Raw genomic sequence first — 144,179 nt, forward strand, 5'->3', positions numbered from 1 at the left:
GATTAGATACAGACATTAAATGGTTTGAGCGCACAAGTTCTGCAGAGTTAGGATCCCCAGAAATATGATTTTGCTCAATAACACATTAAAGAATTTTTGACATATATACCCATATACAAACCTGGCCTTGCATGGGGATAGATATCTCCCTAATGGTCTACTGAAATATTTATATAAGGGCATAATTTCTATATAAATAGATCAATATTAGTTCCTTTATGGCTGGGTTCTGATTCCCTTACAAGGAAGACTATTCTGCTTCATTATCTGATGCCCTTGCTATAAATAGAAAACTATTAAAAAATATTATTGAACCTCTGTTCCCATTTTAATGAGGGATTTTTTTTAAGGATAGAGACAAAAAAAATAACATATTTCTCTTGTATAGATATGGCTGCATGTACCTTTGTAGATGAATATGTTTAGTTGATAATTTTTGTTGCTTGATTAATTATTTAGGTATTGTATGGAAATCAAAGTTTCAGATTAAAATAGCTATTGTCTGCTTTTATGAGCAGTCAGAAACTAGGTCATTGCAAGAACTGAGAACAGCCCAGTAGTCTGTCACAGGTCTGTCATATTCTATGTTTTTATGTGTAGGTAATACAGTATATTGTTACTGTGAGATCTGGCATGTCTTATTCTAGCACAGCCCAGTTTCAGTTGTGTCAGCTGTGAAACTTGCCAAGGGAAGTAGAAGCCAAGCACAGTCTGTGGGTGTTGGGCTGCCTTAGCAATTTTTATGTCACAGCTCAGAAGGCTCTTGACCTCATGCCCTAAACCTCCTTGCAGATACGTATGAAATTTTCAAAATTCAAGGTCAAAACTCCGGGTAAGCTCCACAGAGCACAGTCCTGGTCCATGCAGCCCTGCAACGTAGCCAGGACGTGTGGCCTGAGCACAGGGTTCTGCTGGTTGTGTTTTCTTCATGGGAAACTCATTCCAGTCCCTGGAAGACAGCAGTAGGCAATAAAATCAACTCCTCTGTAGTAATTATCTGCCTGTAGCCTTCTGCTGCTGCTGTTTCCTCTTCATTCCTGTCTTCTTGTCCCTGACAGCCATTCACATCATGGGGGTGGTGTGCCCTTGCTCTTTGCTGTCAGGTGCCCTCTCGGGCATCCCAGCCATACTACAGGCAGCAGCTCGCAGGAGAGTGTCACTTTTCCTTGCTGCTGGAACTCAAGTTACAAATGACCAACGCATGAGAAAACTTTGCCAAATGGTCTGTTGTTGTGTGCCACTTTTTGGCTATGGGCTACATCTTCTAGCACTTTACCATAGCTGCTTTTATCATAGCTTCATTTGCCACTGTTTAATGTTTTTATACATACATTGTATTCAGAAGAACTGACCTATAAATAGTGAGGATTTTCCCAAAACATATGAAGTAGGCCATTCATCTTACTGATTTCTCTTAGGTGGCCCCAAAGAGTCCAAAGAGGGAAATGAGTAACAGCCTAAAATAATAGCTCGGATTGATGTAAAACATTCTGCTTCTTGTCCTGCACACCCCTTCCTCTCTTCCCAGGATCCAGACCCCTGCCTTGCTCTGAGGAAGTTAATGAGATGATGACATAAACAAGGGTAACAGGACTGGGTATTTTTCCCAACCATATATATATGTTTTAGATTATTAACTCTTCATTTACAAAGTTGTTTTCACTCATAAAGTTGAATTCTTTGGCAACAGACACAACCCAACGACAAACCTCTCCAAATAACATTAGATATTATAAAAAAGAAAAAATACTATATTCAGAAATAAAAATAAAGTTACTGTTTATTATCATTATTAATTGTGGTTTAGTGCTCAAGGTTTGTCAGGTGTTTAGAGAGTAACAGAGAATGAATGACCTTTCCTCTCAAATCTAGATGTGTAAATTCACTCTTCAAAATTGACACTCGCTCAACCTCCCCCTGTCATATGTTCCCAAGCCATGGCACCAAATAATCAGCTCCCTCCAGGATGTATCCTCAAGTTAACCTGCATTTTTTTTCTGGCTCAGGAGTGCCATAGGCCAGGTCAGCTGAAAGGCCAACTGACCAGCTGCATCTGGCAAGAAGGACTAGGGAGACCACAAGGTTGAGGAGCAACCATCAGTACGTGCTGGAAAGCAGAGTCCCCAGCTACAGTTTTGTCCCTCAGCAGGTCCCTTGTTGCATGATCCAGTGCTTCAAGGAGGGAGTGAGCCACAGGAGTCTTGTCACATGTCCAAATTCAGGGAGAAAAAAGTAGGCAACGAAGATGTTTAGAGGTCTGAAAATTTCAAAATCCAAACATGGGTTTTATGTAGTACAGAAGAACATAAAAAAGAAATCTGGAAAAACAGCTTTTTATGGTTTTTTGGAAGCTGAAACCACGATAACACCAAGAATCCTGTCCTTCCATGGCCTTTGCCATGAGCTGTTAAAAAGAAACCTTATCTTAAAGTACAGGACATCCCCATTGCCTGGCTAGCTCTTCAGACACACTACTAAGCCACATCCTGCCTTCTGGGAAACACTCTAGTGCAAGGAGGAAAACGAGACTGCAACGGAAAACTGGTAACTCTACATGTCTCACTGGGCTTGGGTTGGTTTGTTTTCTGCCTGTAAGTGCCCAAAGTGATACTGGAAGCTGATGCAGAGGAGAAAGATGAGGGCAGTGGCTTTGGGTGGGCATGTCTTTAAGACCAAAAGAAGTGGCAGAGGAGGAAGATAAGGAATGTGGTGGGTAAGTTTAGGAATGCAGGGCAGGAAACGGATTGTGAATTAGCATCTTGCCATGGGGGGAAGGTACACATTGTCTATCATCATCACTGTCAATGTTTGAGACTGATGTTGAAAGAAACATTGATTTATAACTTTGTCTTAAAATGCTAAAACTAGAAAATCACATACTCAGAACAGGTGAAGAAGTGAATAACATTTAAGAAGCTGATTAAGCATCAGGCAAGGAAAGGAAACTCTCTTTAATGGAATACAGTAACTCTATTAGCCGTCTTCAAAGAAACTTGAGCTCAGGTTATACTGACCAATGCAAAGTTACCCACGAAACCAAGTGCTCTAGGAGCTTCTGGTGTAAGAGCTGAGGAGCTACACTAATCAATTTCACTACACAAACAAGCTCTTTAAATGGCAAATTATAATAGGCTGTGTTTAGAAATGTTGAAAAATATAAACACAATTAACTGACTGATCTGAAAATTTGGTTTTTGTATGTTGGAAGCATTGGACATTCTGCAGAAAATAACTACCTCAGATATATGTTTAGATAAGTTCTGGTATTTCATTGTCTTGCTGACATTTTGTATTTCTCCAGTGCTACTCATTACAAAATAATTGATGAGTACTAAATCAATGCATGTTAACTCCTGAGTCTATGATTCTATATCCCTTGTGACTGCAGTAGTGGTCAATATGTCTGGTTGCTTTTCAGAGAAGTTCACAGGCAGGAATGGATTTTGTACCAAAAACCAGACAGATTCCAGACAAATTACAAGACAGAAGTTGAGGGAAACAAGAAACAACAGCTTTTTTTCCTTTACCCTTTTACTTTTAGTATTTGCAAAAGATTACTGTAAATAAAGGATACTGTTCTCGTACGTGGTGTATCAGGAAAAGCTTTAACACCCCAAAATATTTTCCCTCCTACATTTTGAAACACCCTATCAATTTATGTTCATTTTACAAAGCAAAGAACAGATCTCAGCAAAACACAAGTCATCTTTCAGTAAGGCATACAAATAACCTACTTTTGCAGAAACGCTTACCCCAGATGGCAGGTGACCTTCAGCCATGGGATGCAGATTCACACTTTTGGAGGCTCCACACCAGTCCGTCTCCCTCCTTGCCCTGTATGAGTGCATTTTGGCTGCTTTGGGGGAAGTATTAGGTAGTTGCAGGGTGGTGTTTCTGCTCTCTGTCGGCTACTCACCACTCAAAACCCCAGAGCCAAACCCCACAGCATCTTTTATCTGCACACTAGGATGCCTGCTCTCTCTGTATAAAGCAGAAGCAAATGTCCCAAGAGAGACCAGCAACCATCAAACGGTGCATTATGAAACCTGAAGACGCAGCAGGTGAATTAAATTTTAAGGCCAAAGTAACTTTAGGAAAAGTGCTTTCACCTAATACCTGCGTGACAAGATTTGGACAGCTTCAGTTAGGTGGTTTGTAAGGCTGGAGGTGTGAGGTGCAGGGGAGGACCACAGCTGGTGTGAGAAGCCTGTAAGATGGGAGCTTAGAGCCTGCCTGCCAGCAAGGAGCCGAGATCCAGTGAAGGCACTAAAGGTTCAGGGCTTAATTTCCCAGTAAGTGTTGTCATGCCTCGGGGTATTTCAGCTACAAGTTGCTGTGTAAGGGTTTTAATTGTGTTACGGGCAACCTGTCTGTGATTGCTGAGGGAGCAAATGCTGCAGCTTGTCATTGCATCTCACAACGAAGGAACCAAAAGCAAATCTGTGTCAAAGCATCTTTTGGTGTTTTGTCTGTTTTTTCAGAGTGTGGGTAAGACCCTGCTGGGAAATTCGACTGTTGTGGCAAGGTCTCTGTGCAGATCCTCGATAACACTTCAACTTTTTCAGCACAATTACAAGCCTGTATGGACTGCAGAAAGAAAGGGCTGAGCAGAGACACAGAAGCTGTCAGCAGTTTTGCTGCAGAACAAGAGCAGAGCAAAGCAGCACAGCATGGACAACAAGCAGAAACAACAACAGGAGGTTGCAACTGATGGCAGCAGCTAATGATAAATGTGGCTAGTGTGAGCAACCAGTACCAAACACAAGAACATTGCTAGTGGGAGTATCTAGAGACAAACAGAGCATCCCTCGAAAAAAGCAATGGAAAGCACAACTCCTTTTTCAGCTTTCCAATGGCCAGCTATGGGGGACTAGATTGCAAAGTATTCCAGGAAGAACGATCAATATCTGTCACTTGCATGTCTCCAAACTTGGATTGGAAATGGAAATTGGACTTTCTTATTACCTTCCAGGCATTCAGAACTGTAGAATGAGAGCATGGTCAAGCATATTAGAAAAACAAAACCAGCTTTACAGGAAAAAGTCCGAAGTCCACCTTGTCTGATATCCCAGATCTGACAGCAGATGCTTAGAGTAAGACTGTAAAAAAAAGGGCAAGCGGGGAATGACAAATTCCTGCTATGACCTTCCTGTGAGTCTCAAGCAGAAGGGTTAAATCTTCAGCGTTTTTTTCTAGTAGAAACAAATGTGCATAGGGACTGTATTTGGAGCTGATCATTCGTTTTTCTGAATATGTTTATGACTAGAAATATTATTCTAGATTACCTTGTCCACAAAAGTTTCAACACGATGAATAGTTTTTCCCTAACTAGTTACTTATCAGGAAGGAGCCAATCAGAATAATCTACTGTAATTCATTAAGGCTGACATCTTGTGGTTGCTTTTTGTATGCCGCCTTCTGCTCGAGTTTCTTAGAAAAGACTGAATTTCTCCCTTGGCTTAAATAGCTATTGTACATCTTCTCTATGTCACTGATTGTGCATTAGTTACACAATCCTAAAAATTATTCAGCAACCCCAACAGGGAGCTGAGAAAAGGAGTGTTGTGGTTTGGGACAGACCGGCCACTGAAACGAATGATATCAAAATGCACTTCAATTTTTTTCTTCAGAGCTTGCTGGTTTTGAATTGCTAATGTACAAATGTCGTCTTACCGCTGTAATCACAGCCCTCTTTAACGCGTCTCTGTTTATGCGCTGATATTTGTCAGATTAAATATTTTTAAAACGATTAGTAATCCTACCCTGCAACACTAAACAAATGTAAAGGCATTGGCTAGAGTAACAAGGGAGTAGTCTGTCTGTTGTGGGTTAAAAGCTACCAGCGACCAGCAGAATGCATGCAGTGAACCTGCCTTTTGCATATATTTTGTCAAGATAGTTCCTGGGAGTGCTGCTGTGCTCCCCAAGGTCTCATCGTGTATTTTATTGTGGTGCAAGTGTAAAAGACACACTGCCAATGTCTGCAATACAGGATCTATTTCAGAGCATGAAATACTATTATCGCCAAACAATTGCTGCATTATTTTTTCTAATCTCAAGAATCGTGTTGTAATATGAGGCCACATCTCCGTATTCTTCTGAATATAAAGGATAGATCAACCCAGTATTTTCTCACGTGTATGTAATTCATCCATTTATTTATTTGCTTGAGAAAAGAAAGGAGGCTGCCTTCCTTTGAACTTTTCTGAGTGACAGAATGTCTCTGAACATTATCTCCCAACAACTAAAATTTGCACAGTTTTAATAGACTTCCAAGAAGGAAATCAGTTGATCAGGATCAAATTAATAGATTTTGGTTATCCTTCAAAATAGAATCAATTTGAGAATGACAGCAAATAGTGTCAGTCTGAATGCAATTTTTACAGAGTTAACGAGGACAGGAAACAGGGAACCATAATGAAAATCTCAGTATATTGTAAACTCTAGATTTGCAGCAAATGCAACAAAATAATTAGTTCCACCATTCATTTAATATGCTTAGGTTGTTGTTCAGGATGTAATGTAGTATTTCAGCATTCTTCACCTCGCAGGTTTCCTTATTGTGACCTCTGCTCAAGTATAGAGATAATGAATTACAGGACCTTAAGTCATTATTACTATTGCAAAACTGTAAATATGCATGTTCTAGAAACATGAGAGAATATAAAGAAATTGCCATAATTATCTGGAGGAAAACCGCCTCACATCTGTAGGGAGCTGCAGCTGCACAGAATAAAGTTGCGAACACAACTAACCAATGAAGTGGTAGGGAAAACATGACAGCCAGCAAGAATCTTATTAGAATGGCATCACCAAAGTTAGACAGACAAGGACAGATTGATTATTGACTTCTTATTGCCCAAGCAGATGTTTAAATAGTCATGTCTTCACTGATTCCACCCAAGCTAATACCAAGAGAAGCATAATGATTAGCACAAAGGCTTGTGTCTATGTCTATCTTACCCTTTGGTATTTTCTAGTCAAAAGTGCTTTGTGCAGAAGATGGGTTTTACTAAAAGAAAAGTGATGCTGTTTTTTAACTATGAGATACAGTTGTAAGCTTTCCAAGCTCCAGTCAAAATATTGCAAAGTTAAGGGCTATGACATTCTGAAAATAGTTCAGAGTATCTTCACTCTAATCCTTGAGCCTGTGGATTTGTTTTGAGGATAGAAAAACTTCCTTTCAAAAAATGAATATATATCAGAAATGTAGCAGAAATACAGCAGAACTAACAGCGTTGCTTCAGACCAGCAGCATGGACGTATTAGATAAAGAGAGTTAAAAAATATATCTTTAAGCCTGAACGCTTTGTTACTGAGAAATTTCAGCAACTCAGCTTTAAGGAAATGTAGGTAGGTGTCAAGTAGCACTAACTGCTCCACTGAGAATAGAAATGGATGCTGCACAAACTGTAATTGATGGTCCATTCCTTTAGGAATGTTGTTGAGAGTCAGTGTACATCGTGTGGGTTGTAAAATTAGACAACAACATTTTTAACCTTATTTTGGGTTCAAATTAGAATTAAAACAAGTTAAAAAAAGATCTGATTAGCAGCACTGTCATAAATCTCAGAAAGAGAAACCAGGATTTAGTATAGTTCATATAGCAAAGCAGGAAAGAAATAGAAGGAAAGAATTCAAGAGTTCAATAATGCAGATAAAACCAAAAAAAGTGATGGGGAGTTTCTCTGATGTCCTGACCCACAGCTGCCTACCTGTCAGCTGGCAGAATCAAAGCAACTGTAGTGCTCTCTGAGCCTTCTCAGTGAATGTTCTCCCTTGATGAAATGTCTTCATAATAAAATGAAAAGAAACCCAGTCAAAGTATACACAATTTGTACTTTTCTAGAACATGGTTTTCAGTATTTAGGGAAGATATTAAAATGGTTTTAAGAAATCCCATTAAGTGATTATAAAACCAGTATTTTTTTACATAGGATAATATTCCTCAAAAAAAGACAAGACATAGAAATAACGTATCTTATTTTGTGACAATAATAATAACAATTATTATTATTATTACAGCCTCTATTAGTATTGCTTAGAGCACCTATAGCACAAATAATGAGGCTCAGAACTCAAATCTGAACACAGCCAAGTTCACATTTCATTTGGCAGTAGAAATAAATGTAGACATAATCCATACTATTATTGTTGTCTTATAAATCCCATTGACAACAAAGTGAGGTTGCATTGATTGTTTTTAAGATGTGTATGCAAATGAAACAATTGATTTCCAGTTTGGATAACAGATAAAAGTGAAACAGCTTAACGCTGCATTTTCTTACCCTCAATACTATTGATAGCAAGGCTAAAGATAGATTTTAGAATCTGAAAAGCATCTGGAAAAACAAGGATTCATGTACATGTGTATAAAGCCTATCTATCCAATGATACACAGCTAATATATCCTGAAAAGATCACTGTAAATTTCACTGCGGTAGCATTTTACATGGTCAGATGTACTAAAATACAACTGTATGAATTAGTGCACAGGACAGATGCAGCTGCGTTAGCAGTGGAATTCACAGAGATATATATAGATCCTTCATCATTGTTTTCACTGGGATTATACACATTTCTCTGTCTGGATTGGCTTGATCTGATTTCCTCAGCGCCCTAAGAGCATCTATCCAGCAATAAGAGAAGTCCTCTCAAGAGCAGAGGGAAAGCAGAATGGACTTGTTTTCTGTGAATGTCTTATGTTCTTTGATGATGACATAGGAAAGAGGAAGGTAGCTGAAGTAGGTGTCTGTGAATTAAGTTGATCTCTACTATAATTCTGCAAAGGTTCTCCGTTACATAGCCTCATCTTCAGTGCAGGCAAGTTCCTGCACAGAAGTTGCAGGCAGTTTCCACCCTCAGTCTGATGGTGTGTCCAGAAGAAGCCGGCTCAGCCCACAAGGAGCACGTGGCTGATGGGAAAAATGGCTCCAAGCCACACTCCGAAGATGTGCTGACTCCCAACACTGCAATGCAGCAGAGAAGAAAATCTCTGCTGGCAGAGCAGCTTCCAGGAAAGACTCAAGTTGCACTCAAGAGTCCACTGCTAGGGAAGGGAATCAAGGCTAATGGAATTGCAGGAGGAAGCACATCGGATCATGCCTGCCTGTCTGGAGTAGCCCATAAAAATATCATATTCTGTTAGATTTTTAGTTCATACGTTGATGAAACATGAGCTAACATGCTATCTGCTCCTTCAGTATGAGTGGCAAACAAAATAAGAAAAGATATTCTTTTACCTGTTTGTAAATATTTAATGATATTTTTCTCTTTCTTCTATGCTGTAGGCCAACTAGCCTAAAGTTCTTATCATCTTATATGTCTGTATGAAGAATGTACAGAGGAAAAACAGTGAAAGAACTGAAGGTTTTTATTTTTACTTAGTACTGCATTCCCTTTCTGACAACAATCTGCATTCCTCCATATTCTGAAAATAAAATAATTTTCATCACTTCAGAAGACTTTGCTCCTAGCAAAATAAATGCCAAGAGCTCCACAGTTTAAAATGTTTTGATGGTATTATCTTTCTGAAAAGAAACACAGTCTGTCTCTGGTCTCCCCTGAGAATGCCCATGGCAATGAGCTTCCTGTAAAATCCAGGAACAGCGTTTCTCTCGCAGGGCTGATAATTGATTTGAATTCATTCACTGTGAAGACAAATTTGACCAACCGTTCTTAGGCAGTTGAACACGACATCTTTAGATATATGAGTGCAGTGGATAGATATCTTAGTGTCTGCTTATCTCATTATTGAAGAGAATTCTGCTGACTGCATTCAATCAGTAAATGACTTAAAAGCTATAAGCAGAAAGTTGGGAATCTTAGTCTTTCCTTGGGATGGCATTTTTTATCTTGACACCAAGGAAGTTAATAAAATTTGGATGTATCATTGATGATACCTGTCATGGTGTAATTCATTTTAGCTAATTTTACTACTTTCAGCTAATTTTAGTGACTAAAAAGTTTTCAGTTTGAGACCTAGTCTTACTACAGGTATCTTACAGACACCTCAGAAGGTGTTTCATTCCTGTGTAAAACCAATTTCTAAACTAGAAAGAACTAATTACCACCTAATTCTCCATGGCAGTCAATATAGACATGGACAATAGCAATACCACTGGAAAAGTACAGTCTTCAAATAGGAATTCCTAGTACATAATAGCTGCTCACAAAGTTGAGCTGAGGCTTTTTTGGATGATGGAGTCTACTATAATATCGTCTACTAAAAAGGAGGATCTTGGGCATTTATGCAGCCCTCAAACCAGCTGGGTGTATCTGGAGTTTAAGAGAACCTCTGAAGGTGATACTGAAATTTGTGACCCCTGACACTGAACACTGAGGTCATGTTACTACTACCTGGTTTGCTTTTGGGCCTCCACTGGCTTTTCCTTCCTTGAATTTTTATACAGCTGTTAACCAAAGAAGATGTTAGACTTCAAGAGATACTTTTCCTTGTAGACGTCTTCCTGCTACAGTGGAAAGAATAAGGCTTCAAAGCTGCAAATGCCCATCACCACGTCCTGTCTGTTTGGGAATATCTTAGCAAGTGGGAATGAGTTTGTGCAAGAAACAAGAAGAAATGGCACTCATGATGGCGATTGTTTACTTGTTGACTTTTATGTTTCTACAGTTTTTGTTCTGGCACTTTTGCTGGGATTTAAGTTACATGGACTTGCTGATATATCCCTAGGTTTTCCTTCTTCACGCTGACAGGTACCATGCCTGCTCTTTTCAAACACCACCTTTCCTCCATGAGTCCAGTTCAGTTAGGTCTTGACAAGTCCTAGGAGGGAGTTCATGAGGCGCAGTTGACTTCAGAGCACCTAACTAATCTTTCCTTAGTCTGTTCTCAGAGTATAACATATTCTCCCTGGATTCAAGTGCTTTCTGTGCTTGGTTGCACTTGGGAGCAACAACTGAAAGAAAAAAAGATGACAAATAATTTATGAACACTTGTTCTTTACTTCTCATGTCTTACTCTACAAATTATTGCTGTTATTAAATGTTGCTTATATGTTTTTTAGGTTACAGCTCCTAAATCTTCCTTTTCCTGCGTTTCTTCTAAAGTGCTAGCAAAGTCAATCACACTTTGCATCCTTGCTACATGCTCCCTTCTCCATTTTCAGTAACGCTTCAGGTTTAAATCTCCAAGAGTTTGGCTGGTGAGAACCCAGTTTCCCCCAGCCTGGGGTTTCTCTGATCCTCACTGTAGCCTGGCTGCAATTCCAGGTGCCCCATCCTGGTCCAGCACTTTTTCCAGGTGCCATCATCTCCTGTAGCCCTGGGGAAATGAAGGCCCTGAGGCCACACTGGCAGGGTCACTCTTTGGGGGCAGTTTCAAAAGGCAATAATTTTTTTTTTTTTCCAAAAACTGTAAGAATGAGATGTTTAAATATCTGCATTCCACAGGCTTTGAAAACTTATCCCCTTTTCTTTTGTCCTGGGGAGACGTTACAGCAGCCTGCCAGTACGTGAAGGAGGCCTACAGGAAAGCTGGAGGGACTTTTTACACGGGCATGTAGCAACAGGACATGGCAGGGTAATGGCTTCAAACTGGAAGAGGGTAGACGTAGACTAGATATTAGGAAGAAATTCTTTACTGTGAGGGTGGTGAGACACTGGAACAGGTTGCCCAGAGACCCCATCCCTAGAGATGTTCAAGGCCAGGCTGGATGGGGCTTTGAGCAACCTGGTCTGGTGGGAGGTGTCCCTGCCTACAGTAGAAAGGTTGGAACTGGATGAAATTTAAGATTCCTTCCAACCCAAACCACTGTATAATTCTATGGAAATAAAGTAACCGCCGCCTCTCCACAGGCCCTGTCCCGGCCCCGCCCGCCGCGCATGCGCGCCGCCGCCCCGGCCTCTGAGCATGCGCGGTGCGGGCCGGGGCCCGGCGGCGGCCTGGGCGGCCTGAGCGCCGCCGCCATGGGCTGAGGGGAGAGGCGGCAGCGGTGGAGGGGTGGCAGCGGCTCCAGGCTGGGCGCCCCGAGGATGGAGAGAGCCATGGAGCAGCTCAACCGGCTGACGAGGTCCCTGCGCCGCGCCCGCACCGTGGAGCTGCCGGACGGTAGGAGCAAGGGGCCGGCAGTGTGGCGGCGGTTTGCCCCGGGGCCGCGGCGGCCTCCCCGGGCCGGCCCGGTGGGGATGAGCTAAGCTGGGGGCAGCCCGGTGAGGCGAGTCGGGAGAACGGAAGGCGGCTCCTTCCCTCCGCCTCCGAGGGACTTTTTTTGGTTTTTTAATGGCAAAAACAGCAGCAGCGACGGCGTCCGCGTTCTCTCCCGTTGGTCGGTGTCTCCCCGGCGGAGGACGGCGGTGCCGGTCACAGAGCCCTGCCCGCGGCCGCCACCCCCGGGGCGCTCCGGGCTGCTGGGCCCTCCTTTTGTCTGCTTCTAAATCCTTTCCTGAGATGCTTTGTCGGTGACACATTAGCCATGACAAATCTTTGTGGGTTTGGTTGTGGTTTTTTTTTAGTAGTACTGAATTTTGCTTGAAAAGATGTTGGAAGTCGCTGTCACCATTCACAGCCTGTTTTTTTTCTTTTTTTTTTTTGGCTCTAAACTACTTCTCATGGCTGCTACCCACCCGATATCGGGATGGACTTGAAAAATATAGTCTCAGGCTCTTATGGCAGGTAGTTCAGTGTTCCAGCCGGGTGCAGCCTTTGGGAAGACCACCCCTGCAAAAGCTTTTCGATACGCAAAAGTTTCTGCTCCTGTGAGTCATGTGCTGTCATTGTACTTTCTTCAGGCTTTATTTTTATGGACGAGTCTTTGGTGGTCTGTCTGCCAGGTTTCATCTCCAGCGGTGGAGGAAAGGGAGTATTCTGTTCCTCTGTTTGGCCTTCCTGGCTGCTGTAGATGGACTTCCCCCTGCATTGAGCCGCTACACCCTTTCCTTATTGTCACTCATCAACAGTTTCAGTCTCTTCCAGTGCAGTTACTTGTAAATTGCAGTTACTTGTAAATTGCACAGAAGGACAGACAAGTTTCAGATGGATTTTGCTGCTTCCTGTAATCTCTTGAATGGCAGCAGTGAAAACTGACATAATACTGTTAATGTAAGCTTAGACTTACAAAAATAATGTAGTAGCGCCAGTTTAACTAATTGATGATGGTAACGTGAATAATGCTTAGCACAACCTGTGCTGGCTGGAGCTGCTTTAAGTTTACTCCAGTACTAGCGTAGGCAAATTCATTCTGAATTTGACTTCAGCGGTTTGCTTCTCATCTTGGGCATTATTATCTAACACTTCAGAGGTAATTATGTCTGTGCAATATGCAAGCCCTCTGACCTCCAGAACAAGTACTTCTCTTGCCCTGGAAGGAGGCAAGAGTGCAGAAGGAATGTCATCAAGGTGTTCTCTAAGAACTATATGAAACAAATCACAGCTGGACTGAAATTAGGAGATAAGTGGATTTCAGGCACTGAAGTCTCAAATTACATTCCAAAAACACCCCTCTATTCAATGCCTATTTAGCTTTGAGTGCATCTTAGCTTATTACATGGCTTCTTTCTTGACCTTGATGTTCCTTAGGTGCGTGCAGGCCAGGCCAAACTCTTCCTGAGAAGCAGGTTTGGGTTACAACCTGTTCCAAACATGTACTGACAAGATCAGCTTAGAAAATACCACCACCAGTCTAGCATGGCACGTGGTTTGGTGGCTTCTTTTGTGCTATATCTGGCCTCTTAAATTATGATTTTTTTTTTCCACTCATACACATTTGAATGGCTTTAATTCAAAATATATATAGTTTACCTCTCCATCCTTAAAGTAAGAGTTATAGTACTCTCTTAGGAAATGGAGATGTATGTTTGAACTTCCTTATGCTGAAGAAGGCACTAAATCCAGGTATTTAATTTCCTTTGCATGTGCTGTAGCCATTATGGTATTATATGGATGGGCTCTCCTTTAAGATTGCGAGCTCTGCTGAATTCAAGCCAACATCTCTTATGAAATAAAATAAGTCTATCTTATCAGGGCAGGATTCTAGATGATGAATTTAAGTGATTTTTTTTTTTTTTTTTTTTTAAAGCAAGCATTAAAACCTGAGTCTGGTGCCAGTGAATACTCTGAGCTGACCTTGCCAATAGGAAATAGTATTGTTTTTTTCATCACTCTCTGAAGTATCCTTCAGCAGGTGTTTCTGGGCATTTAAGAACTTCAGACAAATTTCTGGATTCTACTGTTGAGGCTCAGTGCCAGAAAACTAGGTTTTGCAGCCCAAAGCTGTAGGTTTTACGATCATCGTTGGCTCTGACTCTGCCTTTTTTTCTTTTGTCCTTAGATATTTATGACTTGAAAAGAAAGCAAGTTAGATAACAAGTTCTGTAAGTCCACGAGGACTTTTTTCTCTCCCTGGTGTCATGTACATTTACTTTAAGTCAATGGGAGTTTGGTTTTGATTAGAGATAATTTTTACCAAAGTAGGCACAAAAGCTCCTTAGTCCCACACACTTTTAATTATTTCTGTAAAGAAAATCTTCGGGAAAATCTGCCTATGTTCCACAGCCTAGATTCTGCTGATAGAATAGCAAAGGGCTTAGCTTTCTAACTATACCATAAACCCCTTTTATGGCCCATCTACACTCATATTGAACTGTTGTGTTTTTCTAGATCACCATACTTGCGATACAGTTAAATGTAATTAGGATCAGTGTTAACTGTTTCAGTTAAGTGTGCTGGTATATTTAAAGCTTTATTTTTTGGATCTCTTCTCTTTAATAGGGCATGATTGTGGAAATACATAAGGATGTCATGCCTAGATTTGGTTGGCGTTCTCAAGTTCTGTTTTTTGTTTCAGTTGGAGAGCTTTATCTTCCTACCAAGAGATCTGTAGAACAGAGCTCAAGCAAGATATTTTTATTTTATTTGTATATACTGGGAGCTAATAATGGGTACATTTTCAAAAAGTGATCAAATCTTCTCCACAGCTTGTATTGTTATTTAGCATCTATATAATTTTATTGCCAGGATTTTGTGTGTGTGACCTCCCTCCCAGCCTACCCCACCCTCCCCAGCAGTCAAATTCTAGTGGTGTGTGTTCGGGATGGAGTTCATCTGATGTTCATGGAGCTCTGCCATAAGGAACAGTCTACAGGCAATTCAAACTCCTGAACTTGGTGATGGTTAGAATTAGTCTCTGCGGCTTTGAAATATCATTTGGTGTTTTGAGAGGCTTGTGTCTCTTCCACCGTGCATCCACTGTAAGCAACATTGATATTTTTAAAAAATATTTTTATAAGTAACAGAATTAATGTGATTTGAATTTGAATATGAAATATTATTTTCAGTGGTAATAATAGATTAGTATTTCTTCTTTCTTTTGTTAGCTACAGACAGACTGCTTCAAATAGTGGGTAGCAGCACTAATCTTGGAGCACTGTAGAAGAATAATAACAAATAGCATAGCTGCAGCATGATAAGGACTCCACTTGATAACTCTGAAGAATTCTTTCTTTAATATTTGGTAAATGTCAGCTCGCCTATCTAGTGGAAGTAGTAAACATATAGAAGCATGGTACATAAAAGATATGAGAAGCTATACTTACAGAACCATAGAATGGTTTGGGTCTGTTTTAGTTCTTCCTATTCTGGTTGCTTTGTAACTTTGCTATTTGGATCAATTAAGATGATAAGGAGAAAGTTCAAAATTAAATGTTTTACGAGAACAGTCCTTGGTTCTCAGAAAGTGTCATCCCTCCTGTCGTAAGCTGGCATCTACATGAAGGGTCTGTGGACATTGTACTCCCAGCAACAGTAGTTTGCTTCAAGCTAGAAAATACAATCATTATGCATAAATAATAATTATAGAAATTATTGTACATTAGTATTATTAATAATTATTATGCATTAAAGCCCTTTAGGTTTTGTCAAATTCATCCTTTAAAAATAATACCTTACTCCAGAAGGTCTATAAGTGACCAAAAGTCATGTCATATCCATACAGTGTGCTGGTATGTGCAGCAGCGGTACTGACAGAGTCTGTGTAGGTCAATGTCAGTCAGTTCCCACCACTGACTTGGATCTTTGTGTTCTGGATGTTTTTCCTTGCCTTCCAATGTGGAATATGAAACTGATTAGAAATTAGAATGGAATTTATTGCATTCAGGTTTAGAGACACAGATGAATAATTGCAGAGTAATTTAGTTTAAGGAAATCACTTTTACAAACTCATAGGTGTAAGAACTGTGGAAGTCACCTTGGAACACAGGAAATTGCCTTCTTTTTAAAATAAGCTTTTTACTTTTTTTTGGTTAATGAAAAATTCTTAAATACTTTGACTCAACAGAATTATAAATTTTAAAAAATAATTATAGAATTTTCAATAGACTATCTATTACTTTGTTAAAGAAAAAAAGCCACATGAAATTTCATGTATTGCAATGCTGTTAATTACCTCTTCTAAGTATGGTGGGTTTTTCTTTATAATGAGACTTCAGGTATGTATAACTCGTGTAAAAAGAATGATCTATTGGACAATGGACACTTTAAAAGGTAAAATAAGTGTTGCTAGATGAATTTTACATACAAGATTCCTTCATGATAATGGAGTAATTTAATTTCTTCACAGATAATGAAACTGCTGTCTATACGCTAATGCCGATGGTTATGGCTGACCAGCACAGGTGAGAGCTTCTTTACATTTCCTTTTTTTTTTTTTTTTTTTTTTAAGGTCTGAAAAAACAGTGGATTTGCTAGAGTTGTATCTGGTAGAGTACTCTTAGGAGGTCTGCTACTGGATTGCTGAGGTATCTTCTGTGGCTGATGTTAGTCACTGACTCTGTACATCCCAGCATACTCTTACCTGAGAAACCTGTTCAGTTTTATGCCGTAGACTGGGGCTGGGATTTGTTCTGTTGATGCACATAGAGAAATTTGTCCTAGGAAAAGAAGAAAAGCGTTGTTTTGTAACTGGATTGTAGCTCTGTGTATTTATTGATGACATAGAAGCTCGTAGTCTCATTAGACATCTCAAAAAGACATGGAATAAGAGTTGGACAATGAGATTGATACTTCTGGGGTTCTTCAGATGAACAGCTGCTTCTCTTACCTAGTTGTCCTCAAAGCGGTTGGGACCTGTACAATGCCAGTGGTGCTACCTTCTGCTGGGTTTTGTAGGCAAGCAGGTAGTAACTCTTACTGAAACTGTAAACTCTTTGTCTAATAAGGATAAACTTTTGTTCTGCTACATAATATCTTGTTGAGAATGTGTGCTAGGCATTTAAATTACCTGATCAGCTCCTTACTGGAGGTCGAAATCACCAGTTCACTTGCAGTTTCACCTAATTTGAAATATTTTATCTTAACTAATATTTTATCTTTACTAATTCATTAGGGCTTGAAGAGTCCTATATAAATTTCTTATCCTATTGGCATATCATGTGTCCTCCTACTTCTTAGTGATTATTTCGTATACTTGTCTTTCTTCTGAACTTTGCCTATGCTTGGGAAAGCTGCTGGGTATCTGGTTAGGGTGTCTGTGTGGAGATAAGGAGGAAAATATGAATTTATTGTTTTTCAAACCAAAGATATGCTCGTTTTCCGTATTTGTAAAGAAGTGATTTGACCATCTGGTCTAATTCTTACTATTTTACATTTGAAGATTATAGTTCATTTTTTTTTGTAGTGAAAGAGCAAAAGTGCTGTCAATATGCATATGCTTGAAAGCTGTTGGGTCTCTTGTTCAGAAATTAGTTGAAGGGAAAATAAATAGCGACCAAGTAGGAAATAGAGTGTTTCGGTACAAGTTACAGTATATACTTTGCTTGGATATTGTGAACTATTTTTTAATTGAAATTATGTTTCTGTTTGAAGGTCTGTCTCAGAGCTGCTGTCAAATTCAAAATTTGATGTCAATTATGCATTTGGACGTGTGAAGAGAAGTTTACTTCATATTGCAGCAAAGTAAGACTTACTTGAGTCCAGTCCAGAAGTTAACAATGAAAGTATTACTACAAATCTAAGGCACCAATGTAAGCTGGAAAACTCTGTAGCATCAGTTAAGATTTTGTTTTTACACTTCCTTTTTGTATTTTGTTTGTTCTTTTAGTAATGTGTCTGCCTCATTGAGAGGGCAGGTTTTACACATGATATCAAATGGCTTTCCAAATTCTAGTGAAGGAAGTCTTGGTGGATGCTTTTTTCCTTTCTGTGAAATCTCAGTCTGTGAAGAAATGTAGCCATTATGTGTATCCTGTATGGCTGGGTAACTCTTGCCTTTGTAAATTTAGAGAAACCTTGTCTGCAGATGCTGCTTGTTTTTGAAGTATTCTAAAACAGAGGGAAGCACTTGGATGTTCATTGGGAAGCAGCTGTTTCAAAGTACTTCATGTGACTGTAACTGAAGGGAATATAACTTGGCCACTCAGTTCTAATAAATTTTTGTATTTGGTTTTAAAGTCACTAAAATCGCATAAAAGGCTAACACCTTCTCTTTAGTACAAGTTATGGTCAGTCAGTTCTCACTGCATTTAAGTGTCTTTCCTTTATGCTTGTGTAACTTGAACTATGAGGGTGTAAAAACAGATTTGTGTTTAGACTTTCTACTGAATGTAATCTGTACATAATATTGCTGTTGTCTTTACTTCAATATAGATTTGGTTTGTAAATATCCTTGTTACAGTTTTTCCCTTTCTTATTTTGTTCTTAGCTGTGGATCAGTTGAATGCCTTGTTCTATTATTAAAAAAAGGGGCAAATCCAAACTATCAGGACATTTCAGGATGCACACCTCTCCATTTAGCAGCAAGGAATGGGTAAGAAAAAATATTTTAAAAACTCTTAAAAAGGTTTTGTGCATAATGCACTTGGGCTGACACGTTCTGTAATATTTTTTTTGTAGTTCAAACAAAATACTTTAGGTTTCACTTTTGAAAATAGGGGTGGTATACTTGCAGAAAACGTGGAGGTTAAAAATTCATACTTTGAATATTCAGAAAATAATTTTATATGAATAGGACGTTATGTCTGAAGTGCCAATTTCAGTGTCAGTCATTTTAGTGTTTTCTGTTAAGCAGGGACTTACCGATTCTTAGAACAGTGATTGAACAAGGGATGCATTCACCTTCCAGTTAGCAAGATTTGAAAGAGGACACTGGAAGGTTTGGAAGGGTTCATAGATTTCAGGTTTTTCTCAGATAGTATCTCCAAGGAAAGGAATACAAAGCTTGCCTGCACCGTATTAGGAGGGGGAACGAAACAGTGAGCAAGCACCTTTTTAAGATCTTATTTCTTGAATTGTAGTGTGTGGAAGCACACAGCTAATAATAACAATGTTGTCTTTTCCTTTTTAGAGCATGTATGTGTTATAGTAACTATATTGTATCATGAGTAATACTCGAGGAGTAGGTAGTGTTTAGTGGCCTTTAGGTATGTGGGAGGAGAAGGGAGAAAGAAGCAGCGAAGTGATACATGATGAAGTGTGGAAGTAGGCACAGGAGGCAGTTATGTGGAAGGGAGGTGTGAGAAAGGTGTGAGAGGGACCAAACAAAAAGGAAAAGTAAGAATAAATTCTTAAGGGTAAAGAACTTACAGCGTTAGAGAGTGTTAAAAGACCAAACAAAACATGAAGTAGGAAAACCCCCTACTTTAAGGCAGTTATTCTACAAAGATTTGCATAGTGCTACAATGAGTGTCTCATTAAATAATGATTTAGTGGTGTACTGTAAATGTGTTCACTGAAGTGTACAGCAATGATGAACTTTATAGATTTCTATTAGCTGAACTCTAGTTTCTTGCCTTGAGAGTGTAGTTCATGCTGAGCTGAAGCTGTTGGAGTGGTGGTTAAGTACTTTGACGCTTTCCACAGAAACATTCAGCTACACAGCTCTGTTTTCAGCCCTGTGCTGTCATATGCTACATTTGCACTGGATGAGTTTCTGCTGCTACTGATGATCACTTCTTTTTTTTTCACATGCTCAGTACCATACTCCTTACAAAGTAAAGCTACCTGCTGTGGTTTGTACAATGATGAATTTGAGTGAGCTCTAAGGAGATACTTAGGCGTTGTAAATGATTTTCCCTGGCTGAGTTTTAATGTATTCTTTTGTTTACAGTCAGAAGAAATGTATGAGCAAGCTGCTGGAATACAGTGCAGATGTCAACATTTGTAATAATGAAGGCTTGACTGCAGTAAGTGCCATTGATTCTCATGATGCTCTTAATGAAGAATTTGAAGATTCTCATTTCTTAAGTTTCTGTCATTTTCCATGTAAATAAACAAAACTGCTGTGTGTCTCAAGTGCCCTTAAGAATCAAAAGATTTTATCAGAGTGCCTAAGCATATGATAAAATTATTCAAAGCTTTTTGAGAAAATATAGTACAATAGTACAAACAGGTTAAAAATCATCTTTGTGAACTACTGAAGTCATTACTAAAGGAAACATATCATCATTTTGTACTTAGATTCACTGGTTGGCTGTCAATGGACGAACAGAATTGCTTCATGATCTTGTTCAGCATGTCAGTAACGTAGACGTTGAAGATGCAATGGGACAGACAGCCCTTCATGTAGCTTGTCAAAATGGACACAAGACAGTAAGTTTCTAGATTTTATTAATACATTGGATTTGTAAAGGATTGGATAATTCCGCAGTGGTGTTGTGTGTGTGTATTTATAGATTTCAGACTAGTAATGCACATAGTAATGGCTAGAAGTGTGAAAAACTCTATTGTTTGTCTTAGCATTGACTGCATGCACTTCCATGAGAATAACTAGATTAATCTTGTGGAGATGATAGATTTTAGTGTTTGTGGGAGTTTAAGTGACTTACTGTATACTATTCAACTGTTCTGTAATACTATTATTGCCTTGTTGATAGCAAGTTTTGATATAATGTTAAACATCTGAAAATGTTCTTCCTTATTTTGTAGAATGAGTTTGATTCGCAATTGTACCAGCTATTACGTGCTTTTGAAATTTGAATTGATCTTAATTTACTGTGAATAAAAAATGAACACAGAGTTGGATCAGTTAGATATTTAACATTAGAAATAAACAGGTTCATGCAGACTCTTCATTTATTGATCTGTGTGAATAATTTTTAGGCCTAGCCTTGCATTAGGGCTGACTACTCTCAAGAGTACAGGTCTGGATGCTTTACTTACACAGCATTACAGCTGTGCAGATCATAGAGTAGTGATCTTGAGTTACACAGATTGTCTCCACGACTGTTTACCGTTAAAGAAAAAACAAAAATCTTTCTACCCAGATGCTTTCTTTCAAAGGAAGCTTCTGAGCTCTGACAGCCATGATTTTCCATCTAGTGCTTAGGAATTTTGGTTTTGAAATTTGTTACTGAAAATTAAATCCTTCAGTGTAATTAGAAATACATGACATCAGTAGTTGCAAGCCAATGGACTTTTCTGTTGCTCTCTTTCTAATGCTGGTATTTTCTTCTCTTCTAGACGGTGCAGTGTTTGCTAGACAGCGGTGCAGATATAAACAGGCCAAATGTGTCAGGGGCAACTCCACTCTATTTTGCTTGCAGGTATATATTTTTGACTTTTGAATGTTGTGCTAAAAGTGAAATTGATTTTTTTCCTTCTGCAATAATAACGATTAGAAAGCGAAGAAATTAGGAAACATAAAAGCTGACTGGTATTTAATATTTCGTCATGTTTGAATGTACTTTAGTGTCTCATCTAAGTACTTAGTATTGTAGGCTTACATACCTTTTTCAACAGACATGTTGAACATGTAGCTGTGCGTGTTCTAGCATGAGTCATAAATCAATGACTACCCATCAACAAGGGCATCACCAGCAGAGATAAAGAAGTTGTTATCATGCTTTACTCCCTGCTTGTCAGGCCACACCTGAAAGACTGTGTTCGGTTTTGATCCCCACTACACACACAAAAAATGTGGACGGGCTGCAGAGGGTTCAGAGAAGGGCAACCAAGATGATCAAAGGACTGGGAAGCCTGCTAGGTGAGGAAAGGCTGTGAAAACTGGATTTGTCTAGCCTTGAGAAAAGAAGGTTTAGAGGAGACCTTAACACCATGTTACAGTATTTAAAGGGTGGTGATAAAGAAGATGGAGACTCCCTTTTTTACAAAGAGGCACATGGAAAAGACCAGAGATAATGGGTATGAGTTACTGCTGGGGAGAATCAGATTGGACACAAAAGGAAAATGTTTCACAATGAGAACAATCAGCCATTGGAATAATCTCCCCAGGGAAGTGGTGGATTCAGCATCATTGGATGCTTTTAAGATTCAGCTGGACAGGGTGCTGGGCCATCTTGTCTAGACCATGCTTTTGCCAAGAAAGGTTGGACCAGATGATCGTTGAGGTCCCTTCTAACCTGGTATTCTGTGATTCGATGATATATGCCTTAGTGTTGGATTGAAATTATATAATTGCTTTGATTGATTCTATTTTCTTCACAGTTTAGTTTCATTTCAAAACTAATCACCTGTGATAAATGACCTTTTGTTTTAATTGGACCATTTCTGGTATTTGTTAGAACATTTACAATTTTATTATCCCTGTGCTTTAGTTAAATAGTTCACCTATGGTTAAAAGTTGATATAAACAAAAGGAGAAATGGACTGACCTGGTGGCCTGCCAAGAAGTATGTTGTGGGAGCCCTGGTCTCTGGAGTTTGTATATGCTGACTCTTGGCATAGAAGGGAAGTGGAAAATAAATAGTTGCTGGCTAATTGAATGCCTGAAACCCCTGTTTTTTCAAGGTGTTGGGTTTTCCACTTAGTCTAGAGAAAGACAGTGAAGAGGTGCTTCAGTAAGCCTTTAGTCTTATCTCCTTTCTGAGATCTGGTAGCTGACTCTCTGCATTAGGGCAAAGTCTGGTACACTAGATTACCTTGTTTGTTTCCTGGGCTGGAAGGACATGGACAAGGAGAATGTGTTGGGAACTGTTGACCAATGAAGCTACCTCTTGCCCCTCAGCTGTTAATTGTCGCTTTTCCTCTGCCCTTCCTGAGCTGTCAGTGCAGGCAGCCTTAGAGTGTTCCAGGACTGCAGATATTCATATTTATTTGTATAAGGGCTGCACTGCAAACTATTTTGTGATCTAAAACTTTGTTGAAAAACTTGTATCTATAACCTTAATTGCTATGTCTTTTTTATCAATCTTTCATTTCACCCATGAGATATTTCTTTATTAATATTTGTCAGGATATGCGCTAAATATTGGTGAAGGGGATAGTCAACTGATCTTGCAACATGTTTTTAATGAAGTCAACATCTAATCACTGGTGCCCAGTTTCTCATTTTCTTCAGAAAAAAGGGTTTTGGAAAGCATATGCTCTAGGTATTGAGGGACATAAACAATTTATGAGTCTAGGCTAAGATGAATTATTTCTGAATGATGAGGGTGACAACAGCTTAATAAATGGGCTGTACCTAATTTTATGCTGCGCTTCTGCCGTGGCCTTGAAAGACAGTAGAAGAATATGTGGCATTATGTTACATCCTGTTTTTCTGCTTAGTTTCATAACATAACCAGCATAAGCTAGGACAAAACAAATAGTTTTGTTTGTTAGAGGCAATAAAGCCAGATTTATGACTCATAGTGGAGCGTATAAGTGCTGTATTAACTCTGTTCTCTTCCTTTGAATAGCCATGGTCAGAGAGACACGGCACAAATTCTTTTGATGAGAGGAGCCAAATATTTACCTGACAAAAATGGTATTACTCCACTGGATCTCTGTGTACAGGTATGGAATTAGCAACACTCTTTTTCAGTGAACTTCTGTCACTTACTACAGTGTCACCTCTAAGTGATAGAGACCTATGAAAGGTGGTAGTCCTTAGAAATGCAAAAATATTTTCTTTTTTTGCAATTAAATTGAAAATAACTTAATTTTTTTGCAGGTTCTCAAATAGTACCCCTTGCAAAAGCTTTTTTAAAAATGTCAGTGAGATCCCATTGCAAGATTGGAGCTCACAAGAAACAAAGAGTTTGCAGAACTCCATTTTACTAGAAAGTTTGGGAATCCTTGATCAAATGGTAATAGGCTCTGTTTAGGCTGTTAACAAGTAAGAGGTAAAGGCATGCAGAAAGGAGTGTGGCTTTTTTAAAATCTCAACTAATATGTGTTTTTTTCCCTTGAAGAAATATTACTAATAAAAACAAGCATAACTTATATAGTGCTGACTCTTACTTTTCAAGGGTATTCCAAATAGTGTATCTGCATGATGAAAAAGGGCAAAAGTCTCAAGTGTTTTCAACTGCTATGCAAAAGCACAGTCTTTCTTGCTTGATACCAAATATTATTTGTACTGCTTGCTAAGGTGTCTTTTCTTGATTTGTGAACACTTAACATGCTTTTCTGTAGGATCAGTTTAAGGTTAATGTGTAAATTACACATAATGAATGAATGGAAGCTTTTGAACCTTTGCTAGAATCAGCAGACTAGAAAGCTATGAACTGAAGACTGAAAAAAATAAATAAATCACTGTAGTTAGTGGGCATTGTATTACCTTAGTGCATGTCATCAGTTTGGCAGGATAAAGGTGATTGTTCAAATTTTGTGCTGTATTAACAGATTATTTTGGTCTCAATTATTACCATAAAAAACACATAAAGTCTATTAAATTTTTAAGCTTCCTGTAGCCACAGACCTGTAAGAAACTATACCAGTGTTCACTTAATGGTACTATTCTTAGTTTTTATGATTAGTGTTTCAAATGTCTCCTTCAGTCTCCAGTTTTCTGTCTACAGAATTCTGTAGACATCAGAATTCTGTCAACTTTTTTTAGGTGTAAGTAGTGACACCTGGTGTTTGGTGTTTTGTAGTGATGATCTTACTGTATTCAAGCTCATCTAGTTTACAAGCTTATAATACTAAGTAAAAAAAGGAGAAAACAAAGCATTTTCTTTGTTTTTCATCAAGGGTTTTATTCTTTGCCCACAGGTTTTCTTTTCAGAGTAGATACATGTTTTTAGAAGATCGAAATTATAGAATCATGCTTGTCAACATGGTATTACCTTGATTTTGAAGAACTGACTTTAACTCTTGCAGATTCTGTGTGGTTTCAATTTTAATACTTAAGTTCTTGGCACCAGGAGCAATCAAATGAATCTGTCACCATTGAAGCAAGTTACGAACTGTCACATGAAGAGAAGGAGCTTCTGGAGTTGCAACATTTAATACATTATTTGGTCATCTTGCTAGTGTAAAATTTGATGTGTTAGGTGCCTGCTTAAAATGAAACTCTGTTAAATAAGAGTTGATACAAACCACAAATTCAAGTTCTGTTTTTTCCAAAAAAACATTTTTCTCAGAAGGTAGTGAAGTTAGTCTGAGCTGTTGACCTAAGGCACAAGTTGAATCATATTTGGGTATTAATTTTAAAGTTAAATAACCATTTCATGAGTTTGTCCTGTTTCTTCCTTTCAAGTCAGATTTGTACCTTATGAAACTTTAGGAAAATACTAATTTTGAAGGATGAGATTCTGGGTATTAGGTGGACATGCGTAATCTATCAGCAATGGGAAGAGAGGATAAATATTGCACTGTTTTTAATCTCTGGTAAATTGTTGGGGGAAGTTTTGTCCAAATATAAATAGGAAAGTGTTTCGAAAGAAGGAGAGCCAATACAAATGAAAGAATTTGATTTCATCATCTCCCGAACATTTTGTTTCTAACCTTGATAGACTATTGAATTTCAGTTTATTTTAGGATTGATTTTTTTTTTTTTTCCATTCAGCATTAAAAAAATACTTTGTAATCCCCAGTAGGTTTTAATGCCTATAATAGTATGAAAGCAAATTCTAATGTTTCTTTTAATTAAAATGTTTTTTGAACTATTGCTTTTTAGGGTGGGTATGGAGAGACCTGTGAAGTCTTAATACAATATCATCCTCGACTTTTCCAAACAATAATTCAAATGACACAGAATGAAGATCTACGGGAAAACATGGTAATACAGTATTATATGTTTTATATTTAGTGATCTGGCTGTGTTGTGGAAATCTGACTGCTTAATATTAGTGTCCTAATTAGAAGACAGTACCAGCTGTTGACTGTCAGTGCTGCAGTAGTTGACCACTATGTACTTTTCTTTCACCCATGGAAAATGTACAGTCTTCATATAGTTTTAAACACAAGACTTTGGGGTTACATGTAGGATCTATTTTAATTTAGTGTTCAAACTTTGCATATTTGCCAAAGTGATCTAGACAGTTTAAGAACTGAAAGAGCAAACTTGTTGCAAGCTAAAGGTGCTGGTAGAACATTCTGTATATACAGTTCCTCTGGGTAATGGACCCAGTTTCCTTCATTTAGTGGTTCTCTGCAGATACCTGTTCTAGGATGTCTCTCAAGGCTTGAGTCATCTAGAATGAACGTGAACATTCAGAATATGAGTTGCCTTGTACAATTACAGTGTAAAAGATTGCAGCTGCGATTTCATTTGATCATTATTGCTGTAGATGAAACTATTCTGTTCCTTTTTCAGCGGTTCTATACATTGTTTCTTGTATTATTGTGGGGTAATGCAATCTAAAGCAAAGAAAGCAAGGAAAAGAATTTTTGTTTCTTGTTGTGTAGGAGGAAGAAAGTATGGGGTGCTTTTTTTCCTTCCAAATATATGGTTTTTAATATGGTGTTTGCTTGAAAATAATTGCAAACAATCTTACAGACTGTATATTAAAAGAAAAAAAAAGAAGAAATAATAGATTTAGTAAGGCTGCCACTTCGCTGAAGTTGGTTTGATAGATTTTTTTGAAGTTCTTATTGTTCTCTGCAATCTCGTTACTTCCACTAAAAGACTGAGGATTTATAAATCACTGTTTAAATTTCTGAGACAGCGTTGAGTTCTACAAAGTGGGAATTCTTAAAAGTGTGTATTAGAAACCTGGGGAGATGGTGTAGATATTTTCAAATAAATGAGAAAGTTCAAGGACTAAAACCATGGAACAAAAAACACCTACAGAAAGGTAAATGGCAAAGCATACTACCATATATTGTATAAATGAAGAGAGTAAACAATAAAAATGGATGTTTTGTCTGTCTGAGTAATTGTGGAGGTGTGTGCAAACCCAAGGTCTGAATGAAGGGCATGCAAAATATATTAGATAATAATACATGGTATAGTTATGCTTCATTGCCAAAATGGAAGCATATTTTAAGTATGGTTTTCTGCAGCCAGGTCTGAGCTGGTCTGCTCAAAGTCTTGGATAGTGACCAGTTCATATGATCTGAAGTGGTAGCATGAAGAGACTAAAATGTATGTTAGAAGTTGTGACTTGCATTTTAAATGTTCTTGACAAACTGGAAAGATTATCAACAGACTGCAGGGAGAAAGATACTGCCTTAGACATTTGTAGCTACAAATTCAACTGAACCCTCAGGAAAAAACTTTCACATGGTTGAGGACAGTGAAGTGTTAGATCACATAGAAGCTGCCGAGGCTTGCAGAGTAGATGATGTCTGAAAACCAGGCAGGCAAATTGGGCAAGCCAGTTTGGATCACAGATACAAGCAGTCTTGCCCTGGGGCAAAGGACTAGATTACCTTTGTGAGATTCATTTCACCTTTCTATGGTCCCGTGAGAAGGATTACTGAACTTTCTGAAAGTGAGAGAAGAGAGTGAGGGTGCAATAGGAACGTGTGAAGAGCGGTGCCGCTGCAAGAGAATGTCTAGGCTAGAGAAAAGTGTGGAACAAAGGAGCTGAAGACAGGGCCAGCGTCTGCATGTTTGCAACATCTAGTCTTTGGGAGCCACATGATGGTATTAGCAAAAACAAGAAAAAAAAAAAAGGCAATTTTGAGAAAAGGGTTGTCATAACAATTATTGATTAGCAGGGTATGACTTGTTATCCAAGGAAGGACATTCAGTATCTTGAGCAAAAATGAAGGTTGTGAGAGCAGACTCTAGGATCCAGGGTTCACTTACACTGTGTCATAAACTAACGGAGGCGTGAACTGGGGAGACAGGTAAATTATGAATTATGAAACTCAAAATATGCTCTTAGCTTTCAGAAGTTGGAGGTGTATCCCACTCATTTTTCAGATGAAAATAAGTTCTTATGAATTAATAATGCATGGTTAAGTATTCAACATTCATAGCACTCTATATAATATTACATATCCTGTAGAACATACATTGATGCTTGAATGGGTATCTTTTCAGTAATCTTTGTAAATTATAATGAAATGTTAACTGAGGTTGGATTAGATGTTGGACAATATAGACCTACATTAATATTACTAGATGTTAATGCCTGGGTGATAATGTTCTAAATTAAATGTTGATCTGACATTCCTTTCAAAATTTCTTCTGTTTTATTGTATCAGTTGCGGCAAGTTCTGGAACACTTGTCTCAGCAGAGCGAAAGCCAGTATCTTAAAATCCTAACAAGTCTTGCTGAAGTTGCTACAACAAATGGTCACAAACTGCTTAGGTAAGTGTGAAAGGATCACGAGTAGGTTGATAAGCTTCCTGGTAGTTAGTGCTACTTAATAGTTTTAATAATCTAAACTGTCTGATGTTGGGTGCATGCTGGAGTAGATGGATACCAAATATAATTCTTTGTGACAGGGGCTTTTTAGATCAGTGTATTCATGAGGACTTCAGGAGAGAAAGCTGGTGTCCTTGTATAGCTGCTGGCACCTAGAAGCTTGAGTTGCAGAGAAGTAAGTGTATTTTTTGTTTGGTTAGTTTGGCTGTATCAGCTCTAGGAAGGGAAGCTTTTTACTATCAATCATTCTTTTGTTTTTTTCCTCTCTTTTTTTTTTTTCTTTTCCATATCTTTGCTTTCTGTGTGCCTTCTTTGTATGTTTAGGAGACTTCTGTTACTTCAGACACTTGTCTTATGTTTGCTAGCTCTGATTTCCTTCAATGGCTATTAATATAGGAGACCAAAAATTTCATCTACCAGTGTGCTGTCTCAGCAGTGCGAGGAGTGATTACTTGGGGAAACACAAAAAATAGGCAAGCATGTTTTCCTAGTATACTTTCCTAGTTTTTGTGGCATTTGTTTAAGGGAGTTTGTGCAAAATGCCTCATTGGTAATCTATTGGAACACCACTAAGCTTTTACTGTTTTCAACAGCTAGCAGAATTTGCTCTGACCTTTATGCTTTACTAGAAGCCAAGAAAATCTATTCTCAAAGAGGTCAAGAGCCTGAAAGCATGAATGGAAGTTCCTTACTAACATGTTCTGCCTGGCTTCTTGGAAAAGAGAGGCTTAAGAGTTTCTATAACCGGAGAGGCCTGTTGGCATAGGTTGTAGAGAAATAAGACTTTGAATGTTTCTTTTCAACTGTGGCCAGGGCACAAGGAGCCCTTCAGTTAAATGGATACTAAATAATATATTCTTAGTTTTAGGTGCTTTTTTTTCTTCCCCATCAATCATGTTAAATTTGGATGGAGCTTGTAGATAGCAGGTCAGAACTCCTAGACAATACTAGAAAATCTGTGTACATTCATTGTAATCTTGTTCTGATGGGTGTTTGCCTTGATGAATGAGCATAAAAGACTTAAACCCCTCAGATGTTTGGGGTTAAAGTGCACAGACCTATTGATGATATTTTGTTGCTGCTTTTTGAAGCACTTTAGTTATTGGGGTTCAGTGTGTAATCAGCTCAACTTGTAACGTGTTCCTTTTGTCTCCAGGCTTCATTAGAGCCAACAGATCTCCCACAAATAAACTGTGATAGTGTCAAACCATTCAGGAAGGAAGGGTTTCAAACTTGTTTTGTATGGGGGACATTGTCAGAAGTCATGGTAGCTGGATTAGATCATATGATGCAGTATATATTTCTATTTCAGGATCCTCAGAGGGAAATTAAACTGATTGCGTGTTTAGATTTGATTTACTGCAGTTACTGCTCCTCTGTATTGAGCACTGTTCCCTCAGTAAGGCTGTAGGAACAGTATCTATGAGCCTGTACTGTCTCTGAATTTGAGCCCGTACGTGTTCCTGTACTGGTGCATGTGGGTTGACAAGTGGAGGCTGAAGACAAGTTGGAAGTTTTGTGTTGCATTGGATGGACAGGCATTTCCAGGGATGCCTGGGCTTAGGGTGTCCTGCGGACTCTTACTGGCCTGCTTCTCTTTGGTGCTTTGTAGTGTGTCACATGGGAAATGGAATGATTTTCTTGTATTACAAGAAACAATTTCACAAAACCCGTGTCTCTGTTCTCTCCAATTCTGTTCCCCGTCAGAGGCCTCAATCTGTACTTCAACTAAGTATTTCTCAGTTGCTTTATTAACACAAGGAGGATGAAGTTAGTACGTAGTGAATACAGACCTCTGAGCCTGGGCCTCTTTCTGCTCCCTCCTTACAACAAATACTCTGTAAAACGCACTCTGTACATTAAAACCTCCAATAATGATACTCTTGCATGGCTGAGCTAGTGTCACTGCTCTTAGTTTCCTGGGTGCCCGCTGCTGTTGGGTTTATTGGTTGTTTAGTTCAAAAGTGTCTTAAGTTGTTTTTTCATAATGCTTCTAGCAGGCAGCCAGGAGAGCCACCAAGCTTCTGCCTGAGGACTTCTGCCTTGAACACCAGCAAGGAGCCAGTTCAGTTAGCATATTACCTCCACCGTGTGTTTCCTCTTTCCAAGAGATAGTTGTAGCATGACATGATTTGGTCTTGCTGGTGCAGATTTGGCCTAGCTGGATGTTTACAAATATGCTAGTAAAACCTTCAGTAAACTATTAAAAGCACTTTAAATTTTTCCTGTTGATGTAAGTCCTCATCCTGGAGACCAGGAAATTTAAACTGAAATTTTGCCAGGAGAACACTGCTGCTGAGGGATGGTAAACCTCAGTTGAAGTTTTTGTTTCCGACACTTCAGTTAGCTTCTTGAGTTAGCTTGTTATATTCATAGATTCTTTTGGTATACAAGCAAAGACTTTTCTAAATGCTAATTTCTGACTGTGATCAGAGCTTCTGGTAATACAATTACAGCCCACCAGTCAGGGAATTTTCATTACCTGGTTGAAAACTTAACATTTCTACTCTTGCACTGTTAACTCTTTGTATTCCTTTCCTAATCTAGATTTACTGAAAACTTAGTCTGGTTGAAGTCTAAATTGTGACAAAATAGTTGTACTTTGTTTATCAGTTTGGTAGAGTTCTCAGTGTGTGGCTTTTTTAAGTTAACACCTCACTGGCATTAAAATACAGTGCTGTAAACAAATAAGGCTTTTTACTTTTACCCATACCATAGGGAGAGAGAGATCCTGATGAAGGTACTATGATGTTACAACTAGCTATGTTTCAGGCTTGTGAATTAAAGGATTAGTAATTGCATCAGAGATTTACAGCACCCTCTAAGGTGTCAGTTTTCTGGTGTATACTGATCTTACAGTTAGAAAGCCCGTTTTTAAGTTGCAAGTACTTTAAGGATAGAATTGAATACATACTCACTTGTATAACATTTATAAGTGAGTAGACTTCAGTAGAAAATGTTTCAATTTCTTGCAGTTTCTGTTCAAGATGGAAGAATTCTTACTGATTGGGGTTTAAAGAAAGAAAACTAAGTTGTATTTGATGGAGAAGTTTCTGCTTGTGCACAAGCTCATGAATATGTCAGAGTTCACACTGTATTGGTACAGAGTTCAGTGTTGGCCAGTTCAGTTAAGAAGATATAAAACTTTTAATATATTCCTTGGATAAATAAAAAGCATAGTGATGCTTTTATCTAGTATCTTTTAGATCATGTTTTTGTTTGAGTGGAAACAGTGCCATATTTCCCATCCTGGTCTCTTGTCTAATTGAGGTAGCTAATGGGCATTTAGGCTAGCAACTAGGTGAGGATGGGATGTGGCAGCATATCTGTTTAGTCAGTACACTTTTACCATTTGATGCTATATTTTCTGGATTGAAAAGCATTTCAACTGGATATCCCAATTTGTTTCATACATCGAGATCCGAACTTCATAAACTGAGATCCTTACTGTAGTAAGTTGAATTTCTTACCAGTGGTTCATGAGAAGTGTACATGTGCGTAAAAACAAATTAAGTATTTTGCAAGATCTGGAATTTGCTGTTCTTATTTCACTTCCAGTTAAAATTTTGAGTATGTGTTAGTAAAATTATAGTGGTTTTGTTTGATGTTTGGGACTGGTGCAGGAAAGAAAAAAATTAAAGTTACTAGGGTTTAAAGCTTAGGGTTTTTTCTAAGTACGTGTGTCAGATCCTACCATTAGATTGCTTACTCCTTGATATACTAAATTGTTTCATTTAGGAAAAGAAACTTAAATATTCCATTTTTTCCCCCAGCTTGTCAAGTAATTATGAAGCTCAAATGAAGAGTCTCTTAAGGATCGTGAGGATATTTTGCCATGTCTTTCGCATTGGCCCATCCTCTCCCAGTAATGGAAATGACATGGGCTACAATGGAAATAAAACTCCAAGAAGTCAGGTGTTCAAGGTCAGAAAAGTATATGATGTTGTTAGGAAGATAGACGTTAAAGAGATGAATTTCACAAAGCATGCATTCATTAATCAGACATCTCATGAACAGGAAGTAAGTTTGGTTGATGTCCCTACCCTTCTTAAGTTAAGCCTACCTCTTTCCTTCTCCTTAATTATTTTTTTTTTTTTCCCCCATTGGATTCATTTGCCACTGATGCACATCTCATCTTACAATTTCTGTTTATTTCTGGTTTAATGTATTGTTTATTAGATGTTGAAGGCCTAGTTACTCAGCTGGTTTTGGTAAACTTTGTTTTTGTTTCTATTTTAAGAGTGTAGTAATCTCAAAATGTGGTAATATTAATATAATAGATTGTATTAATGTAATTTCAAAACAGTGTTTGGAGAATCATTGGGAGTTCTGATCATTTAGTTTTATCCAGCTTACAAGATAAATGGAAATAATTGTGTATTAAACTGATCATTGTTTTCACTGTGATCATGAAGTTTTTTCCCAAGTTGTTCTTGCATTTTATTATTATGTGCTTTGAAACATACGAGCTTACTACCACCCTCACAAGATTATTGATTTGTAGCTGTTTTCAAACATTTACTTCAGTGCTTGCCATTTAGATGTTTATTCCTGAAGGGTTTTTTTAAAAATATTTGTTGGTTGAGGAATCCTGCTGTAGAAAATCATAGCTTGCCTTTCTGTAAAGCAGTTCCAGTTTCCTGCATGTCACTCAATCTGTGTTGGGTGTGTAACTGACATACTGTTTGGAGCACCTAAATAATAGGAACTGAAGGATGGTCTCTTTTCCCCCCTGTCTCTCTTCATGCTCTTATGCGACACAGTTCATATCACCAAATTTAGATGCCAGTGATTACATGAGAATTTTCTTTAACCTTCACATTTCTTTCAGGGTGTTCTGAAAATGGTACTTTGAAATTACTGCATTTATTTGATGATATGATGTGTTCTTCAGGTTACTTCTAATGAGTTGTAAGACTGAGCTATATTGATAAGATCGTGAAAGATGATACTTTAGTTCTAGCTATATTTAGTTAAGTAGCTCAGTTATTGTTTAAATATCTTCTTTTGGAAAGAGGAAAACATTAGACTATTTAAAAAAACAAACACAAATGGTTGTTTTTCTGATAGCAAAATAATTTTAATTATGACATGATTTATATAATGAATTTAAAACTCATACTTGAGTATGAAAAATACCGTGGGCAAAATGTAATGCATTTTACAGTATACAATCTAATAATTGTCCTTTAGAGTTAGTCAGTCAAATATGTTGAGCTAGATTGGCACATTGTGAGTTTAACCAGATTTCTATTTACAAAAAACAAAGTCCTACCCAAATCACAAGAATCCTTTTATTATAGGCAGTGTTTTCTAACAATTTTAATGAAAATTGGTTTAAATATACCAGATTAAATAACAAGATGAAGTTAAATGGATTTAATACAGGAACTATCTGCAGTAAGTTATTCTGTTACCTTTCTCTGTAAATTTTCTGCTACCTTTTATTCGTCAAGGTTTTAGGAGTAGCTGACCTCATCTGCTTGCATTTTGGGTTTGCTCATAGCCCAAAAAGGGAAAAAAATGAAGGTTTCATGCTTTTCAACTCCAGATCATTTCAGAACTCACTATAAAACAAATGAAAACATTCAATTGCAATTTGCGAAGGAAATTGTATTTCAGCAGAATCACTTATCTGTGTGCCCAAACGACTTTGTATGCTGAAAGAATTGTTTCTCAATTTAGTGTGGAGTTAAGTCTCTTGCAGTAGACTTATATTACACAACTGGCATGATTGTCTCAGAAAATATCAGTATTTCCTAATTGTGTAAAAATGACATTTGTATTTTTTAATATATGAGCAAAATACATATAACTGTTGCATTAGCTAACAAAACAAAATCAGGATGATTTAAGAATTATTATTGCTATTTTAATTTAGTTATTTTGGAAGTATTAAAACTTGGGCAGCCCTTTACTAGGGTTGCTGTTGTCTTTGTGATATTTTTAAGGTTGGTTTAAACTTCGAACTCAAAAATACAAAACTGCTGATGAGAACTTATTCTCATTTGGGAATGGGGCACACTGGTCTGGTAATGCTAAGTTAATCTTCAGTTGTGGTTGGATTAGCATGTTCTTCCTTAATTTTACAGTAACTGGGTAGTGGGAGATGAGACAGTGCTGAATCAATTGGGTGACTGCTGTTCTTTCTTATTCCTGCCTTCCCTTTCCTTTTGTCCTTTCCTTGAAGACATAGTTGTGATGATCTCTTTTGCCTCTTTGGAGAGGGGGGAAAAAAACCCCACTATATCTCTAGATTATTACAATAATATGGAGGCTACTTGAAGACCTGGCATTTGTGATTTTTGTTGCTGCCAGGACTTGCATGTGGGACGTGCTGGTCAGTGGAACAGAACTGCTTTTCTGGTTTTTGTTTTGAGTTTTCTTGAATATAGGCCATGTAACTGTTTAGTACAGGCTATTAAGGAAAACATAGAGGTTGCTACTCCAAAACGGGAGTAAAGCTATATTAATAAGTCAACATGAAACTTAAAGATTTTAAATTTGAGATCCCTATTGAAAATTTTAGAGGCAAGTAGCAAAATCTCCCTGTCTAGTTGAACAAAGTCGGCAAGCCCTTAACGTTTTTCCCTCATTTCAAATACTAAGATTCTTTTCTAGAATTGAATTGACTTCTCTGCCGTGACACTCACTTCACGGACTAATGATCTGCTGCTCCCTGTGTCTTAAAAGACTAATGATCTGTCACCTGGCAAAAGATTTTGCTCCAGTGTTGCAGTTTGAATAAGGGTTTGATTTCTAGTGTCTTTCTTTCTTGATGGGCAGAGAGGAAGGAATTGCATAGCGAATCCTCACATTTGAGAGATGAGGTGTGCAGCTGTAAAGCTGGGCAGTTGATCAGACTCGTGTGTAATTCCAAAGAAACTTTTCTGAAGTGCAAGATGTGAAAACTGAAGGTTAAGTGGAGGGTTGTGTTTAATATGCGATTCATGGTAAGAATGGACTGAAGAATGCTGAATTGTAGTTTTGAAAAAATGTCGTTAGTGGTGTGATTGAATATGTCCGTATTGTGCTTGAAAAGGTCTGATCATGCATGCTAACAGAAAGTGCTGACAGCCATGGATACAGAGGTGGTGGGCAATATTTGGAGGAGTGCTTTATATCCTGAAGTTACACTAGAAAAAAAGCAAAGTGAAATGTTGAACTCACTATGCTTGACTACACTTCTGAATGAATTTGTGATTAGAGTCTGTGGAAAAACTAGCTTTGGAAAAACAAATCAGTTGCGAGAGTTCTGAAAGACTAAGATGCTAAGTCTGTGGGAAATATAAGGGAAAACACAAGCAATCAGCAGAAAAGTGGTGTCTGGCAAGCTAAGCATTGAAAAGTTTGAGAGAAGAAAACTACATTTTAGTATTCTACTAAATAACTACCTCGTTTCTCATGTGTTACATGTTAAGAACACAGTTGCATTTTAATTCTTCCATGTATTCAATGAATCCTATTTTCTGTTAGAAAGTTGTTCTACATTATGTTTTGTGGTGAAGGTCTGCCAGGTAGAAAAGACAGGTAGCTTGGAAAGAAACTAACTTGATCCTGTATAGCAGACATTCATGTAGAAAATGATGCCTACACTGGAGATACTCAGATCGCTATCTAGAGAAATGTGTGGTCACCAGGAGTACAAGGATTTATCGGGTATCATACAGTATGTTGAGCAAATTGTACCAGTCTTAGAGATCAGCCTGGCTTTCTCCAGACTTCTTTTCTTACTGGGGAAAAAATGGAAGCATAATGCTAAATTTTTTAGTGGTATATTTCAACAGAATTTTTTAACATACAGCTTTTGAGAAGTAATTTATTGTGTAGTGAGAGTGTGTCACTATTAGGTGTACTGACAGTGCTCCAGATAGCATAGACTTCTGGTATGCTGTTCTGTGAATAGCTTTTCATTTTTAAAGGCAGCTTTAGAAGATGAGAATGTAATTTTCAATATCTGCTAAGTCTTCCAATGCTTTAATCGGTTGAAAATGTTGATGTAATAATAATGTATGTAAAAAGGAATGCATTTAGAAGTTCACTTGTACTTTTGGAACGCTATGAAAGACTTGAGTCAGAATTGTCTCCCTGTGGGATAGACATTCCTGTTCTCACTTGACTGTGTGCTTGTGAAATGTCCCCTTAAACACCATTAAGGGACAGCACAGTCAGCCCTTGTGTTTTTTGAAATGCTCATGAGACAACCAGAGGTCTCTCAGCCTTCTCTCTCCACCAGAGTAGGCCTGCACCTCAGAGCAAATATGTAATGAAGGAAATGTATCAGGTTTTGATTATATTGGTTTTAAGCTGGTGGTAGTGAATAAAGATTGATTTTGTTCAAGTAAAATTTATAGCTTTAAAAATGGATACGTGATCCTACTAATGCTTGTTGCCATTTCATAAAGTGTGGTATTAGTGACCCTTACTCTAAGACATCTGAGATGCTATCAAAATGAGTTGTGTGAGCACACACTATGCATAAGGCACATCTTCCTAGATACCTACGTGAGTCTCAATCTCAGTGGTATTTTCTGGGGTTCGCTCCACCTACCGGGTACGTGGAGCTTCTTCGACCAGGGTTTTAAAGAACTGACAGGCTCTTTTTCTGGAAATTTGGCATGTGTGTTACTCTCTCTGCTTGAGTGCAGCAGTTGGGTAGTAGTGTACACAACCATGAGGCCAAACTCAGTTAAGTTGTTCAGTGTTTCACCCTTCCTAAATTATTTTATTTATTCCATCTGGTTCTTGATTATTTTCCTTTTATATGAAATTTTCTCTCTGCTGTATGGCTACAAGTACTAAATTTTTTTTTGAGTATTTGACTCTTATCTCTTAGATGACTTCTAAAGGATCATTTAAAGCTTTTAAATGTGCATGATATTTGTTTGCCTTAAGAGGATTATCACATCATTAGTATTATCTAATGTCAACATGTTCCTTTTTTGTCTGTTTTCGCATGTGTTTATTGCAGCCGCTGGAACTGCTCTGGCATTCTCTAGATGAATGGCTTGTTCTTATAGCCACGGAGCTGATGAAAAACAAAAGGGACTCAGCCAACATCACTTCTATTTTACTGAAGCAAAAAGGACCAGATCACCAGGATGCTCCTCCTACGCCTTCCTTTGCTGCCGCAGGAACTGAGGGCAGACAAGAGCTGTCCTCTGATGCTGGCGAGTCGAAAACATACGATGTCACGGGGAAGCAGGAAGCTTGTGCTGATTGCCAGGATGTTATCTCCATGACAGCAAACAGGCTAAGTGCTGTCATTCAAGCCTTTTATATGTGCTGCTCCTGTCAGATGCCTCAGGGGTAAGGAGGGGATCCTGTTTATTACCTAAACTGTTAGCATTTACATATCACGGGTGCTTTCTTGGAAGAATGTTGGTGCTGACCAGATGATTAGTGACAGTCAAGGGTACTGCTTTTTAATGATTTCACTAGTTCAAATATTTGAATGATTTTTTTTTTTCCCCCTTGGGGGACCAAACAGCAAATTTTCCATAGTGCTGCTGCCTATGAACGTAGCTGCATTGGGGCAGATTTCATATTGAATGTCTGATGACTCTTTGTAGGATACAAAGATGGCTCTCACGTGGCTTACTTGCAGATAATGTAATTTTGATCTCTTGAAACTTAGCTGTTCTTGCCATTAGTACTTAATGTGAAATTATCCCTAAATTGAATGTGAGTATCCAATAGCAGCTGTTAGCTCAGAAAAAAATGCTAATTATTTTCTGTATGAAAATGGCAGCTGCGGCAGAACTTGTTTGACTCTATTACAGAGGTTTATAACACAGAGAGTGCAATCTCTAAGTAATGCTCACTTGGAATTCTGTCCTGGGTTTGCAAACAGTTTTGTATGGAACAGGCGCTACAACTTAGGTAAATTTAATACCATCAGTATCTGGTTTAAAAAGACAAAAAACATGTCCACTGTAACTGAGGTCTTAGTTTGTCCAAGATTGTTAGAGATTGTATTTGTGAACTTGCAAGGAAAGGATCCTTTGACCCTCTTGAGTGGAAGATTAGGTAAGTGTGGTGGTATTACAAGCTCCCTAAGGAATCCGGAAGCAAGGTTCCCACCACATGGCAACTCTTGGTTATTCCCAGCTCCTGTAAGCGTTTGGGGTTTTTTTCTGCCAAACCTAGTGGAGTAAAAGCTTTTGAGTTGGCTGGTACCGTTTGTCTGGGGCAAACTCCTCTGTGGACACTCTGGAAGGCAATCTGGGGTTCAGCAAGTTCCACACATACCTCAGTACTTTCACTTTTAATTTTGCTCCAGCTTGAAAAAAGGAACTGCTGGTTAGCGTTTCCTTTGAAATCCCCATCAAACCTTGCTAAGGTAAAATGCCAGTAAAGTATTATTTACAGCAGTCAAATGAAAAGCAGAAATGTTTATAGAAGTGATTAGGTTCTGTCACTACCCCCACCTCCCCAATTTATCTCTGTACCAAAATTCAGAGAGGTGACTGTCTCCTTCTGTCCAGGTGACTTGCTGATGGATCTTGCCCAATGGGGCTGTTCCTATGCATCATTTACACTTCAGGTTAGGGAGAGCTCCCATGGATACTATGTAAATTTAATCGAGATTTGTTATCCCAAAAGCCAGGAGGGTAAGAACTATGTCAGTGACAACTGGGAGAACTCCCTGGGATGCAGGAAAGGAAGACAGAGCACACCTGAATTCTGTATTGTTTTAGGGCTTTTCACAGAACTGCGTAGAGAAGCGCAAAGATCTGAGACTTACTGAAGTTTTTATATTAATAAGAGTAAATGGCACAATGGTGTAACTCAATGCTGCTGCCATCTTCCAATAACATTTGAAATTATAGCAAATGACATTTTCAGACAAAATAATGTAAAATGGCTCTAATTTTAGATTTGAGTGTCTTTATGTTTAATGGAGGAGAGTAAACAGAGCTCATGGTTTTCCACTGTTCCTAATATTCATGCAATAAAGATGGCATTTCATGCTTAAATGGAAAATTAGCTGGTTAACATTTGAAATACTGATGTTATTTTCTTTTACTTGCCATGATTGCTTTTCTGCTGCCAATGCTGATATTGCATCTGGGCTTTCTTTGTTAATACACTGACAGAAAATGTTCCAAGTTTTCAGCATCAAAACTGACAAGTGTATGCTAAGTTTTTGTTTGGATTTTTTTTTTCTTTTCCTCTCGGTATATTGCACCTTACAGCTTGTGTGGCAACTTACAGGTAGAGTTCTTTCCCTTTCAGGGAAGATTCTCTTTAAGTTGTTTAATACTTTCAGATCATCTCTCAGACCAGAAGTATGTTTCAAATGTTCATATTTGGTCTATGGAGGATTTTTATTTCCTTTGGGTTTTTTTTGTGTGTGAGGGAAGGATATGGTGAGGCTTGTTTCTTCAAAACAGTAAGGGAGAGAAGGAAAGTCGCTCAGTTTTATATAAAATTAGCAGTTCTTGTCTAAATTGGTGTGGGTAACAGGAACAGCTCTACTATTTTTCACAACCTTTCAAGGCTCTTGATGAGAGGATTTTATCCTTGTTTGCAAGTATTCATTAGCTTTTGCTGAAACTTAAGGATCCAATTAAGAATTTCTATTTGTTAAAAAAGTGCAGAACATAGACGTAAATAAATGGAGTAAAATTGGCACTCATGTTAGTCCTTCCCTTGTTCTCCAGATATATATATATATGAGAAAAAAAAATTCTATGCTAGTGTATGAGTCACTTGCTCAACAAGTAATTTTGTTATTTCACAAAGCTGTTGCATACCACCTTGACCCCATTATTAAATTTGCAGTATTATTTCTTTCTGGCTCTTTTCCTTACTTACTGCAATTTACAAGGTCTGTGGTGGGAGTTTTTATACAATGGACAAGAATATAGAATAATGTGCATATCATGTACATTGTGCATATAGTATCAGTCCTTCCATATATGTGCTTCCATTGTTGTACTGAAAGGTGGAAGGATTCAATAGAAAAAGGTGTATCTCCATTAGTTTGAGCTTACTTTGTTCATATAGTAACAGTGGGCAGGCTGCTTGACCTTCTTGATTATTGGCATTTTTGCCCTTTCCGTTAGTTTATTATGAAATCTTAATGGTGCCGAGTATTTAGTTTCATGATTCACTAGTTAAACAGCATCCATTTCTATTTACATAGTATTTTATTAAAAAAAATCAGCAATTTTTGTAATTCAAATTCTTTTCAACTTCATTAACCAAAAGCATCTTATGTTTTTCTTTGGACAGGATGACATCGCCTCGTTTTATAGAATTTGTCTGTAAACACGATGATGTCCTTAAGTGTTTTGTTAATCGGTAAGCTTCAAGAAATATGGAATTTCTTATTTTGTCTTTTTTTCTTTTCCCAAAATACTTCGAACTCATATTTTCCTTGTTATTGAGTTGTATTTTTAGGTTATTGTTGTGACATATGTACCATATGCACTTTAATGCTTCTGCCAAATTCAAGGCAGTGTCTATTAATGATTCAGAGCTCAGGCTTAAATGAACTCTTCCGCATATATAAGCAATCCTTTTGTAAGATTCTGGGAGACTTTGTGAACAAGATGTTTTTCACATAGCAGTGGAATAATTTCCTTAATAGATTCTTTCCTCATCTTTGTTCCAAATAAATCCTTCCCTTTTGAGGCAGATGAAAACCTCCATTCTTTCTCCAATGTGTTATACAGAATGACTTCTTAAAAAAGTCTAAACCACCTTTGTACACTTAGCTGTTTCCAAAAGTTTCTCTGGGATTGCCCAGTTTATAACCTTGCTTCTGTCCAGAGAGCTGCTTGTAATCCTCCATGTTCAAAGGATGAAGTAGTATAAGAAGTCATTTGGAAACAAGATAGGAAAACATTATGAAATGAAGAGTCTATTAGAACTTTTCTATATGACTGATTGCATTATCTTTTTATGTAGAGTTTGTGTATTGTGAAGCATTATTATTAGATCTCTGACTAACAGGCTTCTAACCTGTTTTTCTTTCAGAAATCCCAAAATAATTTTTGATCACTTTCATTTTCTTCTTGAGTGTCCTGAACTAATGTCCAGATTTATGCACATTATAAAAGCTCAGGTAAGTGTGAGGAGATGCTTAGTTATGACTTCCATGAATATAAAGAGGGTGTTTTGTTTAATAATAACAATATTTAAAAAAAAAAAAAAATCCATTTGGGGAGGTTGGAAGAACTAAGTGTGGCCTCCAGTGCTTCTGAATCCGAGGTAGTGAAAGATCAGTTTAAACAGATATGGCAGCTGGATTTCTGTACTTCTAATTCGTTAAAATACATGTGTAAGTCCATTTGAGATGACCAATGTTAAACGACTTACAAGTCCATCTTTCAGTTGAACAGAGTTAACTTCCTATTATTAAATCTATTTGCGCACATCTAATAGATTGATCTTTAAAATGCTCTGCTTTTTCCTTAGTTGACTTACATTTTGAGACCAACCAGAGGATAGATACACCACTATTAGTTGATTTGGCTGCAGTTCATTAGGTGGCAGCTCCTTTGGTAAAACATTTTGTTGTCTTGTTACCCTTTACTCATTTCCTACCATTTCCTTTTGTTTGTTTGGGATGTTTTTTGAGTAAAATCCTGCTGTCTTGCATAGCCTAAACTCACTTCTCAGTTTAACGTAGGACGTGATTTCAAGACTGAAGAGTGACTGTAGGGTAGACTAGTGTAGTTAAGTAGAAAAATTAGTGAGCAGACCCCACTGTAGAAGCCTGCTACTTTACATAACTCTGACAGCTTTTTCTGAATAACTGATGGTCTAGTCTTTCTGCATACCAGATTTCAGCAAGCACTCAAGGGCACATCTAGTCATTTTCTCTTCCCAAAATACTTTATAGTGTATTGAGAGAGAACCACTGAGTAACTCTCTGCACAGCTCAAAAATTGAGAAGTATGCACAGCCATTTTCCAGTCATGCTTAGAGAGAAGAATTACTCGATTAAATGCATCTATATAGTATGGTTTACCCCTTGTTTTGTAGCCATTTAAGGATCGCTGTGAATGGTTCTATGAACATCTGCATGCTGGGCAGCCAGATTCGGACATGGTGCACAGGCCTGTCAATGAAAATGACATCCTTTTGGTTCACAGAGGTATGGTGTTATAAGTGGAAGTGCTATATCTTTGCAATACATGGAAATAAAATAATAAAGAATTAATTGGTACTTTGTATTTAGATTCTATTTTTAGGAGTAGCTGTGAAGTCGTGTCTAAAGCAAATTGTGCAAAACTAAAGCAGGGGATTGCTGTGAGATTTCATGGAGAAGAAGGCATGGTGGGTAAAATTGCATGGTTTTCCTTTATGGTATTTATGTATGGAAATTATCTTTCACAAGTATTGTTTGGAACTAAATCCTAATTTTAAATGTTTTTTATGCTTTATTAAGAAATACGTGGTTACCCAGCGTAACTGTGCAGTGAAAATTCTGCGTACTAATATGTTTTATTCTTTTGCCATGCAGGGACAGGGTGTGGTGCGTGAGTGGTTTGATATCTTATCCAGTGAAATAGTTAACCCAGATTACGCCTTATTTACCCAGTCAGCTGATGGTAAGTCTGCCTTTTTTTAACCTAATTTTAGGGTGTCTTTTATAAAAGCGTTTTTATAATCCAAGAAAAAAGTCACTTAATTGGTTTCAGAATACAAGATAGTTACTTTTTAAAAGCAACACTAACAGAATTGATCTCATATATAGGGAAGCGATCTATTGTACATTTTTGTAACTACAGATGAAATATTTTTCTTAATTTGATATTTTCTTTGTTGTCCTCTCTTTTGTAAGAGGAGAGTGAGTTGTTGGTTTTAATGACTCTGTGCTATTTCTGCTTGATAGTAGAAGGCCATAGCGCTTTGAGAGTAGTATAGAAAGTGTTTTCATTTCTTCTGCATCTGCAAGGGAACTGCAGAGGTATTCTTCTATTTCCTTTTAGAAATCCACAAATCAAATCAGGTAATTTTTGTGGTAAAACTGGATGTTGATCTTCACAAGTCTACAATGTATTTGACTTTTTGTCTTTTGGGTGCTTCCTGTAAAGCAAATCTATATCAATAAAAGATTTCACACAGATGTTTTACCTTCTACCTTACGAAGTCCTGGGAAGTAGGAAGGGATTCAGTCAACAGGAGATTCAGGGATGTCTGTGTGATGTGGTCTTTCTCAAAGAGACCGGGACTGGACAGTCTTCTGTCTGCATCTGGCTGGAACCTGATGAGAGGAAGTGGGTGTATTCTGATCCTTCCTTTGAGCATGTTCACACGTTGATAGCAACGTGGCCCATTGGAGTGAGGAAAAAAAAGCACATAACAGTGTAGCAAGATGAAGGACCAAATTTAGCAGGTCGTGATTACTCTTATGCTGTTGATAATTATTTCAGAGTGGAGCCTTGGAGGGTGGCTAGTATCATTGTGATAACAGGATGTCATTGTGTTCTAATACATTTATTTTTGGTGTAAACAAAAAACCCCAAATGGTCTTCTACAAGCCCCAAATAAAACAGTGTCAGTGGTTTCAGGTGCTTAGAGTATTCAATAAGTGTGAACTTCGCTTACTATTTTTTAAGTCATGAAGCACAATAATCTTTGTATTTTATAGGAACAACCTTCCAGCCCAACAGCAACTCTTCTGTAAATCCAGATCATTTGAACTACTTCCGTTTTGCAGGCCAGATCCTGGGGCTGGCTCTGAATCACAGGCAGTTGGTGAATATTTACTTCACAAGGTCATTCTACAAACATATTCTTGGTATGGTTTTATTAAAATTCTGCTTTTCTATTCGTAACAGTTGTCTAAGCAGTAAACATTTTCCTTTTTTAACTTTGTGTGTGTGTATTAAAAGTGAAAATTCTTGGAAATGAATGTTTTGCTAATCTTTTATGTACATCACAGTCACAACATGATATGGCAGTAATTGCTATTTGAGTCTGAACCTCTCTTAGGAACTGTTATAGTTGCAAAATACAGAAATACATCAGCAAAACTGTGTGGTAATTTTATACAGTTAGCAACTTTCATTAAAATAGTTAATCTTTCAATTTATATTTGAATATGAATCTTAAATTAAAAACAAGGCAGGCATCATTAATCTATCTAAAGCATAATCATATAATTTAGTTGTCTTTAATGTTGCTGACTAGGAATGCCTGAAAAGCAGTCTAGTGTAGCCAGTTGTTTTTATGGTGTATGCAATTCTTTGCATCACAGTTGTGAAATTCGTCTCTTCTGCCTTGAGAAATGAAAATAATTTATCCCTAGTTAATTTAGGACAGACTTACAAAGTTGATAATGTTCAGGAACTCTGGCAAAAATCTATCAGGCATTCCTTATTATGCCTGCAGTCCTTCAGTTGTATAATATCTTAGCAAGGTGAATCCATACTGTTGTGAACCTCTCTGTCTACCCACTCCAACAAATGCTACTTAGTTCCTGAAACAGTGTTTCAGAACTGATGCAGGCTCATCTTCTCTCCTTCCTGAGGAAGGTTAATTCATACACTTAGTGTAGCATTTAAGGGGATTGGTCAGATGTCTTTATATAAACGTAACTTCTTTTTAATAGAGAAGGACTGGTGTTACCACTAGATAGATAGATATCTATCTCTATTTAATAGAGATGCCACTGCTGTTAGCTGGTGGTATCTGTGGTCTCTTCTCTGGGTTCTGCTTTGAGAACCTTTTGCCTCTTGATTGTTGAACATGATGCACCTGTTTTGCATTGTCATGAAAAATTTTCACTCTTGCATGAAGATGCGATGGAAGAGTAAATTCAGTTTGCATTCCCGTTACTCCTCAAAGTACATAAATTCCTTTGCTGCCGCATGCAGAATTTGCTTTGTGTTGAGTTTAACTTTCTTTTGAAGTACAAATTAGCTTGATGTCAGAAGTTTTACTTTTCCTCCAGAACCGCTCCTTACTTTAAGACCTAGCAAGGTTTTCAAGGGATTGTTAGCATCTTACTCTGTTTTTCTGTAATCAGTCTGTCTACCTACAGTCTTGTTTGCTGAGTTCAGGACAGATCAACTCTTAACTTCAGATTTACTGTTTCTCTTCCCTGGAAGTTTTCAGGGAATGCTGTTGCAGCTTGATGGTGTGGGCAAGATCTTCTTGACAAAGGGATGCATTTTATTTCTCTCCCTTGCTACTGCTTTCCACTGCAGGAGAGTGAGTGTACACTGGGTGAGAGGCAATGGAGGGCAGCTGCTCTGAACAGCACCGTGTTGGCAATGCCTCATCGAGCTTCTCTCGTCATTGATCTTCATATAGGAAGGTGGTTCCAAAGTAGGCCTGTCTTTGTGTGTCACAATTTGGCACTGACTGAAGGGTTGGCCTCTAACATCAAGAGATTCCTCTGTGTGAGCAGAAGAGTGATGGATCTCTGATCTCTATAGGCTGATCTCCATGTATTCACAATGAGAAAAATGTATTTTTCTGCTATTCAGTGACACCTTGAGAATAGTTAAGTGTTGCTCGTCATCTTTTTTGGAAATGACTACTAATGAATTTGGATTCACTTCTAGTTTGAATCATGATTATGTGCTGGATTTATTGGTTTCTGAATTGACAAGATGACCTAGTGTTTACTCTTTTTTTCTTTTTTAAATTTTGTAGAGTAACTATTGCAAACCAAACAGCAGCGAGTAGTCTCTGGTAAGAAGATCTCACCAGTCCCTCTTAGTAAGGTCTTGTCATTCTGTTGAACAGGCATCCTGCAACTCTCTAGAGGTTTGTGCACATTCCTTTAAGTTCCAAAGGTTCACAGGTTCTTATCACTTCTTGTTATTTAAAAGACACAGAGAACTGGAAAAAATTACACCTCCACTTGCCAAAGTAGTTGCTTTTTCTGCCTCAATTGTGGTGGTTTATTTAAACATTTCCAAGACCTTCTCCCTCAGCTTTGTGTTTCTTTTTGCTTAAGAAACCCAACTTGTGCAGCAGCAGATGCTCCTGAGGGACTTGTGTTTCATTTTTGTTTCAGGTTCAGCTATGGGTTATGCTAACTGTTGTTCATGCCAAAGACAAGTGACCAGGTTACAGACATAGGTACTCCCTTCAGCTACTTGTCAGGCCTTAATGGAGCATGAAATCTTTTGAAGTCTGGGACTTGCATTCCTTTAGTTTCTCACCTTGCACTGAGATCCTTGTTTTCTGTAACCTTTCCTGTTGATGGCACTGAATCCACTAGTAGTGTGGTAAGACTTGTGTCTGAGGAACAGTGTGGACCTCTTTCAAAGGAACTCTTCTCTTTAGTCAAGAGACATGATGTGGGAGCACCTTAATTAGAAGCTGAAACCTGTATGAACAAATATCACTACTTTTTTGAGATTCGGGTGGGTGCATCACCTTTTTTCACTGTGATGAACTGAGATCTTTCTCCAGTAATATCTGGTAGGCAAGGAAAGATCACCAACCTAAGTGGTGACCCAGCTAACACACAACTAATATGCTTTATAATGTTAAATATGTAGCTTGCATGATTTCTTCTTGTGCTGTTAAATCAAACTGTATTCCATAGTTCCTCATGTTTTTGAGGGCTGCACTGTATTACAGATGTAGAACTGAGGCAGAAATACAGTCAGAAATTAATAAGGCCTCTTAGGTTTGTGTTTTTTCAAACTGTCCATCTGTCTGCCTTCTGCTTAAAACAGGGGAGGAGAAGAAAGTTTCACTAGTGCTGCTGTCTGGTTACTTTGCATTTTTTCTAGGGAGCCAATTACTTTTCTGTTTGGAAAAGAAAACTTCCATCTCCAACATGCAAAGACACATAGCAGATAAGTTCCTAGCAGTGCTATTTGCTGTCAGACTTAAGTCTGCTCTTTCAGAGTCTAATAGAAAATACTCCCTGAAATGGCATAAGCAAAAATGAAAATTAATTTCTAGGTCAGCGTATATTGAGCTGGAGGCCTTAAATCCTTGAATCTTACTGAACTTGTCTCAGAGTTTACCTGTGGTGTCTTTTTGAAGTTGTGTTGCACAGAAATACCTGTTTATTGCAATTATGCTGAGATTTCTCTTCCTATTCAAACTATAGGTGCCTTAGGGATATAGCATGAGGAAGATACATAGTATTTCACGGGATTCAAGTTTTGTCTGGATAAATCTGACAGTTTCTTTGTAACTGCCTGGCTTGAGTCTGTTGATTGGCAAAATACCTGTCAAGCAAATGTGTGAGCTGAGTGCTTTGGTCTCACAACATGCTGACTAGGCGTGTAGTCTCACCATAACACTCCCCTTCAGTTTCTTCTCTAAAGGAGTCTCTGACTCCCACTTTTCAATCTGCTTCTTTTCCCATATGTTTTGCTTATATCCCTCAGAGACATCATTATTTCCACATTTCATATGTGAAATGCGCATATGCTTACTAGTTAGCAAAAGTGAAAGTCCTCTAGAAACTACTAGGCAGCTGTAAGATTCTTCTTTTTTTTTTTTTTTTTTTTTAGAGATGTCAGTGAAAATTCATTAGTAAATAATCTATCCCTCTCCTAAACTGGAACGTTGCTTGATTTTATTAGAAAAACAATGTCTTACAGCTTGTGTACACCCCATTTCAGCACTTGTCAGCTCTTCCAGGGAAATGCTGTAGCAGTTTTTACTGACATGTTTGCAGTGGTTGCTAACCTTTGAAATCTGTGTTACTCTCTGGGGTACTGCTTCTGCAGTCCACAGCGTGCTAAGACCTTTGCTAATGGGCACCCTAGTGACATTTCACAACACACAGAAGATGGTGCAGCAAAGAGAGAACTTCAACTTTTTCAGCTGAATAGTAGCTCTCATAACAAACATGAATAAAAAGAAAAAAATGAAGAGCAAAAGAATTTTCGAAGTAAAGGAAGGTTCTCTTAATTTTTTTTTCAGTTATAAATCTTTCTCTGAGGAAAGAAGATATTTTTCTATAGAGAAATGTAATATTTGGGTTTCTAAAACTTATGTAGAAAACTTAAAGCTTTTAGAAAACTCATTTAATATTGTTCTGTATGGTTAGATGCTTTTACTGAAATCCATTAGTGAGCTAAAATTGTGTAAAACTGTTGTTGCCCAAGTGGTATGCTGTTTGCTGCACTGGGAAGAAAAGCATACCAAGGAAACTTGATTATTTTATGCTTTTAAAATGTGGTAAGTATAGTTCTGCAGTAGTTTGTAACAGTGAATTGCTTTCCCCCTTTCCTATTACTGCACTATTCTGATTTCTCTCTAGAGGGCAATCTTCTACCATATGTTAAGTTGGAACCCTTTTTGCTTTATCCTATTTATTGGGATTTTTTTGTCTGTTTTTTCTAGGTATACCTGTAAATTATCAGGACGTAGCGTCTATCGATCCAGAGTACGCAAAGAATTTGCAGTGGATTTTAGATAATGATATCAGTGATCTGGGTTTAGAGCTGACCTTCTCTGTTGAGACCGATGTGTTTGGAGCAATGGAAGAAGTGCCACTGAAGCCAGGGGGTGCAAGTATACTGGTTACACAGGAAAACAAGGTGAGTGTACAGGTTTATTCAGAAGTCAATAGTACAAGAAAAGTATTTGGACTGACTTCATAACTGGAAGCATAAATGGTATACCTGTTTTGAAGAAAATATACAAAATAAAGCTGCTAACACTCTTTCTTAGCATGTTACAGAAATAGTTCTATTTAAAATCTCTATAAGTGTTTGGGTTTGAGGTTGTTCCTGACAGAACTGTTGGAAGGAAAATGGGACCAACTTTAAATGGTTTATTTTGAAAGTTACAAATATTCCTGAAGTCCTGGGTATATATATATCAAGAAGGTAAAACAGTAGCAATTGCTAAAAATAAAATTGTAGGTAATGTTGCAAAGTGTGCTGCCTGCTAGAGCAGTCTGTGGCGCTCGATTACCTACAGTAACATAGCAGTAATTGACAAAGCAAAAGGCTGCAGGAAGCTTTTCCAGCCATTTGCAAGTCACTCAGCGTGTATAGAAATAATCTACCTTTTGAATTTGCTTTAATAGTAACAGCTTGGAAAGTCCCTGAGTTCTCTGCAGCATTCATTCAAAAACAAATACGGAAAAACGCAGCCAGATTCTGAAAATCATCTAAAAATTAAGATGGGCATCGGTCTAATTGAATTCTAGTTACCCACTAGATAGTTTTGAGTAACTGCAGGAGCGCCATGGGTAGGCCTACAATTTTTTGTATCATTTACTCTCGATCCTTATGTCTGCTTTGTGTTTTGGTTTTCATTTTTGTGGAGCCAGCCTAAACTTGCTTGTTGTGTGCGCGGTATTTCTTCAGCTCTCCCAGTGGCCTGGGCAGCTGCTGCGTTGGTGAATGGCCACTTGGTGTCAGCGTTTGTTCTGACTAAATTTCAGTTTGCATTGGAGTTTTTGTATGCTTAATCCTCACTTTCATTAAGGCAGAGTGTCATCCCAATAACAGGAATACGTATTATTAGCCCGATTCTGCACTGTTTCCTGCAATGTGGTCATTCCTGAAAGAATACAGATGGTAAAACAAGTCTAATTGTGAAGGCAGCGGATGGATAATTTCTTTATTACCTATCAGAGAAAGCAGAGATGTTCGTTCTTGTTTGTGGCTTAGCTTCTCGATATATAAAATAGATGTACTTGTAACCACTTGTAAATTGTGGTTTGATAGCAACTATTTAAAAACTGTTGTCAGCATGAAATTGGAAGTTTGCCCACGCGAGGATACCCTCGGTCATTAGTAGTTTACGCTGCTCTGTTAACTTCAGACTTGGGGCATAGACTAAAAAGGGTGGTTGAATGTGTGTAGGATAGATGCCTCCATTCTAGCTCATCAGCCTTCCTCAGCTGTCGCAGGAGGGGACAGAAGTGTGTGTAACTCTTATTTGAAAGGTGGTAAGAAAGAGATGGCTGCCGTGGTAGCTTTGAAACTGTTAATGTTAGTTGATTTTTGAATTTGAAGCTGCAAAATGTGAAGTCAACAAACATCTGCGAGATGGCACTGTCTCTTGTTCACTGATTTTTTTGACAGTGGAGAGCCAGTTGTTGAAAACTACAGAACTGTGTTTTACTGGCGTTTGGGGATTTTTCCCAATTTCTTTAATGTGACGTGGTTTTGCAGTATTCTTAGCTTAGCAGTTCTAACAGGTTAAACAGGAAAGTCTCTATTTTATAAAACATCCTTTTTTTTACTGCAAGAGATATCTTTCTTCTGCCTTTACCTGAGGAATAAAGGATTGCTGTTTAAAACTCACCGTATTTGCTATACCTCTGGGAGAAGAAAATTCAGCTTCTAAAGGAATTTGCTGTGTAGGCACACTAGCAGATTACCTGTTTAAAGGATAGCATTTTTTAAAAAATGAAATTATGAGTGACTCCCTATTCCTTAAAAAACCCAACCAAGCAAAAAAAAAACCCATGCCAAAACCAAACACACCTCTCATCTCCCCACCTCAGAAACAAACACCAAAACAATCCATCTCTCTCTTGTCGAAAACCGAAATCAGAGAGTAATGCACCATTGAGGAGCGGTGCAATAGCCATTTGTAAAAAGCTGCTTGCTTTCAACGAGGGAGTTTTCTTTTTTTACACCAGCTGTGTAATAGGTGAATGGTTGTGGCACCGTAACACACAACTCCTGTGTAGCTCCAGCTGAAGTATTGGTTGTAGCAGTGGTGTAACTGCTTTTTGTCATGGTAATGGAGAGACTTCAAAGGGAAAAATCAGGCTTTCTCCAATGTCCACGCTATGCATTTCTCTTTGTTCTTTGCTGCGTATATTTTTTGCAGCTTCCCACTCTAATATTTAGGAAAAAAAATAAAATTAGAGCTAGACAAAGTTTGACCATATGCTATTTTAAAAAAGCGGTGCAAATCTCTACAATTGTGTAGCCCTCTCTGTCCTCCCAGGACTTGTCTGGCTGTGAGCTGGCTGGGCTGTGCTGTTTGGCAGTAAAAAAAAAATGACTTTTTTTTTTTTTTTCCAAATTGCTTTGGAATAGAGCTGCTCTCTGAATCTGAACATCATAATGAACATTGATCCTCGTCTCAGTATATGGGGTTGTGAAATCCGGCAAGCATGACCTTGGCTTGATTTACAAAGGAAAATACAGAACAACCCCTCACCCAAGCTAGACTTTGTCATCATGTTTGTGATGCTCGTCTGTGTTCAATCAAATCTCCCTTCTTAAAAGAAGGCTGGATTGTACCTTTTATGCACTATGTAGGAATGCATATGTAGATCTGAAATTATGTAGATATTTCTGTTTTGTAATGTGCTCCTAAGGCTTCTGAGAGGGAATAAAATGTAAATGAAGTGAACAGAGGGAAAAACAAATTGACCAGTTTTTTACTGGCATATATTATGTAAATTCTGTGGTACAGGTCTTTCAGCACGCGCCAGCGCTGATAGTCAGGACGCTGCGCTGTTCCAGGCAGTTTAAAACCTTTCTTGTTACACCTAAAGCACAGCAGCTGTTTTCTCTCATAATGCAAGTGTTTTAATGTAAATATTTTTGTAATGCAGAAAATAAGTTTGTCATATTTTTTTCTAATCTTTTTAAAATAAGATTGTGAATCTTTCTTTCTACAAGCATGTTTTCTGACTAGCCTGGTTTATGCCACAGCAGCAGTGATGTAAAACAAGTATTTCTGATCACTAAAGACCAGTGTTAACACTACTTCTAATCCTGATATTGCTAAAGTTTCTGGATTCTTCCTAGAGCTCATAAGATGTCTTCAGGGAGACTGACTTTTTTCTAGTGCAGTTAATCTCCTTTGGTTACCCCTCTAATTTCTTAGAGAAGGGAGGTGTCTTCAGTTCCACTGACAGTAGGAGCAACATAGGGAGATTACTAGATTGAAACTAGATTTTTGGGAACAGCTCTGCATTTGAAGATGTGATTGGGCAATGTTCCTCTTCTTCAGACCACTTCACAAATGAATTGTCTTCTCACTCTAATAAACTGGTGGTAATGTATTTAAAAATATATTCCAACTACAAAGCAAATGACAACCCCTCTGTAATTCTGTGAATATCAGGAGCTGCCTTTAAAAAAATACTCTGCTTTCTAAAAGGAAAGAAAGAAAGAAAGAATGTTTTTGCACAGGTTCAGCACCTAAAAGTTTAGGTTAATGTTCTCTAAAATTAAAACTCCAGGTAGTATTTTTTAATAAGAGTATTGTCTGGAAGGAGGGTGATAGTTGAGATGGCTTTATTGGGAGGTATGTTTCATGATTTCATTATTAAAAAACATGACTAGGAAGCCAAAGCATTACTTTGAAACTGAGTATTTTAAATAATCTAGGAATAATTATTATTCTCAAGTAGAAATCTCTTTTTTTTGACTAAGGAAGCTTTATTACACTTGCGTACTTTTGTCAGGGTAGATGAGACATGTTTATACAGCTTTAATGTAGGCACTTTTGTCTGTCTCATTCTAAAAACCTTCCTCCATTAACCGCCTCCCAGGCTTTTGTGTTTTCAACAAAAGCAAAGTTCTGGTGGATTCCTCTTCTAACTGGCATCTTTTAAAGGGGACAAGCATGCAAGCCATGATTTTGTCTATTCACATGGTTATGATATAAATGTTTTTCTGGTTGTTTGTTTGTTGTTTTTTTTTTTAATGAGGTGATTATCAAGACTTTCTTAAAAAAAATAATACTGTTATTCTGTTAGACTTCCAGAGACAGGAAGAAGCAAGAAAGCTTTTTGTCTCTGAAATATTCCTTCATAAGTTTACCCTTTTTTCTGAGTTGTGTCAGTTTGCTTAATAAAATGTTTTTCTTTGCAAGTATTGCCTTGTTCATGTCCTTAGGTGATCACAACGGTGGTTGTATTACATGCACGCAGGAAAAACTAAGTTTTATTCAGTTCCTTTATTTTAGTCCAAATTGCTGGTTTTTGGCTGGTTTGTGTTACAATTTGAACACTTCTGTTTGGGAATTTTCTTTGGAAGGAAGGAAAGGGGAAGAGCAGAAGGGGCTATGAACTCTGAGGGGCCTTCTAAATTATTTTGGGTTGCTTCCTTGTGTGAAAAGTGCATAGTGGCTCTTAACATCTTACAGTAGGTGACACTTGCAACATATTGAGGACTGCATTTGTTTGGGGGGGGGAGAGGTTGCATGAGCAGTATGGATTTTTGCTGTTGTGTATCTTAACGTTGTTTTATACATTGCAGGCTGAGTATGTCCAGCTTGTCACAGAGCTAAGAATGACAAGAGCCATTCAGCCTCAGATAAATGCTTTTTTACAAGGCTTCCATATGTTCATTCCACCATCTTTGATCCAGCTTTTTGATGAATATGAACTGGTAAGCAGAAATGTCTATACTTTTTAAAAATACTTTTTTCAGCATACTTCACCAGTAATGTAATGACATAGAAGTAAAGCTCTGTACCCACAAAATAAACATTTTGTATCTTTCACTTCAGTTTTGCTTTCAGAGCATCTATCAGTGAGGATTTCAATATGTGTATTTCTGCTTATCCTATTTACTTAGAATGACCATCTTCCCTCATGTGCCAGTGATAAACGCCTTAAATTGTAATTTCAAAATGAGATCAGCATGTTTTTTCATATTTTCTTTCAGATGTGCAGAAATCCTTTAAAAAAAAAGGAAATGCTGTCTATTGTCTTGACTTTTTCTGAGTCACAAAATCAAATTCCAGTAAATTATTGAGGTGGTTTGATCTTCTGTAACCAAGGCATCTCAAGTTTTGTCTCAAGTCATGTCAAAACTCAGCACTTCTTTCTTTTAGGTTCTTTGGCAATAATATCTATGTCTCCATATTGTGTGCCTGAATTTAAACAGATCATGTGAAGTTACCTGAATTTAAGATTCTTCTTGTATTAAAATTTAGTTGTGGATTCCATAAGGTTGCAACTAAACAAAGCACTGTAATTTTTATACTACTTAAAGCATTACTTTTAAAAATAGCATGAACACTTGAAATTAATAGTCAGGAGAACTAATCACAATCTGTGTGCTTCTTCTGAAGGAGCTTTTGCTGTCTGGTATGCCAGAAATTGATGTGAATGATTGGTTAAAAAATACAGAATACACCAGTGGCTATGAGAGAGGAGACCAAGTTATACAGGTAAAATTATTTTATTAATAATGTAGACTGTTGCATTTTAATACAAAGGTGCTGCTGTTGTTGTCATTTTCAGTGTGTGTTTATGGAAGCTTATTTTGGCTGAAATTTGTGGACATTTTTAATGCTATAAACCTGTATTAAGTGACTTTGTTATGTATGAATTTAATCTGAAAATCTCCATCATTCATGTAACAAACAAAAATATTCCATTTATTGTTTTACCATTGTTTTTTCAAGTATTGCAAGTATTTAATGGAAAATACAAACTTATTTTTCATTTAGTGGTTCTGGGACGTTGTGGAAGAACTAACTCAGGAAGAGAGAGTATTGCTATTACAGTTTGTGACTGGCAGGTGAGAAACTCTTCTGTAACAACAAATATATTGTCTAGATACTCTGAAATAAGTCAAAAGACTTCAGATTACCATACAAGATCATCTAACTAGAAACTGTTTTGCATACTTCGGTGTTCCATATGTTGATCAAAGTAGACAAAGTATGTGTTAATACTTTTGCTGCCTGTATTGCCAGCAAAATGATTGATTACTTATTTATTATACTTGACTGCTTTGCAATAGGTCTTCGTATAGTTAAGTTGCTGTCCCAGGCAATTTTTAACAAGGCAGTAGTGAATTTAACTGTGCTTTATATTCTTCTTCCTGCTGCATATTTATGTGGCTCTTGGCTTCTCCAGTAATCAATATAGGCTTTAATGTATGAGATAACTTCGTATCACTTCAGTCAGTGTAAACAGAACATTCTTCTCCTAAAGCTGAGTTGAATTTAACATTAGCACAGCGTGTCAAGATCAAGTGAAGATGTAACCTTATGCAAGACTGTGTTTGCTTTATATAGGATTTCTGTCTTAAATTCTAGTTGTTCTTCAGGGAAAGCCATTTTTCTTTCCTTTCTGGTTTGGGGGCAATGGGGGAAGGTTTTGAGCCATAAATGCCCCTGTGAGCTGGGGGAGTTGCTGAGTCCGTGTACACAGATGTTTTGCAAAGTGATTCCGTAGGCACACACGTGGCACCTGAGCTGTGTAATCCATGTCCTTTTCTGGTGACAGGTAGAGATTGCACCATCTTCTTAATCTGATGTTCCCTTCATATTTTAGGATTAATAAAGTAGTTGACTTTTTGTTTATAAGTTCTGTGGTTAAGCAATGGTAAAATGCAAATTAAGGTCATCAAACCTTGTCTTTTATACCAAGGAATTTCACAGTCATGAAGGTATCATCAAATGGCACAGTCTTCAAATTCTATTAGTTTCACTTGATTAATTATGAATTTCATTGTTTGTAGGGATCGCGGATAATTTAAGAAGCTAGTTCTGTGCACATCAATCTCTTCTTTTAGCCCTCTGCAGAAATGGTTCCTGCAGTTCTTACTGCACATCTGTGTCACGCCAGCTGCTGGTCTTTCATTTTCAGTGGACTAGTCCAGTTCTAAATCTAGGTAGCAAATAAGGATCTTTAAGATGTAAGGTCATGTTTCAAATACTTGTTGTAACTTTCCAAATGATACTGAAGTGGCATTCGCTATTTTCATGGCATGTGGGATAATCTGCTGGGTTCTAAGACATGCTTTCTATCATGTAAACAATTATGTTGTCTGATTAATATGTGCTTGAGCACCATTTATTTTGGTTACAAGTCGCATGCTGACTTGTTCTTATCCATTTCTTGCTAGTAGGAAAGAAATTTTTGGTATCTCTTCAGAACTCTGGAGTTTAAAAACAAATTTCTCAGGTTTTTTTCTGTATCAGCTAGTAGGAACCCGTTGTGGTTTTTCTTCAGTAATTGAAATGTACTGTGTATATTTTCCCATAAAAATTTAAGTTTTGAAAGTTATGTCTAATTAGCGGTATGCAGCTGGCATTTTTGCACATAAATCCCCAGACAGTTCTAGTTTCTGTGCATGGAAGATTTAGGTGCTCAGTTGCCTGTGAGCTAAAACGCCAGTTAGTCTAGTACAGGCCAGTATCTTAAGTGAAACTGTCTACTAAAAGTATACCTGATTTCAAACCATGATCTTTTTCTGGTGTCCCATTTCTCTAGTTAAGAATTGGTTTCTGTGTGTAGTGGTTGGCAGGCTGCATTCAAAATTTTCATTTTTTTTTTCCATTTCCCTTTAATCTCTTCTGCACTTGATTTTTTTGTTTTGTTTTGCTTTTGGAAGGGGTGTGTGTGTGAAGTGGTGCTTTTCTTCCTTTCCAATCAAAGACTATGAAATTAATTTAGCTAATTAAATAAAGCAGTTGTGATTACGTGTCAGTGTTTCCTTGACATCTCTAAACATTTCTTAAACTTTGCCTTTTGTCTTCTGCCTCCATTCTTACAGCTTTTTCTCTTCAATTTAATGAAGTCTTGCTGTGGTAGTTTCAGTGGAGGTACCATTGCATTCACCATTAATACTAATTGAGACTTTTTTTTTAACAGTAAAGTAATTGTCGTGGGCAACATTTGAATAGCAGATTCCATGTGTTTGGAGGTCTTGGCACACTCAAGAAAAAGCTTAAGTATTCTTGGGTCTCAGGTTGGGGATCTGAAAGTTTACTCATGTACCACCTACGTTTTCTCTGCTGACAGCTGCTCAGATCGTAGTGCCAGTTCCACACGGTTTCACTTTTTTCCTCTTTATCTGTTTGGTGTTTATAATAGTATTTGGCTAAATTATTGTTCATTATCCATTGGCAACTTTTGGTCGGGTTTTTAGTTAACAGTTGGAGGGAAATGTTGGCAGCTTATGATAAATTCTACTTTAGTGGTATTCTGCAGATACAAGGATTGCTGTCTAACTTGTTAGGGGATTGTAGTTTCTGTTGAGTAATAAGATATATGCTATTACTCAGCGTATTTGATAAATGGGATAGATGTATACGACTACTTTTAAAAGCAGAACAAAACATAAGGGAACTGGCTTGAAATATCTCTTCTACACTGTTTTTAAGTTTATGCAAAATCTGCAAGTGGGAAAAAAGATAGAAAAGCTATGATGTAAACTTAAACATTTTAATAGTATTGAAATTTCCAAAGCTATGAAATCTTATTGTTATTGCTGAAGGCTATTTGCTCATGCAGTAAGAGAGGTAAGATCTTGTGATATTACTTGCACATATTTGGAAGGCTTTTTTTACTATATTGGCAGTGTTTTGCTTGGAAAGAAAACTCATTCTTGGAGGCGTTAGTTGGCAGCCATCTGTTACATTTGAATGTTCAAAGCCCTGATCATACTGTATGATTTTGACCTGTTATATGGAAAATATTTTAGTAAGTTAGACTGTAAAAACTTTTAGCTAATACTGGGCTGAATGAGAAAATTTCAACAGTTAGGGCTATGTTTTATTGCTGATTTGAATGTGGGATTCTCTTGGTTCATTGGAGGAGGAAAAAAAAAGCCTCTGAAGGGGAGGCAGCACTGTGTTAGAAATGCAAGACAAAACCATGGTATAAAGGAATATCACTGTAAAATCTTTACAGTTGTTCTTAACTGTGTCTGCGAGCACAATTCCATTTAGTGGTTTCCTTTTATACCAGTGCTAGGACTATAAGCCCAATGGTTGCTGTCATTAGGCTAGGTGATAAGGATTTATCTGTTGGCTACTATAGCCAGCTCTGGAAGGTATGTTTAAAAGGTGTTAATGTCAGTTTCTTAACGTTTGGCTGTAGCAACCCTTACTCTTCTGCATTTTTGCCAAGTAGTTTTACTGTGAGTGGAAACATTACTTCATTCTTCTTTTTCATTCTTGCTCCTGGTTTTTACAGTTTGATTTTGTGAATATGGGAGCATTGTTTTTAATGTAAGTACTTGCCATCCAAAATTCTAACAGCTATTATATATTTTATGGAAGGTTTATTTTGTTTTATCAGATTCTTTCTTTGCTGGCTATAAAATTGCAGAATAGCTGAGGTTGGAATGTGTTTCTGGAGATTTTCTAGTCCAACCACACACTCAGAGCAGGCTCAGGTGGAGCTTGGATGCTCAAGGTCTTGTTCAGACAGGTTTTAACTGTCTCCAGGGATGGTGACACCTCAGCTTTCCTGGGCAACTTGTTTCAGCGTTTGACTACCTCACAGTAAAAAAGTTTTTCTCACGTTTAAATGGGAATTTTCTGGATTTCAGTTTGTGGCCATTGCCTCCTGTCCTGTCACTGGGCACCACTGCGTGCTCCGTCTTGAGACTTGTGCTCCATCTTATTTATTCCCACCTTCTGATATTTATATACATTGATCAGATTCCCCTGAGCCTTCTCTTCTTCAAGCTGAACAGTCCCAGCTTGCTCTCCTCCTGTGTGGGGTGCTTCAGTGCCTTACCATCTTTGTGGCCCTTTGCTCAACTTGCTGCAGTAGGTTCCTGTCCCTCCTGTAGCAGGGAGATTGGAGCTGGACTCCAGATGTTTCTCACAGAGTAGAGGGAAAGGACCACCTCTCTTGACCTGCTGGTGACATTGTTCCAGATGCAGTCAAGAGGTCTTCTTTGATGCAAGGATGCAGTGCAGGCTCACATTCAACTTCTTTAATCCTTGTCCTTTCTTTTTTTATTATTTATTTTTTATTTTTTCCCCCTAGGATGAGGGCTGTGCTAACAACATATTACCTTATAATGCATGCCAGCTTAGGCTGATGTTATAAAAATCTCTGAATTTTATTCTGTTTGTCTCTGTTAGTTTAAAGGGAGGGCCTCTGATGACTCCAGGGCTATTGTGTCCATTTACACCTTGAGTAATCCTTGAATAATATATTGGTAAAAGGAAAAAAAATTGAGTAATATAATTAAGTGAGAACGCATTCCTGAAGATGCTACTGGTTTTGTTGGTTTTTTCCCCCTTTTCTAATTTATTTTGACTGTGTTCTGGTTTTGCCACAGCTTGTCACTGGGTGATAGTGTGACTGATGTAATGGTTTTATTAGTCAGTTGAAATATTTGATCTAAAGTAGTAAATGAAAAGACATGTCAAGGACACTTTGGTCAGCTGTCCCACAGACAGTAATTGGAGAATGAATTTTTTTTTTTTATGATGCAGCATTTCTTAAACTGTAAATACAAATAACTGTAGATGTTTGTCTAAACTGACATAACATTCCATTATAAGAACTTGTAGAAGTGAGTCCTCTTTGCAAACAGAATTCTCTTAAGTATCATTCAGACAATTTGATGCCTAGTGTAAATGGACAAATGTGTTACTCAGTATTGTAATTAAAAGCATTTAGATCATGAGAATTTTGATATGGATAAGAAAGGAGGAACCGTGATAAAAGTATTAGTAACTGGTCACTTGTAGTAATAAGAGGTTATTTGCAGTGTAAAGATTATATTTTTTTAGCTTGTAACATTCTTGTAATGGTCTAATTTCTGTGAATTTTCTCAGTTCCAGGGTGCCTCATGGTGGCTTTGCCCATATAATGGGTGGCAGTGGATTGCAAAACTTTACAATTGCTGCTGTGCCATATACTGCAAATCTTTTACCAACGTCAAGCACGTGGTATGTTAACTGATCTCACTGACATATCTTTAAAACAGGGCTTTCTTATGTGAGTCACAGACAAAAGTACAGTCCTTTTGAATATTTTCATTAAAAGGCCAAAAAAACCATTTAGTTTGTGAAGTACTCACTGTCCAACATGAGTGGTAGGTTTTAACCCAGTTGATGTTACGCTGTTTGCTCTTTTTTTACTACTTCATTTTGCTTAACTAAAGGCAGTGGGATCAATAAGGGAATATTCAAGTTTGGTAAATTGTAATACAATAATTTAAGTGAAAGAAAACCCTTATTTCCTGCAATATATTCCAATGGTCAATGGTACTGTAATGCAGCACGGATTTGTTCTCTTCCATAAATGTGACATCTTTAGAGTTTTCCACCAGAAAACTTTACTGGTGGGGTTTCTTGCTGAAGTATGATGTGACACTTTTTTTTTCCCCCTTTTCAGTATCAACATGTTGAAGTTACCTGAATACCCAAGTAAAGAAATCCTGAAGGACAGGCTTCTTGTGGCATTGCACTGTGGAAGCTACGGTTACACGATGGCGTAGTGCAGTCTACAAAACTCCTCTGACTCCTGATGCGCGGTTCAGAGCGGCAGGAGTAATTTTGGGAACTGTCAATAGAAAAGCAGCTCAGATGCTGCAGCCCATTGGCGGGGCTGGGCTCCAGAGTTCACCCAGGATCATCAGCTTTTTCCTCCATTAAAGGTTGTCAAAGTAACTCTGATCCCGTCACAGCGAACCCCTCAGAGTGCGGTATTTTCATTTTGTAAAATGACAGATCTGTATGGAAATCAGTTTACATGCTTTTTGTTATTCCTTCAGTCTGAATTGGGAGGTTTTGTCGGAATCTCTTCCCACAGTTTATTTTTGATTTCCAGCTGAATGGTTGAATGACATTTGTGTTTCAGTTTACTTTGCACTCAAATGGCATACGACAAACGGACAGACTTGTACTTTATGCCTTGTTGCATGTGAAAGTGCCGTTTATTTTTGCAGAGAACGCTATAGAAAGTTCAATTTGGATATTGTACAGTAAGACAAATCTGATGTATTTTCCATTGATTTGCATAGTAACAAATAAAATTTTATAACTTTTTAGTATTTTAATGTATATAGTATGTAAAGCTTAGACTCATCTCTGGAAAAAATAACAGATGAAGTTAATATCTAATTTATATTAGAATTTACACTATATTCTACTAAATATTTAAAGTATTTGTGACTTTATAGTCAACTTGCAGTTTAGAATTTGTAAATATTATTAAAGATCTATATCCATTTGTTTGAATGCCTTTACTCTTTCCTTGACATAATTGTATGTTCAAAAGGTATTATTAAATTTTAATATTTTTACCAGAATCTGAATGTGACAAGTTTGTGTGTCTTTGTGGGTGGTTTATTCTTTTTTTCCCCCAGGATTTTATTCATGTTACTATAATTTGAATTGCCATGGAAGCAGCGTTTGAGAAGGCGTTGTCAAAGTGTATGGATGCACAGAAGCAAATGCACAAGGAAGGAACTTGTTGCTTATTGAGGTTAACAGGCAAGACTATAATAATTAGAATCTCATGTCAAAATTTATATAAAATTAGAATATATTACTCAAATAATATGTAAAAATACACAGCAATGGCTCACCAGCATGTGTTTTTGATAAGTAGCTGTGCATGGTGGGGGAGATGATGCATTTGCACAACTGCTTTTTAGGGGCCATGGGGTAGGTCTATGTTATTCTTTTGGTTCAGATCAGGAGTGTGGGAGGTTTTTGTTGTTTTAGGGGGAAGTTGGCTTTTTAATTAATCTGATCATCCCTGCTTGTCGTGCTTTTGCTGCAGAGAATGCAAACTGATTCTGTGGTACCACAGTAATTTTCCTTCAGGCTATAAGCTTTATACTTGGACTTAGGAGCTTTATTTCCTTTCTGTTTTTTTTTGTGCATGTGTATGTGTAAATGTTGATTTTAAATTCTTACGTGGTGTTTGTGGCTGCAACTTAAGGAGAGCACTGTTTTTAGTTAGCAGGGAGAGCTGGCTGTTCCAGCGGGGCAATCCAGCGAGAGCTGGTTCGACTGTAGCTTCTGTCAGTGGGGAGATGCTGTCTGTCTCTGGCAGCTTTGGGAAGCTCACACTATTTAAATACGTTACATGTTTGAGGCCGTGGGGTGGATTTTAGTGTTAAATCCCAGTTATCTCTGATCCCTCAGGTAGCGAAAGTACTTCACTGTTCTGCACAGTTGGGCAGTGCTTGGTTCCCTGGCTATTTAGCTGATTTCTTTGTCTGCCTCTGCAAAGCAGATTGATGGCAGGACTGTGTTCTGAGCAATACAAGGGGTTTGCCAAGAATTATGTATTTCTGTTTTCTTTATGTAAACTAGGATTTTATCATTATCCAAGGGTTTACTGCAAATAACGTTCATTACGTACTACGCAATCTGTGATTTATTGTTTTTCCCTTTTTTTATTTCACATATTATATTTCATGGTAATATGCAGTGGTTCGCAGGAAAATCAAACCTTGCAACTCTGTGTCGTGTCCAAACCACGTCGTACCATAAGGCTGAGTAAAGGGGAAAAAAGAATCAGATTCTTTCTCTTTTTTTTGCACTTACACTTTTTATTTTTCTGTAGGTGACATAGGTATCAACAAGCTGGATTTGGTCTCAAACAGCATTCCTAAAACGCTCAGCAACTATTTTTGAAGTGTTAACGGAGTGCAGTCTTAATGTTCTCAATGGTTCCCTATGACACATCTCCCTGTTAGAGCCTCACAAATGGTTCAGAAGCAGATTGCTCCTTCCCCCAACCCGTACCGATGTTGGCCACATCCCATCTGAAGTTCTATTTGTTGTAATATTTCTGCCAATTACTCCCTTCGTAGGTCAGAATGAAACTTTGTTAAAATACTCCTGTAATAAAAAAGCACAATGAACGTATGTAGACAATGAGAGTAGAGCTCTTGATACTGGACTCTTGGTATAAAAACAAACTTGTTATTGCTTGTTTTGAATAGTAGGTTTTCTTTTTCCTGCTGAAATGGTCAATAGTACTGTCTGCTGCAGCTGACCACGTGAAGCTAGCAGGATTTAATTACTGCATTGAAAGACTGTTTTTAGGACACCTGTGGCCTATTAGCAATGGGGTATGAAAAGCCTGTTGAGAAACTATAACTTAATATAGCTTATAGTTTAGAATGATTAATTGGTTTATATTTGTTCTCTCCTACTGTGCCAGAACAAGGCAGGGCGAGTGTTTTATCTGGGAAAGAACAGAACAGATGTCTTGTCAGATCATAGATCATGAGCGCTCATTAACTTTTATTATCTTTATGAAATGCTAGATAGCAAAGCCTAGTTTTTGATGCTTGAAAATGTGTTGTGCATCTAATGTTGCAAAACCATTAAAACCATAAACTGTGAAATGTAGCTTAATGAATTCTACTGTATGTTCCATAGTCAATAAGATTGAAAATGGAATGAGAGGAGAAGGTGGGTTGGCCTGAGTTTTCTGGAGGCTTGGAGACTTCCACAGGTACAGTAGAAATAATATCAGGACCATCTCTGCTTCGGAGCAGAGTGAATTCTCTGTTTAAGAGCATAAACTCAAAATTGTAGTTGTAGTTTAGTTGGACTGTTCTTGAAGTCTAATGAGCTGGTTCAGCTTTGCAAGCGCAGCTCATTGGTGCCTCAGAAAAGCCTTGCTCTTCCCTTTCCAGAACTGAGCAGGAGTGGAAGCTCTTTTCATGACATCCAACCTGGTAGTACGGTGCATAGAGCAAGGAAGGCCAAAGATTGCTTTTCTAAAGCTTTTGAATGAATAAATTAAGACCCTTATTTGTCCCTCACAATACGCAGACAAGCAATATTCCATAGGTGTTCTTCCAGGTCTTAACGTGTTGGTGATTTTTCCAGTAATGCGTTCATGGCGTTGCACAGGAAGCAGGTGTAGAAATGGAACCAAGTGATTGTCATTTCTTTTGTACAGGCAGTGGCTTGGTCTTTCGCTTGGAAGGAAAGTAGTCTTTGCAGTTCCACTCCCTGAACACAAAGGATCCTTTGCTGTTCAGGCAGTGGGAGTCTTTGCTGGCACCGGTTTGCTTCCATTCTTCCCAGAATCCAGAGCTCCTCAATGATTGACACCTAAATTTTTTTTAATTGATTGACTCTAAAGAATGCAGCTGCTGAATGCTCCCAGCAGGATTAACTGGTTTTGTAATAACACTGTTAGTTCTTTGTGTGAGTTATTCTTGGTATTATTTAAATACGGTTGCTGAGTTCTGGGTTCTTGGTTCAGTGAAGACCCTGGGGTGGGTTGGTTGTTATCTAGAGTAACCTTGAGTTCCTTGCAGTGTACCATGGCTAATTGTGTGTCAGCAAATCTTGACAAAAGTCATGTTTCTCAATTGCAATTTTTTTCCATGCTGCTTCTAGAATTAAAAAAAAAAACAACTATCAGAAGTCTCACTAAGAGCACCCGGTCACCATTTAAAAGAGCTTGTAAATAACTGCTTATTATAAAATATACTATTACATACATGTTTCAAGCAATTATTAAAATACTGAAGGATACTGAAAAATATTCTGGCATATCCCACTTTCTAATACAACTTTTGGGTTGATAATTTGAAAAAGTCCAGTGAATTCACAAAGGAAATATATATATATATTTTTTTTTTTTTCCAGACACCTTTATGAAGAAGGCAGACAGCTGGGAATTAAGGAATGCCTTACCTTAATAGCTTGTTTCTGTTGTAACACCACCACAGTCACCAGAGCAGCAACAATCTTTGCCTTAAATGGCTTATTATCTGTAAAAATGAGGATGTTTTCCTGTGATACTGTTTTTCCCTTCCTGAATTGCCATTTTGCATCTGTATCTTAGCTTTCGGGGAGAGGTTCTCATTTGGGGGGAAAAGGCAGAGGAGGAGGAGGAGTGCTTCCTGGCCTAGTGATGGGGGAAACAGAGGAGAAAGATGAGATCAAATACAATAATGCTGGTAGTTTGAGAGAGGAGTTTTCCATATGGTCACAGGTCTATTTCTGCCTGATGCTGGCACACCAGAGTTGAAAGCAGGTCTTTTTTCCTTTCTTCAAGGTCTTTTTAGTCTCTTTTCCCCCATGTTGCATACTTCTCTTTTTACGTGTCTTAAGCAGAAGTTGTTGGTTCGTGATTGACGTCAACCTCAAGTCTCTTGATTAATCAAGAGAGATGTGAGGAGAAAAAGAAGGTAGGATGGATTCTAAAAGAAATCTGGGGTGGTGCCAGCACGTCAGGCACAGACCAGCTGTTTGCCTGGGAACCCTTACACTGCTCAGTCCCTACAAACCCTTCTGAGGCAAGATGATTTTCCAGGAGCCACTCTTTCTAGAGAAAGTCTTTCTGGAGTGGGCACTTTAGGAAGCCAAATAGCTGCGGTATTTAATTGAACATACTGCTTTTCAGTACCCTCTGCTGTTCAGTGCCCTCTACTCCAGGTAGGAAGCAATTGGTCCCCTCTGCAGGAAACAGAAACCCAAGAAGGTACTGCCTCTCTGGGAGTTTCTCTTGCTTGTTAGAAAGAAATCTTGAAGAAAACCAGCTGATTAATTAACAGGCTGATAAATATGAGCTGTGATAAGAGGAAACGGATGACCCTGTGTTAATTCTTACCGGGCAGGCGTAGTGATCTGTGTTTAGCACGTTTTGTCTTCACAAGTTTTTTGGAATGTGATGCAGATCTTGAAGACTGGAAAGCAAGAAGGTTTCCAGTCTTCCAGCTGTCTTTTACCAAGACAGCTTTTAAGATTTTTGAATGCTATTTTCTTTTTATCTATAGTTTCCATGCTACAGTAGATATATAAAAATAAATATTTAAATAATTATAAATCATCAATATATATTAAATATGTACATTACATAAACACAAAGCATTTAAATTGCATATACATATTTAAAATAGATATAAAATATTCACACAATGTTAATACTATAGTAAAATACTACATACCAGAGTGTTAGGATGTGGAGGTTTTGTTTTCATCCATTAATGCTACTAACTGGATGATTTTTGTATAGATTAAATAAAGCAGGCTTTTACTTTTAGCTTTGTGGCTGGAGATTTTGCATGTGTGTGTGTTCTTTACCTTCATTTTGAAATAGTGGGTGGGTATTCAATTAAGCTGTTGGAATTCGGGGCAAATCAGTAGTTTGTTGTTGCTAAGAATTTTTAGGATGTCCATAGAAGAGTATTTTTTGCAGTTAAGAAGTAAAATTGGCCAACTACTAAACTGATGCTAAGAACCAAAGCTTTAAATCAACTAGATTAAACTTCCTCAGGGATTCTTGAGCTGTAAAAATAAGTGCTTTTCAAGTCAGAACATCTGTTTGTACCCAGACTTACTACAGATAACATACAGCCGATAGTCTAGAGACTGTGATACAAGTTTTATAGACACACTTGTCAATTCAACAATTTTTTTACTCTCTAAGGACAATAACAGAGTTAATGTACTTCTGTGGCACGATGTGTAGCTTCGAGGCAGTACGAATCAAACCACATAAGGAAATCTAGTCTAAGGTTACTGGCTTACTCTTTTTCCTAGCTGCATTTGAAAATAGCTCTATATGGTTAGGTAGATTGAAACATTCCTATTTATGTGTATAAGGCAGTATTTCTAGTTTCAGTTATAAAGTATATACAGTTTCAGTTATAAAAATATGCATGTAACTTGAATTAAAAGAATAAACTAAAAAATTTGAATTAAAATACAATGGGTTTCCTATACATCTTTAGTTTTGGTTTAAAAAATAGTATTATTGCATATTTTTCCATACATGGTATATAATGTAGTTGTAGCACATTGTGTTTAAAATGCTCACTTAGAAATACTACAGATAGGCTCAAAATGGCGATCAGAAGGGTTGCAAAGGTCTATCAAAATGTTTCCTCTGAAGTCAGTGTCTTCCATCCATTTTGGTCTCCTCATCTCATCGACTACTGTATATTGCTAAGTTGTCTCTTACAACAGAACCCTCCAAATTTCTCACCCAGATTTTTCTGTACTATTTTCTCCGAATGTAACACGTACCCATTGAAAAGAATATCAAATAGCATCCCTAGATGTGTTCTAATTTTTCTTCTCCATTATAAATTGTTTAAAAAGAGTTAAAAAAAAGTTGTGCTAATATGATTAGAAACTGATTTATGCCAAAAGGTGTAGAAATTCAGCAGGAGTGGAAGCACAGTGCAGGCTTGCATCCCCGAGCCCACTGTTTGCGGCTGTATATACTCACTGCACTAAGTGCCTGTGACATTCTGTGCCAAGAGTTCAACTATTGAGTTTCATACAGCGCCAAGTGATTCATCGGGATTATTAGGATTCTCCTGGGATAGCTTCACCGTACTGATTGCCTCTGACAGATCAGTTTGCTTAGATTAAAAAGCAATTGTTGCTGTCTAGTCAAATTTATAACCCCCGGTAAAAGGAAACTGAACCCTAGTGCTGTCCAGTATATAAAAACACCTTGGTCTACAAATTGCGTGGATTGGAAAGAAAGCTGAGCACATGAAGAATGATACTAGTTTACATGCACATGGGCAAAAATTTCACAGGTACCTAATACACAGCTTGTCTGTGCTAACAAGTGTATTCTGATGTATTTAGGTGAGTCTATGCATAATCATTATTTTAGATTAATTCTTCTAATTGCTGTCTTCGTGGAAATAAAGTGATGCAGCTATTGAGTGGTATTTGGGTGCCTGAGGATGTTATGGCAGTTTGGCTTTTAGGTGTGTGTCATCTAAAAGAAGGGATTGTGCTGAAGGAATCTAAACTCCGTAATAGATTAGGCCTGATGGGCTGTCCTGGAGACAACTACTGCACTTTACTCCTGATTTGTGGCACATATTACTGGTGCTCTAGGTGTAAGACATAAGCAAGAGAAAAGAGAAAATAAATGGCAGAAGGATACTTCTGAAAGTGAAGGGAACCTTCAGGGAAGAGGTGAGTAGTGTCCTGACTGTAAATGTGGAATAACAGGGGTGTTTTCAACAAAAGATATGTCATTCAGCTGGCGGGTGGGAACAGTGCCTGGGCCTTCTAGAGATGTGACCCCTTTTTTCTTCCCCACCTGGTCTTGGGGCTGCAGTTTGGCACAAACTGGGAAGACTGGTTGGGCCCGGCAGGTCTAGAGGAGGGGTGGTGGAGGTAGTGAATTTCCTCTTTCATGGTTGATACTAGTCCTGAATGACTCTTCTGCTGACTCATCATTTTGATGATTCTTTTTTTCCTATGCCTTAAGGTAGATTTTCTTGGCAGTATTTGTTAAAGCAAGTTAAGTTTCTGCTGAAAGGGCGCTGCTTCAGACTGTGTGTGAGAAGGAGCTCCCTTCTGTACAGGGAAGATGCTACCCGTTAAGCACAAGGGCACGGATAACTTGGCTAAAATGTGTCTCAAATTTAAGAAAACTCCAAATGTAAACTCCACGGGCAGGACACATGGGAGTTAATTATCATATCTGTGCTTTTGGCCTGCAGCTTGTTGACATGTTTTTCAAATGCACCTTATTTATGTTGCCTGTATGTCTTGGAAATAGTGTCTGTATACTTTAAATAAAACAAGACAACAAAGTTCTAAATGTTAATATTACCTTCCTTGCCAGCAAAGAGCCATTCTCCTGACTTTACTCTGAAGTAATTCACACACAAAGAAAATCCAGTTGGATTAAATTCAAGTAGACATTGTTTGCTCTATTTTGGTTTGGTGTTCCTGTGGAAGGCTTTTTTTTTTTTAGCCTAATTAGAATCTCTATCTCCAGTCTTGACTGGATTGTGACAATTTAAGAATGGTCTTAGAAAGACCAGACAAACATACTTACAGTCTTTGCTATTCATTATAGTTTCTTTCTGTGTATTTGATGGTGGTTTCCTGTGTCTCCACTAATAGCGTTACCAGAAAAATAGACTGATATGATGGAAAATATGAGTGAGTAACTGTGATAAACTTTAATACAAAGCTATGCTTTCGGTAAGTTGTATTAATACTTTGATTAAAACTGCTCAAAAAACCACAAAACTGTATTACTTACAGCTCATAGCTATATGTACTTTATTTGTGTGCGTGTAAAAGCTTGAAAAAAGTATTTGCCTTATTCTCTTTCACAGAAAACCACCTTTGGCCATGTCTTGCACTGCTGGACTGTAGGGTTTATTTCTGCTTCCGTGTCTGTCTTGTGTCTAGTACCAAGCTTTTTTGTTACTCAGTCTTGGCCGGTTTGATGTGAGTTCACCAGGGGCTTTTGCTCTGTCATGTATCTTTGTGTTTAACAGCCAGCAAAGTTCAATGGACAGATTACACGGAGACTGCCGAGGCTCACGTTTGATGTCTACTTCTGCCACCGACCTCCTTTGTAACCTCAGTAAATCACTTCGTCTCTCTGTACGTAGGTCCATGCTATTATAGTTAGACTGTAAGCTTCTGAGGGAAGGAGACACCCTTTGTGTACCCCTGTGATGCCTCACAGAACAGATCAGTTCAGTAGGGACATCTGGAAGTGTCCAGATGCAGGGTCTGTATTTTAGCCTGTTTTTATTTTACCTGGGGTTTAATTCTTTGGAAATAGCCCTTGAGTGAGACCTGAGGAGTCTACCTGCTCTTCTTCTGTCTCTTCATCCTGCTGAGCTCTTCTGGCAGCTGGTGCAGACCAGAGTGGATGGCTTGTCACAAACGTGCCGGTAGGAAACTCTCCATCTGAAAGCCCTGTTCAGTGCTCATTGGTCACAAATTTTGAAAATGGTGATAAAGTTATACAGAAGGAATCAGGATCAGCCAAATGCTCCCCAAGGCTTGCTTCTGCTTCAGTGTCTTGTCCTCCTCTGTCACCTTGATTATATGCTTGCTAAACTGTGGGGCAATAGGTTAATTCTGGTGATCTGTCTGGAAAGCAACCATGTTCAATAACTAGTCAACTGATGGGGGCGTTCTGTAAGAGTGTGACTCAGGTGCTTTAACTTGCCCTAGAGGCATCATCTTCTCAAGGGTCTTCATTGCTTTGTTACCGGAGGCTTTATGTTCAGAAACTTGAATGGAGAGGTGCATTTGGTAAAGGTGGGAAATCCCCATGGTTTAACAATGATTCCTTAACTTTCAGATAAAAAAGTTTCTAAATATTGCTTTCCAACTTCTGACAGTAGGAAAGTTTCTTTTAAGCAGGAGGGGGTATCTTATGGAAAATCTTACTTTCTCCTTGCAGCAGAAACATTAATTTTCAGAGGCCTTGATGTCGGTGCCGTCTTGTTTGGGTCTTTTCTTGTAGGCATTCAGCACCACCTGGCAACTCCTGTACCAAGACTAACCACCTAAAGAACCCACAGTCCATCTTGTGTCAACCCTACCTTCTTTTTTCTATACGTACACGCTTTCACTAGTACAATCTATACTTAGGATATCTGCATTTTTTCTCTGTTATGTATAGACTGTGACACTAAATCTAATCTGTGCCTTCCATATATATTTCCTACAAATAACAAACTTTTTTCGAGTTTAATAAAATAAAGCCCAATGCCTATATATTAGGTGGTTTTGTGTAACTCAAACTCCTGAGTTATTTTCCCCCAGTATAGCATCAGCATCGTGCTTTAAAACCTATTGTTAGTGTGACTGGTGTAGGTACATGCCTTCTGCTTCTGTAAACATTTTTCCTGGAAGGGAAAAGTGAGTTGGGTGTTGGTGCTTTCTACAAAGTGGAAAGCAGTTTCTGAGCAGTGTAAAGATAAGTAAGTGTTGTTTGGTTTGTTTTGTGCTTTGTATCTTTTGTAAGATGAACAGTTACATACATGAAAGAACTTTAAGTCTGTATTTGAAGCAGTCAGCACTTAAAAAAAGAATAAAAAAAAAAGAAGCTAAGGAGCGCGGGTGGGGAGTTTCTTGGTTTTCCAGAAATGTGCCAGTCTCTTCATCCAGGTACAGCCCTACAGAGATGCTGTTTTTTAAAAAAAATGTATCTTATTTTTTTTGTGAGTGTAGAATATCAGATCTCTAAATTTCATCCCATTCTCTCCTTCAAACAAATCAAACTTCACAGCATCAGGAATGCTTCTGAACACGTCTTGATGAAGGCAAGGATAGAAAGCAGTAAACCAGCAAAGAATCTGCAAGGTCTGAAGGTCTTTAATTCTGAATGTGATATATAGCCAGGTGGTGATATATGCCAAACAATAGCTCCCACCAGCCCTAAAAAAATGGAGTGCCAAGTATAAATCTATCTAAAATATTTCCATTGCTTTTCCTGCCTTAGGATAACTATCTACCCTGATCCTGAACCATAAAACTGTGCTAGTTCAGTATATCTGGACGTGCTTAAGGGAACTTAATTATTTGATTTTTAGGTCATTTGTATTTCCCTGAGTGAGAACAAAGATCAACATCATCGGAAGCAAGAAATTACACACTAAAAATATTTCATAATGAAAGATATGAGCCGTGTATGTAGGTGGCATAACCTCTCTATCTCTGATTATAGCACATGAAATTCAGATTATGGGTTCAAAGTACCAGATCTAAAAACGTACAGGGCTACTTGCAGAACACCCACTTTTGCTGACACTTGTGTTTTCTTTTTGACTGCAGGAGAGTTGATATATTGGTGGCACCCAGCTTTACAAGTGAGGTTATCTTGCCAGCCATTCCATTAAATATTAAAAGCCACTGTTACTTCAGGGCTTTAAGCTACTTTTTTGGCATATAAAGTTACATCAGAAGGTAAACACCTGGTTTTGTTTTGCTGCAACTTGATGCAAAGAATGAATCAGTATCATCAGGTAATGGGGATGCATTTAAGTGTAATGTCTTGAATTATTTGCTGCTAAGTCTCCCTTGCCAGTGGTAGAATGCTCTGTTTTTTGTCCTTGCAGGATGCTGGGCCTTAAACCTGTCAAAGGCCCAACTAAATATTTGCTACTCATGTAACTTGGTGGGCAAAGGGAAGCCTCTATTCAGAAATTTTTGCTTAATTTCCAAAGGTTTTTAACTTTCTGGAAAAGGCATCATTTGTATCAACAGCTTGTTTAAGAAAATGGTCTCTTGCCTGTAAATTGTTACAAGAAATCACTGGAATGGGAGGATCATACAATATTCTTCTAATTAGCAGCATTATATGATAATCAGCCTAATTCCTCTTTCCCCTAATGAATTTAGTATTTGCATGTTAGCCCTTTTTTAATAGGTTGCTGTCTATGGCAGGTGTGGGTCTGACTGTTGAATTACTTGCTTTCCCATTTCTTTCCATTTTTGATTACTGGCCTTTCTTTTTACTGCCAAACTTCTATATTTACGTTTTGAGCAGAGATTATCTAAATCTTCACTGAACTCAGGTAATACAAATAGGGACACTTAGCTTAAAGGAGTCTTTTATTCTCTTTAGATTCTCGTTCTCTGTGTAGAAGAGCACCTCGAAATATGAAAGTTAGAGCATCTGCCCTACACTACGTATTTTTACATGTATTCTTGAGGAGTTCTTAAAATCCTGAATTTGAGAGGAGCATGTTGTCCGTATTTCCCTCATATTGCTGGATCTCGGTTATAGTCGGAAAAGACTCTCAGCAGCAGTCTCCAGGGAAAACACCAGTGTTTTGGGAAGGCATTTCTTCTGCTACTTGTCAGAGGGATACCTAGGGCAATCTGCAGAAGAAGTTTCTGCAGAGCTGTGGTGCGCAGAGGCTGCTGAATGCGGCAGTACACACCATCTATTTGCTTTGGAGCCGGGGCTGCAAATGCCTCTCAAATGTGTGCAATAAAACAGCTTTATTTGAAAGAGGATAAAATTAATGTCGTGAGGGATAGCCCAATGGGCAAACAAAGGGACTATAAAACCTGTTGAGGTCCCCTCGGATGCATTGACAGGAACAGGCTCCTTCCACTACTAATCATTTGCAGAAACTGCAGTACAGCTGCTGCAATGCTAACCCGAGGCTTGCCAGCTCCTGGATGTGCTCCCCCTCTCTCCCCAGCCTCAGTGCTTATGGATGCACTTCTCTGTTTCTTTTTCTTTCTTTTCTCTCTCTCCCTCCCTTCTCTCTCCCCATTATTCTATTAAATGGGGGAATGATCCTTCCCTTTGTCAAGAAGAAACCTGGCCAAAAAACAAGAGCTCCGTTTAAAAGTGGAAACACTTAAATTACATTTTTGCTCTGTATCAAATCTCATTTAGTTCCTGCCACCAGAAGTAGCCAGTAATCTGAGAGACAATCTTCACCATCACCTCCTCAGCTCACTGCAATTAGTTGTTTTGTGTGTGTTTAGTTGTTTTGTGTGTGTCTGCTGCCACTTTACTTGCAAATATATCATGCACGTACCCATATTAGCCTTATTTATAAAAAAATTTCCTTTTGGACAAAATTTGCACAACTATTTAATGTTTTCATTATCAGCTCTAATTATGAGGATGGATACTTTAAAGGTTGGGGCATAACAGAAATTTCAGGAATTAAAATCATGGTGATGCCAGAGGGGGCTCCCCGAGACCATTGTCATAGGACTGAAAACAGGAATATTTAAGGCAAATCAGTTCTTGCTGTTCTTGATTGTATTCACTCATTACATCATGTTTCCCAGCCGAACTTAAAAGTTAATATCACCTCCACTGCTCCCCAAAGTAAAGGTTTTGTGGCAAGGGTTCTGCTTTTCACTTTGTGAGAAAAGTCTGATTGCTATACAGAGGGAATAAATTTTAACTACACAGGTAATTTTTTTTTTTAAATGTAAATTGCATCCAAGTGAAATTAAATCCATGTAACTAATCCAAAACCTGATAAATTAAGATTATTCCTTCCTTTTGTACCACCTGGATTTGGGGTTGGCTACAAAACTGATGTGGATTGAGTGGTGGTGCCCAGGCATGTGGCTTTGCCTAATGGAAATCCAAATATATTGATATAGAAAAGTTCTCTCTATTTACTGCTGTGCGACCGTGCAGGTGGCATCTCTGATCTAAACCCCTGACTGGGGCTGTTTGTTGCACTTGGCGAGATGGTAATGGTCAACAAGTAGATACAATTCAAAGAAGTCTGTGGGACAAGTCTATCTAAACACTACTGAGATTGCGGTATTGTTCTTCTTGAAAAGCCAAGGCTGTAAAATTTGTAAATGCTGCAATAGATTCTGCTGCCTCCTACCCTTATCCACCCTGCAGCTGTATTGCTGGCCATAAAATTAAGTTGTTTTGTCGCCTGTGGTTATTCATTTTAACTTCAGCATAGTAAATTTAATGCAGAGACATTTACTTACTGTAAATTTGTCTCCCATGAAACAAAGGGGCACTAACTTTGCAGACTTGTGTAAAGAGTATCTTTCTATTTAAAATAGTAAAGGCTGCAGGTTAGGACATCTTGTAGAATAAGTATATACATTAAGAATCAATAAGTTTTTTATTAGTGCCTGGAGATTATTTGGCTATAACGTTTTTTAAAAAAAATCCAACCGCTGTAAAACAGTAAATAAAAAAGTTAACCATCTGTTGCCCCACTTTCCTTTAAAATCTTGTATTTAAATTCTTTCTAGGTAACCAATTTTTGTTATTTTGCTCTAATGTCGGGGCTTGGGAGAAAGTGGTTTTAATTTATAGCTTTTATTTATTCAAATGCATTGTCGGCATCATAGGTTTTACATTTCCTATTAGAAGTCTGGAAAATATTTCTTACTACACTGAAAGAGAACAAAATTCAATTTAAAAATATAATTTCCTACCACTAAGACACTTGATAACACGGGAGAGATTAATGGAGCCTTATGACAGAAACTTGATTTAAAGCAGGAGATTAATAGTGCTTTATCGGCCCATACCACGAGTGAATTAGCTCAAGAAATCTGTTTGAAGTTGCTGAGTTGTCTGTTAGAAAAAGGGCTCTGGGCATTTATTTGATCATTGCTGAGTACTTGCTACAGGCTTGACTATCTGACAACACAGGAACAAACTTCACACCAGCCTTGCTTACTTCACAGTAACATGTTTCTTATTATTCCTTGTTATCCCGTGGGAGGCTGGAATGCTTTGGAGGTCAGCTACTGGCTCAGGGGGATTATTCTCAGTAAATGAAGTTAAAATTAACAAACAGAATTACACTGGTGTTCTGATCTCATTGATATTGAGGACAAAAAAAAAATACGCTTGCAGTGGTGTTTTTAAGTGGAATGGTTCTGTCTCAACGCCTGTTGTAAATCATATTTTTATCAGCAAAAGAAGCCTCTCATTTCCTTTCCTAAATATAGGACTGTTTATCTTTGGAGCACATTAAAGCGGTTCAGAACGTGGGCCTGACAGGTTGATAGACCTACAGATGTACACAACCAACAGAGGAATCTGGGAGATAACGCGTTGGGACTGCGGCCGGCCACTGGGCTAGGCTGGCATCCCAGCTCTGCTTCTGAGACAAATTACATCAGCATCAAAAAAAAAAAAAAAAAAAAAAAAAAAAAAAAAAATCCTGTGTGCACCTATTTTTCTTTTTTTTTTTGGACTGAAGCGCGTCATATTTATTAACCCTTTTAACCTGAGGGCAAGCTGTTGAAGAAAAAGAACTATTGTCCTTTTGAAAAAGACGTGTGGGGCTGTAGTGGGCTGTGGTGCTGACCCAGCCAGCAGCTGCCTTTATAGCGAGCCTTGGCTCCCTTCCCTACTGACCAGATAAACCCCGTGTCAAAGGCAGCGGGGTGCTTCAACCAAAATAGGATTTTATGATGATAGCGACACCCTGAATGTGTTTATGTTGTTTCACAAAGAAGGGAAAAAAAAAAAAAAAAAAAAAATAAAATATATATATATATCAGTGGCTATCAATCTGTTTCTCTGTCATTTGGCAGATGTGCTCTCTATCTGAAGATGCAGCCAACAAATTAACTGGTAGTTCTTAGGATCCTGTATTTTTTATTCAGTGCAAAGGAGAAATTGTACCATGTGCACGCGTCAACACAACGTATGGATCTGTGTGTGTGCACAAGATACGGATGCCTGCACACAAATGCTTTTTCCTCCAGTGGCTTTCAGTTCTTTTGGGAAAATGTCTGAAGCAGCTGAACGACTTACGAGTTCAACCTGTTCAAGCTGAAGCCTGCATGATTTTGTAGCTTTTAGTTTTTCCTTCTCCTAGAATTGCAGCATCCAGAGTTTTATTTCTCAATCTCTTTCTTTTAAACATTTTTGCAGACGAGCCTGCAGGGTTGACCTTCTAACATATATATATATATATATAATGTGGGATGAGTGTGAAAATGATACATTGTTACAGTAAATTTGTATTTGTTTCCTGCAGTGTAGTAATATGTGAAGGTACCTTCTCAAACACTGCGCTGCAGAGGTAAACGCAAACAGGGGTGTTCTGGGTGAGGTCCCTTCCAGACCCAGGATTTGAGAAAGACAGACTGGAGTCTCCTCTTTGCCTAACTGATGGTAAGATCTCAAATGCGGATCCTCCCACTTTCCCACAAGTGACTGTCCCAATTGATGGGTGGAAATGGTGATATTTTCTTAATAAGAAGCATTGGAAAGACCTTGCTTGGTTTTCATACAAGCAAGTTTTGCAGGAGGTGGAAATGTGAGTTCTTGGGGGTTATCTTTTCCTATGCCCCATTTCATCTAAAAATAATTTACTCCTGAACAGATAAAATCATTGCATAATTTATTCTTTGCTAATATATTTTTGCACAATAGTGGAAGCCAATGCTTTACTTGGAGATTTCCTTTTGCAGCCTTTCATTTCAGACATCTTTGACACTAACCAGAAAAGCAATTTTCACACACAGACAACAGCAAACAAATAGGACCTGCTTCATGATTAAGGAGTCTGTGATTTTGCTATTCATGTCGTAAAGTGCATGAAAGTAGCTCTGAAAGAAAGAAGCAAGCTTCAAGGTTAAGTGTCATAAGAAGACGTCATTTTGTTTAAGCCATTCTGCTTTCATTTGCCTTGCAGAATGTATTTTCAATAAGAAGTTTAAGTCTGCTGGGTCCTGCTGATATGCCCCTGTGGTCATCTGACAGAACAAATTCTGCTTTTCCCCTCAGCCAGGTGAAACAGTTTTATTTCAATTGGAGGAACAAGGTGCAGTGACAACTGCCACCTTCTTCCCGCCACACTTCTCCTACCCCAAGAAAAGCTATTCTTCTGCCAAGAGCTGTCTTTTCTCGTGAGAGGGACTAAGAAAAGATCCCTGAGCAGGAGTGAGTGGGTGACTGCGCTGCTGCTGTGCCCTCAGGTCTGGCATCAGGCAAAACCATCACTTTGTTGCTCCTCTTGCTGAAATACACTTTGTTCCTTCAAGTCTGGAGATATGTGAAGAGCTCCAGGTTGTTGAAATTTTGCCTGTTGAATATTTTTCAGACAACCCTGGGTGTGTTTCTGCAGCCTCTCTCCCACTGTCTATCTGGGATTTGGAAAGGAAATGCAACACCCCTGGAAGAGAAGGGAAGAAAACTTTCTCCTGACTTCCTGATCAACAGAATATGCTTGCTTGGCCAGGAACCAGAGACACTGGCCCTGCACACCTGCCCAGTTGTTGGAGCCTTCATGCTGATTGCAGCCACAAATTAAAAGAAGGAGCAAATGGGTGGAAGAGCTCCACTATTAGGTAAAGGTGTAACATATTTGCAGATAATAACTTAAATAGTTGAGATAGGGTGAGGTTTTTGTCATTTACCCTCATTTTTATTTAATATGAAAACTAAAAAGAAGATGGCGAGGTTTCTTTGCGTTTGTAATGCACCCATGAGGTCAGCAGAGAGTCCCCTTGAACAGGGGCTGCCTACACAAAGCCGAGTACTTGAAGGATTTGGGGGCTTCTGAAATAGGACGACTCAATACAGAGTTGTTCACTCCAATGGAGGTATTCAAAATTGGGAACAAAGCTTTTAATTTTGGGGGCAAATTCATTTCCTTAAGGATCATGAGGCTGATCTGAACCTTCAGAAAAGAAGTTCAGAGATCAAAAATTGCTTCTTCCTACTGCAAAAGAGGGGCCGTAGTTCAGCACAAGTAGCAGGTTTACGTGGGATGTGTTTGAACTATTCTCTTTGTCATTTTATACTTAGATCTCTGAGCTGTCCATAAGAGTAAGAAAGTTACTGCTGGAGAGATTGGAAACTGGTAGTTGATAAATAGTGCTATATCACTCTGCAAAGAACAGTTGATGAATGTTACCATTGTATGTGAAATTTTTTTTTTTTTTTTCCTTCCTTTTTTATAGCAATATTTTAAACTATGCTATCCTGCACAGGGGACTGCTAAGTAAACCAGAACTGACATATGATAAATGCAAAGCTGTGGTTACAGCTCCAGAAATCAATGAATTGCATGTTTCACATGTAGAAGGGCAGTCATGCTGTTTCGGCTTGCAGAGTGATAAATGTCATTCAATCTGTGAGCAGTAAAACATGAGTGTAGTAAAGTAAAACTTGCTAATTCAAGGGCATGCTTCCAAGAGGAAAGAAAAGTATGTGAGAAGCTACGCTGTTCTGTGTGAAAACCACCTGTGAAATGATTAGTTCTGAAATTTGCAGGGAAAATGAACAGGAGAACCATGTTAGAGGTCTATAACCCAGGGCATGTTTATCTAAGAAATGTGGTTCAGTACCTGTGAGTATTGTTACCCCATCTCGGACACAGAAGCACCCAGCAAAATGTCACTTTGAGAGATACTAAAATGGGAGAGATAATAGGGCCATAAATGAAGGTCATCATTTATGGCACTATGGGTGCAAAAATGAACCTGTGGGAATGACCCCCTACAACCCAGTAAGTTAGAAAGCTTGTTTTAAATGATGCTCTGTAGTAAGTGATTAAACAAATTCTAGAATAGAAGGGAAAATATGGGTTAAAATACACTTCAGGAATTGGAAATGAAAGTGATGCATTTTCGGTTCTTATTGGGCACCCTGATTTTGACATTTGCCCAGTGGACTGCCAATCTTGGGTGGTTTGTGATACAGAACATACAGCAGCTTCCTGCCAAAAGCTGCTTCATTTTGGTTTAAATTCTGTTCTGAATTCATATTAAATAAAGATTATTTTTTCTCAAAGAAATTCAAGGAAACTCAGTAAGTGTCACAGTTTACTGAGCTTGGGGCAGGATGTTGTAATGTTTCTGTAAGGTTCAAAGAGACACTTTTTAATGTTAAGATGTTGCTAGATGAGCCAACCCTAGCTGCCAGCTCTGCCATGGCAGGACCTTATTGGAAGGTTGTTGTCAATAGGCCAGCAGACCCTGCTGTCGTTGAATGCAGAAACTGATAAATTCCTCATATAGTTCTAGCACATGGAGGGCTTAATAAGACCCCCAGCAATGTTTTGAAGAGTGTGGAAGTGCTCTAGGAAAAGTCTAACCCTTTTGTCCCATGGGAAGGAACTTAGGATGATCGTTTCAGCAACTGCCTTTCTTAAAGTTAGGATAATGATGTGAGAGAGAACCATTTTGAACAGAAGGAAGTCGAAAGTGCTTAATTTGGAAATGCAGCCCCCCTGGCTTTTGTATTTTAACTGAAGTGCCTTCCTGTTCACAGATCTTTTTCCTAGATCAAATGCACAGAAAAATGCCTACTTGGCATCCTCCTTATAGGGACTCCTCTTTATAGTTTCCAGAGTTTAACTCCAAATTTGGTATCAATTTGACAAACCAAGAAACCTTTGAAAGGCATATGTATGACAAACCAGACCATACAACTGAATGGGAAAACTGCAGTAGACTTGTGGGGTTTTATTTCATTTTTCATTTTGGTTTAACAGAGACCACCTTAATGCTTTATATGGGAAATCTTCCACTGTCCTTTGACACTGAACTTAAAGCACTGCTGATCTCAACAGAATGCAAAACTGCTTTGATGCTGTGCATCAAGACGTGCTGTCTACACCAGTAAAGTGCAGATGATTATTGCGAATAATGATACCTTGTACTGCAGAAGTGTTTAGAGATGCAGATGGAATAGGTGGGTGGGTATCAGAAGAAAGAGCTGCCCAGCCTTACTGCTTACTAATGGTGTAAGGCAGAAGCATTTTCAGTGGAGCCCCAAATGTGAGAGAGACCTGTACAAACTGTCAGGTAATAATTAAATACAGTGCACCTAGCTGGCAGTATATTTTTGAGCTTTCTGAAAGGGAGATGGGATTGGATGCAAATGAACAAGCAAAAGCTCCTCTGGTTACCACTGTGGAATAGAAAAGAGCAGAAATGAAAGATGCATTTGTGATAAACAAGATTGAAATTCCTTGGCAGAGTGCATGTGTATTTAACATCTTAGCATGAATGTATTTGTTTTTTGTCAGAATAAATTGCTAAAACCAATCATGAGCTAGAGAAGTGAAGAAATATGAGGAAGATTTCTGGATTATGGTGCAAATTCACAAGGCTCAAAATTATCTCTAAAAATACTGATTAGAAGAAAGCAGCATCAAACTACAATGTCTCTTAATAGTGGCAGAGACTTTCCACATAGATATTCTTATCAAGAAATGAACTATGAATACGTCCCTAGCTGCTAATATAATTGTTTTAAGAGGTGTTCTACTTAAAAGTTGATGTCCTTTATCTCTCTCTTCCTCCCTCCTTCCCCCAAATATTTTATAACAGCATATAACATTTCAGTATTTGATATCCAGACATACTTGCAGTATACATGTTCTCTACACTTTCTGTTTTCACAGATGCTTGTATATTTTTCTGTCAGTTGTGTAAAATCAATCCACGCCCCTGGGAGAGAGCTGAAGCTCTGCTCTCAATATGTGTGTGCCGGGAGGTGTGTGGCACAGCAGAGGACCCGTCTCTGGGGGTGACAATGACATCCCCAATTTGCTGGCAGCCTGGTTTCTACTGGTTTCACCTCTCAGTCAATTCCCCAACAGTTACAGGGTATGTCTGATGCCTTGCTAACCCTGGTGTGCTTTAAAGATAGTTAATCTTGCTCAAAAAACCAAACAGCAACCCAGGTAAGTGTTGTGCTGATGGTAGATACCAAACACTTCATTGTGTTAAGTTTCATTCTTTTGTTTTTGAGAGCTCAAAACTGACCACCTTAAAGAAAAGCCTTGATTAAAATATTTTGGAGCTGTAAATAAAAGTACTTTTGTCTCAATTGTTTTTTAAAGTCAAAGTGCTTTTAATGATGACAGTGAGTCAAGGAAGCAATAGCAGATGATTTCTGGCAGACTTGAGTTTAGTCTGGGAAGTGACATCTCAGAGTCTAAGAGAAAAAAATCCCACTCACCCAAAACCCTTCAACTCATTGAAAGAGGTCAGTAACAGTTCTCCAAAACTAGGAGAACTTTAAACTTTATTTCTGTGCAGCGTCTTTTCAGAACAACTGAGCGATTGCTCATCCCCTCTGGCAGGCACCTTCCCTCCCTCCCCAAGGCAAGTTGAGGTGAGCGCAACGGATGAAAAAAGCACCCATGTAGTTATTTCTCCTTATTCTTCTGCTGGCACTAGACCCCTTGCTTGCAGTCTTATTCCTCTAGCACAGCCGTAACTACACTTCAAGACCCTAAACTGGCAGCTCTTTTTAGTTTGTGTATTTTAACAGACGTGCTGTCTTATTTTTGAAAAATTCTGGTAGGCTGTAGAGAGCTTGAAGCAAAATGTGGAGGAGCACTTCATGTGGCATTGCCTTCTGAACACCACTGGATATGCTCTTTGAAAACAGGTATTCAGGTGAAGTGTCCAGGTCTCTGTTTATCCCTCAATTGCATTTTATATGATCAGACTGGGGAAAATATTCAGTGAATCTGAAAACTTGGTTTGCAGGATTTCAGAGGAAGAAAACTGAAAGTCTTGTTGAAAGATCCTGTGTCTAATAACCTCTTGCACTTTACCCAGTAAGACATTATTGATGGAACTTGTTTAAAATCTACCTTCTTTCTCCCTGCAACCCCCAAGCCCCGTGGCGCTGAAGTCGATGTTCTGCCAAGCAGGGGACCACTGACAGTTTCAGACAGAAAAAGCATGGTTGTCCTTAGTGGCTGAGCTCTAAGTAGTTTTTTTGTCAAAATCCACTTGAGAAGGTTTTGCCCTGGAGTTTGTTGGGGTTTTTTTTGTCAGATAAGTGAAATGAAATCTCGCCTGAGTGTGAAAGTTGTTCTGCTCTAACTGTGTCGGGATAATGGCAGGGGCACCAACTTCCCTCCTCTCATCCAGGACAGACCCATGAATGCCACGATGAAGGTGCCTGAAAACGGTACCGGTGGCTTCCCAGTGGCCAGCCTGTGACTCCTGATCCATGTGCAGCATGTGACTACAGGATCCTATCACTAGATGACTGGCTGAACGTTGCTGGGCTGCCCTTGGATCCAGCTGGATATTTTGCCAACTCCCACCCTGCAATGGAGCCCCATGGCCTGAGCAGCTGTGATCCCCTAGCCTTTCTTGTCACCCGCCCCCTCCTTTCCCCTTGGCTTTCTGACATGAGAAATGTTTTTATGGCTCTTGGTCATAGGAGTTTTATACACTGCTCACAGGGTCAGAAGGGCTGGTTGTCTAATTGGATAGGGAGGAAAAGAAATAATGTTCATATATGATACTATCATGATGCAGTTGGTGTCTGCATAAGGGTTAGGCTGATAATTTATCAAAAGTCACATCTGTAACTGGCATAATTCTATTTTTGTAACAGGGTCTGCCCTGGGACTGTAGAAGAGCTCTGAGAAGATGTTGTAAAGATGAAAGAGCTGAAAAATTCTCAACTGGCACCTAAGTAATAGGCTGTAGGGGCAGGGAGGGGGGATGGAGGCTCCTCAGTTCATGTTGGAGGCTAAATGTTCAGCTTATCAGTTTGCAGCATCACTGAAGTGATGCGGACCTGTTTCTCTGACTTCTTTCAAGACAGCATTTTGCTTTCTGTATCTGAAATCATTCCTGGCTCACCTTCTGAAGACCTTTCTAGCTCAATCTACAAAGCCTTTTGCAACTCACTGTTCCTCAGTGAAAAGCTATTTGGAAAGGCAATGAATCGTGAAGTGGTCTGATAAATACTTGGCAGAGGAAAGATGCTCCAGTGCTTGGGAAGCTAGCCTGGGATTTGGATGATCAAGTTGAATTTTTATTTCTTTTTGCTCTGCAGCAGACTTCCTAAAGAAGCTTGGGCATGTTATTTAACCTCACTTTGCAGCTCATGGTGTGGGTATGGCCAACGAGGTGATTGGTGATAACAGCAGGACAGTATCAAAAGAAAAATTGGAGCCCACTTTATTGTTTTTTCTTCTACGTTTTGTTAAATTTCAGTTGATTTCATACCCTTTCCTGAGACATATTAAAACAGACTCAACCTTTACAGGACGAGGCCTCATTTTGTACTCCTATTTTAGCACCCAGATGAAGCAGCTGTACATTGCTCCAAGATCTGGAAGAGTACTTTGAACACCTTCCTTACTGCCACATTCATGTTAGCTTTGTATGGCAAGGTTTCACCAAGGACACGATTGTGTTAGTCTTTGCAGAGTGATGGAACAGACAAATGACTTCTATTTATTAATCTCTGATCACTTCAAAGAACATTTGAATCTATGGAAAATGATAATAATAAAGAAATGATGCTTGACAACTGTCTCCCTTCAGTGCTATAGATGGTGAATTGTACAATCAGATATTATGCATGACAACTTGAAGAGGTCAGTTGTTGACAGAGAGCTTTCTGTGTAGCACATGTAATTGCAGAAGTACTGTTTGTCTTCCTGCTGATTCATTACTATCATTTTCTGTGCAATTTCAATGTCATTTTACTTGTCCTGATTCCATTTCACCATCCAGAAAGGCATTTTCTATTAGCACAGGTAAGAGGATTTTTCATAGCAGTTATCTGCTGAAAGTCACCCTGAGCGAACACACACCTGAAAGCAAACGTGCCTTCAGACAGCATTTAGCATAGGCGGCCAGGCACCCACGGAGTGAAGAGTGGAATCCGTAGCAGATCCATGCGATCCACAACAGTGCACAAAACAGGGAATCTCCTTCCTTCCCACTTCCCAAAGGGGATCTCCTTCCTCTCTTTGCTTCCCAAGAAGCGAACACTTCTCCCAAGAGACACTTCTCAGCAGAACCGAGAGCTTTGTAACAGCATATGACTTCTGAGGCTATTTGTTGATGTTCTGAGGTCCCTCTGTCTTGGCCCATTCATGCTGGCTTCAGGAAGACTCTGACAGAGAGGCATCATCTCGTTGTTACCACTCTTTGTCCTCTTCTTTAGCTGACCCTTTCTACCGCACTCCTGAAATACAGTGAAACGTGAGGAGAATCAACTAGATTGTCTGGAGACTGGTAACCTATTTATAGAAACTGTCTTGTGGTATCATGTGGTTGAGACCTGGAGGGTCTGTCCAATGAAACAAAAAATTGGTAATGTAAGAAACCAGCGGCATGGGCTGTGCATAGGTATCTTTTAGCTGAGCTGCTGGAAGAGGTTATGTCCTATGTTGGTTGGACTATGGGGACTTTCATGCAAACTTTTTGATCTGCTCTTTGCTTCAGGAAAAAAACCACCTGTGGTGTTAAGTGAGCTAATAGATTGGCTTGAAGCAACATGAGAATGCTTGGACAGATTTCTCCACTTACAGGCTGGCAGGGACAGTAGCCTCCAATAAGGGAGAAGGGTGATCAGCAGCTATGATGGCTGTCCTTTTTTCTGGCATAGCTGAGTCTGGAAGAAGATAACTATTCAAGGCTAACCAGAATTTACTTCACTCTGTGTTTTTTAATGTAGTAGTGCTGATAGAGAACAACTGAGGGCATGAGCAGCATTTCACCTGGACAGGGAGGCAGCTCTGCATTTGTGTCCTGGCCACACAGCAAAGCCAGAAGAAGGGCCTCAGAGAAGATGACTTTACAACGATGCCTGACAACAGTAAGTCACACTGGGGCTGAGCACAGGTTTGACACTCAATTAGGGACCACACAGAGGTAACGGGTTCCCAGTAGAACTGCTTGCTACTCAGTCTTGCTCTCCATGTTAAAGGCAGAGCACTGAAGCAAAGGTCCTGGACAAGACCAAGGCAGCAGTCTCAGGCTTTCTTGGAAAACCCATTTGCTATCTCACAAATTAAACCCTTGTTAATAGGTGCTGTCGTAACTTTTGTTTTAGGAGCTGCAGCTTCACACTGGTGATATATCTGAGGCTGATTTGCTTCCACCCTTCTGAGCACACAGCAACCTCCACTCTCACATTTCCACAGGGACACAGGTGCGTCAACACATGTGCAACTTTAACTGTTGCTTGGGAGAACTGTTCATCTGCGAGATTCATACACCTTGGATCACTGAAGCACAGTAACTCTGACTATAATTGTGAGGAAAAAAAATTAAACTAGAAGAGCTAGTTTGTAGCTTACCCAAGCTAATTAAATCAAAGCTTAATTAAGTAATTAATTGTGTGTCTTTTTTTTTTTGTAATTTGGCAAACTCTTGAAAAGCTGTCTTGCTGAGACCTGTTTTTTACTGTTTTACTTGTCTGATGAAGATGACCATTTTTAGGAGAACGTTCAAAGAAATAGATTAGTACCTAATAGCACCAAAATGTTTGAAATCAGTCAGAAGTCAATCTTATTAGCCATCTGAACCTTTTCAAGTAGCACAAAAGCTATTTATTTACAGACTGATACATAGCAACTTGCTTTATTCCTTCTCCCTCCCCTAAAAGAGATACTGTTTACTCAAAATCAGCTCTCTCTTTCCGTATAAATACCAAAGAATGCTTTCTACCTTGAAAGCACTGTAGACATTTCTTAATCATTGATTGCTGTTATTAGCTATTACTTTAAGCTTAAATGGTATTGAATTAAAATAATCTTTTAATGATAATCCTCTCCTCACAGGACTTAATGGTTTTTAAATTGGGTTTTGGCAAATATGAGTGTAGGTCAAGATGCAAGTCTGGATCTTATCCAGAGACCATTTAAATCAATGAAGCCATCAGGTTCTTTAAATGCATCATGCCACAACATGACAAGTAACATTCAGTGGAATGTTTGCAGAATATTACAAAGTCTATAAAATATGGATTAAATGTGCCTGAGACATAGCCAGTTTCCTGACAAACAGAAGATGAAAGTTGGTTCACGTTGTTTGGCTTTTTTTTTCCAGATTGACTCTGCTGATCTGACTTCCTGCAAGCTGGAGAAAATGCCAGTTTCATTCATTATGGTGGGTAGAACAAGAAGTTTGTTCAAAATGGACTTTTCTATATGAATTTTTTTTTCTTTGAAGGTTGATGGATTTTGTTAGATATGTAGTAGATGAAAGCTGAAATGGATTTTAGTGACTAACAAACCCCTATCCTCTGTACCTGTTGAAGATTGTCTGCACCTTCTTATTCATACTACTGTCCATCCCTGAACGGTTGGTACACTGTTGCACCTTGTCAAGGAGTGATTCTTATACCTTTCCTGAGTTTCTTCATTTGTAACTACTTTATATTCCTTTTCACATTTCTCAAGAGTTTGCAATTCAAATGAATAAACTGCCTTTGGATGCCTAAGACTCAAAGTGTGGTCTTCAGTACCAGGAGTTAGTACTGTTATGTTCTGTAGGGCATTTGTCTCTCCTGCAGATATATCACTGTTGAGTGAAAAGGTGCATTCCTTACTTATACAAAGCCAAAGATGTCTGGATAATCTTAAAAGAAAATGCAAATAACCCAATCAGCTCCTCCAAGTCTGATGTCCTTTGTGTCCTTTGTTCTGAATTAATGCAAAATCCAACACATTTCTGGAAAAACAATCCTAAGGGTTACAGGGTAGGAGGACATCAGTGAGGATAGGAAGATCTGATGTGATATTGGGAAAAGAAAAAAACAGAGTCTTGAGCTCACTATTTTTGTAGGTTAATTTTAGAACCACCTTTGCTCCTCTCTTCTGCTGTGTGTCAGGCAGTCTTCAACAAAGAAAAGAGTAATTTTGCATGTTAACATGCAAATTCAGAAAATTATATTGTTTTTGTGGATGATGAGATTTTCTGATCCCCTTTTCCTCAGGGCTCTGAAGCAGCCATATTTTGTGTGAAAACATGAAAGTCTCATTTCAGAAGAAAGCAACTGTCCTCTGCAGGAGCAATAACTGGAGGCAACGAAGATGTAGTGCAGAATCTGAGCAAAAAATAACTGAGCATATCATGCTTGTATCTTTGTGGGCCCTCAAGCTGTGGAGTGAGAGTCTCTATGAGCTAGTTTTGGATCCTTTGTTTTGGAACAAAGAACACACTGTGCAATGCCAGTCCTGGGTATTCCCGGGAAGTGTTGCTGTTCTGCAAGCAGAGCCAGCGCTTCCGTTGGAGCCAGAGAATGAGGAGGACTGCCACCCAAAAAGGCCATAAGTAGTGCGATTCCCCACAGGCAGTGTGAGGGAGACTGTTTTGGAAAGAAGCCTTTCTTATCTTCCTTTCTCACTCTGTATTTTCAGACCAAGTTAATTATATTTGCATACGCAGTCACTGTTTACTTCTGTGACAAGACCATAGGGAGTGGTGGTTTTGGCTGGAAAGGATGCTATATTTGTGGGGGAAGGAGAGTGGGATAGTTGGGCAGAGCTGAGATTCCCTTCTTCCTTGTTCCCTGATGTGATGTTAAAGCTTGCTGTTGATTGCCCCTGTGTCCTCTGTAACTTTTCACAGAGATATCTTGGCTGTTTCAAGGCTAACTTTGCTAACTTTTTTGGTGCTTTGTTAATACTCATAGTTACTGCCATTTTGCAACCTCCCTCTACTTTAGCTCAGGCAATTACATTCTGTCTATTGAAGATTCCCATTGCTGGATCAATAGAAGAAGTTTATTCTTCATTTCCTTCCTAATAGCTATTGTATAGTGCTGCAAAATGGCTGTTGTAGCTAGCTGTAATTCGGCAGTGGATAAGCAATCCTGCAGTCTGAAAAGCATCCAAAGATCTTATGGGATGAAAAGTGATATAATTGTTATTGGTAGCTCTATTGCTCCTTTGACATCTCCTTTAAGTATTAGTTGAGAATTGAAGGGTTATCCGGGCATAAACATTGCTTCAATCAATTATCTGTGCATTTTCCCCATCCCATCTGACGATTGCTTCTGTCACAAACCACTGGTATCCCACAGGGTCCCTCGATTGAACTTGAGTCTACAGAATTTTGTATCTTGTTCCCTGCTGCTTCCCAGTCATCCAGTGCCCCGATACAGAACTGGGCCCTCGTGGTTCGGATTGTTGGTTTCCTTTCTCTCTTAAACAGCTGGCGTGTCATTGCTGTTGTCTCTAGACATTGAGCAAGTTGGCCTCCTACAAGCCTGCTGGCAACATCTGATGTGTAAAGTTATGTGCCTGATGACAGAGAAAGTGTTCAAGCAACCTAATAATTCAACCGTGATGATATCAGCTTCTGCCTTTTGTCCCTGAAATAGGAGAACTTTTCAGGGTCTTGGATTACAGATTGGAGTGTTTTGTAGTTAAGAATGTCTAGGTCAAATAACAGAAAAAATGCCTTTTTTTTTTGTTGCATGGCATTGTGGAGCAAATGTGTGCTTGATTTTCTATTAGCACGGTGCATTGAGCTGGCACCTATAATGGTTCTGTCTCCTCAAAGGTCTTGGCAGTATGAGAGACCGTAATCACATCTTGACCGGGGAATGATGCCTGTACCACTGCAAAAAGTAGGTGGAAATGCTACTGAGTTGCAACACTGATGTTTAATACCTGAATTCTAATGGTTGAAATGGCTGTGCATATTTTGGGTAGTGACAGTAGCTGGGTCCTGTGATTTTAGTATTTTTAAACACCATCCAAAAAGAAAAATTTGAGGAGGTTTTATTATATTGCACAGCCCCTGGTGGAACCCAATGTGGTGTTAGTAAGAAATCTAGCTAATAGAAAATGAGAACTGATGGGACGGGTAACTTACAATGCGATGTTCCAAAGAAAAGCATAAAGGAGTGTGTTGTTTTGGTTCATCTTTTGTAAGGGATGTTAAAGAAATTAACCTCTACTTAGGAAACAGGAAAATGTCATATTGTAAGGAGAGATAAGGGAAGAGTAGGACCAAAATTTGGAAGCCTGAGTGAGTCTTTCTTTCCACAGTCATTAAAAAACCTGAATTTGTCTTGTATGCATTTGTGATAATGAACAAAGAATTGTGCGGTTTTTAAATGAGCTACCACACAGAAAGTACGTTTATAAAGCAATCTTCTTATTGCATCTGTATCACCATAAAACCTTTTGGCACAGCCTTTTTATAACTCCTGTCTACACATGCATCTCATGCAAACTATTTGCTTTTGAGTATGATAGTGAGGTCTATTGAAAACATTAAATAATAAATTATGCAACTTTCTCATTCCCTTTCAGCTGAAATGCTTAATAGACAAAATTCAAACACAGGTTTAATTCACCTATAAAGTACTTGGGCATCTGAATTACAGTTTTAATCTCCAGCAGCTGAATTATGTCTTACTGTTACAATATATTCAGGGAGGGAAAGCTGGACAAGTAGAATCTCCTTATTTTACAGATTGTGGGGATAACTTATGCAGACAGCTAACAGCCTGTTCCTACTAGGTGGGGAGAATTTATTGGAAGGGCTCAGTGTCTTGCTGCTCCTGTCACTGGTGGGTTATTAGCTTGTTCCTCCCACTGCAGAGCTGATCTGTTTGGGTTCAGGCTTGAGCAGACTACAAGCACTGCCTTCTGGAAAATGGGCTTGCGATGTGAGAAGAGGGTTGTGCCTGAATGTGCTCCTGACCAGGAGGGATGCTCAAATGAGTTAGCTTGTTTTTTCATTGTCGCAAGCTAAAAGAGACAAGCTCTGTATTGTTTGTGCTGTTGGCTAACATATGAGGTAGCTATACAGACAGTTGGCAGAATATCTGTCTATTTGTATAAGCATGAATATACTCATATTGTAAGCTTGAACCTGCAGTCCTTTCTCCTGAGTGCTCTAGAGGGTACTCAGCTGGAACGTAAGCTGGCATCTCAGGCTCCTGAGGACAAGAAGTATCTGCCTAAACTATTGGATGTTCTGATCTAAATGACCATGAACTGGGTGTGAATTAAGCATATTGTTAATTTTACCAGGTGAACAAAAAGATTTCTTTTTTCCTTGGGGCACCCAGGGAGACAAAAATCTTGCTACTTGCTCAGATTCCCACATCAGCTCCCATGTTTTACGGGTAAGCAGACGTCTCCCTTGACCTCCGATTCCTACATTGACCACTTGCTCTCTGACAGACAGAAGACAGAGGCTTACAATATAACCAACTACCAGGTACTTCTGCCTACAAGGTCTCCAGCCCCTCCAAACTCCTGAGGAAAAGGACTGGAGGTGGCAATCAGAAAGGGCTTCACTCTCTGCAAATAGGTCAGCAATTCAAAACGAGTCATAGCAAACACTCCTTTGAACAGATTCCTATGGCTGTCTTTGAAAACAACCCCCATGTTTGAATTCTGGCCATAAAGGGAAAAGAAACTTGAACAGATCAAGAACAGAGAAAGAAATCTCCTTTGGTAGCATGTTAACAACTTTTCCTTAATACTTTAATATCTCAAAAGCCACTTGAGATTGTCAGATGAAAGACAATATGGAAAAAAGGTATTAATGCATGTTCTGTAGTGTGTAAGAGAGTTAGATGGTTAAATCTTACTCTGAAAAATAGCTTTCCTGAGTTGTATGCATTTTGCAATGTCCACCGCTGGAATGGAAGATGCAGCATCCAGAGTTAGTGTTGGACCCATGCTATTCTGTATAGTATTTACCTGCTAATGTAAAAGCCTGGGCACACTGCACTTATATTTACTAAAGATGAACTATATCATTACCAGTTGTTTTCCCAATTAAATTTACCTTAGACTGGGCTGGGTGATTTTGATAAGACAAATTACAACTTGTCCTTAGGACAAGTGAACAAGATACTAACTGAGAAATCTAAAGATGGAAATAAATAAAATAATTGTACCTAATGGAGCAATTTAAAAGAGGTGTTTTTCATGGTCTTTGAGAAACATTTTCAACTTGCAATGATTTATTTCCATTGCTCAGAGAAGCTGCATGAATAACTAATATTCTCAGATAAAGGCTCTATCCTATTAAGGAGTCAACTTTGCAGTAAAGGCAAAGAAGGATATAAAAAGTTGCAAAGACAAGGTAAAGCTATTAGAAAATCTCCATTCCAAAGTTGTTTCCTACTTGCTGTAAACCATTTCTATCAAGGGAGCAATTTCCTATGTGCTGCCATTAGTGGATAATATTTTCCTTCAAATAATGGGCTCTGGATGGTGACTAACCACAAATGGTAATATTCCCTCTTCTAAAAGCCTGCACAGCACACTTTAATGTTCCACCATGACACATTTAAACATAAAGTAGACTATTTCCAATATGAAAACTCATTTGTTTAGAAAAATCTCTCTCCCTCTCTCATTACCTCTCTAAAAACAGCTGAATGAGAGTTGAGGTTCCCATTAAGTTTGAGTTGTCCTAGAGTTCAAAGGTACATTCTATAGTTAGCAAACCTTGGGAGAAAATTTTATGTGGGCTTAAAAAACACAGTAAAATCTGACAAACAAGGCAACAGTATGTGCGCATATGCCATGAGATTTGTTACTGCTTGCATGTCTGGGCTGCGCAGGCATGCACACAAGATAAACTGGGCTAGGATTAACCAGGTGCAGTATAACAGCGTTCTGTTATCTGTCCCTGACAAATTACAGGCTGCGAGCTGGAATTGCCACTTGCAGATAGTAGTCATTTAGTAGTAAACTGTGCTTGGTTCTTTTTTTTTTTTTCCTAAAAGCCTGAGACAAGGACATGTTTATATAAGTATGTTGAAATATGAAATGCTTTGAGTACACGTAAGGGAAATGAAAACCTTCCTAGCCTTTCATTTCCTATCAAACATTTACTGCATTGCAGGTCTCTCCAGCTCAGTAGCAACGTCAGTGTAGTGTACCTCATACACACCGTGCTTTATAGTGTCATGGTAATGTATTATTTGAGGCCTTCTTTAAACCTGTATTCTGCTTTTATAGGACTGATTTTGATTAAAGAGAATATAGAAATATTTTTTTGATGTTTTCAACTGTGACAATTTATGAGGGAAAGTAAATGCTCTATGCTTGTATGTTACTGCAGGATTCATTGCTCTGGAGGAAAAGTCCCTGCTTACAACTGAGCTTGCTCAGTGGAACAAGCACAGCAGAAAATACTGAGCTCCCTAACTTAGTTTTAAACGATTCAAACGTTTTCTAGTGGCTTGACATTTATTTTTTTGAAAAGTGAAATTGCAAAACAAAGGCTACTGTTTTGTACTGCAATACCATGCCACTTTCTTTTATAGAATTGTCTTAAAAAAAACCCCACTTAAATCTTATGTCCTACCACTGAGGTTTATATTGGGGGATCATTTTGCTCACCATCAAAGGAGAAAAACAAAACCTTCACAGTTGCAGGAGGTACGTAGTGACAATACTGCATCTAAAAGGCATTTACATGTCAATTTAAAGAGAAAATATAACCAGAACATAAGAGCAAATGCAGCTAATTTTTTTAAATGCAGTGGAAGTCATTCGTTTCATAACTAATAACTAGTTATGAAAGCTGCACCTTTGTTAATATCCTGTTCCCTGTTCCTTGCTCACTGCAGAACAGATTGGGGAAATTTCATACTGAATACTCTGAAATTCATACTGAAATACCTCAGTCAGCAGTTACCAAGACGTTGGTTTATGAATCACCTTAAAAAGAAAATCGTGATGTCACTTCTATTTTTCCGTATCCTTGTGCACTTTTTTTACGTCTCAATAAGCTAAATATTTTCTGGAATATGTAGTAAAATAATGCCAGGGGAAATCTAAAATGTTCAATTACAGTGTCCTTTTAAAGTATGTCAGGTTATTCAGGCCATGTATCAAAAAAGAACACAATGAAGCAGCCATTATTTTATCTCTTCTATTACTCAGTTTACAAGAAACAATTAATAAGGCCATAAACAGTGTCTTGACCCATTTTGGTTTGCTACTGAAATGCCTTCAGTGATCTGACTTTTGAACTTGTCTAATTCAAGTGTGAAGTTCCTACTTTCTCTTGTTTGAATCACTTCCAAGCACGGGGCAAAGTTTATGGCAGCAATATCACAGCACATAGCCTTAGTTAAATACCAGATTTTTGGCATGGCTCTTGAAATAGCTGAATGACTGTTTAAATGCATGTGTTGTGGTGAAAGAGAGAGAAAAAGAGCAAAGCCAAGGGGATTCAGTGGATGTGACTCTGGATGTGGGACAGCCTCGATTTCCCCTTCCATCGTAGCGCTTGGGGTGTCTTTCAGAGTACATGGAGGCCAAATACATGCAAAGAGGCTCCTTCTGTCGTGCAGCAGTGGAAAAAACTAGTCAACTTTTACACCTATTTGCTTAAACAGTTAGGGGTGGACTCAGACAATAATGCAGGAAAGCAAAGGTGGACTCTGCTTTGCTTTGTGGCACCTAGAGCCCCCTTTGGAGCCTCTTGACTACTGGCTGGCACGTAGCAGATTTTGCTTCTCAGCAAAATTGAGTTGGCTTTATTCAGGCTACCTGGACCACTACACTGAGCTCAGGCCACACACAGCAAACTGCCCAAGTGGGTGTGTGGCAGCTTGTTAGCAGCTGCATTTCTAACAGATCAGCCACCATGTTCTTGACTTCTCAAAAGTTATTACCTTTTGCACGGGTGCCAGCATTTCTAGCACAGCGTATTGCTGTTGTCTGTGTCTGGTGACATGATATTTGTTACTTTGGTCATGCCTTGTAACCCCTGGAGTCATAACTAAAAATACCAAAATTATTTCCTCAAACCACGTATCACAGGCAAAGTTCTCTGTTTCTACTGTATTACCCCCCAGCACCTTTATTGCAGGTGAAATCAATTTAACCTTTGCTGTATTTAAAAAGGGTAGATACCCAGAAGATGAGGTCTGAGAAAAAATACTTTGCCTTTCAAATAGATGATTCCAGGATTAAAATCTGGGATAGTTCATTTCCCCCCTGGTTTCAATCATTTCTGCTTTTCAGATACTCTTCCTAGCTCTTTAAAGTGTAAATCTTATGGGTTTTATGTGTCTGTAAATCAAAACCTGCAGAACTCATTTTAGCCTCTTTAAAAAAAAAAAGAAAAATCACATCTGGACTAAGGACTTGGTATGCCAAGCTACCGCATCATGCACATACAGAAATGAGTTAAAAACTTTGAAAAAGGGAGGAGGTTGATAATGGGAATGCTTTTTGGAGTGGAAGTACGAGAGGGCATCACTGCAATAAATCTAGAGAAGAGTGATAAAATGAGATCTTATGATGCTTTCATGCAGTTTGGGGAAAAAGCAGTTTTGCATCTGAGTTTAGCTGATTCTGCCCAGGAGAGACTATTAAAGGTGTACTTTTAAAATGCTTATGTTTCATCATGTCTTTTTTTTTTTTTTTTTTTTTAATTTGAAAGGGATTTACATTTATTTAAAGACATTTTTCTAAATTTTGCTTTGAATACAAATCATGTCATACAGCTTTGCCAAAATAAACTTGGCAGCTTACATTTTCTTTCCTTTTTTTTGAGTGTTGGCATGTAATGAATATTAATGGAGCATCACTTCCTGGTTTTTGGCATGATACTTTCTTCATGTAAATGCTGCTTTTTGAAATACCAAAAGCCAGTGTGCAGTTCAAAGTCTTCAATTACATTTAGATGAATTGATAAAGAATGTCCATTTTCTATTTCGTGAGAGTGTGAATGTGTTTTTTTCCTGATCAAAATTTTTATTATTTTTTAAAAAAGGTAAAAAGTAATTCCATGAGTTTGGCACCCTTCTTAGCTATTTAGTACATCTTTTTCCTCTGTATCTGCATTTAAACTCCTCAAGTTAAACTCTCCATGTGTTCCTCTCCTTGTAACTCAGCAGATCTTTCCCAATATTTTAAGCAATTTCTCTGAGCTAATAAGTGCCCTTCCTGTGTTTTTCTATGGCCTGGTATTTCCTCATATTTCTGTCATAGCTCTTTAATGCAGCAGTCTGCAGCTAGAGCGGAGAGAGACAGTGAAAGTATTTCCCCCTTCGGAAACACGCAGGTTCCTTTCTCATTTTTTAGAACTTTTATTTTTTTTTTTTTTTTTTTTTTTTTTTTTAAATGTGAAGAAAGTCACAAAGTCAATGACCCAAAGGCAGAGCTGTGCTCTGGGTTTGCTCTGACGTGTGCCAGTTCCCTGTGGGGTCCTGAGCCACAGCTGACCCTGACCCAGGCACATTTTGCAGATGTTTGGATAGCTTGGGGTGATGCAAAAGTTACTGTGGCATCTCTCTGCCCCTTGGGAGCTCCCTCTAAATACACAAGGAATCAAAGGGATAAAGAAAACAGCCCTGTACTACTCTGTTAGGAACACCAAGGCAAAGTGTTAGAGTTCTTTCTGGAGGCTTTGTGCCCTCTAGAAATGCCCAGGCAGCCCTTAACCCAGGTTTGGGGATCCATTTTTCCATTAAAGAAGCTCAAAGTAGCCTTGCTGAGACAAAAAGACCCAGCCTTGAGAGCTCCTGATTAGGAGTACGGCTGTTTTCAGAGGTCCTAATAAAGGCTGGAGCCCTGCTGAGTCCAGAGGAGCTTGGCATCTCCTGCAAGTGAAAGTCTAATTTTGTGGTAAATAGGTTTTTTAACCTTTGTGACAGCCTGAAAATGTTCGATTTAAGCTTTCGTGCATTGAACTGACCAAAATAGAAGGATCAGAATGGAATGAGAGGCAATATGCCCTGGAAAGTGCAATTATGCGGGAATCCATCTGAAAACAGCTGTCTGCAGGAATAGACCAGAGGAGGCATTTTTAGTACATCACCAAGCAATGGGGAAGCTGCACCTGTAGCTCAACAGTTTGAACCCTGACCACATCAGTGCTGTGTCACTGTCATTTTAGTTGCTCATTACTCTTCTGCATTGAAAGAATCAACTTGACTAGCAGGAGACATAAGAAGCAACTAGAAATCATTCTTCAGCCATACTTGTTGAAGGAGATGATGCCCAAGGAAAGGGTTGGTTTGCTGCTCAACAGGGCAGGAAAGTCATGGACCAAAAATGTGCCTAAAGCTTTTTCTTTTTCATTTTCATTGCAGGTTCTGGTACATCCTAATTAACCTTGGGAAAGTGGAGAATAGTGATCTGAAATTCAAGTTTTTGAATTTGCTGGTCCTGCTGGGCGGTAAGAAGCATAAAACTATGATGTTTAGAACCCAAAATTATCCTGGAAGTTATCTCTGAAAGCTCAGGGAAAGGTTCTGGGAGAAGATCAGGAATTATCTTTTTTCATGGAGGATAAAATGGGTAGAAGAGCTGTTGAGGGCCAATCAACTTGAATTCAGCTATAGGAAAATACAGGAGTAGGTGAACTACACACAAGTAAGTACCTGCTGGAAACACAAAACAAAATGAAAAAAAAAACCAACCCATTGAAATTTGTGAGGCTTCTAAGTCTGTCTTAACAGAGTTCTTGGAAGCATGCTGGGAATTATGAAATTACTGCAAGGTAATTGCAAAACATATCAGAAAAGTACTCAGACAACATTTCACTGACAGAATGGAAGCGTATTTGCAGGGGTCTGTTCTTGTTCAGGTAAAAGTCATTGCTGTCATTGATGTGCTACTTGAGGGACAGGAAATATCCTATTAAATTTAAAGTTGAAACAAAATGAGGAGGGGAGAGCAGCCATGTGAATGACAGGTTTAATGGTGCTGGCAACATGCAGAAACTGTCTAAACACAAAGAAGATAATGACAGAGGCAGGACTCCATGCTCAGTGCTGTTGTTTTCTGCTGCCAAAACCAGGATTAAGAACAACTGGTTCTGTGGAAAAAATCTAAGGCTGCTGTGGACCACAACCTGAATGTTCTTGAGGCAGGATATGGAACCATAAAATAAAAAGCAGGAAAATTTTATTCCCTGCTCTGCTCAAAGGATAGGATAACGGTCTTGTTTTGGGTGGACCCAGTACATTTCTTGACACAAGATTTTGTGGGTGCTAAAAGTTTACATGAGTTTAAAAGATAACTTGACAGATTAAATGGGAATGAAATGTCCCATTTGAACAACAGCATTTTATTTAAGTGCTCAACAAAGTCCTGGGAAAATATTGCAATGTGTGTGCTCTGTGGTTAACCTTCTAGCAGGTCTGAGCTAAATGAACTTTTAGGCTGCCACGCTATGGCCATTCTCCTGTTCTGCCATGTTCTTAGAGCCAGCAGTAAGGATGACGGATAGGATGAAGGGGCATCAAGTTGTACTAGAAGATGCTAATGGTTGCCAGGAGCTGCCCTGTCAGTACTGGAGAGCCTGTGGTGAGAGATGGCAGGGAAAAACTGACTTGCTGGAGTTGATAGGTTTCCTCTGCGTGCAGCTCTGTATTACTTCCACATCAGACCTTTGTCAGTACAAGTCCTTCTCTCCTTCCGTCCAATCTGTTTCCTCCTTACCATATCCCAGGCTCTTCTGACAGCTCCTCTGAACATTGCTATACTGCAGTAATACTGCTTTTAATTTTGTTCCTGCACATAATTCTGAGGTCATCTGGTAATCCAGGCAGGCGTCCAATGCAGAATTTGGATTTATGTTTTAAAAATCTGCCTGACCTGAACAATAGATTACAGTGATTGTGAAGGAGATGTTGTCCTTTCTTGGCTAAGTTCTCATAAAGTTTTATATGATAGATTAAAAAATAGTAAAAGGAAGAGAAATAATAAAAGAGGACATTATAGTAACAAAGGAGCAGAGCAATCGAAAAGATTCAGACTCCAGACAAAAGCCAAGGGCAAAAATCTATCTTACTCTGTGAGGCTAGTGCTGCTTTTTTGGTTTTAATCCTTTTGCTTTGGTGCATTTCACTCCTACCCTTTTCAGGGTGTGGAAGCTGAACATTATACTCTGGTGGTTTAATAAAGCCTATCATCTTGTTTATTTCAATCATTTCCTCACTGTGCTGGAAGCTTTAGGGATTTCTTTCACAATAATTCCCCAGATCTCATTCTTGGTCATTGCAGTGCAGCTGATTGCCACTAAGCAGATAGTTCCTCCTTTTTATTCTTTGCTTTCAGTCTCATAATTCCCTGCTTATCGGCACTGAACTTCATTTGCATTTATTAGCTGTGTTGGTATTTAAAACATCTACTCTAAGACCTTCTTTATCTGTCTGCATTGTTTCTTATTATTTGCTGTTCCTCCCAATTTAACTTTAAATGGAAACTTGAAATGTTTGTTCCAAACAGTTGTCAAAATTCTTTGCATAAACTGTTGAGTGTGGACCTGTTCCCATTTCCCAACTACCAAATTTTTCCTTACTATGAGGTTACCTTTTCCAGTTGCACTTCTTCCACAAATCTCCTTCTAGATCCAGCTGGTTTCCTCCTCTTGCTCCTCCTTTCCTCCCTGTTGTTCTCCAGTGAAGCACTTAGCAGGGCAGGGCTGCCTCTTGTTCCTGCCAACACACTCATTCATCTCCCTGAAAGAACCCACCTTGTCTTCCCCACGTGGGTCCCTCCATGTTGGGATGAGCATGTTGTCTTAGCATCTACACTCCAACACTGCCAAGGGGCGATTTGTATCTTCTGGAGAAGGTAAAAACCACCTTGACAATGCTGGACTAACGATTTTCACATAGCGCCATCACTGTGCCCTGTGTTTTCTCTGGTATTAGAGGTGATTTGGTTAGTGGTTGCACCCCGCAGTCACCTCTACCTGAGGATAGGATGGTTACAGTCAAAGCATGGAGCCTGGTTCCAGTTGTTGGTTCGGGCATAGATTTCTTCCCTGATTTCAGGAAACAAATCTCTGTGTCTTAGTTTCCCCTTGTGTGAAATGTAGACTATAATGCTTATTAGCAGAACTTTTCTTCTGTTGTAGTGGTCCTTTTCTCACATTTTAGATGTGTTGTTCCCAAATAGAGCAGAACTAAGAAGCTGTGAGTCCCAGGATGGTCATGGGATGCGGTAGGGCTGCAGTGCACACTACTGTAAATACAGCAGCAGTCACTACAAGCTGTGACGGACAAGTAAGGACAGATTTTCTGGGAGGGGATCAGCTCCAGACCGAGCCTCAAAATTTGGGTGCTTACAGAGTAATAAAATAGCACTTGCTTGTAGCCATAACTTCAGTATTTTTCCTCACTCCCATCAGAAGTCCTTTATTGTTTGGAGCTTGCCAGTGCTGCTGAACGTGACAGTCTTCCTAAAAAAGCAGTGTTACAGACCAGAGCCACAGGGGGCACAGGGATTCTGTACTAATGTCTAGACCTCATGGAAGTGCCTATGGGTTCAACACTTCTGGCGACGGTTATAACCATTTCCTTTCATCTGAGCCAATTAGTCGGAACTGAAGCTATACTTTTAGGCTCTGATCGAAAGTCCAGAAAAGCCAAAAGATCATTTCTATTGGCACTACAAGGCTATAGCGGTCTCAAGGGCATATTGAGCAATCTAATACTGTTCTTCAAGTTTCTTCAATAGTTTGAAGCTTGAAGGTATTTTACCACACTAACTATTTAAGGCAGTGTTATAGTAGTGGGGAAGTACAAAAATATTCTGCAGTCTGTGGAAATTTAAAAACAAATGAAGGAGCCTACTGCCTCTGATGTCCCCTCAGAAAGGTCTGAAAACACAGGAGACCATGGAATACTGTTCTCATTGCTGTTACCTCTAACATCTGTTTCTTCTGGCTTACACAGAAGGTACACTTCCTCCGTCCCCAGGAAATTAAAACTCTCATAGTCTTTCCCACTTTGTTTTTAATTGTAAAAGAAATCTATAGTCCATTGAGAAGACAGGTGTGGAAAGTATGAGACTTTTGGTTTTGGAAGAGCAACTAGATACAAAGTCTGGAAACAGTGCTGTAATTTCCATTGCAAACATTTTGAAAGCTTCTTTCTGAAACTGTGAATTGTTTCTTTAATATCAGCTCATTTGAACCTTTATCTCTGGATAGGCAAGGAACATGTTTATGTATGCTAAAGCATACAGTTAGTCAGTCTTAGAGACCAAATTTAAACTCCGCCAAGTGAAAGAATTAAAACAGCTACTATAATTTTATATGTAAATAGTTTTCTAACATCAATTCCTTCCTCTGTCAGCATGAACACTTCCTTGTTTCTTGCTCATTTTCCAGGCGAAATAGAATTTTACCTTTTAATGAATATCCTGCTATTCTGGGCACCTAAAAAGCTGATCATGCCTGCACTTGCTTTTGTATCTTGTTTTTTTTTCCTGATCTTTCTCCTGGTTTTGTTTTGTTTTGTTTGTTTGTTTGTTTTTGTGTGGTATGAACTGTTAAGTTTGTTAGCAAGATGCTGTTAAGAACATCATCTATTAACAGTTTAGGACTTAAATGGCAGTTGAATGATTTGCTAACGTTTCAAGGAATTGAGATTGAACAAAATAAATGACACGCCTTAATTCAGGTACCAAACAAGTCTTTACTAATTCATTTAGATTACTGATCTAAATGACTGATCAAATTCATTTTTTCACTTAATGCAATCTATACACTTATGTTTTTTTCTTCCAACAACTTTCCTTTTACTTTTTTTTTTTCCATTATAATAAATATGCTTATTAAGATATTCCACTGCATGTAATTTCTCATGGAGGTTATTCTATTGTATGTCAGTGTCTATGAGCATATTTCGTTAATTTAACATTTTGCACAGTCTTTTTACTCTTTTACTGAAGATGACCACAACATTCTTAATGTAGTAATTCTGTTTACTTCATTATTATTCCAGTTATAGTTGTGTATTGATGGTTGCCTTAAGCTACTGAGGAATGTGTCAACACACATATGGATCTTCACAAAGACATAAATTAACTGCCAAGTGAGGTCTTTGGGAAAGACTTCTGGGGAAGACTAACACTTCATTTTTTGCACTTTTGTCCTTAGTATCTAGGCTGAGGCATAGCCGAAACCCTTGGCACCAAGGGTGTACCATACCTTGCTTTCATCCTCCAGACACACCTGTGCTGCCACCCTAGACCTGTGCCTGCTCTCCTTTGGCTGCTGGCCTATCTGCCTTGTTCTCAGCTGGTGCCCAGGTTAGAGATCCCTCAGGCACCCTCTCGTGCTGCAAAAGGCTGACATTTAAAATTCTTGCTTCCCAGCAGTTTTGTCAAAGGGGTAGACTAGAGGAAGGAGTTGAAAAGAGGTAATTTACTCATGTTTTATGAGGATGATAGGAAAGAGATATTTGGAGGTTGATGGATTCACCTTGGGATCTTCTCAAGTAGAGTGGGAAGAAGAGGGCAAGGTGTGCGTTATTTCTCCTCCTCCAGTAATGCAGCCTCAAAATACTCATGCTACTTCTGCAGCCAAGATTTTAAAAAGAACAGGTTCATCCTTTCTGCATCAAATCACATTAACAAGGAAAAACAAGTGTTTGGGGAAAGCAACTTAATTAGAAAAACATTCTTACAGAAAGCAGAAAGCCCACTAAAAGTGATATCAAATGTAAAAGAAAAACAGATATTACCAACTTCAGGACTTGTAACTGTCATTTATAATTTGGTTGTCTTGGTACATGTTCCCTCTTCTCTCAGTTCAGCAATTAAATTTCAGCAATATATTCATGACAGTCCCTGTCTATGAAAACTGCTTGACAGTTAGCACAAAATACTAGTGATTAACTTTCAGACACATCAACCTTTACCTAAGAACACCCTTTAAATTTATACTGTATCACAGTATTTGACAATTGGCCATCTATTTCCTCAATTACAATTTGGCGAAGCAGGTTGCATGTCTTTACAATTTAAGTCAGAATGTAAAAAAAATTCAATTCTTTTTCTGACTGGAACTTCTTTTATTCTAGTTATATGGAATTAAATCTAATTCTTGGTGTTAATGAATTTTGAAAACTTCATTGTGAAGCTGAATCTGTTGAGTATTTGAATTTATGTCAGGGAGTTTTGAGGTCTATGAAACTATTTTGGGTACCTCTGGTCTGTTTTAAATGAGCTCAATGGAATCTACAATGGGAGAAGAATGATTATTTCAATGTGCACATGGAAGCAGTCCTGTATGCTCTGAGTCTGCTTGAGGCTAGATTAAGTCAGATTAACGAGGACTGTATTTCTAGGATTTCAGTAAGACTAATGGAGCTCTGACCTGCTGCTCAACTTTTCTGTGAAGTTTGGGGGCTACAGGGAACATTATGACTTTCTGACTAGACATCTAAAATACTATAGATACAGAATTTCCTGACATGTTTTATGCTCAAGTCCAATAACGTCTGGTGCATTTAGAGCATGGTTGACACTAGCAAAGTTTTCCTAAACTTTTCAAAAGTCTTTTTCAAAATCTGAAGCTTAAGATTCTAATTTTAAACTCTAAAATGCACCTCTGTGAATGACAACCATCTCATAAGAGACAGTAAAACAGCTTATCTACTTTGTGATGATAAGCAGGTACTTTTGACGTGTTTAATTGTAGAAACCTGCAACAGGCTCCAGTAGCAAGAAGTTGTTGCACGCCTACATGATTTGTGCATTCAGGGGACACAAGTAGAGCAAGTGACAGCAGCAGAGCAAGTTTGGAGTCTTTTAATTACAATCAGCTTCCTTAAGCGTCCCCTGAGGACAGCTTTTTTTGGGAAACAGAACAATGAATGCGTAGGGCCACTCCCCCTCATGGGTATGAAGTATGTTGGCTAAACTTCTGTAATGAGACTCTTATGAGTCTTATGTGAGATAGTGGTTTCTTTTGCATCCTTCCATCCACCATCAGTTAGTTAGCAGTAGGTCAGATGCTTTCTGTCTCTCACTGAGAAGTGGAGAACTGCACTCAGGTGCAGGGTCTAGGTCATGGTGCTCTTCCTTTGTCTCCTGAGTCATGAATGATTAAAGGACACCCTCTCCTCTTTTTTTAAACACAAGCATTTTTTTTGTTTGATTAGGTCTTCATCATTTAGGTCTTGAGACAGCGACATCAATATTTGCCTAAGTGTTCTTTTCATGTGATTAAGCTGCATGCATGTGTGAAAACTTCCCACAATTGAAAGATAGCAGGTAAAACCCTAAACTTTTCTGGGTAAGACATATGCTTGGAGATCTGAGCAGGAGAAGCTTTAAACTCTTCATCATGGTTACAAGAGATTCAGGTTGAAAGAAAAATCCCCCTTTTTGACAAAACAGTGACAGAATTGTGAAAAAGACATCTCATTTTTAAAATAGATTTATTCATTGGATATGGCTCATGAGTCCTATTTGGATGAACTGGGAATCATATAACCACAGCATGAAATATATATCAGATGTGTTGTATAAATTTGCAGTGTGTCTTCACAATAGTTCAATAAATGGAAACAAGAATAATGGACATAAGGCACTCAAGAGTGATCGAGCAAACCTTCAGGCCTTCTACAAGGAGTCAAACTGTTTCTTGGGGGGAAGAGGGTGAGCTGAAGACCTGGATTTTGCCCTGGCATGGTAGACAAGGTAAAGGTAAGGCATTTCTCTGTGAGATGATCCTGATCATCTGCTCCTGCTTCCAAACAGAAGATCTTGCTAGGGCCCTGCTGTCTGAGAGGCACAACACAGCCATTGGTGAGCCAACTAACTCTAAGCACAAAGAGAGAATCAGTGGGTTTTTTTCGTTCTTTTTTTCTTCCCTTTCCATATATCTAAGAGAAACCTCTGTATTTATTTCCTGTGCTTTTTCCAAGATAACCACACTCTCTCATCATCTTCAGTATCTGAATAACCATTTTGGGAACTGTAAACTTTAAAATCATTAGTCAAATTCAGGAAGTTTTCCAACTTCTTTACTTTCTTCTGTAACAACAGAACACACGGTTCTGCTTAAAAAAACCTATCTTCTCTCTTCCTGTAGCCTATTTGTTAATCATGTTTTGGTGACTGACTTTTGGGCACAATCCCAAGAATTTTTAAGGCAGTCTTTAATAACCACTAATATGTCTGCATACAAAACCAGATGATTATTATTCATGGGTGAGATTACACAGAATTAAACTTTCCAAAACTGCAATGAACATTCAGCTAGACATGAAAGTAAGCTGAATTTCCATTTGGTTTGCTTCTTGCTGAGCCTTCAAATTATAAAGTGAAGCAAAGCCAAAAGATTAATACAATGAAAACAAAGATTGGGAAATTAAATGACACGATGCAATTTTCTGCCTCATTGGGCTGGCACCAATAATATGCAAAGGAAAGCCTGCTTAGTGTTGGTTAGCTGCTGTATAAATGGGGGACAATCAGTCTCCTTCTCCAGGGAAGGTATTTTCTTGAATCATATAGCCATTGACTCTTCCAATTACCAGAGACCCCATGAACAGCTTGAGGCCCGTTTTTTTTTTTCTTTTTCTGTTCTGCTTTGCCATATTACTACTATTAGAGTTTACACAGGTACATGATTTCTTATTATCTCTAATATTTTAGTGACAGATAAGGAGAACACATTGAAAAGAAAAAAGGGAAACCCTGCAGCCTGCTGCCACCTCCATAATTAAATATTAATATTTCAGAAAATGTTACTTTAGGGAGCCCATAATGGACTGTTAATCATCTCTTTCAGTGTACTTTTAATCTCTTACATATTCAGGCTGCGGTTGGGGTATTACTAGAAATATGACATTGCTTATAACTGTCTGGGGAGAGGCATCATCCCCCTAGTCTACTTCTTTGGATTATTTAGGTATTAAAAAAGTAAGTCATTATTATAAAGATTTGCATACTGTTTGAATTTCTGTTACATAGCTATGAACTTAAGGCCTGGTTACTCCCAGCAGGTCTAGTTTGTTTTACCACCGAGACTGCAGGACTTGTGACCTTGGGAGGAAGCATTTGTTACCTATGAATATGCTGGTGTTCTTGCCGTCAGACATGGAACCACATTGATGGCTTTACGGTATGCTGTGGTGTGCCCAAGTTCTTGGCCAATTTTGACTTTTCTTATGATGTAACATCTAAAGAGTAAACTTGGAACTGGGGTTCAGGAGGACTAGTGTTGGTCCCAGTTTGAAAACTGACATGGTGCACGACCCCAAGTAAGTTTCTGCCTTTGTTTTACCTTCTGTTCTTACTTGTTTGCTAACTTTAAATGCTTGAGAGTGGGATGTGTCTTGTAAATGGATGGTTTGTACAACACCTCTGGGTCCAATCCCTTTCTGCAGCCCTGGTTTTGCCACTTTTCTTGTGTGGAATAAAAGAAACAAATTTTTCATGCCTTATACCTGCTGGGACAGAATGAGGTATGCATGAATTAACATTGTCTTGGTATTCTCTAACTACTGAGTGCTTGAATCGTAATATACTTAATGCTCTTAATAGTGACTCCTGATTTATATTATATTTAATTTTCTATTAATCCCATATTTATATGTGGGGATGCAGCATTTGCCTGTGGATATCAGTGGGTTTTGCAGAGCAGATCTGGTCAGGTAACAGAAGACCCATCAGCTGCAGGTGGGAAATAAGTAACCTGAGAAAATGGTACAGGTGCATTAGCAAGAGTGACAACTTTTCACTGATTAGCCAGATCATTGGGTTTGGTAGATTTTTGTGGGGTGCATCTGACTAAGAGCTGGTATTTACTGCAGATGAAGTAGTATTCTATGTTAGAGCATATATATTTATGTATATTACAACATTCTATATTACAGAAGAACCTGAAATAGTCTTATCCTCCTGTTCCAGCACCTTATTGCCTGGATATGTTATTGTGACACTGATGTTTCTTTGGAAAAGTTTTAGCAGCCTGACATTTTATAGTGAAATTTTCATTATCTTTTTTCCAGCATGCTTTACTGTATTCAGTGATGTACACTTCTGGACGTTACATACTTTTCTTAGTCCTACTTGCACTTTTAACATCAGTGCTGGTAAAGCTCCACATCTTGGTTTGGGTAGTGTGCTAAACTGAGGTATGAATTTCCATTCCTCTTCATTTGTCTTGAATAATGTCTGCTCACTTACTGAAATGTGTGTTTTCAGCCATTCCGTTGGACTGCAGCTAATACAAACTGCTGCTTGTGTGTCTGAAATACTGTCCTTTGCAAATTTTCAGAATTCCTTGGGTATGTATTGCAAGCCATTATTCTAAATTAGCTTGCTGTAAATACTATGCCTGGTGAATATTACTGTGGCCTGACTCATGGCAGTGCTGTATAATGTGTTTCTAAGTTGAGTTACTTTGACAAAACGACTGTAATAATCAAGTATCAGCAGGTAGTGGTTCTGCCTAGGTTTGTATAAATCAGGTACCAATTGCTGCCAAGGGTCTATTAGGTGCATCATGAACTATCATTGCTTCCTTGCTGTTTTTTCTGATACTTTACATAAATAAAACAGTCTAGGACAATTTATGTTACTTGTGAAATCTTTCTGGAAAATTCCTGTGCACTTCTTTGCCTTTTGTACAGTGCCCTATCTTAGCATCCCTCATGGACTTTCTTCTGAATGTCTGAAGGAAATATTTTCTGGAATCCCCCGTCTGTTTGGTTTTTTTAAACCACTTTTGGGCTTCTTGATATCCCATATGCAGAGCCTGATTTTTTTTTTTTTTTTTAATGCAAATATCTCTGATGGCCATACTGTGTGCCTGACAACCAGGCCTCACTGGCTGTATGATATCTACCTCAAAGGTATCTACACACTGTGCCTCCTTTCCCATCTTCTGTTTTGCAGATCATAGATGTGAGCCTTGTGTCCCTTGTGTCACATAGATGTGAGAGATGTGTCCCTTCTCTTTTGTGTGCCATCATCCTGCTGCATGAGAGGAGAGCTGCTACAAGATTTTATCTCTTTTTTTTTGACTTTTGAGTCATTTGAGTGTATTCATTGAGTGTATTTGAGTCATTCTTTGTATTTTGGATGCTCTTGTCCATCTTCTTCACTACCAGTAGCTCTCTTCTATCCCTCAGATTTTATGGAAGTGCTGACAGTTCTAATCGTTGTGTAAATACTAACAGGGAGTTCACAGCTTCAGTGTGGTTGAATTCTTTCATGCAGGTTGGCTTTAAAGCCTTGCAAGTTTTCTCCTTTGAGGATTAGATAAAATGGCTTCCCCTCTCCTAATCTCATTGCCTTTTCTAAGATACAAAGTCTTTCTAATGTATAGAAGTGCTCTCTTCCTAACACAGTAATGGAAGTAATGACCCCCTTGCTTTCCCCAGCAGATGAGAGCAGGCTGTTCCTATGCGCTGAACCCAGCCTTTGTGGAAACCTTGCCAGTTACATCTGGGAGGGTGGCTGTGGTACAATTTTCCTCATTTTAGCTGTGTGTGGGTCCCAAGGGCCTTTGCACATTCAGACTGGCTCAGCGTGTGTTTTGTTTTTTATTACTTGCAGCAATCAAACTAACCCATTCTGAGGATTCCTCCACCTTCCCAATTACACTTAATTATGCCGTATGCTGGAGTTACTCTCCCACTTTGGCCGTAATGCTACTGACGCACGTTGCTCTGCATGCACCACTGACACTGTGTTCAGTGATGGCTTGAGTTCTTCATTGTCTTTGCAGATGTCCCATGCCCTCCAACATGTCAGTAAATCTCTTAATTTCCTCTGCCTTGAGCTGTCCTTATGTGCATTCCACTGGATATTGCCAAGATTGATGATTTTTGCAGCTTTCAGTCCCACCGCTAAATGTTTTTTGTTTTGTTTTGCTTTTTCTTTTTCCTGTTGTGCTACTTAGACTGAAATCTACATATTTCACAGTTTTCCTTTAACACTGTATTTCCTTGATATGTGTAGCAAATGCCTCTTGTATCCTGCTGTTGTCATTGACCATGTAGTGCTTGGGTCTAGAGGTCTACTCGTCCCTTCTTTCATTCTCTGCCCAGGATACAGTTTACTAATGCATTTCTGGAAGTTTTGAGGGTTGGTAGCACCTTTTCTGCATGTATTAAGATGCCTGTTTAGCTGTATCTCCTCTTTCCTTACCCTGTTTCATGGCTTTGTAGCCGCTCAGCTTTGAAGGCAAGTGTGGGCATGCTTTGACTAGTTTTGATGTGCTTTGCCCATCCCCAGGCTGCCTTCAGTGTTGCAGGTGGGTGATATTGCCCCTCAAATGGAAAGTCCATCAGCTTTCCATAGAAAGGGGTAGCTACAGCCCTCTTTTTCTGTAGTCAGAGTCTTTCTTCTAGTTCCCCTTCCTTAAACTGCCCCAAGCGAACACCTCTCTCGCAATTGTCACAAGAGCATGATTTGTGTCCTTTGAGGAGACATTTCTTTATTATTAACTTTTTATTAATATAGGAGCAGAGCCTGCTGCTGGCTTGCAGTTCCTGGTTCTTCTTATTCTGCCAGACCTTGCGTTGCTGTAGGAAAAGCTACCTCTTCTTGCAGTGGGCACTGCCAGCACTGTCCCAGCGTGAGACAAAGACACCTACAACCAACCAAGCAAACCAGCCCAAGGACCAGAGCAAGCATGGGCCTTTTCAGTTCCTATGCCTCATGTGGATATAATGTTAAGTGTCATTCAGACTTCATAAAATCCCTCTGTAAGTCTGGATTACACGCATGGACAGGAGGGTTTGAAGCTGCTTATGCCCAGGTAAGTCCAATGATTAAAAAGCTGAGTTTTTCAATCTGTCGTTTGTCTCAGGATTTCCTGTATAGGAAAAGACTGAGATGGAGAATGTTTGCTCATCTATCCTAACAGTAAATGCATTTTCCCAGCCTAGAAAGTCTTCACCTGTGCCTTCTGACTCCTTACAACTGCTTTTCAATACCATTGCATTTCAGAACCTCTGGAATTTAGTTTCTCAGGTAAGTAGATTATTTCTGTTGTTTAAGGGGCCAATAAAGTGGATGGGTATGCAAAGACAGGAATTTTTCGTGTTTAAATCTGTGACTTTCTGGCCACTGCAGCCCTCATCAGTAGGATTGCAAGCAAATAAAAAACCACTTTTCTTCATAAATTGACACATAATTAAGTGATAAATTGATTTAGTTCCACCAATTAAAATAGCAGGCCTGAAATTTTATAGAGGGTCAGTAGCAAGGCACTGTGCCTGTTTTATGTCATTAGCTTTCCTACAGCTGTAATAGGTAACTAGTTTGGCATGTGTTTTTCATTAGTGACTACAATAAAGGCTTTATGCAGGCACAGGGTAAAGGGACAAGTAAAAGTGACTCACAACCAATCTTGTAATGGTGGATAGGGCTTAGCTTTACAAGGACTAGTCTAGTTAACTTAGTAACTAGAGTTTCTGATGTAAAGTCAGGCTAGATAGGGTCCCCTGTAGTGCACAGGGGGACAGAAGTGCTGACAAGTGAGAAACACGAAAGTTGAGTGAAGAGATGCCTAAGCTCTCACAGATACAATAATGAACAGCTTTCTGTTCTCTAGCACATGTAGGCAAGCACCCAGCCCTTGACTGGTTTTGCTCCTCTTGCATGAGCAGTCGTGAACCTGTTTCAGAAGCTGAGACACATGGCTGGTTCAATGCTTGATTGATTTGTTCTTACTCTTGGTTGTCTTCCCTCTACATCCAAGATCCCAGTGATAAGATCCCATATTTACTTGGGAGCAGAAATGTGAAATATTGTGTTAGATCTGAACTCCCTAGCAGTTAGGATATGGTGTGGGTCTTCCTCTGCTTACTCAACCAAGACAGAGTCAGAATATGAGCTTGATCTCTGATATCTTACTCACACTTAAAGGATGTGGCTTCCCAAGAGGACTTGAGATTCTACTGGAGAAGAGTTTTTGGTCAGTTCAGTGAGAATGTAATAGAAATATTTGTGAATTGTACAGTCAGCATTTGACAACAGCTTGAACATCTAAGTTTTGGATTAGATCACCTGAAACTTCAGTGAGGTCACCCAGGTGCACCTGTATATGTAACTTTTTATCCTGTCTTTCGTCTGCGTTAGACTGTCCCAGCAAACGCATGCCTACTGGCATTTCCTAAAGCCTGTCTTGGTGTGCTGCTTTGTTGTACTGTAGCTGGTTGCCTGCCATTGAGTTGTGCACGCTCAAATTGCCTGCTGAGTGGAGCAAGAATTGTTTCAACCTCCTGCAATCAGACTTTATTAAAAGGTTAGAGCAAGTATGACTGATTAAGAAGTGCTGGCACCAGCTAGGTCAACCAAGTTCTTTGTCTGAAACCAGCTAGGAGTTGCTGTTACTTACTCTTCTGCATAGTTTCTTTTAAATGTCTTCTGTTTTCTTTGTCTCTCTCTCTCCCTTAAAATGAGCCTATAATCTTGATACTTTCTTCTGAAGCATAATTGGCTACCCTCTATTATTGAAAAATGTCACTTAAAACACCCAGGTGTTAACCGGAAAGTCTTTATATGAATTCCCTGGCAGTGATTTGTTCTATCCTTACCTACTTAAATGGTTACAAAAAACTTGCATGAAAAAGAAATTTTCCGTACTGTTGATACTGTGTTCTCAATTCCTCATGGGATGTGTGGATCAGTTGTTTTCCAAAGTGTGAACTCAGAAATACTGGTGAGCTGAGAAGCACAACCGAAGATTCGTATTGCTCTTTACACCATGTCCTGCAGGTTGCCACTAAAAATAAACAAATAAATACATGGAACAAGATGTTTCTATAAAATTGGTTTTGTTTTGTTTTAGTGCTGTTCCTAACATAGTTTGCCTCATCTACAGCAGATGGTCAGTGCTTCTTAGCAACCACTTTAGCTAGACATGTTAAGCTTTGCACTTCAGATGTCTGAACTCAGTGTCTTAGTCTGACATCATCATGATTTTTGCAAATTTGCTTGCTAGAAGTGAAGGTGAAAAAAACCTTCCATATGGAGTTATCTTTGATTTTTGCCTTCTGACTTGGAATATATATAGGGGGGAATATATATAGAATATATATAGAGGAATATATATAGAGGGGAAACCTGCAAGGGTTAGGACTGGATAATAATTTCCCCTGATTAATTCTGCCAGTTGAAGCATCATTGCATCTGTCTAGCTGGTATCTGTATACCTTGCACTGAGTGTCAATGTGGTGAAGCTGCACATCTTTAGTGATGTCATGTAACTGCTATGCATTTCTCATTCCCTAGTTGAAATGTCTGATTGTACTTTCCCAAAGTTGAAGCAGATCTCAGTCAGTGTCAGACATTTGTGAAAACAACAGTGAAAAGCAGAGAGAAGTTCTGATTGCAGGATAGGAGTGTTGAGGGATTTTGAAATTATCTTCATTGTAGCTGGAAAGCAATAAAGAATTCGTTTAGGAGGCCATGTCCATTTTAAGTATAGACATGGCTTTATCTTCAAGGACCAAGGCACTGTCAATTTATATGCAAAGATATTCTGCAATTACTCTGGATGTAAATATGATATGGGGCTTCTGACAAATGGTGACACTGGCTTGTGCATATTCTCCCTTTTTGTGGGACAACTATAATAATTCTTTTTTTTAAACATAAAAACCTGTATCACTCTCTTTGCCCAAAGCTTTTAAAAAAAAAAAAGGTGAAAACATAATGAACAGGGCAACCTTGTCCTGAATCCTAATGGCTTTCTGATGAGGTAAACAATGACTCTTAATTAGAAGCTAAATTTTTTAATTAAGATGATTCTTCAGTAATTATCTCAGTTGTCTGCTTCACTGGATTTTAATGAAAAAGATTGATTAGGTATAAAACCAGTAGCATAATTAAACATTCAGGGTCTACATTGGTTATTGAGGTGAAAGCAACGTGATTAACTTCAAAGTGCATTTTTCAACAAATGGTGTGAGACAGTGAAGCCCACTTCAGGTGCCATTCTGTCCTATCCCAGCTCCCTCCCTTTTCCCCTGCCTGCCCACATTTCACAAAGTGAATATGCGGGAACATAATTTTTGGGTAATAGATAGTTATGTTGTGTGACAGATTATAATGGTACACTTTTAACTAAGGCTGTCAGAATGGTTATGAATTCCATATGTCAAGGGGTTTTAGTAAATGGACTGGAACTTGTCACACAAGACTTCAGACCCAAGAGTAGATTTGTTTTTCGTTCTTATGAGAAGTGTGAAATAATTAGTTCATCAGTTCTGTTTTTACATGTGCTCAGAGCACCCCATAGGACCCAGCCGGAGAGAGATGCCTTTCTGTGGTTGATACAAGGACAGTGCCAATCACAAATCTCATTTCTGCTTCCTTTACTCGCACTGAGCAGTCCCTCACTTTATGAAAAGTGTCACTGAAAACATGACTAAAAGCTTATCGAAGTGCAAAATTTGTTCAGAAGAATAAATGGCTGCTGTGCTTCTGATTGTGATTTTATAGCCTTACTAGACCAGGAGAAACTGTGTTCAGAGTCCTGTTAGGTAATCATGATTAAACCTTGTAGCTCAGTGTCACTGTGAGGCAAATTGGGGATATTTTTACTGAAAGTTATTGCCATTACAGCTAGAAGTAAAGATATCTGTACTGAGAAACTGACATTAAGAAAAACCTGAAATCAGATTTTGAAGCATTCAGCCATAGTTGTAATCTCAGTGAGAAAGTAGCAACTATAGGCATCTATGGAAGGAAGCTGGTTGCCTGCTTTCCTTTTGCTTTATCACAGAGAATTCAGAAGCCCTACCTGGAATTCAGGGAGTTTCCCAAAGCCTTTGTTATGGATCAGTCTGTTGGGATTATGCTTCTTGTTAGCGGCCAGAAGGAGGAAACGAGATGGAAGTGCCCAAAAGATTTCCATGTACAGTCATTCCATTGAAAGATGGTGTCACATTGATTGATATTCTGCTTCATTTTCCCAGCACGAAGGCAAATGATGTTTTTCTGTGATTGCACCGGTGCATCAGAGAACAAGACTTTGAACCATAGGATTGATTCTCCTGTTTTTCACTACATCAACCCACATCAATTACTGTTAAATTTAATTCTTTTCTCAAATTCCTCAGCTAACGAAGAAGCCAGCAGATTACATTTCACACTTTCTCCATTAATTGTTGGAATATTTCCCTCAGTGCCAGACAGTCTTAGTTAATCACTAGTCACATTAGCAAAAGGGGTAGTGCTTCTTCTCTTTCTTTTGATAGCCCTGACCGTCAGAGCTAATGTGAAAGGAGCATGATGAAGGAGCTTGTGTTTTTTATGAGTTCTTGCACTTAGTCTTCCATGACATACAGTAATATTCAAAGCCATCTCCCCAATCACATGGTTCTAACTAGACAGGCAATAGCCTGCACAGAAGAAATTCTCCCTTGTCCCTTCCTTTCTCCACCCTTGAAAATGTATTTTGAAGGGACCTTTCTTTAAAAAAAAAATTAGATTCTATGTCTCTGTGGTATCCTGAGTAGAAAAGACCTGGAAAAATGTCTGGCTATCTTACCCATATGGAAAAAAAAGGGAATTCCAACAAGGACAAGTCTTTGTCTTAATAACTAGATAACAAATAAATCTAACCTACTTCTATGGCTTTCCCTTTTGTAGTGGGTTCATTTGTAAGGAGTCATATAGGCCAGTAACCTCTGTATAAGTACTTTCTGCTTGGGAAGTGTTGGATTTGAATATATTATTTTTACTTCATGTTTCCTTCATGTTTGGAAGCGCAATAGTTCTTTGTTTACTTGGAAAACAAATCTGGGAACACAGAAGGAAAGGGAAAAACTGCTTGTTGTTTCTGGAGAATACTACACACCAGGTTTCACTACCAGTGTCCACAGCAAGCAAAAATATAACTCAATAGAGATGTTTCTTTGACAAACAGGTTTGCTTATTGAGGGAAACCCCTCAATAGACCCTGTTGCCCCTCAGAGCCTCTGTAGGTAGCAGATTGTGCAATGCGTAGCTGGTGGGTAACATTCCCTTTCCACCATGTTTGGAGCATAGTCTGGCTGATTGTATTACTTTCTGCTGTGTAATCCAACCAGCTTTTACAGTCCCCACATACTTTGGGTCATTTTCTCAAAGACACTCTTTCACTTCTTACTTATGGTGACAATATAGAAATGAGTAGAAGTCCAGATTTTAAATGGATTTTGTAACTGCTACCTCTTGGAGAGGTGAACAGAGTAATGTGTTGTAGGCTTGAGCCTACAAAGACAAGAATCAAATAAAAGACTGGAAAGAAAATAATCCAGTATTTGGTCATGTACCTGCTCAAATTTTCTGTTGAAGAGTGTGTTGTGTGCTTAAAAAAGGCCAGGGAATACAGTTTTGTGTATACCAGATTAATCAGCACCTGAAATCTCTTGCTGCCCAGCTTCCTGGAACGCATTTGTCTCGGTGGTCTTTTGAAATCAATTGAAATGTATCTTTTCCTCCTGCTAACTGACATGATAGATTGGTAATAATCAAACACTGTTTGTGCAATGTCAGTCTAGCTTTTCTGTCATGAGTGATTGAATATCCTTTAAATACCATTGTGCCTTGCTCCTGAATCGAAACCTAATGAGAAAACCTTATAAATGGACTAAAGTCATGTTTCCAGTTCCCAGTTGTGCACTCAGTACAGACACACCTTGCTTTATCTCTGCACCAAGCAGGAATTGTTTAACAGGCTGCTCCTGCAAACTGCCAAGCCAGATACAGAGTGCACATGCAGTATTTTAATTAATGTTTAATGATTCTTTTCTGATCAGGCTTAAAATCCTCTCTGTGCAAGTGATTATAGGTAATTCTTTAGCTGTAACAAGATCATTTGATAATAAGGCTGATAAAGGGAAGAAATTATTTAAATATCAGTAGCTTAATATCAGTAATGACTATCTCCTTGTTCAGGCTTTGTGCAATTGTGTTAATACAGTGTAAATTTAATATTAATTTTCATGGCACTGGAATAGAACATAAACACAAGTAGAGTGGAGGTTTCCCAAAGGAGAGGGATTTTCAATATTTAGTTCCTCTTACCGCCTCACTCCTGTCGATGGTAAGAAAGAGGTAGCACATATGTATTCATACTTTACCTGGTCACTATAGTTGTTAGTAAGAAGGAATTTTTCTTGCTCAGTCTGGTTGGATCAGCTCATAAGGCAGTGTTGTATGCTTTGCCCATGGCTTATGACTTTTGGGGTGAAATAGTTTATTTGTGGAACTTTTCTGCTCTGAGGCTTATCCAGGGCTACAGCTTGTGTATGCAACAGGGAGCAGATTCAATAATTTTGACGGACAAAGTACTGTAAGGTTCTTCTCTGAAAACACTCAAGTTAGAGTCTACTTACAATTGATTTGTGCTCTGGTAAGAACTATGCTCATTTAAGAAAAATTGTCCTATAATTTTGCAAGACAAGCAGAGGAATCACCTTCTCTCTTGGGAGATTTGAAGTCAATTCACATGCACTGAAGCAGTTTTTGTGCCAGGATCAATGCCTTGCACTAATGCTGCTGAATTTGATCTTGCAAAGTAGATGTAATTGAGAGGCAACTAATTTTCCTCCACACTAACGAAAATACAAATCTTCAAATAATGACTAATGACCTGAATTACTGTGATATTTGGGAACACAGAATTGGCAACATGCTGTTGTACTGGTGATGGCTGCGATAGTGTTCTTCATAGTGACTTGTGTGGTGCAATGTTCTGGATTTGTGCTGAAAACAGTGTTCATAACACGGGGATGCTTTAATTACTGCTGAGCAGTGCTTGCACGGTATCGAGGCCTTTTCTGCTCCTCACACCGCCCTGCCAGCCAGTAGGCTGGGGTGCACAATGAGTTGGGAAGGGACACAGCTGGGACAGCTGACCCCAACTGATCAAAGGGATATTCCCCGCCATATGACAAGGTGGCCAGCAAAAAAATCTCTGGGGGAAGTCTGTCAGGGCTGTTGTTGCTCAGAGACTGGCTGGGCATTGTTTGGATGGTGGTAAGCAAATGGGTTTTTTTTGCATCACTTCCCTCCCTTCCCCCCTTTTTTTCTTATTAAGTTGTCTTTATCTCAACCTGTGAATTTTCCACCTTTTGCTCTTTTTATTCTCTCCCTCATCCCACTGGGCAGGAGCAAGCAAGTGCCTGTGTGGGTATTAGCCCCAGTAGGGCTTAAATTGCAACAGCTGTAAAGAAACAATGACACAAAATCCCGTTAGATTTTTTTTTTTCTTGCTTATTCCAAATTATGACTACCCTGACTGGCCCAGGTTTGGCACAAAATGCTATTCACTGATGACCCTGGGACTGAACAATAGCTTGCTAGACCTGACTTGTGTGTTTCCGAAAACTGAAGCATGTCTGAGTAATAACCATAGGGTCAAATCTCAATTTCCAAAGGTAGTGAAGTGTGAGGAAAGGAAGGGAAATAAACCTGCCTTTATTTGCAAAATAAATGGAGACGACACATAAGGCACACACCTTAGACCAGAAGACCATGCAATGAAAGCGTGATAGGGAGCAGAAAGGGGAATGGTGGTAGAGGTGCTTTGTGTGAGGGTGCAGAGCACCACTCTGAGGCATATCGTACATGGGATCATGTACTTGGCGAGTGGAGGCATCCTTCCTGCCCCCCTGGGCATGATGGCTCATGCAGAAGTAGCAGTGGTGGCTCTTGCAGGTGGGGTGGTCAATCTTCACGCTGGTCAGTGGTCCGTGGGAGATGGAGAGAAAGTGGCATGGAATTCAACTCTGCTTCCACTGACTTGAAGCAGGTGAAATAATCTTCAGTCATGCTTTTAGCTGTGGAACACAATGCTCTCCTTTTTAAAAGGCAAACAGTCAGATGTTCTTCCTCCTTTTATCCAGATATATATTGGCATATATGTAACCATAGCAACCATAGCTGGAAAAACTGAGATCTAGTAGTTTTTAAATTGCCTTCAGAATAAGTTTAACAATGAGGCTTGAAAGCAGACGATATAGCTCATGGAAAGGTAGATGACAAAAATGAAAGGAAATTTTATTGCTAAACTTACTCAAGCCAAAGAAAATTCTAATAAGTGAAGTAATAGCTTCTCTCACTAAACAGGCACTTTTACAACTCATTAACATTTCAACTTTGCCTCCAGGCAAACTATCATGTTTTTGTGACACAATTGATATCGACTATCATTTACTCACAGCAACCAGTTTTAGATATGACTTCTTTAGTCAGCACATGCTGAGTTAACATGACCTCAGTTGAGCCTGGTTGAAGCGAGTGTTGGCACATGGGTTTAAACAAGGACTTCTTCAATTGTATTTTCCATCCTGCTTTGAACCCCACTGCCTATGCCTGAACAGTCTCTAAATCCACATTTACAAAGCAACTTAAAAATGGGATCCTCTGGTTTTGTGTGCCTGACCTAGAGCTAAGGAGAGATGTTCAAAGTGATGAACATCCACAAAAGCAGTAGATGTGGACAGGCTTCTGCTAAACATGAAAAAAGAGCAGATGGGTACTTGTAGTGGTTAGGATCCCTAATAACCTGCAGTTGCTTGCTTTTGTAAGTATAAAGTCAAGGCACCTTAAATCACTTAGGTATGTTTGGGTATTTGGGCTGAACTCTACAAAATGCAGCAGAGAGTTTATTGCACAGGTAATATTCATATAATGCTTCTTGAAAATGAAATGGTAGTAAACTGAAGTGCTATGTTTGTCTGTGTCAATAGCTTAGGTAGATCTTTGAGATAATGAGTAGATGAATTAAACTTGAAAAAGGCTGAATGTATGCAATGTTTTCCTATGCCTTATTTAGAAGCCTGTTTTTTGGGAGAACAAATGAATCTTCATCTATCTCCTTGGAGGATCTTTGCACATAAATAAGAAGAATGTGGCTGCTTAAGACTTCCATCTGTCAGAAACTGGGCTTTTAAAAATCAGTCAGTGCAGAGGAATGCCACATGTATGCACTACACTGGAAATGAAGCACTTTTTAAAGGCTTTGTTAGCTTGGTGTTCAAGTTCACTGCTTCAGCAGGAACAGCATCCAGGTCTTTAGAAATACAGTTGGTAGGAGGAGAAGCGAACATCAATGTAATGATTATTAGGCATTGAGATAAGCCTCCTTGCCATGATACTTACCGTATCAGTTTGGGGGTCTTGGGCTGCTGGATATAGGCAGACTGAAATTGGGTCATCTCTGCTGCATGGCTGAGGGGCTGGAGAGCCCCAGGAGAGGGAAAGGGTTGTGATAATGGTATAGCTGCTGTGGTTGAAGGGTAGAAAAAAGGCAGGGTTTGTAGGGAGAGATAATATCTTTTATTTAACTAATTGGTACTAGTAAAGACTAAGCAGACAAGAGAAACTTCTTTATTAAAATATAAATTTAAGTTTCAGAAAACAGAAAATTCAGAAGTGAACCACTGGGTCTGGGTCTAGATAGACTTTGAGTCTGAAAGGATCTTCACAGGTTTCAGCTAATCTAATCATCCATCCTTGGTGTCAAGGCTTGGCAGAAAAGGGTGGATTTGTTGGTAAAGGTGTCCAGGGAAGATGTTAGCTTTTTGCCCTCTCTGGGTGGGGAATTCATATGTTAGCGGCAAGAAGGGCATATTAATCTAAACTTAATCAGCCATAATTTTGACAGTTGTTTAAAGTTTTTTAATCATATAGAATTATAACTCAAAATTTTGTAATCAGATAATAAATATACTAATTTTAGCATTTCATGTTGGTTGCAGCTGTGAAGTCAAATTTGTGAATAGACTATCTTAATTTTTTTTTAATGTGATGCAAGTATTTTTAAATAGTACTGTTAATTCTTAGATGGCTAATGTTAAAGGCTAATTCTTTCCCTGCTTGGTAACTGGAGTGTGGTAAATAAGGCAGTGTTGTGTGTTATTTAGACTTTCGTGTCATCAATACTAATGCATATCCAAAACGTTAATAATGTTGCCTCCATATGGGTGGAATTATAGGGTTATCTGCTTTCCTTAATAGACCATATCCTGCTGATGTCTCTATTTGATTTCTTTAGGTCTTAAAGAGCAAGATGAATTTCAGCTGGCACAGGCATTTTACTGTTTGCCATGAAGGCTTGGATTTATCCCAGCTTTTCAGGACGTTTAGCCAAAGTTGTTAATGTAAAAGCATAGTCCTCCACAGTCCCTTTAAAACTGGCAGTCTTATAGAGGCACCCGTGTGGGTGCCAGCTGTTTCAGCCATCTATGTCTAATTCCAGCCATCTAAGGCCTCCCTCATATTCTGTAGTTACCTATTTTTATCCATTTGTCAGAGAGTTAAGTGATGGTGCTCCCCAGATTAGATGCAAAAAGTTAGAATAATTGATCTGGTCCTACATGTATATAGGGTCTTGCATAGAGAATTAGATATTTCTACTGGATTTCTATTGTCAAATTCTTGGTGCATCCAGTATTTGTGCATTCACTTGAGGTAGCGGCAGGAACATTGGCACATATTTTTTACAAGTGGGTAGGGAAGCCATTGCAATACCTCAAGCTCATTATATTCTTTTACAATTTAAGGGCTTGGTAGTGCTGCATTTTGTATATAAAGTTGCAATATTTTTTTTGAAAGAAGTGAGTTCTGCCATCAAAAAATATTTTTATGGTAGCCAGAAGTGCTGTGCCATGATGGTGGCACAAAAGCACCTGAACAAACAAAATTCTCAAATTAGGTTTAAATGGCTCTAAGGTTAATTGTCTAGCGATGATGATAGAAGGCACATTGCACTCTTTTCTGTAATGACAGTACTAGAATGCCTTTTATGTAAAGGAAACAAGCCTAAAATTAACCCTAGGTAACAAGAGAGAGAGAGAAAGACTTCAGGGTTTTTATAGAATGCTCTACAGATACAGAGCAGGAATCCCAACCAGTAGTTAGATTTCATGTACAAGAATGATTTTAATTATAGCAAAGCACCTAAATGTGAAACATTAAGTTCCTTACTCTGCTTGTGGTGCTGGTCTTGTCCAAGGGCACAGGGGAACCGTGCAGTTAGTACGAACCGTGTAGTTTGGTGCTGAGGCAATTCTCAAGGAAATGAAAGAAGGTGCAGCGCTGGGTGGCTGGAGCTGAGCAGCAGCAGCTCTAATTTTGGAGTATAAAATCTTATAGATCTGGAAAGCAACCAGAATGGTCCCAAAGGAAATGGGAAATCTCCTGAGTTAAATGATGCTTTTCAGGAGGGAGGGGCAGATAGTAAATCTTTGGTGTACTGTGCCTCGTCTGTGACGCTTGAATATTTTATATGGATACCTTTAAAAATGGGTCTGGGTGCTGAATTTTAGGTATCTGTATTTGACACTTCCCTGTTAACATTTATTCCTTCAGTCTGGCAATAGATTAGTTAAAACTTCCTCATATTTCATCCCCCTTTCACTTTTTGGTTGTCACTCAGGATGACCTGTAGTTGTCCTGTTTCACTCTGTGCTGGCCACAGCCCCTTGGGAGCTCCTTACTCCAGTCTGCCCTTCTGGGGCTTTACTGCTCTCCACAGGCAGCAGAAGACAGCAGAAAGAGAAGGTACAGCAGGGACTGATTGCATGCAGTCTGAGTTGCATGGAGCAAGCAGGCAATATGCAATTTCCTTAGTGGAAAGCTCTTCTTCATTGGATATTTAAGGGAAAAATTATTTTCTGATGAATAGGAGGAGGTCTGTGTTACTGAATGTGACTTTAGGCCATATAGATGCCTAAGCTGTCTAAGAAATGCTCAATATCTGACAAAATATGCCAATAATAGATATATTAGTTGATTTCTGGAGAGAACCAAAGTTATCCATATTGGAGCTACGAATGAAGAAAAATGTGATGACATGATTTCATAAGGTTAAACCCAGTTCTTTTACTACAGCCTTTCCATTAGTGACTATAATGTTTTGATGTGAATAGTTGTCTCTTTTTTCACACAGAATCTGTGCTGATATATTTTGAATAATATGCCTTGGGAGTTAAAAAGAACACCAGATAGGAAATCAATAGGAACACTTACTTTTATTGTTCATGTCAGCTATTGTTTAGGAGACATAAAAATGACTGGAGTGTTTATACAACAGCACTTGCTCTCAGACCATTTCCAGTAGTGTCATATTTTTATGAGTGATGCTTTCTAATATTTTCTTTTTTGTTCCTCAAGAGAATGAATGAGAAAGAGTAAGCATTGATTCGTAATTTGTATAACTGAGTGAATAGGCTGAAGTGAGATGAGTGTTGTCAGAACTGATTATTCCAAGGGCTTGTTCCAAAAAGCTTTATTTCTTGAAACAAAAAGATCCTAAAGCATCTATTCATCAAAATGGCAAAAGGTACCTGGCTTTCCTATAAGTTGGTCCAAGTAGCTGAATTCTCTAAACGAACTTTACATTGTGGATTTCCACCAGGTTGTGCTAGCCAAGCAGAAATTTCCAGGAAATATTCATACTTCTGAAATGTCGACCTGGTAGGGGCATTGCTAATCCAAATGTGAGAAATGTCGTGTCAATGACTTATGGTGTCATTGATGGCTGAGTGATGAAAAATGCCAAACTGACGACCTGTTCAATGAGGTAAGACTGCGTAGATGTTTCTTGTGCACATGCCAGAAAGAACTTTTAGCTTTGCCATTCACTACATCCTGGGAGATGCTGAGTGGTGGAGGCACTTACCATGCCAGACCTTGATCTGGATGATTGCCAGGCCACCTTTATCCTAAGAGGGCCATCAGAGACAGGATTTTAGGCCAAGTAGTCTGTTGCTGGCGGCACATTTGCATGAGGAACCAATGACTGAACCATAAAAAGTAATGGGAAGAATAGCTGCCACTGGGTGATTTAAAACTCCCAAAGCAGAACAGAAGGAGATAAAGGAAGCCAAGGAAAGTGTCCTTGGAAAGGTAACGGAAAGGATGTGGCAGATAAGGTAGGAAAAGCAACTTTTGCGGTAAGTGGAGGTGTTACTAGACTTAAAGACTTGGATACTGTAAAAGGTGACAACAACAAAGACCCAGTGATCATTTTGATTGTAAAGAAACTGCATCTGCAAGGGTTTCTGACATATAGTATCTTCAGGTTCCCAAGACTCCCCAGATATCTGGTGAAATGTTTGTTGAGATCTTGTTAATGTGGACTTCAAAGCTTCTTATTTTTACATAATTATATCTGATTTGAATAAAACTCCTCTGTTAGAGGATGAACTATCTATTTCAATGACTGCTTCATTGGTTTGATTTGTCACTTGGTCAACCATGCTTGTAGAGCTGCAATTCCTTCTGAATAATGTTTTTTCTTGAAAGTTGGGTATTAGTATGAAATAACAGCAAGTCTTATAACTGGATTGCAAGCTTTTAGTATGTTTAGAACTACACTTAGTATTATGTTATATACTTCTATTATTAATATCCATGGAGAAATTTGGCATACTGGCAGTTGCATAATACTCTTATTGTGACCAATTTACAGGCTAAATGCATTTGATTAGAGAGCTGTGAACCTTCTGAATATTTTTGAATATGAATACATACAACTCAGGAGCCTGAAGTCCAAATGATGGTGAATATTGAGAATAGCAGATTTTCAGAAACCCCTGCAGGACTTGCCTTGCTAAAGTTACCTCTTTCCATCAGGTGTAAGTAAATAGATAACCAGGACTTGCACTGCTTAATCATTTACTTTCAAATCATGTCAGTAACTGCTGTGGAGGTCTATGGTGCAGCCTTGTTCTTGGGTAATGTTTTCCTTGAGGTTGCGCTGGATACTAAAGAATCACTTCTAGTGTGTATTTGCTGAGGTATAGTTAGAACACTTGAACAATTAATTGATTGTTTCCAGAATAATCTTTACTTGTAATTACACATCTGCACGCTACTTACATGTTGCAGCTTCAGAGGAATGGTACTGTCCTGATGTCTTGCAAAATGACTAAATATAGTGAGTGAATTCCCCAAACCCCTCATTAGGATGGAAAAAGTCAGCCTACAAGCCCAAGATCTATTCTCTAGAAAGCTCAAGTGTTAGCAAATGAGTGCATTTATGGTGTTCTTCAAGTTATTTTGGATATTGCTGCTGGATGAGATCAAGATTTTGTCAATAAAAATCCCACAGTACTTCCCAGAAAAAATATCCACCAAAACTTCTCCTCTCTCTGTGACTTAAACATTTTTTCACTTTTAAGAATGAGTTAGATGGCTGAATTTACAGAGTATTTGGCAATGCTTAGTTCGGCTGGCCTCTATTTCTTGTACTGTTTCTTTGAAAACAATTGATTCTCGTGGCATGCGACACATTTGCTGGGATAACTTCAAAATCTGAAGCTCTTTGTTTAACGTTTTCCATTTCACAGCTGACATGGAACTGCATTGCTTTATTCTGTTCTCTTAGTGACTCTAATCACAGAGCAACCACACCATAATTTCTGAAATATTGGCAAACTTTATCTTGGGGTAGAGAATTTCCGAATTGCAAAAAATCAACTCTGTGATTTACTGTGATTAAGAGATTAAAAACTCTTTCTGAAATAAGTACCTTCTTTCTTTTGCCTCCCAGCTGTCGGTGCTTGGAGGGGAGGAAGAGACAGAAACCTGATGATGTAAACACAATTCTTGAACACCCTTCCGCCTGCCCACAAATTAATATTTATATGGCAATAGTCGAAATAGGAGATTTTGTTTTGCAAGTTCATAAAAATTCTGCTCAGCTCCTGGTGACACAGAGCTCTGAATAATATAATTAGCATCATAGTCAGAGGTTTGAGGGATGATTCCCTTAGGAGTTAAAAAAACAGTGGTAATGATGAGTAATACTCAGACACAAGGCCATGTACTTACAGACCCGTTTTGTGAAAGTTCAGTTTCCCTGTTTAGAAGTGGCAGGAGATTGTTCCTTTGCTCACAGTCCAACCTCCTGCCTATTCTTTGTCTTACACACCTCAGTTTGACAGCCTTAAGGTTATCTAGCCAGTATTACCGGACTGGCAAACCATAAAACTCTAGTATGACTGGCTCATGCCAGCTGCTGTCTGTTCAGGCCACATGGAGGCAAAATCACATGCTGCTTTAACTTTAACTGAGGAGTTGCACTTGCCCTTGTATTTGTTAAAAACTCTGTAGGGTTGAGGTTTGCTTATGAGGTAACCCAAAAGTGGTTTTCTGCTGTTTTAGCTGAAGCTAAAGTAATTTTTGTCTCTTTCAATTAGCCTGAATGGAGGGCAGCTGGCATGCTCCAAAATTTGAAGTCATTCTGTTTACCCAAATTTCAGCCTACAAAATGACTTTAAAGCATTTGAAAATGCTAATGTGTGAAAGGCCACACTTTTTGGACAGCTAATTTTAATGGTGATTGAAAGACTGGAGATGAGAGATATACAGCCAAAGCCTTATCTTCCTATCAGTGAAATGCAGGAAAATGCCAAAAGTACACTTTGGAGTTCATAAGGGTGTAATCAATTTGACACCATTGTGTATGCTTCATGGTGGTTGTTTCCCCAAATCTTAATACAATGGACTATAAAGACAACCTTCTTAAATGTAAAAATGATTTCGTCAACTCAGAGTTAGTTAGGAGAATAGAGTCATTTTTATTAAAATTGATCTTTATTTGCAAGAAACAGTGAAGCAACTATGAATGAACATTGTCCCAGGTATCAGTCTGCTAATAAACTGTGAAAAGGTACTGAAATTCATCTATTCATCTTTTATTAATAGCATCATAACCACGCATAGCAACTTTTCCCTCATTCCTTTGTGAAGAATATTTACTGATATCAGTTTTGACACTTTCCATCTTTGTTCTTTATAGGCCATTTAAAAGCCAAGACTTTTACATTTGATCGACTGTGGTGGCTTACAGGTACTCAGAGGCACACAGAGAATAAGATAATACATATATATCATGTCGTTCTCTTAAGACTTGGAACACTTACAAGGAAATAGAGATCACTAGATAGTGAGGCCTTTAGTTTTTTTTTTATTTTCATAATTACCTGGTATTTCTCTCTCTTGCTTGCCTGCCAAAAGAAATTGGTTCAGATGTCTGCTTTTCTGTTATTTGAATTATTTTACTATCCACAAAGAGGTGTTTGGCAGGGTGGGTAAGCAGAAAAATAATGAAATGTGTTCAGAAAGTTTAATAAACATAAATAAAGCTTGAAAACAGCAGCTTAACGTTTTTGATCCTTGGATGACCCTGTGATTGCTTCCATTTTTTACTCCTGTGTGAAGGTATGCATTGCAGCTAATAAGGTGGGAGAGGGGGTTAGGGGAATAAAAAGGTACGTAAATAAAAAGGGAAAACCAGGAAGAGGTAAAACTGGATTTGACTTGAGTAAAGAAACATCTTCAGGTCTGTTTCTTCAGATCCAGATCTGTTCCTCATGGGTGCTCCTTCTCCTGTAAGACTTGACATACTGCTCCCCCAGATGGAAGCTGTGGCTGTGGAGGGGCCTCTGGCTGCTGGACTCAACAGTCATGTGCTGGCTATATTTTGAGAAGGTTTGGCTGCCTAGTTAGATTTTAAGGTGGAGAAGTCACCCTTAAGTTGAAGATCCACTGCATTACCGTGGAAAGATAGTATTTGTGAGGACGGAACAGATTATGAGGCCACACTAAAGCAAAATGATGCTAGCAACCTGATGAGGGAAAAAGTCAGAGAAAATGAGTAGTGTTATCAGGAAATCCTAGCCAGAGAGACAAGCTCTTGGTTGATACTGGATTCAGGAGCCTCCTTTTTCCAGCAGCATTCTGCTGGGAAACCTTTGCTATGGTGTCTTCTATTCCTATTGGAAACACCTGCTTTGTATGTATTAGCTTAAAGGTATAAACATGGGTGTGTTTCTATAGGGGCTGGGATTCTGTTAGTAGCTTTCATAATTTCATTATTTCTCTTGAAGAAGCAAAAACCCTTTTACAAAATTCCTATTCCTATTATTTGTAATTGTTGTTAGAAACTCAAATCTTACGACATGAGGGATTGTCATACAGTCTTTTTGCTTGCCATCTATGGTCTGCATTTCAGATATATGCTAATGCTTCCACTGTTTGCCTGCCAGAAGAAAACTACTAAGAGTAAATACATGTTGGTCCTAATGCCTCAGATTTTCCAGGCTGGTTTCCCCCTGTCCCTTTTCTCCAACAGAGTCACTGCCTGGGGGCTAGCAAATGTTTCTTTTTCATCAAACTTTTGTTGTTGATTATATTTGCATTACTGAAACTTTGCACGTTTTTTTTTCTTTTTCTTTAAGAACACTGACCTGTCATTTGCCCCACAAAAACAGTCCTTACTTTTGTGGGAATACAGATGAATTCAGGGTTTTAGCTGGAACATTCAAATAGATACAGTTCAATAATTACCAGACTGAGGGTGACCTTCAAACAGAAGGTGCAAAAGTTTAAGTTTTCTATCATAGTGCTTTTTACAGACTTGAAACCAAAAGCATTCACAGGCAAACTCACTTTGTTCCCTCCATCCTCTAGGAAAAGCTGATTTAATATTTTGTAAGAGCAACACATATTGACAAACAGAGACCACAGTCTTCTTTATTAATGACTGCAAGGTTATGGTGTGAAAATTTGTCTCAGTCTTCAACGCACTGCAAATGTATTCCTGCATGGCAAGCCTGAAATTGTAGTAATTCTGTTTTCTATTATGTTGTAAATTGACCTTCTACAATAAAAAGGCAGCACAAGAGGACAGCCTGGGTAATACTGCAGTTGCTTCTTGGATTTCTCAGGGACTTGATGCTTCCCACCTTTGGACCTCGTGAATTTTTGCAGCTAATAAAGAAATAATAAATACTTTGTACAGCTAAAGTTCAGGGTAGTTTAGATCAAAACTAAAAGGGGACTGTGACAAACTCTAGCTGAATTTTAAATGAATATAAGACTATTACAACCAGTAATGTCTTGAATCCTAAGTTCTATATTAAGGTCATGATAATGGCTTAGTGTTTTATGAGCCTTTGTAGTCTTCGCGGCACCATCTCTTTAATCTTAACTTTGCCTCAAGCCAAAATAAATCTCAATGTTGTAAACTGTATTGTAACATAACTGCCTTGTTCAGGAATGATCATTTTTTCTAAATGTCACTAATGTCTTGCTGTGGCAAAACAAAAAGAGGAAACCTTACTCTTTCTATTGAAATGGCAAATCTGGAACTATTGTAGGATTTCTATGTGAACTGAATCCTTATTTTTGAGCATTTTATGCCCAGCATTTTGTGCTAGTTCAGTTATTTTCATCATTGTGTAACTCAGGTTAAAAAGACTAAGAAAACTGAGTGTCATCTTCAGTGGCATTCTTTAAATGTGCACAGGTTATTTGTTTAAGCATCTGCTATACCCACAGATGTATTTGAATGAATCAAGATTGGTCCTGTTGAGTGTCTGTCTGAATGTTTGAAAAAGTACTGCCTTGATAAGATGGAGGGAAAGAAAGTAGCAAGTAGGTTACGGACTTTATTCAGCAAATGTCACAGCTCTGTAGTTTTGTTGCCTGAGTAAAGAAGACGTAAGATAGTGCCTATGCATAGCACATAGTATGCATGATTTGTCAGAGGAGCCCTTCTACAGGTGGTGCTTCTCAAATTTTCCTTAACATTGTGCTGATACAGTTCTTTTCCAAGTCTTCTTTTGGTTTTCTGTACTTTGTTGTTAAGTTTCTTGCATTTGCATGTACATGCTCAGCATCTGTACCTTGTTTTCAGGATCTTAAAAATTGGGTTAGTATTTAGAAATGTAGCTAAGGAGAATCTTATTTCTCATAATAATCTTCTTCAGTACATGGTAACAAAGTTTGCTGTGCTTTTTAACTGTTGAACATTGCATTCAAATTGAGATAAATACTCCTTATCAATTACTGTTCAAAAACCCGAATGGGGACAGTCTGTATCCATCTCAGTTTTATTTTTTTTTTAAACTTGAAACTGCATTGCAAATTAGTGGCTTTTATCATCATTTCTCTGAAGCTCAAATCTGCTCTCTAAATGTGATAAAATATTATTTAATACTCTTTCTGATGTATATTTATATCTCCAGAATCTCTGTAGGCTGATGTTGGTCATCCATGACAGACAGTAGGAGTTTTTCCTTCCACTCATTCTTCTTGCGTCAAGGAGGGTGCTCCTTTTCTTTGCCATCATTCAACAGTCTTGTGTCCAGGCAAAAGTGCCTATCTGTTTTGAATCATGTATGCTTGTGAAAATTATTCATTAGAAGTGAAAAATTCTTCTGGTATGATATGTTGGAAATAGTTGTTCCCTTCATGGAGATATTGCTTAGTAAATTTAAAGATGACTCGTGTTTATTTATCCAGTTCATTCTGTTAAAGCAACGATATTATTAAAGGCTATTTGATCTGTGCATATTAAAGATAAAGAATTAGGTTTTTTTATTGTAACAGTAGACTGTTAAGGAACAAAGTTTTAAAAAGCAATAAGAACGGGTAGTGTAAAATATTACCTTGTGGTCCAGAGTACAAAGAATTGTGCTTGGGAACACTGAATCTCAGACACTATACCAAGTGAATGAATTTGATTTTATTGTGATTCTTTTTTTAACCGAAAAATTAAGTGCTTTTAGACAAGGATCTGGAATTCTGCCATCCTCTTTCCCTTGTTTTCCTAACTCATTTATGGCATAAGAGCTTCTGGGTGTAGAGCGCCTTTCAAAAAATTTTGTACAGTGTTAGGACAATAAGATTCCAGCTGTATCTGAGATCCGCTGGAGTTACTGCTTTTCTAATAATAATGGTCTGAAAAAGCACTGTTAAAGCTTAAAGCCCTGGGGACTTCCCGTTAGCAACATGATGTACGGAGGCTTACCAGCTTACCTCTGCAGAGACTCTGATTCATGCTCTGAAGGCAACCAGAAGTCTTGCTGCCTTAGACATTTAAACTGTGTAACTTAAACCAAACTAATTTATGATGATGGAGACAAATCTCTGCCCTGGGGAATAGTTATTGTCAGGACACTGACCCAGATGGGCCACCGCCTTAACTGGTTGTGGCAGCTACTGTACTCCTATCTATCAGGTATTCTTCCCAATCCAATTGCAAAGGGAACTGTGTCTAAGAAAACCTTGTTTAAAGCCTGTCTGCTGGCAGAATTTAATCACTGAAGACATAACCAAATAAGTTGGTAGTAGTTCACAGTGAATACTGCATGTGACAAAATTAGCTGCCACCCCTGAGTACAGGTAGGTGTCAGGCAGCTGCTGGCTTGGGCCAGGCAAGGCTGCTGCATACGGGCTTGGGGGCATCAGTTTCTGTTACCTTATGGCTGGAAAACGTTTTGCCGTGGCCAGTTAAAAGCAAGTCCCCCAAGCACTCTTGTGTGTTTGTGACCGGTCACAAATTTAGGGAGATATTTCTGTTTTCTGTTTGGCTGGGTGCAGAGAAGGACCTGAAAGAACAAGAATTGTGAAGTCTGTGGTATGTCAGTGTGAACATGTGCAAGAGCAAGTGTAAAATATGCTTTCTGCCAAAGCCTCTGCAAACAAACCACAGTTGTTCCAGTACTGAACTAAAGCAAATATCAAAGGAACATAGAAATTCTGTATTTTTTTTTTCCCTTGAGAATTAGAATGCCCATACTGATTTTTATTTTATCTTTGTGCTGTTTATCAGTGTGCTCACTGGTAACTTCTACATATGTACGTTGTCAGGTTTTTCATTTTATTATAAATGTTGAGAGTAGGCTATAATTTGTGTTCCTGTACAACGTAAGGCATCCAACTAATAAATTAGCTGCTACTTAACATTTTTAAATTAGAGAAATTGTTCATTTCTTCTGTGCCTAATCATTAAATGTAACAATTTGGACAAGTTTTTTTTTTAAATTTTCCTAACATGTACCACAATGTGACTTTTGCCAAAAAGCAATTTGCTTTTAAACAGCTTGAATTTTTTAAAGATTGAATCCCACCAAGTAAGCCTATTTCTTTTACTGTGACTATTTTTGTGTTAAGCAGTCCTTGGAACTGAATAGAAAATGCAAATCAATATTTTTCTAACTAATTATTAAATGTATTTAAGTTCTTATAGCTGCTACCACCACAAGGTTATAAGGATAGAAGCCAGCAATTTTATCAAGGAGTATTATATATATGTGTATGTCACTGGTACACCAGAGACACTGGTTAAATTGACTGAGTGATAATCGTGCATTATTCCCTGAGAAGTCTTGAGTTTTTAAAATAGAATGAAGTAATTTCTGTGAAGAGTTTTCCTAGTTGTGTTTTGTGCTTTTTTTTTTTTTTTTTTAATGGCTGAATGAGAAGACACTGAATTACAGTTTGTGGGAGAGTATTTTGGGTAAGAAAGACATTGTGCTTACCCTGTTTTGCTCTTCCCTTTGGAGGGAAACAGTCACAACAATCACTGGTGGCCAACACAGGCTGGGGACAGCATTTCGGGTTTGGTGGACCTAGTGTGCCCAATGCTGAATTGCATTGTCCAGTGGGCTAGCAGCAGAGCTGTGTAACATGATTTACCAAGGGAATAAAGATGTAAGCAGAATATAAAAGTCACTGTACCACTTTGGGCTAATGGTTCATCTGCCCCAGAATCTGGTCTCCAGGAGTGGCCTATGAACAAAGAACAGGGATATATGTATATGTATGTTTGGTAAAACACCTTCTCACATCCCCATTATCCATTGTTGAGTATTTCCATCCACTCCAGGAAGAACAGCTTCCTTTTGTTCTGGTTGACCCTGACTGCTGCCAGCTTCCTCCGAGATGGCCCCTGGTTCTTGTTTGAGGAGAGACATTGAGCAGCTGACCCCTGCTTGCTCCCTGCATGCAACTCCTGGCTCTGCAGACCTCTGCCATAAACCAAGTTGTCTCTGTTCCAGGCTGAAGAATCCTATGCTAAGCAGCAGTCCCTCATCCCTCACTTCAAAATCATCTTCATTGCTCTTGCTGCCTTCAGAGCTTTTTCCAATTCAGCTATACCTTCTGTGAGATAAGGGGGTCAGAACAACTTGCAGTATTCAAAGTGTGGGCAAGTCATGCATATATAAGGTGGTGATCGACCTTTTATTCTTTATTCCTTATTTAACTGATTTTTTGGTGCTATTACTGAGCATGTTGACAATGTTTTTATGGAGCTGTCTGTCACAGCCTGGACATCTCACTCCTGAAGGCATCCTAGATTTTTTCATTGTGTATGTGAAGTTATGATATATTTTTCCATAGGTTCATAACTTTGTATTTGTCTCTGCTGCACTTCACCTGCCATTTTATTGCAGAGCTTTGCGTAACCCCTTACCAGCAGCAACCTCTCTCACTGCACCACTACCCCTTTTCTCATATCATTTATGAATATGTTTAATACCACTGTAAATAGTAATAAGAAGGGCTGTGATTATCTCTGGACAAGAAAATAAGGTCTACAGCAGCGAAACTGGTTTAGCATCTTCATGTACTCAGTCTCTCTGTGATTGTTTAAATCCAAACAAATTTGGTTTTTTTGGATAGGAGTGAAAAATTAGAAGCAGAAGGATAGGAAGTGAGTAGTTTTTTTGCTGCCTGCAGGTTAAGAGCAATCCAAACCAGAAAACGCCAAGGAGAATCAAGCTGAATGTTATTTCAGTAGTATTGTGTTTGGGGAAAGAGACACATAAGTGTTTAATATAACATGGTATAATTTAGACAAAACTTTCAGTGTAACACTTTCTGAGTGGACAATGATTGTCTCCATTTTAGACGAGGGAATGGCATGAACTTTTCCAAACAGGTCCTACTTTGGTGTCATGGTTTCAGAGACAGACTTAACTAACCTTGCAGATTGTGTTTAGCTTAATGCTGAAACGAAGCTAGCATGAGGAGAAGGGAAAGATAAGGCTGAAACACAACAAGGAGGAGAGAAGCACTTTGCCATATAGTTGCACTCCAAGAGCTGAGAGGAACCTGCTTGAACCACCTGGCACTGAGGGAGGGAATGATTCCTGTCGTGTCCCCTGAGAAACAGCTCATTTCTGATGCTACAGAAGCACACAGGGATGGATGTAAGTTACAGTTTATATATGTAAGTCTGAAGTCGGTGGGAGAAGGGAGAATAAAGACGCTCCCAGCCCCTAGACAGACATTTTTCCTATATCTGCAGGTCTCCAGCTCCTCCCTCTGTACTTGACCCCTTAGGCAGGGAAATGGGTGAGGTGGACTTTGCCTTTCCAGCCCTGTGGGAACCTGTGCCTCAAGGTGATTGGCTAATCAGCCTTAATCACAGAAAACTTCTTAATTAAATATTTCGCCATAGAGGTGTTTGCCTGTACCATAAAGGCAACAGGTAAGGCACAATAAAACACATAAATTTCACTGTGCTTGAAAATTCAATTTATAACTCAGTACAACAAATGACTAATTAAATGAAAAACTTAGTAGTTGATGATCAAACATGAATTAATTGAAATAATCCAAAACCCTTTCAAAGTAATGGGTTTTATTGCCTGCTTTCAAAGAAAATCTGAATTCGAATATTTTATGTTTTGTCATGTAGCATTTATGTCTCATATAAAATCTCTCTCTAGATCTCTGTCTATCACCCTTCTTACAAAAGTGACTGTATTGCTTTTGCAGATGTTTATTTAGACAAGTTGCTGGCCTATCACTCTTCAGGGATAGATTGCTTAATTATTTTCATAGTGGTCTCTAGTCTCTATACTTTGACTTATCTGCCTTTTAAAGATGACAAAAAGAAGTAATTTGCCAGCTAAGAAAATATGTAGATATATTTTTGGCAAAATCATGCATGTCTGTGTATATATTTATGTATGAGCAAGGCATGTTGTAGGAATTTTTTTTTTTCTGTTTCATTTTACTACCATGACTCTGCTTGTCTTTGCGTGTGTGTGCAACAGCAGGGAGAGAGATTACTAGAGAATATAGCCCTTTGAACATACTGTGCATATGTATTCACGTTTGAGAGACCATTGCATCTTGCAGGTGGGTACCAGAAACCTCAGTGCCTGTCACTGGACTCACTTTCCCAAATGTAAATCTCAAAAGTCTTTATATCAATATGTATCCAAGACTTGTTATACTCTTTTTGCGATCGTTGTTTCTTAATGACGCAATTAATTCCATTTCTTTTGACTGACTGTTAGGGTGGGATGATCCAGGCCCTTTCACTGAGCTTAGAGAGGGAGGAGAGTGAGCAGCCCCGTGCACAGACCATGGCACTGCACACCTCCCACCTGCTTCTCACCACTGGAGTCCCTCCCAGCGCTCATATCTGTTCTTTCTGAGGCTTAATATTATGAAACAGATAATTTATTTTTTCAATTATCACTACCAATCAGGCATGTTGTTCTCCTCCTTAGAGGCTGCAGATGGAAAAGAAATGCCCTCTTTCCTTTGAGCTAGTGAGTACTGCCTGCAAAGTGAAAAGAAAAACATACTTTCACCTTAGAGACACAAACCCTTGTTTACTTTGTCTTATAGGATATTTAGTAGTTATGAAGTTTGTGGAACAGAGTATGGAAATTATTTCAGAATAATATACAAAATGTTTTATAGAAGTATTTTGGTACATACAGATAAAACGTGACTGTAATCAGTTACCATAATAGTATAATGCTAAGAAGCAGTTGTTTACAGCTTCCCTGAAAATATTCGTGTTTCCACCCAATCATTTGACTGACCAACCCTGTAACATGTATGATCGTTAGTAAACATTTTCCTTGAAGAGTATTAATTCTGAAGTTCTGTTCTAGGACAATCACAGCTCACAATCACAGCTCCTTTCTCCTATGTGAGATGCAGCATGCACAGCAGCCTCAGTCCGTACGTTCTGCCATGGGAAAGGAACACTAAACAGGCTGTACAGATTGCATATTAAGGAGTTTAGCTACCCAAGCTGCAAGTGACAGTGCTAGTAATAAACCCAGGTAAGATTAATGACAGGAAGCTGGGAAAATTTTCTGAGAGACTGAACCACTTTGCCTGGTGGTACTAATCATTGTAATTCATTACAGGATAGTTCTAGCAGCACAACAAAAACTGTTGCCAAGCTTACTAATTCCCTGAGCTTGTTTACCCACTTGTTTAAGAAGATTGCATGCTTAGTGCTGTTTATTCATGTTCCTCTTTATCATTTTCTAGGGTTGGTTTTGATTTTCACATGTTGCTCTCCAGAGAAAGTGGATATCTTACCTCTTTGCAGCTCTTGACATGGCAAAACCTGCAAAGGAGACAGAGTGAAATATTTCAGAAATACAAAAGGAACTCTGCTGCCTCACGAACAAAGGGACAATGCTATAAGGTTTTTCAGCAGTCGAGCAGAGGTAATTATGCTCTGCTTAGCTGGCAAAGCTAACCAGTTGTGGTTTTTTTTTAAAGTCTTGTGTTTGCTTTTTTTTCTTTCTAACAAACCTATTTTTAACAAATGGCTTTGTACTAGGACCACATACACTGGAAAATTCACTTGATTATTGAAAGATAAATTATCGTCTTATGATAACTAAGTAGTACATTCATAATATAATTTCTGGTTAATATTTTCTTCTTCCTTCAAGTTTTTTTATTTATATGGATGATACCTGAAATTATAGGGGATTTATGAAACAAATTATATGAAAAATTAAGTTGTGTCTAATTCCTCTAACTTCTACACATCCTGAGTTTTCAGGATAACCTTACACTAATTCTTTATTATCACTTCCCCTGCAATTCTCTTTTAATGCCTCCATATCATATTCTTATTTTCTTGTAACAGAAAAAGAATACCAGTAGAAAAAAATCGTAATGTGCTAGGTGGATGTTTGTCTACTTATATTACTATAGAATCCAGGAAGCCTAACTAGAGTTTGGTAGATACTATTTTTTAAATTTTGTATTGACTTCTCAGAATTCAAGAATCTGATTTTGAGTCAATCAAAATAAACAAAACCAAAAAGAAGTTATTTCAAAAGTTGAAAAAAAATGATCATTTGAATGAGATCTATTTGATCTGGAATTAACCATTTAATTTAATAATGAATCAATTTATGAGAATAAAATAGTTTAAGGTATGAAATTTTGAAATATGAACATTTTGAATAAAATCACCTGTTAGAATACATGAAAGTGAATATTTGAGTTTAAATTATTCTACATGAATAATATAAACATTCGGGTTACTGAATCTCTCCTTTTCTTCCACCAGTAAGTGATTTATGATCTTAAATTCAAGTTGTCTTCCATGTTTTCAGAGTTGAAGCTGACTTAACTTTGTCAGCTGTTGCTCTAATTTCCAGATTGATTCAGTCATGTTCTGAGCAGAAGCAAACCCCTAAAGTCCTCTCATGCTCTTTTTTTGGTTATTTTTAATCTGGCTCAGGAAATAGTACTGTTTACAAAAGATCTTCAGGTGTAGCTGCTCTGCTACAGCTGTGAACTGCAGTTTGATGGTAGTTTGGGGGGGCTAGAAAGGAGCAGGGGCACAAGAAGGGAGAAGGCAGTCACTGGCTTTTAAAATAAGTTTGCTCCCAGGAGAAACACAACATGACCACCTAAATATATGGCTCTGTCACTGAATGGGTGATAGAAAGAAAAGTGGGATTATTACCCTTGCTTTAAACCTCATGTAAAATAGTCCTGTATGTAGTTGAGTCACTTTGTCACACAGCTCACATCAAGTGTGTGGGTAATCCTGTTGCTCAGTCAGGTTTTAAATCACACAAGACTTTTGGCAGTCTCTTTTTTTTTTTCTTTCAAATGGTGTATTTAGCATAACTTCTCAGAATTACTAAAAAAAAAATGTGGTAAATGTAAAAACATGAATATATTTTTTACTTGATGTATCAGTGCTCTGAAGTTAATTATTTAAAAGCTCCTTTCGTTTTTTTTATTTTGGTGGCCTCTCTAAAAAATTTGATCATCTTAACATATTTTCTAGTAAACAGAGATCTTTATTACAGACCTTCACCATCCCTTCCTGTCAACTATTTTCTAGCAACTACAAGAAAGGAATTGAAGCCTGAATGAGGCCAACACTTTGAACTAGTTGTCTTCAGCTCAACTCTTCCTTTCTCTGTTGGACAAGCCAAAGGAGAGCAACTCCCTGTTATACGAGAGTCTTACTCAGATTGGTCTACTCTGCACCGAAAGTTGAAGTAAGTGGCTTGTGGACGTCCCTCCAACTTACATGGTCCTGTGACTCTTCCTTTGTTTTTATGAACATCTTAGTTTTCCTAGCCCTACAGGATTTCTTTTTTTTCTTTGAAAAATGAGTGTGAAAAACTAAGTAAGTTTTAAGAAGCAAAATATGGATAGTAGGAAAATGGAGTAGCATATATCCAAGACTTTATTCATATAAGCCAAGCGTGAATAACAGATGTAGCTGGCTTGTATTTCTGTGGTGCTTTGGTATTTGGTGAGAGGTTGACTCAAAGACCATAAGTTAGTTCTTGCTCCAAATTGCCTCCTGTCCCTCTACACTGGCTTTAAAGGAAGCCTGTGAGACTGGCTGGATGAAGTAAATGATGTGAAAGTTAGTCTCAGTGGATGTTGTTTTCCTTTATGGATTACCTGCAAACTCTAAGAGAGGGAGTTTGTGTATACTTATATGGTAACTAGCATGATGGGGAAGGATTCGCAAGAGGACTTATTATCTTCCATCACAGTAAATTAAGCATAGAGGGAATTTCTGAACATCTGAAGCAAGTCATTCCAACTAACAAGAATTATAAATAATATTTGTTTTAAGAAGATACAGTGGAGTCAGTGCTGAACAATGTCATCACAAATGGCCCAGGAAAAGGGCCATTTTTGGCCCAAATTACTTAAAATTCTGAAGGGAAACACCAAGAAAATTCTAAAGAGTCATGACCAAGCCACTAAAGAGGAAAAAGAAATGTAAACTTGGAGCAGCAGTTAGAATAACCAGAACAGTTCTCCTTTTGTCAATTTCTGATCATGTCAATAAATTTGATGTTCAACCTCTAGTACAGAGAGGCTGGAAGAATAGGGGAAAGCAAAGAAAATCTGACAAAATCTCATCAACATATCTGAGCTACGATCTTGCTCTTAAATTGGATTCCAACACAGCACGCTGTTCAAATGACCCCTTCATAAAGAGACAGGCAAAAACTGCAGTAAGTGGAGACCTGTGCTGGCCTCTGCTTTCTCCGGGTAATATATACTCTGGAGAAAGGAAATAACTCACAGCATAATCAAGTTAGATCTATAATTTCTAGGGCATTTCGTGCTGTCCTTTCAGATAATGTAAGGTCAGTAGATAAATCTAAAAAAGTAAAATGTCATAAGAAGCATTGACCTTGTCTTCTGTAAAAAGGGATCTTGACATAATCCAAAACAAAGATATATAAGATCATGTCCTTGCTAATAATGTTACTGAGTTTTAAGATCAAAATGTTCCATAGGAGTTTAATGTGGATGACAAACCACTCAATTATGTGCAAAGTGGTAAGAGCTTAAACTCTTCCTGTTTCTTCCCCATCCTGTGTGTTCAGCAGACACAGGTCAGGTAACAATGTCAGTATCAGCTGCTTTGGACCAAGGTTTTTCCAACATTTTCCCTGATTACTTTGTTTACTGGCAAATGAGGTTTCTATCTTGATACCTACTACTGATTATATCTTGGCTGAGCTAGGTCTCTCTCCCATGTATAACTGTGTAACTGAGCTTCTCCTAAATCTGGCAAGTTGTTGTATTTTTGACATGCAGTTATTCTTCACTATGCTTTTTGGAAAAATGTGCTGTGAATAGAATTATCTGTAAAAGAAGCAGGAAATTAGAAAGGTAAGAGTAATTCCTATCATAAGATAAAATGACCAATGAAACTTGTTACAAGGACGGCCACAAATCTTTGCAAAGCAAGGCTATCGTTGGAGACTGGATTGCTTTGCTGAAAAATGCCCAATCCTCTAGAATTCTTTTCCACCCCATTCCTTAATATTTTTGGCAACAAACTCTTTTGGGGTAATTTTTCTTTCTATATAGGTTTTCCTTAGGCAGACATTAACTGAGGCAGCCTGAACCTGTATATGTACTACAGGAATTGAGATGTGAGTTCTGCCTGCAGCCATAGCCTGCAAACGAACTAAGAAAGTTCCACACTTAAATAGCAGTGTAGGTGTAAATATGTGTATCATAGACTCATAGAATGGCTTAGGTTGGAAGGGACCTTAAAGATCACCTAGTTCTGAACCCTCTGCCATGGGCAGGGACGTGTACCACTAGATCAGGTTGCTCAAACACTTGAACACTTCCAGGGATGGGGCATCCACAACTTCCCTGGACAACCTGTTCCAGTGCCTCACTGCCCTCACAGTGAAAAACTTCTTCCTGATATCTAATCTAAATCTATCCGATTCCAGTTTGAAGCCATTATCCCTCATCCTATCACTACATGCCTTTGTAAAAAGTCCCTCCCCAACTTTCTTGTAGACCCCCTTCAGATACTGGAAAGCCGTTAGAAAGTCTCGCCAGAGCCTTCTCTTCCCCAGGCTGAACAACCCCAACTCTCTCAGCCTGTCTTCATAGGAGAGGTTCTCCAGCCTTCTTATCATCTTTGTGACCCTCCTCTGGACTCACTCCAACAGGTCCATGTCCTTCTTATGTTGGGGGCTTCAGAGCTGGACGTGGTACTCCAGATGGGGTTTCATGAGAGTGGAGTAGAGGGCCAGAATATATATATGGTTAAGCTAAAAGTAGATCCCCAAAGTTTTAACGTCATTTTTGAACAGCTGCAGTGTTCATTATTTTCAGGACCTAACTTCTATGCTTTTCTGTTTTGGTTCAAAATTAGAGACAAGTCCCATTTTGTTCAAAGGTCTTCAGATTTGGTTTCCAAGTCCTCAAGTTAGATATGGAGAATGCTAGGATGAGACTGTTCCAGTTCACAGGCTATATCAATAAGTTAATAAAATACTGATTCTGCATGTCATTTAGATATCATATGTGGCTCTATACCATGTGTGCTTATAATGGGTTTTCCTTTGATGTGAGAAGGCATAATTTTCAGTTCTTGACACTTGCACAGAATCGGTTGCCCTGTAGTCCACTTATTGAACATGTATGATCTTACACAACAAACAGGGATGATTCGTTTCTGAATACAACAAGCTTTGTATTAAGACTAAGCCGCTTTTCCAGGCTTGTACAGAGAACACAAGCTCTTAAAAGTCTGTGTGAAAGTTTGGCTAGAGCTCTGATAAAAATCAGAACCTTTGAAGTTCATCAATTGCTATTTAGAATAACAGGAATAAGGACTATTCTTTCCTTTTAATTAGCATTGGCTGGTGGATGAAGCGCTAAGAGATAAACTGTTTGTTGAAGCTTAAGAGTACACACAGAAGTCTGAGTCAGTATTGTTACATGAATGCATGAATGAATAACAATGAAAACTGTATAATGAAAAGTTTTTTCCTCTCCTCTAATTCTAATATGCCATAATGCAAGCTTGTGTGGTATGGGAAGCCTTTTCATATATAATTATACTGTTGAAAGCCCCCCAAAAATAAAAATTGTAAATTCTGAAGGCCACAGAAGGACAGATAAATGAATGGCAAATTCCACTGAGCATTTTATCAGCTTTCTGCCATTCTCTGAACAGTGCCAGATAAAAACCCCAGTGATTAAAGGTCTTGTAAAGTGTGTATTAATTATAGAAAGTACATTATAGTCTTCTCAAACTTCCTTTAGTTTTCTCCAAATGCACAGATGCCTGTAGCATTTTCCTGTCTGGCCAAGATGGCTGCATTTAAGATGGAAATTACTGAACTGTCTTTATGAAATTAACTGGCTAATGAGCCTTATTATTTGCAAATAGACTTTTAGCTTCTCTCCTGCTGCTTTTCATATCTCTTTCTATTTATTATAGACAGAGCAGGTGGTGAGATGAGCCCTTCACTTTGTTCAACTCATACCACTAGAAGATACTGATCCTAATCACTTAGACCTCATCAAAGGCACTTGAGCTAAAACTTTTAATGGTGGCTATCCATCTCACCGATATTTTTTTCTTTCTAGAGAACCTCAGTTAAAATAATTCACCTGTTTCAGAATATGAAATTACAGAAACTATTCTGTCTGTTCTGCAAAAATGGTTATTTGAAAAACCTGTGTACTCCAGCGTTTAGGAATATGACATTAGATGAAGAGGAGGAGAAAGACTGTATGCTCCCTCCAAGATGAACGATGTTTTTGGTAATTCTTGAAAAAAGAATTCTAAATCTGAACAATCACAGGGATCTGAACAAGCAGGGGATGGGAGTTTGTTAATTTTATAAGCTAAAATTTTCCAAAGATTGAACATAGCCCACCTTCTCCTACTTCTAACTATGACAGGGCCACACTTGGAAATAAGTGAGCAAGATCTTTTCCAAAACTGTTTCTTCTGGGAGCACTGAAATACTGCAGTGACAGGTACTCTGGCAGGGGATAGTGTCAGGGATATGCCTCTGCTCTTGAGTGCTCCTACTGCTGCCCCCGGGGGAAGAAGAGGGAAGGGAGAAAAAAGTGCAGCTGGAATGCAGAGGTTAGGAGAGAGAGGGAAAGCAAATAAGGCATGAGTCCAAGGGAAAGCGAGTGAGGATTCAGAACAAGTGGTATCAGAAGATACCACATCAGGCAGAAATGGGAGCTTGGAGCAGAATGGGGCCAGCAATCAAGAAGAATTCAGTGTAATTAAATGTAGAGGGAACATTCTTGCAGACCCCAGAAGACAGAGGGTTCAGTTAAAGTCTGTCTGTCTCCCGGAGACAAGCCTGTTCCTTCTCTTTTTTTAAGTCTTTCTGAACACTTTACAGCAGCTTCCTGGATTGGAGGAATTGCTGGTTGACTCAGTTGTTTTATTTATTTATTTATTCATTTAGTCAAGTTTTTGTGGGTATGGTCAAAATTAATTTGCATCTCTAACATTTAATAGGATCATTGGATCATCTGTTGGATCACTGACAGATTTCCGAATGGTTTTGAAGTCAATATCAATTTACATAGTTACAGTAATTTGCATCCACGCTACATTGGTATTCCCACAAATGCTTAGAGACTGTCAACAAAATTTGCTTCTCTTGCAGTGATTCTTATGTGGAGAAACTTTGTTTCTTCTTGGTGCTCTTTTTTCAATGGTTTTACAGGGCTCATGAACTACTGTGCACATATATCCTCTCTTTCTTCAAAGGAGCGCTAAGAAAGCAATTCCCCATTTTTACAGTAGTCACATGAATGTGAACAAAAGCAGCTTCTCTCCACCACAGTTAGTCACATGTTTATGTTGCATATGCATTTCATTTTTATCACTGCTTACATTCTGGAGCAGTTCCTTGTCTATGTTGACACACGAGAGGCATGTTATCTTTGTTCTCATAATAAGCTACAAGTCAGACTCCTCCTTTATATCAACCAGATCCGGATTAAGTCACGTAACCCTGTGTCTGTTGCTCCATCACCACAGAGCACTTCTGTCTTATGTCTGCAGCACTCGTAGCTGCCCTTTTCACATCCTCATGCATTGAGAATTGTCCTGCCTCTGGTACTGTGCTTCAGGGATTATGAAGTGGCTTTTAAAAGCCCACTGCATGCAAGATCCACCTCTTCCCACATCACCGCTGGATCAAGTGGTTTATCACGTTGTGTAGGGATCTCGCTGAGCAGATAGTCACACCTGCAGTATAATTTCTCTAGGAAGCCTCAAGGGTCTGGGATGACAACACGTGCTTCTTCTTTTGAGACAAGGTCGTTAACATTTCTCTGCTGTGGCACACTGTAAATCAAAATGGATTTTCTTAAGTCTTCAGTATTTTTCTTCTCACTTGTTTTGCTATTAGCTTCACCTAAGAATAACAACAGAGAGTGAGGTCTTCAGCTGGCTTGCTTCATGTAGGCTAATTTAATTTTCTTCTTTAGCCTGTGGTCAGCCATATAGTGGGTCATACAAACAGGACAGTGAATCACAGTCTGGGAAGTCAGCTGACAGCTCCAGCTGAGTGCGTTGGGCTTTTTGCCTGCATGTAGGCACTTAGCTGAATCAGGACCTGGGGTAGGAGCCTCAGATCTCAGCAGGAAGAACAGCTCTGCCTCTGTGCTTGGCTTTTAGCTGCTTTTTAGTGGAAGTTAATTTGATTGTAAGTTGATATTCACACATTTAAAATCGGATATTAAGGCTTGGATAGCTCTACTAATGTGTTTTGTAAACTCCATTTGCACCTTGCAAATCTTAGTGGGAGTTTGGCATTCACTGTGAACAATAAAATGTTTGGCTAGCTTGCTCACAAATTTTTGTGCTTTGCCAGAGGCACTTAAGACCAAAACAATGCTCTACAAAAATGTCCAGACACTGATTTTTTGTTCCTTTTGCTAAGTGCTGCTTTCCAGTGGCTCACCAGCTTCTCCCTCAAGAGTGTAGAATAAAAAAGACAGTTCGTATAGTATTTTTCTTGTCCTTAATTAACCTCCAAAATTCTCTTTTTTGATCATCAATGGCTGCAGCAGGTAGATGAGCTCTTGGCTAAATTTTGTTATGGATGAGTGTAAATTTGTAGAGATGTTGTCATCTGCATCACACGCTTTGTGTGTTTGTGGCTTGCTTAGAGGAAATTTCTGGTGTCACAGTGATACTGTGTAGTTTGTTTCAATTAGGTTTAGATTTGTTCCGGAAACAGTTGATTTGTGGCAAGCTTTTCCTTGCATAAGTGTCTGCTGAAATTTTAGAGGGCAGAAAAAAGGTCTAATTTCTCATTTGTTTAGCAGATGTTATGCGTGCATGTGTTTTAGAGCAGAGGACTATGGAGAAATGGGAAGAATCAGCAATCCTCCATTCATTTCAGGTGCCCACAGGTAACATCCTTCTGTGGCCAAAGGTAAGGGCCAGGTGGAAGATGTCTCCCATGCTTCAGAATATGCGTCTTTCTGCTTTGCTTTTCATTGGAGATACTAAGGATTGACATGCAGATAGCAAGAGACTGTACATTTGAGTGGGTGTAGCTGTAGGCACCCTCTCAGTGTAAGTTGGGCACAGAGGTGACTTCAGGCTTTACAGTATCTTGCTCTTGTAACTAGTAATAGGGAAATGGGATATGGATTTTAGGAAGCTCCTTTGATTTCCTGAATATTATTGACTAAGTTAGAATAACTTTTCCTTAAAGCAAAACTATAGGCCATGGACAAGCTGTAGGAGTATCTGCTTAGAAGGTGCTGATCTGCCCTCTCCCCTGGGTTTTCCTGCTTGTAACAGTCTTGATAAACAGTCTATCAAAACTGTACCATTAATACTAGAATTAGAGTTGAGGAAGCCATGGGGATTGCTGGCTTGCAACAAGGCAATATTGATTGTTTCTCCAAGGTCATGAGATGTTTCCACCTCATCTCTGAACTATCCCCAGGGGCCATGAGACCAGCAAATTGGGTAGCTCTTTTTGAGCTCATGCTGTTGTGTGAGTTCCATGTTGTTAAGAGGAACAAGACTGGACATGCTGCTTCTCTGGCAGCTTGTAACATGTTGAGAGCTGCATCTGCCTCAGAGACAGTGATACATCACCCAAGTCAGCGTGTGAGCTTACAAATGCCCTTGTCTGCCTTTGGGTCACCCAAAGAATGCTGCAAAGACCTGGAAATAGTTCCTGTAATTAATCTTTATAAATTAATTCCCATTGTTTTTTAAACACCAATGAACACTAACTACAGGCAATTAATTCCAAGACCAGGCAAATGCAATAATTTACATTCCAGAGCCCAGGTAGAACATAACTTCACATTAATGTTTGACTGGTTCCCCTCACCTGGACACAGACGGTTATGGGGAGGCTATTTTGCTGTCAAGGTACCAGCCTAAAATCTCCAACCTTTTTTCTTATGCATTAAGGATGAAATTGTTTGCTCCCAGGGTGAAGTTTCAGAGTGTTCACTCTCCCTCCACTGAACTATTGCAATAGTTGAAAAGGTATTCTTTGGGATGGCTTAATGAAGATAATCCAGAGCGTGCCATGGAAAGCTGATGCAGCTGGTGCTGAGGTTGCTGGGGGTGAGGATGTGTGCCCTCCTCCCACAGAGTGGTTGGGTGGCTGCTTTTGCAGAAGTTCGTACAGCAGGCACTGCAGGCAGAAGTGATTGTGCCAAAATTAGAGTCCCTTCCCTAATGAGAAATCCTAGAGCTAGACCAAAATTCATATTTACAATGAAACTTTTCTAGCATTTCTGAAATAGACACATTTATGTAGATTCTCAAATACAGCCTGACTCTGCTTGCTGATGGCTAACCCAGTAAAAGTTACAAAATCAAATGTCCATTGAGTATGCAAGCACTCGTGCTTGGTTACTGATGTAATTTATATATCAGTTCCTGCTGTAGTTCCTATTTTCAAGTAAACAGCAATTTATTTTACCTGTAAAAGTTTTTCTGCTTTGGTTTCCAGTTTGAAGAAAAAGTGTTCTGCAAGAGTATCAAAATAACTACATTTCTTTAATTAAAAGTAATATGCTCACAACATCTTCCAGGCACCCTTGAGCTGAAATGACAGAAAGTTAAAAGCTAAAATTTGTCATGGAAAACTCCAATCTGTATTAATTTCTCAAGTAGAT

General features: G+C 38.6%; 1 protein-coding gene across 3 annotated transcripts; it reads left to right on the forward strand.

Moving 5' to 3' along the window:
• Positions 1–11,887: 11,887 nt before the first annotated feature.
• HACE1 (HECT domain and ankyrin repeat containing E3 ubiquitin protein ligase 1) lies at positions 11,888–61,331 on the forward strand. Of its 3 annotated transcripts, none has more exons than XM_014964686.1 (24): positions 11,888–12,070; positions 16,575–16,629; positions 17,819–17,908; positions 18,654–18,758; positions 20,058–20,133; positions 20,408–20,539; positions 21,410–21,492; positions 23,587–23,683; positions 25,791–25,892; positions 28,271–28,377; positions 32,208–32,454; positions 37,406–37,743; positions 40,675–40,743; positions 41,422–41,509; positions 42,433–42,544; positions 42,629–42,726; positions 42,914–43,001; positions 44,045–44,194; positions 48,724–48,920; positions 53,568–53,699; positions 54,388–54,486; positions 54,769–54,839; positions 59,854–59,967; positions 60,416–61,331. In XM_014964686.1, exons 1-24 carry the CDS (start codon positions 11,995–11,997, stop codon positions 60,516–60,518), a joined length of 2,829 nt encoding a protein of 942 aa, XP_014820172.1. In that variant the 5' UTR covers positions 11,888–11,994; the 3' UTR covers positions 60,519–61,331. The 3 variants fall into 3 exon arrangements, with proteins under 3 accessions (XP_014820172.1, XP_014820173.1, XP_014820174.1); XM_014964687.1 differs by having other exon boundaries at positions 32,208–32,358; XM_014964688.1 differs by lacking the exon at positions 11,888–12,070 and having other exon boundaries at positions 16,577–16,629; positions 17,819–17,976.
• Positions 61,332–144,179: the final 82,848 nt, after the last annotated feature.

The sequence above is a fragment of the Calidris pugnax genome, unplaced genomic scaffold (genome assembly GCF_001431845.1).
Source record: "Calidris pugnax isolate Ruff unplaced genomic scaffold, ASM143184v1 scaffold219, whole genome shotgun sequence".
Classification (NCBI taxonomy): Eukaryota; Metazoa; Chordata; class Aves; order Charadriiformes; family Scolopacidae; genus Calidris; species Calidris pugnax.

Excerpts from the sequence above, each read along its gene's own strand:
- HACE1 (XM_014964686.1), top strand. The coding sequence starts at position 11,995 with ATGGAGAGAGCCATGGAGCAGCTCAACCGGCTGACGAGGTCCCTGCGC. Across the intron at positions 17,909-18,653 it reads TTACTTCATATTGCAGCAAA|CTGTGGATCAGTTGAATGCC; the intron begins GTAAGACTTACT and ends TTTTGTTCTTAG. Across the intron at positions 25,893-28,270 it reads AAGATCTACGGGAAAACATG|TTGCGGCAAGTTCTGGAACA; the intron begins GTAATACAGTAT and ends TTATTGTATCAG.